Source organism: Callorhinus ursinus, unplaced genomic scaffold (genome assembly GCF_003265705.2).
Source record: "Callorhinus ursinus isolate GAN/ISIS: 27379988/994484 unplaced genomic scaffold, GSC_fseal_2.0 scaffold35, whole genome shotgun sequence".
Classification (NCBI taxonomy): Eukaryota; Metazoa; Chordata; class Mammalia; order Carnivora; family Otariidae; genus Callorhinus; species Callorhinus ursinus.
The window spans coordinates 60,778-204,956 of NW_027397097.1; the positions used below are offsets into that span (position 1 = coordinate 60,778).

Consider the following 144,179-nt stretch of genomic DNA (forward strand, 5'->3'; position numbering starts at 1 on the left):
AGAGATTTTCATGTAAGGTACACTTCCATAAAAATATGCTGTTTTAATCTGAGTTTGTGATAGCACTGTAACTGATAAACTGTTTAAGCTTCAGCAATGAGAACTATTTCTTTTCTTTTCTATATTATGCTATAACTTCAGGAAGACAATGACCATAAACAGTGTGTGAAGAAGTGGGTAATTAGGTTTGTAAATATACAGGTATGCATTTCAGGCTTTTTCCAGATGCAACGTAAAACTGTTTTCTAATTGGTATTATAATAGTAACCTTATAAAATGCTATAAAATAAATGTTATACAAATACATGCTAATAACATCAATTTTACTACTAGTAATTGAGAACATAGTCGAATGCCTGCTTTGTGAACAACCATAGAAATCTAATGGCAAACATTGGGAATAAGGTCCTTATCATCCAGAAACTTGCCTTCTAGAAGCAGAAACAGAGAGCTAAACAGATAATTGCAGTATAATGTGATTAATGCTCAGGCAGGGGTAAAGTCAAGGGTTTATAAGGGGTAACTTTCCAAATAGGTGATTCTAGGTTTTAAGCTTAGTCAGACAGAAAAGGATAGGAAGGCTATTCTAGAAAGAAGGAATACCATGTGCACAGGGATGATGCTTGCAAAATTATAATGTGTATTTGGAGCTCCAAATAGATTCATCTGGAATTTGGGGTGTTTGGAGGACAAGTGGCAGGAGGCGATACTGCAGAGGAAGTCAAGGGCCTGAAATTGCTAGATATTGTATGTGTATATTTATTTATACAAAAGGCTTTATAAACTCTGCAAAAATGATGGTCATATTTCTATTTTAGGAAGATGATTATGGCTTGAGAGGCGAGGATGGATTGGTGGGAAGGAACTGAGATCTTCAGATCAACGAGGGTTCAATAGCAGAGGTGACAAGGGACTAAAGAGTGGAGACCAAGGAGGAACGTGTTCTAAAAATATCTTCAAGTCTCAATTGCTGGGGCTGGCAAGCATGTGTGTAAGGAGTTTTACAGGACAGTTCAAGTGTTTGATCAATAGGACTGATTCGTGATAGCCAGGCATTCCCTTTCTAGGCCTGAATCAGAGAGAAGAGCCTGTACCCCTCCTTTCATAGGTCTATTTGCGTTTTCATACTAAAATCACCATTATGTAAAGTTACACAAATGATTATTTATGACATAAATGCAATAACCCACAGAGACATGCAATTTCTCTCTGTCTATGTCTCTGTCTCTCTCTCCCTCTCTCACACATGTGCGCGCGCGCACACACACGCACACACACACACAGCTTTCACTGCTAATGGCTTTAGCAGTGGTGGAGAGTGCACTTGCCATTTTGTAAGCCCCAGGGGACTCTGCCCACTCAGGATACTGCCTGTTCTAGAAGACAGGAGTCTGCAGGGACTCAGTCCACCCCAGCCTTGGGACCTCAGAGCCTCAGCAGCTAGACCCCTGGTAAGTGCTTCCTGTGCAGGCCACAGCCACTAATTGGGTTTGTGGTTCTGGTCTCTCAGGGGCCCACAAGTTTTGAGTGCCCTCACTAAAGTCCAGGAAGAGAAATAAAAGGACTGGTTGCTTGAGGGTGCCATTTCTGTGTATCTTCGGTCCTCACCAAGGGCCTAGGTTTGGTGAGTGTTGGGGAAACCAAGGGCAGAGCTCAGGATCCTGGGGCAGCTAACTGAAGGACAGACAGAGGACCCAAGAGGAGGGCAAAGAGATGCTAAGAAAAGACAAGGGTGGGCTCAGGCCAGTATTCCCCATGAAATAGAGTCCGCAGGCCTGGCGGCCAGATTTTAAAGGGTCTCAAGGGTTGGCGTGAGGATGGACACATGGGGCAAATGGGAATGAATAGGATTGGAACTTTCTTCAGGACACAATTCAATAGCACAGACCACATGGTCTGAGAGCTTGGATCTGGAGGAGCAGACTCAAACTCTGTGTTTTCTGTGTGATTTGAAATTTTCTGTTACTGTGTGGGTTCCTGGCATCTGTGTATATTTACAAGTGTTTGTAATAATAATGACATTACATAATAGTCACTATCTTTTGAGAGCTTAACACTGAGCTGAGGACTTTACTCATGTAATGCCCACAAAAATTCTATGAGGAAACAGGCATTTTGGAGAGATCATATAACTTGCTTGGTATGACGAAAAAACAGGCACTGATCAAATGCAAATCTGAATCTTGACTCTAAAATGCAGGTTCTTAATAAGTAACAACAATGTGACTTTGTGTAAACTTTGCCTAAGATTTCCGTGTGTGTGTGTGTTTTATTTCACTCACTCATTTATTATTTTAGCCACTTATTAATTAAGCTGTACTTTAAAGGAATATAGAGTAAATAGAAGGGAAAATGGAGGTGGGTAGGGAGAGATGTGGCAGGAGAAGGACACAGGTCCCATATCAAACAGGGACTTGTGTGCAATGATTTAAACATTATTTATCTATTCAACAAAACTTAAATGTTTATAGAAATTAAACTAGAATCAAAATATAAAACTCTGACAATGAAATTGTCTTTACACTCAAGACAGATAGAAGGTAGGCAAATATAGACAATAAATTACATATGCTTTCATAGGACATAAGTACATGGTTCTGTGGATATGAATAATAAGACCTGGTCTTGGAGTTGAGAAAACGTTTTCTGGAAGAATTTTCACCTCAACCGAGACAAAGGGGGTGGGCAAAAGTAAACAGCCTTATTTCTCTGGATAAAACTTCTTGAGCAATGTTAATACAAATGTTTTGATAACCATGATCTTCTTTTTATCTTAAGTGGAAATGCCTGTAGCACTTTCCTGGTTTGGCATATTATTGGCTGCCACTTTGCATGGGTTTATTTTCCTTTATTTATTTAGTAACAGATATCTAAAGATTTCAAATGTATTCTCAGAGAAAATGAGACTATTCTTCTTGTCTTGACTCAATAACAACATTCAGTTCCGGAGATAGTCACTGAGTACTTTTTAAGTGCCACTGTTGGGCAGATATTGAAAGCATTTTTGAAACAACAATAACAACAACAACAAAAGCAGGAAGAACAAAACTAACATGATCTTTGCCTTTATAGAGACTGCAGTCTAGCAGAGAAAATAAGCAGTAAACAGGTGGTGGCAAATACGATGAATTTCAGAAAAGAGGAAATACGATTTGGAAATAGAATTTTCTAACATAGATCAGAAAGACTGTTCCCGGGGGAGTAATATTTCAGTTGAATGAAAGGGGGCTTAGTTGAGACCTGAATGATAAGTAGAACCTAGCATTGCTTGGAGATAGGAAGAGGGATGGGGACACTTGTTCTAAAGTCAAGAAGGAAATAAGTGCACAGTCTCAGAGTCAGGAGACTTTGGCACTGAGGAGCATGTGGTAGCTTACCTGTTTTTAGAACGGCACACCTTATCCATTTAGACTTTATTTATCTACAATGACGGTTGTTCAGAGAAGTGCAGCATCGAGGCGTGGCCCTCACGGCCTCTGGTACCGCTTTGAATACCTTGCAGTATGATAGCTCACCTGCAGGGAGTCACGGTGGTCTCCTTTCTCTTCATCACATGGGTTTCCAATATCTCTGGCCTCATTTCTGTTCATCTGCAGAGAAGAAGTGTGAATCTCAACAGATGCTTAAGTCAAAATTTGAAGAAATAACTAAATACTATAGTTGTAACCCTGGAAATAAAGTGGTAGAGGAATTTACCATATTTCTTATATGGAAATTGCTTTTAACACACACATTTTTAGAAAAAGCAGGACTTCTTTTTCTGGCAAACATTCCTGGAGTGTAACAGGAAGACTGAAGAGGTAACAAGACCAGACTGTGGACACCTTGTTAGCTATGCTGAAGATTTTTAATTCTGATTCCAAAAGAATTAGATCAGTATAATCGATTGTACATGGGGATTTAAAGAGGAAAAAGTGTAAATGCAATTCAGGTTTTTGCTTTGGCTCATTTAGCGGATGATATTAGTATTCTGTGAAATATTAGACACAGGAGGGGACATAGGATTTCTGAAGAAGTATGATGGGTCTTAATTTTAATTTTTGAAAATTAAACTTGAGTGCTGTGAGATATCCATAAGAAGATATCCAGAAAGGAGTTGAATATATGTGTCTTGTAAGATGTAAAGGAGAGGTAAAGAATTGGGAGATGTCATGTATAGCTCTTAATTGGGATCTTAGGAATTGATGATCTAGATCAGGAAAATTGTGAAGAAAAGAATAGGGGGCTTCAAGCAGAGCCTTAAAGAACCCCAGGACTTAAGATACATAGAATATCTTCTTTTTTTTTTAACATATAACGTATTATTTGTTTCAGAGGTACAGGTCTGTGATTCAACAGTCTTAGAAAGATGAAAGGGGGGGAATCAGAGGGGGAGACGAACCATGAGAGACTATGGACTCTGAGAAACAAACTGAGGGTTCTAGAGGGGAGGGGGGTGGGGGCATGGGTTAGCCTGGTGATGGGTATTAAAGAGGGCACGTTCTGCGTGGAGCACTGGGTGTTATACGCAAACAATGAATCATGGAACACTACATCAAAAACTAATGTAATGTATGGTGATTAACATAACATAATAAAATTAAATTAGAAAAAAGATACATAGAATAGGAAGAACAGGCAAAGGATGAGATGAGATGCCAGAGAGGTTGAAGAAAAACTCAGTGTTGTGATAAAACATTGACAGGATATTTCAAGATGGAGGGGATAGCGAATGGTCTCAGATGCTGCCGAGAAGTCCAGCAAGGGTGGGGCATGGACTTCACTGGTAATGTTAGCAAAAGCTGCTTTGGTGGAAAGGTGAGGACAGAAATGAGATTAGCATGGGTTAAGGGGTAAGCAGGACATGGGAAGCGTGTACGTGGTGTAGACAACTACATATTTAATTTAGACTAGAAAATATTTGAGCCATTTTTATTGTTGAAATATTGAAGGAGTAAACTTTTTAAAAGGCTAGGTTGAAGACAAAGGCAAGAAAGAGAATAAATGATTATGAAAGATACCTGACAAGATTGGACGATTTGAGAGAGGGATGGGTTTGTTTTTGGAAGATACAAAAGGGGTTTTTCCCCTTTTTTTTCAATTATACACACACACACACACACACGCACGCACTGAGAAGTGATAGCTATCTCACATGATTTCACATACAATGCCTTTGAATCTCTGTGTGAAGTAAAATGAAAGATTATCTGTTGAGAGAGAGAGCTGGAGTTGGTGGATGTGCTTGGAGAAAAGCAGGAAAAAAAGTCACCCAGGGAGACTGGGCTGGACAAGATCATGTTGTTGGGTCATTCGGCAGTGTTGTGGGTGAACTTTAAGGTTGATGATCGGGAAATTATGGGAACATAAACATATCTAGTTAAGCGCCTTCCTGTCTTAATCTGAAGAATTTATTAGGGTGGTGAATCTAGGAGTTGAGTTTTGCCTTCATACATGATGGGAGCAAAGGCGAGCAAAATATGTGTGAGAGAGTGGTTGATGTGATGAATCAGAATTTCACCTAGAAAAGAGGAATGACAAGACACCAGGATAGTGGATGAAAGTAGCGAAAAAGTCAGTGCCCCATAGGGCTCAGGGTTGTTGAACAAATTGGTAATCACTGAAACACATAGCTGAGCAGATACACAGTTAGCATGTGTAAATGTGTGATAATGAGGCCAGTGAATTCGAAGTAACAGTTCTTAAAGACAGAATCCTAGAATTGGGTACCTGACCTTTCAGGAACAAAATGAAACTATTCAAGATGATATTATACCCTGAGGGAAAAGGTTGGGGTAGGCGACTGACAAGGATGTTGCACCTGCTGTGAAATGATTATCGCAATATGCCTAGTTACACCTATCACCATGCATAGTTGCAATTTTTCTGTGATAAGAATTTTGAAGATCTATTCTCTTGGCAAGTTTCAAACATATAATATATTATTATTAACCTGAGTCACCATGCTGTACATTCCGTCCCCAGGACTCATTTATTTTATAACTGGAATTTTGTGCATTTGGCCACCTTTACCCATTTCACTAACACCCACCTCCACCTCTGTCGATCACCAACCTGTTCTCAGTGTCTAAGTTCCGTGATTTCATGTTGTCGTTGCATTTGTGGTTATAGATTAGACACACACAGCATTTGTCTGTAGGTTCATAAGGGATTTGTCTGTGTTTTCTTCATGTGACTTAATTTTATATCTTCTGCTATATAGATATCATGTATGTGCCACGTGCCATATATCCTATGGAGAATTTTGTTTATTACATGACAGTTTATGTAAAGACTTACTTGTCATGCAGCCTTTGGCAGGTTACTTAACTTCTCTGTGCCTCCATTTCTGCATCTTCGAAATGCAGGCAACATTATTACCTGTCTCAGAGGATTTTTAAGAGGATTATAGAAGTGATTTCATGTAAAGACCTTTAGACTTGTGTAGTGTACTGAAGGTTTCCAAAAATATTAGTTTTGTTAGAAACGTTGCTTGTTTGCTTTTATCATGACCTGAGATTTAGAATGTATCGATTCCATATTTTTTCCACTAGAGGTCCCTCAGTTACTCTCTTCGAATACATGTCTTTGACAGTTTTTTCCTTTCTTTTCTTTTCTTCTCCCCCCCGCCTTTTTTTAAGCCACACGTTTATGGTTTGGGGAAGAGGTACCATAGAAGTTTAAAACACACAATTTGGAGTCAGAGGTACCTAGATTTGGGTCTTACTCAACTTACCTTCTATGTTAGTCTCTATAATAGGGGTATAATAAGGCTGCTTGTATCATAGTGCTATTGTGGGTAGTTTATTTTCATTCAAAATATTGTAAATATTCTTTTTTCTTATGCTAGGAAACAATGATGATAAATGGGCTAAAGTAACAATAAATGTCAATCACAACATGCTTACATATAAGTGAATCCTCCTAAAATATTATTTTAAAATGTAATAATATCAGTACATATTTTTTTTTTAAAGGACACTTGAACCAATTTCTTCATTCAGTGCTAAGAGGGGGTTGGAGGCTGAGTTGCATATCCATTACCATACTGTGCTCCATGGTGAGGCACCAAACATCAGTCTCAGAGAACATTCTGGTCTACAAATCCCAGGTGCTATAGTGTAAGGGGTATCAAGAGAGTAACTGCAGTCAGCATAGGGTTAGTGTGCTGGACACACTGCAGTTTGAGTGTTAGGTTTTCCATATTGGCTTCCCTACATCCCAGGCCCCTTCTCAGTGCTTGGCATCTAACACTGTGTCTCCTGAGCAATCCCCTGGTGTGGCACAGCAGCATAATGGAGGATTAGCTGTGGACCGGAATGATCTTGGCTCTGCCCGTTATCCAAGATGAGATCTTGGGTAAGATTATGTCTCAGAGTTTCAGATTCTGTAAAAAAAATATAGGGGGATAAAAATACATCTCTCAGGCCATATCCACAGCCATGCTGAAGCATGATTTCTCTGTGGACATGACCTGGGAAGGCTGCTCTAAAGCTGTGAGAAGAGTGCTCAACAAGCTGGGGAGAGTTGAGTTGGACCTTGACCTGCCCATCAACTCCATCAACTCTGAGCACAGTACAAAAAGTCTGCTGGACATCCCAGGGAAAACAGGAAAAGCTCATTCCTACCTGGGTCCCAAGACCGAAGAAATGAGAGCCTGGACTCCTGGTCCCAAAATGGACCAAAGAGGGCAGAACGCTGATCCTCTCCTGCCTTCCAGATAGTTGTGAGCCTGGCAGTCCTACTCAGTTATGGGAGTTCCTGCAGACACCCTCACTTGTTCTGATCCTTCATAGCTTCCCTGTCATAAAGTAGAGCTGTTTTGTTGGAAAGAAAATACATATCTCAGAAGACTGTTCTAAATGAGCTAATACTTTGTAAAGCTTGGACTATAATAGGAGTCATGATTGTTACCTCCTTATTTTTCCAATCGTGCCCCACTTTCTTAGTTTCTTTCTTTCTCTGCATGTGGTTAGATTGTTTTTAGAGAAAAACAAGTCTATATAGAAACTAATTATTTTGACCCAGGGAACACTCAATCATTACATGGAAATAAAATAGTATGCAGTTTGAAGATTCCAGAGGAACTGAGTGATGAGTACCAGGAGTTTCATGTCTGGGGTATCTTTCTTTCTTTCTTCTTCTTCTTCTTCTTCTTTTTTTTTTTTTATGGGGAATCATTCCTCAAGACATGAATATTGCCTTTACTAGGACTGGGAGGTTGTTCTTGGTAGATAAGAAAGAGGAGAACTAACCTGAAGGAAAGAGGGGAGGAAGAATTACCACACAATTTACTCAGGTTCATTATACACAATTTGTTTTTCAGATACAGAATCCATTCTTCAGACCACACTGACCATGTGCAACCTGAGTAGCTACAACACAGGTGACTTCACCTTTCTGGGCATCCCTGGTCTTGAACAGTACCATGTCTGGATCAGCATCCCCTTCTGCATTATCTATCTCGTGGCCATTGTGGGCAACAGTATCCTTCTCTACCTCATTGCTGTGGAGAGGAGTCTTCATGCACCCATGTTCTTTTTCCTTTCCATGCTAGCCATGACAGATCTGATATTGTCTACCACATGTGTCCCCAAAACCCTTGCCATCTTCTGGTTTGGTCCCCAGAAAATCAGTTTTCCTGGTTGCCTCACCCAGTTATTCTTTCTGCACTACAGCTTTGTCCTGGACTCAGCTATACTCCTGGCCATGACATTTGACCGCTATGTGGCCATCTGCTCCCCCCTGAGATACACCACTATTCTGACCCCCAAGACCATCATCAAGATTGCAGTGGGCATCTCCTTTCGAAGCTTCAGTATCATCCTGCCAGTTGTATTCCTGCTCATACGTCTCCCTTTCTGCAGGACACACATCATCCCTCACACATACTGTGAGCACATAGGCGTTGCCCGGCTCACCTGTGTTGACATCTCCATCAACATCTGGTATGGCCTTTGTGTTCCCATCATGACGGTCATCGCAGATGTGATTCTCATTGCTGTCTCCTACACCCTCATCCTCTGTGCGGTCTTCCACCTCCCCTCCCGGGATGCCCACCAGAAGGCCCTTGGCACCTGTGGTTCCCATGTCTGTGTCATTCTCATGTTTTATACACCGGCCTTTTTCTCCATCCTTGCCCATCGCTTTGGACACAATGTCTCTCGCACTTTCCACATCATGTTTGCCAACCTCTACATTGTTATCCCACCTGCACTCAACCCCATTGTCTATGGAGTGAAGACCAAGCAGATCAGAGATAAGGTCATACTTTTATTTTCTACCAAGTGTTCAGAATAATATCCCAATGTGCTTTGGAAAGTTAATATCATTTTATAGGTGATATTAATGTAGCAAGAAAGAGGAAAAAGCTAATTCTATATTATTTATTTATTTATTACTTATTTATTTTTAGAGAGAGAGTGAGCACAAGTGTGTGTGGGGGGAGACAGAGGGAGGGAGAGAGAGAGAATCTTAAGCAGGCTCCATGCTTAGTGCAGAGCCAGACTCAGGGCTCAATCTCACAACTCTGAGATCATGACCTGAGTCAAAATCAAGAGTCAGACACTTAACCAACTAAGCCATCCAGGCACCCCTAATAAAAAGCTAATTCTATTTAAAGTGAGAATTGTTTGTAGGTGCTTTTGCATACCAGGAAAGTGGCATGATCTATGTGCAGGAGATGGTTCTATATATAAAAAATTCCTGATGACCTGATTATGTGTGGAATGTGAAGTTGTATAGGATATAATTAGGAAGAAGAGGTGAAAACAGAGAGTTGACTTACTTTAAACAGACAAAGGAATACAAATTTGCAAATTGACATTTGCAGCCAATGAGAGAAAAATGTGTTAAGGCAGAAACACTGAAGAAGAGAGACTAAAAGTGAAAGTATCAATGAATAATTCATTATTAGGGGGATTTTTAGATGGATTGAGAAAATTTACAATAATATTCAATACTTATTATTATTCATGATATGTGTCAGTGGTTTCCATTCACTGCCCCCCGACACATGAAATCCTTCAGTACAAGTGCTATGAGCGGCATGGTCTACTAGCAGTGCCGCAATGAGGAGGAGAGAAGCATAGGTTTCTCAATGCCAGCATTCTTAACCCTGGTGCTGGTGAAGGAGCATAGCTTCTAGATTCCAAGACACATTGAGGAAGGGAGCTGCAGAGATGGTGTCAGAGATTTTGAGCCAGTTCACTGGGATAGTAAAGTAGACATTTACCTCCACTGGATGGGAGCCCATGGGGCGCTTAGCTACAGGGCGTATTTCTTGGACTGGGAGAGAGAACCAAATACCAGACACAGCAGTGTAGTGCAGGGGGGATGAGCAGAGGAACTCTAAAGGAAAGTAATGCATGCATGGTAAGATGCATCTAATTGCACAAAGATTTCACTGGAGACAACACTATATATTGTATTTGAAGAAAGATCTAGAGTTCTAGAAATCTAGATCTAGAAATCTTGCATTTGTTGACAATTATCCATTGATTTGGAATTGTTCGTTGAGTATCCACTGTATTGCAATAAGGTTCAAAGCATTCAGAATATTAAGGTTAATAATACAAAGAGACTCTGTCCCGGTTCTATGGAGCTCATATTCTGAGGAGAAAGATTCACCAGAAACAAGAAAACAAATTCTTTACTTTCAAAGGGTAATGTAACTGATAGAAAAATGAAGTGAATACAGTGATGCACTACTAGTGGGCGATGAGGACAGTGGCAGAGAGGACAGCACAGGCAAAGGCCCTGGGGCTGGAAACAGTGTGACATGACTGTGGAAAGAACAGAGGTCAGTGTGTCTGGACCACAGTGAGGTGGGAATAGCAGAGGAGGGAGGAGGAGCATGGCCAGGTCTTGTGGGACTGGAATCAACTAAACTTCATTCTAGGAGGAGGAGATTGAAGCCTGCAGAGTGATTTTTCCAAGGCACACAGCAAGGCAGTTATAAATGTGGAGTTAGAATACAATCTGCCAACCCCCAGTTCAGAGATTTTCCTACTCAACATAACCTCACTCTTGTGAAAACAACTCCAGAGGGAAGGAAAACTATGTAGGAATATCAGAGCCTATTTTTCTTGTTTTGGTGAAGTCCAATTGTCTTAAATTAAGTCTATCCTACTAAATGAGGGTTATGTTCTATGTACCATCTTGCTAAATGTGCCTCACAAATATCAGAAGAAATGAATTCTTATTCTCTACTGATCATTTCTATCCTGCTGAGAACATGGATTAGCCAAGAGCTGATTTTTAAAAAATTTACTGAAGGAATCTAAGTAAATAGATTCTGAGCTAATTCATTAGTACACACTCATTTCATCCGGGTAGGTACTCAAACCCATGGTTATTCATCAACACGCAGGGATGGCTCCCATGAAAGCTTAATGACCTAGAACAAGCAACACAGGCAGGGATTGTCTCCTGAACTGTGTTCCTTTCCTTCGCCCACCCTCTATCTCTGGCGCAGTTATCTGTTAATATATTTCTACCATTCCTCTCCAAGGATGTTCATTTATTTCTGTGACTTATGGTCTCTTTGCTGGTAACTCTATATCCTTGAGTTCATATGCAATCTTCCTGATAAATCTTACTGTCTGCATTCCTACCTAATAAGACCAGTATTAGGATTAAACAAATAATGTAATTCATGTGCTTTGCAGATTGTAAAATACTAATCTAGTGTTAGCTGTTAGGTTAATATTCTACGACTTACCACTTCCATTCTCATCTGAGAGGAGAATCTCATTAGCATGCTTAGCTCTGAGCTCATCATTGTCATTTAAAATCCCTCCTCCACTGGAGGGTATTATGCTAAGTGAAATAAGTCAGTGAGAGAAAGACAAGTATCATATGATTTCCCTCATATGTGGAATTTAAGAAACAAAAGAGATGGACATAGAGTAAGGGAAGGAAAAATAAAATAAGATGAAAACAGAGAGGGATCAAACCATAAGAGAGGAGAAACTTTAGGAAACAAGGTTGCTGGAGGGGTGGGATTTAAAAGAGAATAGCTATATAAATATCAGCACTAACTTTGTCACATATAAGTTGTCTTATCCTATATATTTTTATTTTTGCAAATTCCTCATCCTTTATATTAGTTATGAGATGTTAAAACAATTCGGATTTGAAGGGTTTTACCTTTCCATCCTCAGAGTTTAGAGCTGTATCCTACAAATGGTGAGGATCCATGAATGTGTCTGTAAACCCTCTCTTCCAGAATTTCCACATTGTTTAGGTGTTTGTTTTTCCATTTGCTGTCTCTTAGATTTTAGTGCTACTCACTCCATCATCCTGTTTACCCCCACATTAGCCAGACATTTGCATTGTATACCTAGACCTGATTGTGCACATGTATTTTAGCCAATTGCAAGTAGATGTAGCTATTGTGTTCAGGAGAATAATGTAGGCTTTATAAAAATGAGTAATGGAATGGATTTACCGTGTCTCTCTTAGAAGAAAGAAGGCAGTTGGAGATTTTATGCCTTGCACCTGTCATTTTGAACCTATGTTTTAAAATAAATGTGCCATGATTTATAGGTCATAATTTCAGTTCAGTAACATTCAAAAAGTACAGGTTATAGGAAACAAAACACATAGAAATTGGCAGTACTGATATGTAGCAAATACTACCCATGTTGCTTACAATCAGAAAGCTTATAGGTTGGCAAAAGGAATATATTACCTATATAGGTACTTTGGTTGGCTAATCTTCTGTATTGTAATGAGTAGCATAGGATGTTAGGGAAGCACAAAGGAAGCATACCCAACCATTCCTCAGAGGCAAGGAAAGCTTTCTGGCAAAGTTTGTTTCTGTGATGGTCTAGAAGAACACAAAACCGTTGAGCCTCAAGAATAAGGGGAACAAGACCTGCCAGCCAGAAGGGATTGCCTGAGCCTAAGCAAGAAATCATGTGTTTAAAAAAATCTGTTAAGTTTGATCTGTAGGTTGATGGAGGAATCATCCGTAGTGATGATGGCATTGCCCAGGGGAGTTGTAGGGGTTGGGCAGTGAGAAATAGGGGGACTCATAAATTGTCTTTGGTGGATTTAGGAAGCTGGTTGGAATATCAGTAGATGAGGCTTGTAAACTATGTTAATAATTTGTCACATATTCTTTACTTTCTCTTGGAAAATAATTGAGGATAGGTATAAGAGTTGGACAAATTGATATACAAATATGAGCATTATTTCCAGTAGTGTCAAATTCAAGAATGTGATATGAGTGTGTATTCATGTTGCCTTCTTACTATTTTATTTCCAAGTGTAAACTTGGAAGGACACATCCAAGAGTGGGTCAAGAGCCACCAAGTGATCACTGTAGTTCATTCTTCTGCTGAAGAAAACCACTGAATCACCAAGGTAGTTATACTTGTATAGGGACATATGTAGAGAGAGGCCTCTAGAAAAGCTTTTCTCAAACTATCATTGAGCAGGGACAAGTTGTTTTTTTTTTAATTTCCAAAAACCATATATTAAGGTTTTTGTAGAATAAAATAAGTTCCTAGAAAAATAAAATTTTAAGTAACCATGGAATACACAATCTCATATCTATGATTGTATTCAAAGGCATAAAATACATTATAATATGTATTACTGGATTAAGCAGAGGAAACCAATGAAAGACTTGCAGAAATATACATACTGTTTCTTAAAAGTGTGCTGAGTGGCATTTACTATAAAGGATTTGTATTACATAGTGAAATAAAAATATTTTGCCAGCTTTATTTATTCTGTGAGTTGGCTTCTGTATCCCTAACTACTCCCTTGTACATGTGATGTGATATGGTTTTTGTAAAATGGGCAGCCTGCCTAGGCACATACTCGCACAAACAGCAGTGCAGGGTGGATTCCTCACTTAGAACACTTAGGAATAAATGGTCATGTTTGCAGAGTGGACTTGCTGTTTCTGTCTCTGGGCCATGTCTCAACTACTGCTCTCACACATTTCAGTTCCAGCGTATCCACACATACTCCACAAGCGAAAGGCTGGACATGAGAAGAGGTTATTGAACTATTCTAGAATATTAAAACACAGGATAACAATATTATAAGGATTTTTTTCTTGTTTCTTGGGAACCTGTTAAGTTTGTTCTGCACAGTATAAACACAAACAGTTCATTAAAACGAGGTCTAAAAACAAAAACAAACAGCGGAGGACATATTGTGAAATATGTTGTTATCATGTCCTCTTACACTCCTCTACATGGAACCGAAGGCATTTTAGAGAGAGGGGAGAGTTGTGAAACTAAATGTCTATTACAAGTGTCCACCAGCTACCCCACATGGGTCCAGCAGGCATCTCAGAGAGCCAGAGTTTGTCTTCAAGCTGACTCTGTAAGCCACACAACCTTGAGTAATGTTGTGTCAGCTCTCCAAAGCTCAGGCACCCTGCTGGTGCTCCAGGCTTGCTGCTCTCCTCTTCACACCACCTCTTGGAGAAGGTCCTTGAATCATCATTGTACAAAGGAAAAAACCTGGGTCAGAAGAATAAGACACTTGCTCCAGTCTGTGTAGTAGTGGATCCTATTCAAACCCATGTCTGCCCGATTCAACAGCCCAGGCTCTTCCCACCATGCTGCTTTGTGTATATATCGGGCTAAGCGGCAGGAACAATGCAAAGTAATGAGGACCGTCCATGTCTAGGGGGCAGTTGGGTTTGTTATCTGTGGAGCGTAAAGCACATCTCCATCTGAGTGTGCTGTGCCCCACCCAGGGGTTCTGCAGAGACCTCCCTGCTCAGTGTCTTCCTTTCCTGGGATCTGAGTGCATCAGGCACGGAAACCTGGGAGGACCAGGAGAATCAGCAGAGATGACTGCAGACCTGTGCTAATCCCTCATTAACAGTGCACAGCTGTGACTTGCAGGTTCTCAATCCCAGCAGGGACGCAGGGTCCATGCCCTTGATGGCCAGAGAAGAGACCCATAAATCCTTCCCACCCACACCTGCTCTCCCCCAGGGTTGCCCCGGGAGCACCTCTAGAGTCCCCAGGTCTCCTGGTGCACTGACGACTGAATGGACAAGCTGGACGGGCAGCGGGTGGAGAAGCCCTGGGTAGATGGAGGCTAGACTCCCCTTCCTCATCTTTAATCCCACCTCTCCAGCAGAGAGGTGAGAGCTCCTGACCCAGGTCAGCAGGAATTCCTCAGCCAAGATCAGTCACACCCTAGACAGGGTGTGGGGACTCCTAAAAAGCTCCCCTCCCTATGCCCTACCTGGATTTATCCCATAGGGAGCTAAGCACTGAAGGTCCTGCTAGAAATGCCGATCCTTGCGGGGATGCTTCAGAAAGTCTCTTTGTCCTGCTAGAGAGTCTGCTTCAGACCTTTTCAGAGAACAACTTTCAGAGCCTGTGTTGGAGGGCCAGTGTGGCTGTTCAGTTTGAGAACTGGGGCTGCTGTGTCCATTCCCTTCTCACAGTTCCTGGGTCAGAAAAGTGTGGAAGGTACAGACTGGGGACTAGGAATAGGGATTAAAGGACAACACCGCCACATTCTTTCTTTTATTTGGAGCAGTCTTGTATTCAACCTGCTTTTCTTGGCTCCATTGGCAAAGAAACTTCCTAGTTTGGTCTAATCGGGTCGATTTTGAATCTTTCAGCCTTACTTTTAGCCATTGGTTTTTCCAAACTCAGGACCATTCTGCTCTCAAGTATCATTAGTTTAGTCTCTATCTCTTCTTTTTTGTTGTTGTTTTTTAAGATAGACTACAAGATGGTTGATCATATGATGAAATGAGAACTAAGAATGAAGTGGAAAAGGTCTCCGTAGGACTAGTTTCAGGAATAATACAAATGTTAAAATTATAATAATACCAACAATTCTATTTAACGTGCATTAGGTATTGGTTGTGTTTCAGGCAGAATTGATTTATTCATCATTCGTTGCTTTTTTTATGAAAAATCATTTCATAGTTCAAGTCATATACTTTATTTTAAAAGCCACTTTTGGGGCGCCTGGGTGGCTCAGTCGGTTAAGCGGCTGCCTTCGGCTCAGGTCATGATCCTGGAGTCCCGGGATCGAGTCCCACATCGGGCTCCCTGCTCAGCGGGGAGTCTGCTTCTCCCTCTGACCCTCTTCCCTCTCATGCTCTCTATCTCTCATTCTCTCTCTCTCAAATAAATAAATAAAATCTTTAAAAAAAAAATAAAAGCCACTTTTGATGTGGCCTCCTCTTAACAATTACTATGGAGAGCTTGTTCCACATGTCTTTGGGGGCATTTTCTGGGTTGGTTAAACTGATAGGCGTATTATTTAGGGCTAGGGAGGAACAAGGTGAGCTCAGAATCCTCCTTTGCCATCTTGTCCAGAAGTTCCAGAATTGCTTTACATATGTTATTTTATTTATCCTTAACCGTTTTTTTTTTTTCTTTTGTTTATCCTCACAAGATTCCTTATCCCCATTTTAGGTAAAGGAAATAAAGGCATAGAGGAGTTGAGTATCTTGTGCAAAGTCCCGCAGCTGATACGTGGCAGAACTAAGGTCTGAACCTAGATAATGTGGCCTCAGAGCCCGCTCTAGATCCTAATCACTGTGCTGAAGGGGGAGTACATGGGAACAGGAAAAATGGAACATTGTGCCTGGCTCCCCTCTCACTCCCACCTCCTCCACAGTCTGCATGGGGATCATGAATTCCGATTAAACCAAGGGCCAAAGTGCTTGACCGATTCCCTCCAAATCATATTACGGAGCTGGGACTGAACACGTGTTGCCGGAGCTCAGTTCTCGACTCTTTCACTCTGCCTTCTTTCTGTGTTCCTGCTTCCAGCTGCATTTAATGTTCCTTGTTCTGCTCTTCCCTGGAGGGAATACTTGTCCCTCAAGCCCCTTTGTCAGGACACGGTCTGTGAGCCACTCCGAGGAGAAGGAGGCACTCTGAGAAGGATCAAGAGGGCAGGAAGAGGGAGGACACGGGCTCTGGCTTGGAACCCCTGGAGACGAGGCAACAGATGGAGGGAGGTGAGTCTCAGTCTGTGGCTGGTTCATGCAGGTCTGTGTGCCCCCTGGGCCTCGGTGACTCATGCCGGGAAGAAGGTGTGCATGTGTGAATGGAGTCAGAAGGAGGACCCCCGCAGAGTGGGAGTGGAAGCCCAGGTCAGATAAGCTGCGGAATCTGTGTGAGTGGCAGAGTAGCTTCTCCTGCCCAGGAGAAAATTGCTGATGAGTGAGAAACAAGGCAAGACTTCCAGGAGAGGAAATAGTCTTGGACTGGGATGCAGGAGATGTTGTTCCTCATCCCAGCTGTGTGTGACCCTAGCCTTTCTGTGCATTGGTTTCCTGATCACAGAAAGGGGCACAGACAATGGGATGGCTTTGCATGCATGGGCAGGTAGGAGAGCTACAAGGCCTCAGGCCATGGCTCAGAGACAGTCTCCTGCCTGAGAGCTCAGGGTGGGCAGAGAGCCTACTGCCGCCTCCCTCAGCATGTCCCTTGTGAACCCCTGACTCAGAGAGGACACTGGGCTGTGTGAGGTCTGGAGATGAGACGAGGGTCCAGGTGGAGAGCAGAGTGGGCAGTGGAAGATGAGAAGCAGCCCCCTGTGTATAGCTAAGCACAGAGCAGAGTCCGAGGTTGGAGGTTTGGAGGAGGGTTCTCAGCCTCATACTCCTTCCCTTTCCTTAGCCGATGAGAGGAAGTAGAAGGAGCAAAAGTGTGGACTGTTGACATGGACCATATGGGACAGTTTCCCTGGAATTTTGCCATAAGGAAGTACGCTGGTAGGGCCCCCACCCTGAGTTCAGGACTTTCTCATGGGGCCCCTGCCTGGTACAGGTTATGTTTGCCCTGTGGTTTTTGGGAGAGACGTTCCCAGGCCTAAGGGAGTCGACATCTTTCTTTCCTAGGAAAGGCTGGGCCTGCCTTGTTAATGCTGAAAGGATGTTCTCAGGGTTCAGAGGAGCCCAAGGGCCCCCACAGTGAGAGTGGTAAGACCAGACCCCGTGACTTGGCAAAGCCTTATTCTTCAGAAGGAAGTTCTGGTTTCTAAACGAGGAAGACTAATTTGGGAAAGTCTATCCTGGTTTATTACCTGATTCTTCTCTGCAGGAGTCAAAATGTGGGGGTATGAGAGAAGGCCCAGGAGGCCGTGCTGTGGAGATGACTGGAGTAGACACAGAGCATAGGATGCTTGATAGACCCCCACCCACCACCCCTCCGCCACTCCGGGCCACCCTATTCTCTGCTCACCTGCCCCAAGTTCCTCACTCCCTGGAACAGCTTAAAATACCAAATGCAGTATCTCATGAAGTTCATGGACATAACTGTGGTCTTCAGGCAGAGCACGGAAAGCACATTTGGGCTTACATCCTTTTGGTAAGCTGTTCCTTATTCCACCTAAACGCAGGTAAGGAAAGTTTGTTCACCATTTTCACCTACACTGCCAGGGTGGCACCTGGCCCCAGTCCCTTCCACTCCTGCCCAACCTTGATGGTCTGCTGTGTTCTCTGGGTGATTAGAACTTTTCCATAAAAGAGCCACAAAGCTGGGTCAGGGGATGAGTGTCTATACTGGTCAAAGAAGGAATTAATTTTTATGACCAAGGTACTTTGAAGTATGATGAATAGAGCTGGAGGGAGGGATGTCAAAACCATGGGCAGCTGGGACAAAATACTAGACAAATTTGAAGGAATAGGCTGTTTGGGAGAGTAGGTAAGCTCGTAAAGTGGCTTCTGGATAAGGTCTTTGGAAGGGGAGTTTGAGCATCAGTCAGGGAGTGAAAGGAGAGTCATTCCGTCTATCCAACCTCTGACTTACAGGGGTGGAGGGAACACAGAATGTTGGTGGGATTAGGCTTGGATGACACAAACAACTTCGTCTGGGACAGGCCATCAGGAAAAGCATATTCTGATGCTCCCCTGTGCCTGGGCTGATGAGGAGACATTCCACCCCGAGAAGACTATCAGAAGAGTGTGGTCTTTAGTCAGATGAATTTTGTTTTTTTTTTTTTTTAAGGATTTTATATATTTAGTTGAGAGCCAGAGAGAGAGAGAAAACAGGAGTAGGGGGAGGGGCAGAGGGAGAAGCAGACTCCCTGCTGAGCAGGGAGTCTGGATCCGGGGTTGGAGGGGCGGGATCCCAGGACTCCGGGATTATGACATGAGCCCAAGGCAGACGCTTAACCGACTGAGCCACCCAGGGGCCCCAACTTAGTCAGATGAGTTTTGATTCAAATCCTAGTTTTATTTACCAGTTGTGTGTCCTGGAGTATGTCTGCTCACCTGTCAGGAACCAAATTCCTTCATACATGATAAGGGAACATTAGCAAATCCACAGATGGCTAGGGAACTCCTCAGCAGAGGGCTCTCAGCAGATGCTGTAGCACCCAAAGCCCCGACCCTCATCTCCACCTATGTAAAATCCCTGGAGAGCTGGTGTTCCCTTCTCACAGGCCTCATTCACACTCTGCAGGGACCAAGCCCGGCAGAACCAGGAGATGGGACTGGATCCTGCACCGCCCGCTCTCAACCAGACTGTGCTCATCCCTGGGCCTGGGCCCTTTGTCCTGCTGGGGTGTCGGGCCTAGAGGCCTCGCACGCCTGGCTTTCAGTGTCTGTGTGCCTGCTGTACATGGCTGCTGTGGCAGGGAATGCCCTTCTCCTGGGGCTGGTGGCAGCTGACAAGATACTTCGGGCACCCATGTACCAGCTGCTGGGGCTTCTGGCAGCCGCTGACTTGGCTCTGGCCACATCCACAGTACCCAAAGCTCTGGCTGTGCTCTGGGGCCTGTTGGGTGAGATCTCCTTTGTGGCCTGCCTAGCCCAGCTCTTTGTGACCCATGTGACCTTCATTGCGGAGTCTTCAGTGCTCCTGGCCGTGGCCGCAGACCACTATGTGGCCATTTGTCAGCCTCTTGTGCTCCGGGGCATTGCTGACTGCCGCGTGTGGTGGGCATGGTGGCTGTTGCCGCGGTGACCCGTGTCATGGTACCCCCCGTGGCCCTGCTCCAAAGACTGCCCTACTGTGGGCAGCGGGAGCCCCCCCACACCTACTGTGAGCACATGGGTGTGGCTCGGCTGGCATGTGGCGACACGCACCCAACGTTTGGTATGGCTTGGCCACCACACTTCTGTCTCCAGCCCTGGATGTAGGGCTCATCGCTGCTTCCTATGTCCTCATTCTCCATGCTGTGTGTTGCCTGCCATCCCACGGTGCCCGCTGCAAAGGCTTGGGTACCTTGTGGGGCACACGCCAGTGTCATCACTCTCTTTTACACACCTGCCTTCTTCTCCTTCCTGGCTCACCGTTTCGGCTGCCACACAGTGCCCCCCCATATTCACATCCTCCTGGCTAACCTCTGTGTGGCGGTGCCCTTAATCCTGTGGTCTATGGAGTACGGACCCAGCAGATTGCTCAGAGGCTCAGGCGCTTGCTTCAGCTCTGCTGGGCAAGGGCAGTGAAGGATGTGGGCCCTTGAGACGGCCAATGGCAGTGACCGAGCACCTATTCCCTGAGGCATGTGCCGTCCAATGGCCAAATAGTGCTGCCAGACCCCTCTGAGCAGAGCTCTAACCAAGGTATCCTCATCATCTGCCAATAGGTGGTGCTCTGGTCACCCCAGCCCTGTTCCCTGCTCAGGGACAGAATGCACACTGAACTCACCTCTCCTGGCCTGGGCCTAGCTTGGCTAGACTTTTCCTACCCTTTCTAAGTGTGTATTAATCTCCACAGTTGCATCTCACACACATAAACGTGTTGGGCCTGGACCTTGGCAAACAAGGAGGCCCAGGACATGGCGTGGACATCAAGATCTCATCTTTCTCCATCACTCTGCCCAGCCAGACCAGATTAGTGAGAACTAGCTCTGCGTGGGGCCTTTTGTCCAGTGTGTGACACTAAGCAGGAACTCCATGTTTGCTGAATGGATGAAGACAGGAGGAGCTGAGGAAATGGCACAATATGAATCAAAGAGAACAGAGCTCTGGAAACTGACATGGCTTTGGACCTGGCCAACTCATACTGTCAATCTTGGTAGAGCTGCCGGCTCTGGGAGGGAAGGCATTGGACTGCCCCACGGTGCCCACCTGAGCTATTTCCCCTCTCTTCTCCTGTGCCGAGCTTTCCCTTGCTTTCCCAGCTGGTTCTACTTGCTAGGTTTACTTGGCAAAACACAGGCAGACTACCCCAGCTCCCGTTGTCATGCTTCTTGCTCTGTGTTCTTGCGTGCTTCCTCCTCTCCATCCCTCCTGCCATAAAGTTGTAGGAACACCCAGCTGGACAGCGATTCTGGAGAGGTTTCCTGCTCCATGCAGGTTAATTCCCAACTCATTCCTCTCACACCTCCCTAACCTCGGTAGCTCCCCTGGACCCGTGGCTACAGCAAGGCCAGGCCAGAGGAGTTGATGGAGAATGGATCCCAGGCCTGGAGCAGGGAGTCAGAGGGTGAAAACCTGTAAAGCGGGATGTGGGTATAATCTCTCATCAAGGATTGCCCAGTGGGGCCCAAGGCATGCCTTCCCGGGGTCATACATTCACTTCACCGCTCCAGCCCTTTCCCTAGGAGAAGTACACACTTCATATGCCTCCCCTACTGGGTATTATGTGTTGGGCCATGGGCTCTAAAGGAGGGTAGGCGTTAGCAAATGGCTTTTATGTGAAAAGCCTATGATATCTGAATTGGGGGAGCAATGACAAGTAGGGAAGTAATAAAAGATACAAATTTCTCTATGGAAAAAGGGGGGAAAATGCAGTCTTCATAGGAAATCTGACATCTTCTTAGGTATTTGGGGGGTTTGAGGCTCACCATTGCCTGGGAAGTATTCAAGAGACATAGTGAAAGAGGAAAGAACAAGTTTGAGTGGCCAGCACTAGGAACACTGAGCTTTGACTCAGGAAGCAACTTTTTCTTTTCTTAGGATACATCAGGTGAGAGGCCAGAGGACTAGAGACTTGACGAGAAGATATTGGGAAGGGGCTTTCTTGAAGGACAGGCGGTGGAGGCTGTAGGCATATGGATCTCCGATTAGCAGATCCATTTGAATAGTGGTGTGGGATGGAAATGTTTAGAGTGCTTAGAACAGTGAAGAGGACAGACTTCCAGGTGTGGGGAGGGCACATAGCCGAGAGAGACTCTGTCTGTGTAAAAAATCCCTTCTACCCCATCTCTGGAAGCACAGGTGTGTCACAGTCTTCTTTTTCCCACACCGCACCCTGTCCCTTCCCAACCCCTCTCACATGTTCAGTCCTTTCAGATGTTGAAATCTATATGCCTCCTGCTGAGACCAGTCACTGGAACCAGAGATAAAAGCCTAGCGGAACTCAAAGGTCTTGCTCCCCTCCTGGAGCAGAAGCAAGATGCAGCCTGCCTTGGGCCTCTGGATGCCCTTACTGCTGCTGCTCCAGGTGCTCCCTGGACAGCCTCAGGTACCGCCTGCGGGTGGAGGGATCTCAAGCAGGTGGGCTTCAGCCTGGCTTCCCTCATCCCTCTGACCTGTTTCAGTAAGTCCCAGGTTCTGAGAGAGAGAGTGAAGGTGGAGAGACCTAGGGATGTCTGGAAGGGGGCTAGGATGCCCAGTCTGCTCTGGTTGTTGCTGGGCTTGGGTAGGCTTAGGGTGAGAGAGGGAAAGCAAGGATGAAGATGAGAGAGGAGGATTTCAGGGCTGTCCACCCTGCTCTTCTATGAGGCCTCACTTTCTGAAGAAATCTGCCACCCTTTGCCTAGTGAAGGATGCCGGAGCCGAGGCAGGCCAGCCTGGGCTATTGTAGGCTTCAACATCCCCAAAACCTAAACCACTGGGCTGGAGTTGCCGACTGAAGACATGGCCTTGATTAACTATGGGCCAGAAAAGCTAGTGTGGGACGACTCACGGGACAGGAGCCACACATCTTGATTCTTGAAGAATCTGTAAGGAAACCCCAGCTGTTTTATTTTTTTTTTTAAACTCTCAGAACCTCTAGTTTTCAACTTAAAATGAAGAATTCAAGTCATATGTTGTCATGTTCTTGTGAGCGCTAAATATCAGTCCAGAGTCCAGTGCCTCATGGTGTCGTTCATATTATTCATCTCCCTTCTTTGACAACTTGGAACCCTTTGTTCCTGCTGCCTTCACAACAAAATGAACTTGTGGGAATCCACTCAATCTCCGGAGGAGAGGTACTGTATCGCCTAAACTGGTCCCTTAAGACTTCTTTTCAGATCAGTTTTCCTCTTTTCCACAGAGCCTCAAGGAAGAGTCTACTCCCAGTTCAGTGAACTGTGACCAGAACCAGCCAGTGCATGAGGTAAGTGAGGAAGGCCCCACCTCTAGGAGCTGGAAGGGGGCCGTGTGACGTTCTGGGAAGTCAAGGGAAGGGTCACCCCAACTCATGGCAGAAGGAGAATCAGTCATGAACAACCTCCTGTGCCGAGAGAGCTCTTCTCAGACACTCCAGGGTAGGGTCAGCTCTTCTGCTTCATGTTCCTAAACAGCACATTAGGACCCATGTTTCATCACACTTAATGTGCCCATGGCCTTGCCTTTGCAGCTGGTGAAAAGGGTGCCAGGTTCTGTGGATGAGGATGGCCTGTGCCACTGTGTAGTTCACCTGCCCAACAACCTCATTCCCATGAATCAGCTGGAACAGCTACAGAGTATAACACAGGTGCTCATGGACAAGTATGATCAGGAGCTATCCAGGGTAAGCACTGGAGCTGTGGGCTGGGGCTGGCAGTCATAGGAGCATATTCTCTCCTGTAACTAACATGAGGATGAGCCGGGGTGGTAGAGAAATTGCTGAAGGAAGCATAGCCCTCATCTTTGAGATGAATCCTGAGTATGAAGGAAAAATTCGGTGTCGTTCTTGGGATTCTCAGTGGCAGTCACAGTACAGAGAGGCTTGGGTAGGATGTGCTTCCTCCATTAAGAGGACAATTCATGGGTATAGGTGCAGTGGGAGCTGGGAAGAGGTCTTAGCAAAGGAAGAGGAAAGTGGGATGGCCAATGCAAAGGAGACAGAAAAGCGTTGGAGTTGGGTTAAAAGAGGGGCAATATCTGGAGAGTCTTGTGGGCCAAGCTGGTGAGTTTGCAATCAATGCTGTAAGTAAGGCTGAGTGAATGGAAATGTGACATCCATCCTGTGATGTGGGCAGTAGCTTTTCGGAATGGGTACTCGTAGAGCCCTGGGGAAGGCTGATGGTAGAGGGCCTGGAAGCTAGGAGTCTGTCCATTCATTCACTCACCAAGACACTCCTGAGAGTGTGTCTGTAACCACAGGAAAGGGGAGAGAGAAACTGGGCATATGGGGGGAAATAGTGATTTTTCCCGAGGTGAAAAGAAGGACGCAAATGTCCTGAGCTGAGAGATGGAGATAACACTAATGCTCACCTCAAGGGCTGTTAATGGAACAAATGAAAGTGATGGATCTGAGAGTGTTTTGTTGGCTGTGTGGCACTGGGGGGGGGGGGCACGTGAATGGGAGAAAGAGCCACAGGTGTTGAGGTTTAGGGGTCCTGCTTGTCCATTTCCCCACACCCAGGTCAGTGAGTACACTCACAGCATTGAAGGTCAGGATAACCAGGTCCTGGAAATGAACCGTGCCCTGAAGCCAGGAGTCCCATTGCTCTTGCTTCCTCCTAGGAGCCCCCAACCTACAACTTGCTGTGCCTGGAGCTAGAGGGAGCACGGGAGTTGGTGACCCAGCTTATGGCCAAGGAAGGAGGTACTGAGACTGAGGACCTCCTCTCTCAACTCCAGAGCCAGGTACATGGGGATAGATGGGAGAATCCTTCTCCCCTGTACAGTCTCCTGTCTTATTTAATCTCGAAAATTTAAATTTGATGATTTCCAAAATCTCTTATTTCTGGGGGAAAAAAAGACACTGAGTTGGGCAAGATGGGAGCCTCACTTCAGTTCATAGGAACAGTCCATGACCCATATCCTTGGCATCTCGTTTCCACAGATCGCTAATGCCAGCCTCACACTCAAGTTTCTGGCTGACTCTAACCAGCGCAGCCTCCGTGCTTACCTTCAGGAGGTGGATATTCTTGAGGGCCGGCTCAGCGATTGTGAGAGGGAGAAGTGGCAAGAGGCCTCTGGTCCACCCCTGCCCCCTGGTGAGGCCTCAGACTGAATTTCTGAAGATCTCATCTCCCTAAAGACAAGATTTGGGAATAGGGGGTTGCTTATGGGGTACTGAGAGTTGGGCAGCAAAGTTCTTTTGCTTCCTTGCATGCTGCATCACCAAGGGCTGCAGACTGAGATAGGTACACTCTCACATACAGGCATACTAGTATATACACATATATATAAACACACCTATAATCAGACATGTACACTATCCTCTATTCATGAAAAGTCCCACCTGCTTATATAGCTCTGCATGCCCTCATGCAGACAGACACATGCTGAAATGCACACATGGCTATTACACTTTCATTGTCCCCTCCCTGTGGGTTGTGTGCTTCACTCCTAGTTTCTACCTTGCCTGCTCTCTTCTGTAGGTTCTTGTGCCCACGGAGGCCTCCAGAAAGTCAGCCGACCCCTTGTGGTACAACTCAATTGGAGAGGCTTCTCCCACATGGCAGGTGTCTGGGGTCGAGACTCAGCACCCGATCTAGACTCTTCCCTCTACTGGGTAGCTCCTCTGAGTAAAGATGGCAGGTGAGTTCAGGATGGTTTCTCTTTTGCAACCAGGTTCATTCCAAATGTTCCCTACCCTATCCTAACAGATTTCTTTGTGGCCCCAGCAGAGCTTCCTCTCTCCATTTTAGGTATGCCCCTGGACAAACTTAGCCTAAGGCCTGACAGGCCACCTCCTAGAGCTCCTCTCAGGATTAAGGGTGACTCAGATGGCCCTGAGCTCCTTCACAAACCCACTGTCCAAAATTTCCAATCTGATCATAATCCAAACTGGTTCTATCTATAGCCTGATCTTATCTCAAGAGCAAACTCTTCTCCACTTGGCCCTCAAAACCCTAGCTTCTTCTGAGAACAGTTTAAAGGATGAACCTGACCATACTTATGACATGGACTCAAACAAAGCTGAGTTTGAATCTCAGTACTTAAACAAACTGAGCTTGAAAAATGCATTAATGTCTCAGACCCATTCTAGCCGTTTGGAAAGTGAGGATAGTTAAATTATGAGAATATCATGTGAGATTCCATAGAGAAGCGTGAACAGTATAATTGGTGCTGGTGGATGTTTTTTTAGATGATAAGATTGCTAACTGAATCCATGAGTAGATGAATGAGCCCTTCAATAACCTGGCAGCCTGGCTAGGCAGCTAGGCGCAACGCACAGGCAGGGGGTTTAAAGTCAGTCCATATAGGAGTATGAGAAAGACCTAACTGAGTAAGAGATTACAGGAGGGTATGATGAACATGGCTTGAACCTATCACTGAAGGGCCTCGGTGGAAGATCATCTCAGATACTGTTACTAATAACATTGCTCCCAATTCCTACAGGTGCTTTGTAGCAGGTGAAGCATATTAACATGAGTTTGCTTTTTAAATCGGCTCAAAAATCTCTGTGGGTAAGGCAGGACTTACCAATGTCAAGCAGTGACAACACTCAGAATTCAGGGATAATTTAAAGAACTTTCCAAAGTGACCTCATGAGCATAGGTCTCCCCAAATCCACCTCTGAACTGTGTCCCACTCTGGGACACCAGTGTCTCGGGGCAGGTGGAATGCCGTGGAGTCTAGGTATAGAAGAGTCCCCATAAAGAAGGAAAGAATAATACCTATCCCTTGATGATTGCTTACTTGGAGATAAATATTCTACTACTTGGTTTATTAGCATTTTTAGGTCAGTCCTGATATCGATGAGATAGATCCTTTTGTTATTCTTTTTACAGATTTTAGTTATGAGCTGAGTGAATGACTTTGAGCAAATTACTTATTCTTTCTGAGAACCAGTCTCCTAGTCTGTGGGAATACAACCTAAGTTCTGGTGCTGTTGCTATAATTAAATGAGATAATGCACTCACAGTGTCCACGAGGCATTGTTGAGTTTGATGTCAATGTTATTGCTGTTACTGATTTTTTTTTTTACAGTTGTTTTTTGTCCCCGTATATTGTAAGTAAAAGAAGAGAGATTACAAATCAGTTCTGTTTGATTCAAAGCTCCCGCTATTAATGAATTAGCCCGCTCATTTTTATTAGCACTGTGTACCCTGATGACTCTGGTGTGGGGCTTGGCCTAGGTACTTTGACTACTACCGGCTGTACAAGTCCTATGACGACCTGGTACTGATGAAGAACTATGTGGAGAGGGCAATGGGCTACGGTGATGGCAGCGGTAATACCGTGTATGAGAACTTCATGTACTTCAATTACTATGGCACACGTGACATTGCCAAGGTGAATCTCTCCTCCAACACCCTGGTGCTACGACGCCCATTGCCCAGTGCCACCTACAACAACCGCTTCTCCTATGCCGGTGTGTCCTGGAAAGACATAGATTTTGCTGGTGATGAGAAGGGGCTGTGGGTTCTCTATGCCACTGAGGAGAGCAAGGGAAACTTGGTTGTGAGTCGTCTCAATACCAGCACCTTAGCAGTGGAGAAAACCTGGCGCACCAGCCAGTACAAGCCAGCCATGTCAGGAGCCTTCATGGCCTGTGGAGTGCTCTATGCCTTACGCCCACTGAGCACCCGCCAAGAAGAGATCTTCTATGCTTTTGATACCACCACTGGGCGGGAGCGCCGTCTTAGCATCCCACTGGATAAGATGCTGGAAACACTACATGGCATCAATTACTCCCCCTTGGATCACAAGCTCTATGTCTACAATGATGGCTACCTGATCAATTATGACCTCAGCTTCCTGGCGCTGAAGCAGAAACAATCAAAACCACCAGCTTGAAAGCTCTCTTGGCTTCTTCCTGACCACATCCTATCACACTCGAGAAATCTTCTAGGCCTTGAGACCCCTGGGGCAGAGGATTGGGAGAATCATGGCCTCCTTCTCATAACTCCAGATGAATCGTCCCCCACAATGGCCATCACTCCTACTGACTGAGAAATGTTGATTATATCTTTATCATTGATAATTCTGTAGAATTGATAACTCAATCCTCACATTAAAGTTCCTTTTAGTAATGGCCTAGGTGGATTTGACTGGGTTTTGACTGGGAAACAAACACTAACACTAACAAACACCTCTTCAGTAGAATCCTAGAATTGTAGGAACTGCACTCTAATTTTTATTTTTTTTTATTTTTTAAATTTTTTTTTAAAGATTTTGTTTATTTATTTGACAGAGAGAGATCCAGCGAGAGAGGGAACACAAGCAGGGGGAGTGGGAGAGGGAGAAGCAGGCTTCCCACTGAGCAGGCAGCCCGATGCGGGCTCGATCCCAGGACCCTGGGACCATGACCTGAGCTGAAGGCAGGTGCTTAATGACCGAGCCACAGGTGCCCCTGCACTCTAATTTTTAAAACAAATCTATTCTGTGTTTTGAAAACTGGGAATCCAGCTCTGACAAATATAAAATTCCATGAACTAGGCTTAAGAAGATAAGTCTTAAATTGAGAGCCTCTGGTCCCAGTGCAGAGACCCAGGGCAACTGGTCATTAGAATGGGATATAGAATCCCCCTTTCTTATCCTCAGCCTCCTGCAGGGTACCTGGGGAGTAAAGAGGCAGTGTCTTGGTGTGAAAATCAATGTTTCCCTGTCCTGAATTGATCTCACTTTGAGTGCAATTGAGGGAAGGACTTAGGCTTGAGTCCCATTCTAGGAAGTGAGCAGCTAATGGCTGAGCATGAGGAGGGTCTGACGTGGACTGAGCTGGTGGTCTAGACATTCTCAATAGAGAATCCTTTGGTGTGACACAGGAAGTCCCCTGGCCAACTGTCTGTAATATCTTTGCTCATCTTCAACACACTAAGAACATGAAGGCCCAGACACTCCACCTCTGTTACTTATCTATCTGTGTGGTTCAACTCTTTTCCATGGGGCTGGATGGAATGTTCAAAATTCCATATCCCAAAGTCTTCACAGTCACACATTGTATACCAGAATACTTCATGCACACTGTCTCATGCTTATACTTCCACATATACAAACATTCACAAGTATACATCCAACCAGACATATGGGTTCTTACTCATTTGTACAATATTTCCATCTACGTAAACATAAATGCACATTTTAACATATCCACTAAGGGAAAATTATCTGCTGCCCAAATATAGATCAAGCACCATCCCACAAAACTGCATGGAACTGAGAATCTCTTTTAGTTGCCTAAACCTGTCCTGTTAGGAATTTCACTACGAATCACCTCCACCATCACCTCTTGATCTACAGACATCTCTCCCACTAATGCTATGACACAAAGTTGGGCACTGAAGACTGGGCTAAAACACTGAATCAAGTCTTTCTAAAAGTTCTGCCAAAATGACATGTAGAAAAGACCAAGTGATAGGTGAATAAAAAATATTTTGTGAGGAAGGGCTCACTCACCTTTAATTTGAAATGCCCCTCAGGGAGCCTCCCCAGCTAGCCTTGCTCCTGCTTTTAGGATCGAGGAAATCATTCTCCACATGGGAGCACTCTCAGTTAAGTCCAGTATCACTAAACCTAGAGCCAAAGAAAACCATGACCTCCCCTTCCACTTGTGAACTTTGCCCTTGCTCCCTTTTCCTTTGTAAGGCCTCATTTTTTTGAGATCCCTAACAAAAGTAATAAGATCCTTCTTACAGGAGAGATTCCAATCTTACAGGTATGCCAGTTTTATCTATGGCTTCAGCAAACTCGACTTGCAATATAACAAGACTGCAATCCCAACAGGGACACACACACAGCACCACAGACAAGCACACATCTCACATAAACAATCTGGTCTTTTTGTTTTTTAAGATTTTTTAAATTTTTAAAATTTATTTGACAGAGAGAGAGAGAGAGGGAGAGCAGAAGCAGGGGGAGCGGCAGCCAGAGGGAGAGGGAGAAGCAGACTCCCCTCTGAGCAAGGGCTCAATCCCAGGACCCTGAGATCATGACCTGAGCCAAAGGCAGAGGTTAAACTGACTGAGCCACCCAGGCACCAGCCCCCCCCCTTTTCTTTTAATAGTTCCATCCTGAGAACTCTGTCTTCCATTTTCTGGAAAATGACCTTATTTTATTTTATTATGGAGATCTGGTAACCCCACCCCTACCCCCACCCCCACACATACACTTATGCAAATATGTTTCCCTTCCCCAGCTGCTCCTGGCAGAGACTGTGAGACTAGAGTTGACATCACAATATCCCTTTTTTGAAGAGGTTATGGTATTGGTGGGTGGGGCAGAAGGGAGGGGCAGCCCTGGGTGGAGTCATCTTTACTTAGCCCACCTAGTACCAAGTATGAATCAGTAGCCATGACAAGCCTCAGTTGGGCCACGTCTGGAGAACTGGGGTGGGGGGTATAACATCGCAAAATACCTGGCCCCAGCTGGTCACTCATCCCTTTCTGGGCACCAGGGAAACTAGCCTTTGGCCTAAGAACACGACACCTGAGACAAAGGCCAGCAGAAATATTTGTCTGCCCTCGCTTCCACCTGCTCAACATCTGCCCTCCCACTGAGGTCCATGCCGCATGTCATCTCTCGAACACCCAGGATGGCTCAGAGTGGGCGTCCTTCAGGTTTGCCGGCAGACAAGAACATCTCTTCAAGTGTCACCCGAGTGATAGTGAAGACAGCAGGCAAACAGGAAGACTTTATGATAGCTGATGACACCTCAGTGAGGCAGTTCAAGGAGAAGCTATCTGCTCACTTTAAGTGCCAGATGGACCAACTCGTGCTTGTCTTCATGGGCCGCCTTCTCAAAGATCATGACACACTGAGCCAAAGAGGCATCCTAGATGGTCACACCATTCACTTGGTCATCAAGTCCAAATGCAGCTCCACATCCCTACCCCATTCCTCCCGGAAACTGCTGACCAAAGAGCCCTGCCACTGGGACAGAAACACCAAAGGTAACAGCAATGGGGTATACCAACCTGCTGGTGTGAGTCACACCCCAGTGGAATCAGCCCTTCTTGTGGAGCCTGATGCATCCAAAGTGCACACCCAGGATCTGGAAGTGGGTAGTCTAGAGTATATAACACAGATGCTACAGAATCCTAGTATCCAGCAGCTTCTGTCTAACACAGACCTCATGAGACAGTTCATCTCAGAACACCCAGACATACAACAACTGATGCAGCAGAACCCAGAAATCTCCCACATTCTTGACAATTCTGAGAGCCTATGGCAGACTCTGGAGTTGGCCAGAAACCTTGCCATTATTCAGGAGCTAATGCAGATCCAGCAACCTGAACAGAATCTTGAGCATCCACTGAACCCACAGTCACACTCAGGCTTAGAGACAATGCCAGGTGGGGACAATGCCCTGGGTCAGAGTTATGTTGATTACAATGACCAAATGCTCAACAGTTCACAAGATCCCTTTGGGGGCAACCCTTTCACAGCTCTCCTGGAAGGACAAGTTTTGGAACAAGTTCAATCCCCACCTCCATCTCCAACACCACCCCAGGAACGACGGGACCAGCTCCCACAGCTCCCTACAACCCGAGTCATCTATACTAGTTCTCGTGGTTTATCCTCTATCACCTCAGCCAATGTTACCCCCAACAAGGTGAACCATACTCCCAGTGCCTATGCTACCACTATCTCCACCAAGGGCTGGAGTCATACCTGTCCCATTCAGCAGCCGGCTGGGGTACCAGCCTTACCTAGCATAGAGCTCACCCAGCAGCCCCAGGCAGAAGACAAAGATGCCACCATCTCTCTAGATAGCTCTGACCAGAAATTAGAGGATGACTTCCAGCCTTCGGGGGAGCAGACCAGCTCCCAGATCACAGGAAGCATGATGCAGTTGCTTTTGAATAACCCATACTTGGCAGCCCAGATGATGTTGTTCATAAGTATGCCCCAGCTGAGTGAACAGTGTAGGCAGCAGCTGTCCACATTCCTACAGCAGACACAGCTTTCCGACATGCTTATAGCCCTAGCCAACCCTAAAGCATCACAAGCAATATTGCAGATTGAGCAGGGTCTGCAGCTGTTGGCCACAGAGGCTCCTGTTCTCCTACCCTGGGTTGCACCTTACCTGTGGGGCCTGGGTTGGCTTCCTGGACCCAGCTGCAGCTACCCTGACACAGTGCCCTGGGCCTGGGATGTGCCAGATATTGCTGAGCCCAAAGATCCTGAATGCTGCCACAAATCTGGAACAGTCCAGCAGAGGCTACAGTCCTTAGCTGGAGACCCTTCCCACCTTCCACAAGCCCCTGAGATTCGTTTCAGTCAGCAGATGGAATCTCTCCAGGCCATGGGATTTGGGAACCATCACGCCAATCTGCAGGCACTCATTGCTACTGAGGGGGACACCAGTGCTGCTATTCGCAAACTCAAGAGATCCCAAGGATTCTAAGCACCATGCCCACTTATTTGCTTGTTACCTGCTACTGACCCATTTGACCATGGGTCATCTGCCTCTTCCACCTCTTCTGATGCTTCCGTCCAGGAGAAGTCCTGGAACAGGAGAAACCAAACAATGCTTTCTCCACTGAATAATAGACCATTGGCCATGGGTAGAAGATCTGTCAATAAAATGGCTACTCCCACATGCCCCCCATCTGAGGTTTGGCTTTGTTTCTTTTGCAAAAAAGGGAACTATCTGTGTTTGATGTGATATTCCCGTCTCACTACAGTACATACATGAGTGCACACACATGCCACATGCATATATTAATATAGAGAGAGAGGATCATAGTTTTTTATCTTTTGAGAATCATAGTTGCATACATAGAACCACAAACTCAGATGTCACACCATGCTCACATACCCAAGGACATGTATATGCTTTGTACACATACACAAGGTCACATAGCCAAAGATTCATGTATACAAGGCACATATATTCAACACATTACACACACAGCCAAGGGCATGCACAGCAACACACAAATACCTAAAGACACATACACACACCCATGTGTAGGGGAAGACAGTCAGTCATAACATACCCATACAAAAGGGAAAATAACTATAGATAGACACATATATGTAGTCATAAAGACTTCCTTAATTTCCCAAGTCCAAATTGTTCAAGTTTGAAAGTGGAAGAAGAATGGCCTGGTGGGCCAGAGTAGGAAAAGTCCACATTTCTGCCAGGTCTAGGTAGGTATTTATCCTCTTTAGGAATCTCTTACTAATTGCCATTGTTACAATCATAGGACTTTGCTGGACTGTTACTATTCCCTCTTTAGCACAGAGAGATACAGTTGCTTACCCTGACTGCGTATTCCTGTCACCAAAACTCAGGCATTTGGGGGCATGGCACCTTCCAAGAATACAAGTCCTTTGGCATATCAAATGTCCATAGCTTGTGTTCTCTGTAGTTAGTCAAGGCCCCATCTCTTCCTCTTCCTTCCTCCCCAGGAGTATCCCAGCCAATTGGTATGTAAACAATTACATAAGTCAAATATTGTTTTAGGCATTGAATAAATAGCAGTGACCAAATAAAGTTCCTTTATTTAGGAGTTTACTTTTGTGGGGCTAAGACCGTATTCTACTTAACCTATGAATAAGTGCTATGAGGAAAAATGAAGCAGGATAAGGTCTTCTACATACAGGGTAATCTGGGAAGACCTCTCCTGAAAGGCAATAATCGATCAGAAATCGGGAGAACTGAACATGCACTCCTTTGGGAGAAGTATTTTCCAGGCAGAGAAGGGTTACCTAGGAGTAAAAGTGTGAGGTGGGAATATTCTTGATGTGTTTGAAGAATAACAAGGAGATGTTGTAGCTGGAGTGGACTGAACTAAACAATGGAAGGAAAAACAGGACATCAGGAAGAATTTTGTAGGGTCTGGTGAGGACTCTGGATTTTCCCATGAATGCAGTAGAAAATCCCTGCTGGATTTCGAGCAAACAATGCAGGTGTTTCAGTGCATGGGTCTGGCTGCCAAGTGGAGAAAGACTGTGCTAGAGGTAGAAGTGTAAGCAGACACACTAATGAGGTAGCTCTTGCAATGGAGCAGGCGGGAGATGGTGGTGTCTGGAGCAGTGGAGGTGGTGATGCAGATTCAGATTCTGGTCTGCAAAGGGTGCCCACAGAAATCCTGTGTGCTCCTCACAGACTACCCCTCCTCTAGCCCTGACACTGCCATCAGCAAGATGGAAGGAGAGCCCACAAAACAAGTGCTCCTGCAGATCTACTGCCAGACTCCCACTCCCTCACTCAAACTAGTAAAAGGATAGGTCTCAAGAAAGAATTATAGCTAAAATGGATTTTCTACCTTCCCATTAAGATGCCTCCACCCAATCAATTCATCTTTTTCTTAAGATTTTATTTATTTATTTATTTATTTATTTATTTATTTATTTATTTATTTAGAGAGCTTGAGCAGGTGGAGGGGCAGAAGGAGAGGGAGAGAGAGAATCCCAAGCAGACTCCTCACTGAGCGTGGAGCCCAGTGTGGTACTCCACTCGGGGCTCAAAGTGGGGCTCAACCCCAGGACCCTGAGATCATGACTTGAGCCAAAACCAAGGGTCAGATGCTTAACTGACTGAGCCACCCAGGCACCCTTACCCAATCAATTAATCTAATTAAGCTTTATACCCTGTTTGCCTCAGGTTATCTGAAAAGCCCAAGCTCTAGTGTGTCGCCTTTCTGATTCTTATCCCGATATGCTCTGAAAATCCCTCATGTGACCCAATTTTCCACTGGTCATCAATTCTCTGAACCTTTCCACCTACCCTTTAGAACTCATAATTTAGGAGCAGCAAAACCTTACTCTATCTATAGCCTTTCCTCTAAATGACCCCCACCTTTTTGCCATAACTGAAATCTGCCTGTCTAGTGACAACCCATACACTCTGTGCTCCATCCTGTTATGAATAAATTGTCTGTGGACCAAAATCAAGCTCTCCACTTGGGCACTGATCCTAATCTCTCCAATTCATCTACTCAATAGCTTAGTCTTGCAATTATTTTCTCTCCCATCTGCATCATTTGTCTCTCCTCATTGTGTTGTTCCCATCCGAATAAAAGCATGATGTAATATTCTCAACTTAAGAAAAAACAAAACAAAAACGTCTCTATCCCCACATTTCCACACAGCCATCATAAACTTTCTCTTAGGTACAATACTCTTATTGAATCCACTTCATTTCGAACCCACTTGCTTTTCAACCCACTCCGGCCAGATTTTTGCCCCCTCCACTCTTCCAAGCCTGGGTTCATCATGGTCCCCCATTCTCTGGTCAAACCCAGTGGTCAGTTCTTAGCCTTTATCTTCCTGACCTACCAGCATTATCCAACACCATCAGTTACTCTCTCCTTTCTGAAACTCTTCTTCATTTGCTTTGTTCCCCCCCCCCTCCTTTTTCTGACTTAGTGTTTTACTCTTCTCAATTTCCTTTGTGGAACACATCTAATATTCCAGACTTGTAAATATGTAGTGCCCATGCCTTGGTTTTTTTTTTACCTTTATCCTGTTACTATACTCACTAATCTTATGATTCTAAATACTCTGCCAATACTGATGAACTGCAGGTTCACAATAGAGAACTCCCACCCTTCATGTCCATTTGGGTATAAAATAAACATTTCAAATGTATGTAACTCTGAACTCTGGGTTTTCTGTTTAACAACTTTATTCCCTGGGGCACCTGGGTGGCTCAGTCGGTTGAGTGTGTCTGCTTTTGGCTCAGGTCATGATCCCAGGGTCCTGGGATCAAGTCCAGCATCAGGCTCCTGCTTCTCCCTCTGTCTCCCTCTCTCTTTTTCTCTCTGTCTCTCATGAATAAATAAATAAAGTCTTAAAAAAATTATTCCCTGGTCTTTTTTTTTTTTTAAATCTCAGTAAATAGCCAGTCCATTCTTTGGGTTCTTCTGGGGAATAACAATAATCTTTTTAAAAAGTAAAATAAAAACTTTGTATCATTTCTGGCCCCTCTCTCGTACACTAGATCTTGCCCATCAGAAAGTCAATATGCTGAAGATATATAAAAAATTCATGTCTAATGTTGAATCAAAGAGAAGACAGAAACATAGAATGCCAGGAAGAAGAACAATTCAGGGTGCAGCTGAATTTGGGTCTTCACAGGGACATGGGGGGCTAAGGCTAAATCTTTCCTAATTTTGCAATCCAAGGCTGTCTCCACACACCACATACAAGTGTGTGGAAGTAGGGCTCTTGACCTGTGATGGAAGGGTCAGCCCAGGTTCCTCACTATGAAGAAGGCATCAAGGTAAAGGAAATAGAAGAGGTAAAGGGGGGGCGGCTGAGTTCCTGGGGAGACAGAGCACCTTGGAGAGGTCTCAGGAATCCATTGTGTGAAGCTGTGTTGTCAGTGCTGAGGTCACAGAGGTGACCTGATGGAGTGGGTTCTAGCCCAGAAGGCTTCAGGAGTGGCTGTTAGCAAGATGAGGGTGGTTTGGAGCCCTGTATAAGAGGAAGGACGGGGCCACAGCTTACTGGTATGTATGCCCCGACCCAAATCCTTCTTCCCGCCTTTGCCCTTCACTCATCAACCATAGACCTCTTTCTCAGGGCATCCAGTCTCCCTCTCCCGACCTGACACCTCTCAGACCCATAATCCTCCACAAGCATCCTATCCCGAGGACCTCATTGACCCTTCCATGCAGACTCCCTGTGGCCCCGCCCCGAGACCCCAGGCCCTCTTCCTGCTCACCTTTCTTACTTTTGCCACTGCCCAAAAGGATGATCTTGGTACCCCATCCCCATCCCCCAGCTGTGTCCCCACAGACCTGGGCCTCCTGCTGCCCACCATGGCCAAAAGCGGAGAGGCCCTGCCACAGGGCAGCCCAGCACCGATCCAGGATCCCCACCTCATCAAGGTGACAGTGAAGACGCCCAAGGACAAGGAGGATTTCTCAGTTACAGACACTTGCACCATCCAGCAGCTGAAGGAAGAGATATCCCAGCGCTTTAAGGCCCACCCTGATCAGCTGGTCTTAATCTTTGCTGGCAAAATCCTCAAGGACCCTGACTCACTGGCACAGTGTGGAGTGCGAGATGGCCTCACTGTCCACCTGGTCATCAAGATGCAACGCCGCACCATGGGCACTGAGTGTCCGGCTGCTCCAGTCCCTGCCCCAGCCCCCAGCCCTGGATCATTCCCTCAACCTAGCTCCATTTACCCAGCAGATGGGCCACCCACTTTCAGTTTAGGTGTTCTCACAGGCTTCAACGGGCTAGGCCTGACCTCTGGTAGTTTCTCTGACCAGCCAAGCTCACTGATGTGGCAGCATGTCTCTGTGCCTGAGTTTGTGGCTCAGATCATTGATGACCCTTTCATCCAGGGTCTGCTGTCCAACACAGGCCTGATGTGCCAGCTGGTTCTTGACAACCCCCATATGCAGCAGCTGATCCAGCACAACCCCGAGATTGGGCACATTCTCAACAACCCTGAAATCATGAGGCAGACGCTGGAGTTCCTACGCAACCCAGCCATGATGCAAGAGATGATGCGTAGCCAGGACCGGGCGCTCAGTAACCTGGAGAGCATCCCTGGTGGCTACAATGTGCTTCGTACCATGTACACAGATATTATGGACCCGATGCTTAATGCAGTACAGGAGCAGTTTGGTGGCAATCCCTTTGCTACTGCCACTACTGCTAATGCCACCAGCAGCAGCCGACCTTCGAGGACGGAGAACTGTGACCCTCTCCCCAACCCCTGGGCTTCCACATATGGAAGCTCAGGTGGCAGGCGAGGCAGGCGTCCTGGAGACCAGGATGTATCTGAAACTAGAAATAGGGTTCCCAACATTCTGGGTAATATAGGGCTCTATGACTATCTTCAGCAATTATATGAGACCCCCCAGTCCCTGGGAACCTATCTGCAAGGCACTGCATCCACCCGCAATCCTAGCCAAGAACCACCACCACCACCAGGAAATCGAATCCCCCCAACTTCCTCCTCCTCCCAGGAACGTGAGTCAGGCCAGCCTCTCCCCAGAGAGTCAGTAGCCATCAAGGGAAAGTCCTCTTGCCCATCATTCCTGAGATACCCCCCAGAGAGCAGTACTGAACAAGACAGAGGCCAAGGTGGTGCAGGGAACGGCTCCACCGGCCACAGCACCAACATGCCTGACCTTGTCTTAGGTCTGTGGCGTTCTGCCAACAGGTCGCCATTCGTTCCTTCACCACCTTCCCCCATGGCGGCTACCCCTGGAATGCCTGAGCATGCTTGGCTGCCCCCACCAGCTTATCCAAGATCCCTGAGACCTACCAGCATGAGCCAGGTCCCACAGCTGCAGGACGAGATGCACCGGCAACTGCCACTACTTCTGCACCTTCAGGCAGCCATGGCAAACCCTCGCGCCATGCATGCCCTGCTACAGATTCAGCAGGGTCTGCAGATCCTGGCTACCGAAGCCCCTCGCCTCCTCCTCTGGTTCATGCCTTGCCTAGCAGGGCTGGGAAGTATGGCAGGTGGAACAGAGCTTAGAGAGGGCGCCCTTATGCCTGAGGATCCCCCTGTAGCCCCAGGTCCTGAGGTTCCCCCAGCACAGGGCTCTGTGGATCTGGACCTCCATTCCACCCCTTTCCTCCAGATGTTGCAAGCTCTAGCTGGTGCCAATCCCCAGCAGCCACAGCCCGAGACTCACTTCCGGGTGCAGCTAGAGCAACTGCGGGCGATGGGCTTTCTGAATCCTGAAGCCAATCTCCAGGCCCTCATAGCCACTGGGGGTGATGTGGATGCTGCTGTGGAGAAGCTGAGGCAGGCATAGGAGCCCTAGTTGTTCAAGCCGTATCTTTTCCTCTGTGCCCTTTCCCCGTATCCCACTACCTTAACTCCCCCATTCTTGAATGCAGCTGCACACTATGAACCAAATCCACTATGATGCCCTTTACTATGGAGACAATGTTGTTCCAGAGTCAATGAGGAAGAATGAGAGCCAGAAACAGTGGGGGTGCTGTGAGTGACCCAACCATCCCTGCCACTGTACCATCTCGGGGCCCCAGTCTGAGCTCTGCTTACGCCTGTCTTGAGATGCAATTACATCCAATCTCCAGTGTCTGCTGCTGCCCGAGTCCAGTTCTTTGTGGGCTCAGGGGGAAAGGAGCCAGTATGGGAAAAAAGCTGGCGAGGAGAGCTGTGTCTGCGTGGGTGGGAGGGCTGGGAGGGAAAGCCCAAAGGTTTGAGGTTCAAAGATTTGGGAAGAACCAAGGAGGGTAAACTGAGGCCAGCAGCTTCCCTGGTGTCCTTCCAGAGGTCCCCCAGATCTTGTGTCCTGTAGGAGCTGCCACCCTGTACTCCGTTCTTCGGAGCATTCCTACCACCCGCCTGCCTGCAAAGTGGGCACGGTTAGTTATTTCTATCGCCCCTGAAGACTATCCCACAGGTGGCTCTCACTTTCTGGATTTGAGGTTGATTCCTGAGTAGATGGGGAGCCCCAAGAATTCAGCCTGAGTTCTAAGATTCCCTAATCGTGCAAGGTTGCAAAAGTACTGTCCCTGGTGGACACAGTTTGTCCTGGATGTTGTCTTTCTAGCAGCTGCCAGCTCAGAAACGGAGTACTCAGCCTGTGCTCAGCATTCTGCTAGTGGTTAGAGAGTCCGTGTGAGACAGAGACATGATCCTCCTTCAGGAGGCGATGGTCTGGGGGCACGGAGCATTCAAACTGTATGTGAAGACTAGTCATTATATAGAATACAAGTTGTGAAAGGTGCTGCAAAGAGCAGGAGCTATGGAGGAGCACACAGGCCTGATCTTGTCTGGGGAGACAGGGAAGGCTTCCCGAGTAGGCGCTCCAAGCTGAAATCTTAAAAGTGGTAAGAATGAAGTAGGCAGACATGTGACAGGAGAGGGGAGAGCATCCCAGCTGAAGAGCCAGGAGGAGAAAAGGGGCTGAGGCAGGCTGTGTATGACACACAGGAGGTGCCCTCGGCCTCTCAGACTAAAGTCTCGTTTGCACTCAGCGGTGCTTCCCATGACCCGAGTACTTCCAGGATAAAAGTGACACAATGCGCGGATCAAGTCAGCAAACCAGGCCTCACCCACAGGGGCAAACACTCTGGAGAAATGCACAAACACACTTAAATACACCCTGACACGGCACAGCTTTGTACATATGTTCAAGCATACACACAGAACACGGTCTGTTAAAGATTGATCTCAGTGAAATAAGTCAATCAGAGAAAGACATGTATCACATGACCTCACTGATATGAGGAATTCTTAATCTCAGGAAACAAACTGAGTGTTACTGGAGTGGTTGGGGGTGGGAGGGATGGGGTGGCTGGGTGATAGACTTTGGGGAGGGTATGTGCTATGGTGAGCGCTGTGAATTGTGCAAGACTGTTGAATCACAGATCTGTACTTCTGAAACAAATAACGCAACATATTTTAAGAAAAAAGGAAAAGAAGAAGATAACAGGAGAGGAAGAAAAGGGGAGTATGTCAGAGGGGGAGACGAACCATGAGAGATGATGGACTCTGAAAAACAAACTGAGGGTTCTAGAGGGTAGGGGGGTGGGGGGATGGGTTAGCCTGGTGATGGGTATTGAGGAGGGCACGTTCTGCATGGTGCACTGGGTGTTATGCACAAACAATGAATCATGGAACACTACATCAAAAACTAATGATGTAATATATGGTGATTAACATAACAATAAAAAATTTAAAAAAAAAGTTTAAAAAAAATATATACCAGTTACAATAAGAATTTGTAGGGTTGTTTTTCTGAAATCTTACTTTAAAGAAAAATAATTTGTACTCATACAATATTGAGTTAGAAGAAAAGTATGAAATTTTGAAGCAGGGTACTCATTACCTCTTATAAATGGTCTTAAGTCACCAACATTTGCTAGATTTCAATTTTTCTCAACTGTAAATGAGGAGTTGGAATGTGTTTTAAACTACGTCCTGTTTTAAAATCATTTGAGTTAATAAATTAGTAATTAAAAAAAAAAAAAAGATTGATCTCAGAACGGAGATGTAAACACAAACATTAATGTTATATTGCTGTCCAGAGAAGAAAAGGGGCTTTGAGGGAGGGGACCGCCGTGGTAAAAGTGGTCATGGTGTGTGCTTAAACATCAGAGACTCAACATTGGGGGTCCTTTTAAGGAACCTGGAGAAACAGAACCTCCACCTGGGACTCAGGACACTTGTACCAACCTCTCTTACCTTTCAGCGACCAGCATGCATCAGAGATGAAACGAGCTTTGGAAGCAACTTTCTCCCACTGCTTTAGGTTTCAACCTCTAGGTGAAACAGGAGGCTTCAAGCTCCCCTTCAGTGGGGGGTGGGGGGGGACCTGTCCAGATCAAAGGAACTGCTGTTTATAGTGGTGCTAGTGGGGGAAGGCAGGGGCAAGTCTTGCCTCTCTGTTTCCTGGAACCAATAAGGCAAGTGCTGTGGGGCTGCCTCTGACCGCGGAAGGTGTACCATGCAATCTCTAATTTCTGTCCTCCAAAGGCCAGGTAGGTTTGAGAAAAAGCCTCAGGGAAAGATTGATTTCATGTGCCTTTCATCTGGGCCAAAGGAAGCATGAGGGCTCATTTGAAGTAAATCTCAGGACAGACAGCAGGTGGGAATCCTGACTAGGGAGGAGTTTTCAGGCCATATGTTAGGAGAGCCCTGGACAGTGGACTGGGTGTTTGGAATCTTGGCTATAGTCTCATCGGAGACTGAACACCTCAGCTGGGTGTCCAGGAGAGGGGATTCTTGGACAGGGAAGGTCACTGGCCTCTATCTAGGGCTCTATCCTAATGCAGGGCCGGGCCCCTGGGAGGCACTCAGTAAAGACTGAATGAATGAACGCTGAATGATGAGTGAGGAAACGAGCAACCAAATGAGAAAGTGGTTAGGAAGACGAAGCAGATGTGAACTGATAGAGGGTAGCCCAGGACGGGGCTTGTGCTTGGGGAAATGGGGACTGCTGGAGTTTGGGGAAGAGGGCATCTCGCAGGCTGATGTGGCCAAAACAGCAGGCTTCTCCAGATGTCTTATTTGCTCCCTGCAGTGACTCTCACCCTCTATCAGGAGGTCTAAATCCAGGACCTGCCCCTGGGGAGGACTCGCAGCTGGGGTTGTGTATGTGCAGAAGAGAACCAGGGTCAGTTTAGGTGATACTGGGTCTAGTGCCTGGCTCCACCCAAGGAAGATGTACCCTTTCTTCAGACCGAGAGATTTGCTAGAAAGCAAAGAAAAAAAAAAAAGAGAGAGAGAGAGAAAGAAGCAGCAGGAGGATTGAAGTCTGTAATACTGTATCACATAGCCAGTCAGGTAGGTGGACGGACAACAAGTTAAGAGCAAAGCATTATTCAAACAACAGGAAGTGATTTTATGCACCTGTTCTTTTTATTATTATTATTATTATTCTCCTCCTAATACTCCTGTCATAAATACACATTTTTTCTAGATATTTTAGGGGTTCACTACTTATATTTAATTTTAAATAATAGTTAACATTTATTGAGGTTTTCCAAGTGCCAGCCCAGTTCCAAGCTCTTTATATCTGAATGCACACAATAGTCCCCTAATGCAGGTAGTGTTACTATTCCCATCTTTCAGATGAGCAAAACTGAGGCATAGGGAGAGGGGAAATTTCATGGCTTAACGTTATACAGCTTCTGCATAAGGGAGGCAGGATTTGAAATTAGTCTATTCCAGAGTCCACACTCTTAACCACTGCGCTCAGTCAAATTAATTCATGCTTCAATCCGTACCCATAAAGAGTAAAAAGGGGAGGATTTGTGGCATTTAATTGGGATCTTTGCCTCCCTGCAAATGCCTACCGTGGACTGGAATATTTCCTTTGCCATATCTTATATATGTTTATATATGTGTATTTATGGTGTTTTTTAAATTTAATCAACTAGTGCCACACTTCTTAAATTGTTTTAACTTTGAAATTCTTAATGACAGAATGTTCAATGCTTGACTCATTATTCCTTTGCAAAATACCATTGTTTAATTTTGTCTGTTTTTCTGCATATACTTACAGTAGATGTCAAATTTCAGGAAAAGCCAAATGAGATCTTGATTGGCCACTACATTTACAAATTAGAGAGAATCGAGAATTTTACAACTGGCAGTATTTCCTTTTAGAATGCGAAATGTTCCCATTCAAATTTCCTTTGTTTGCTCTAAAGAAGTGTAGTGTCTCCAACAGCTGGTGAACAGAGTGGGAGGGATGGGAGTAGGCAAAGTAGATGAGGGGGATTAAGAGGTATAGACTTCCAGTCATAGAATAAATCCGTCATGGGAACGACATGTACAGCACAGGGAATATAGTTAGTCGTACCGTAATAACGTTTGGTGACAGAATGCATAAAAATATCAAAGCACTATAATGCACACCTGAAACTGATAGGATATTGTATGTCAATTATACTTCAATAACAATAACAAAAGAACTGTAGTTTCTTTTGTTACTTTTTTTGTTACTTCTTTTGTTTTATTAGTCCTATCCCTTAGGGTTTATTTCAATGTTACATTTTTCTGGTTATTTGGAGTGAAATTTTTTTCCCTTATATTTTCAGGATACATATGGTTGTGGTGAAACTGTGCTGTCACCAATTATATTATAAATTCTTATTTTAGACAGGTTTTTTGTTGATTCTCATGCAAACAAGTATATACATCCTTGAAAAACAGTTATAAAGACTCTAATGTTCTAATAGTTAAGCCTCTTTTCTAAAATGAATTTGAATTGTTTTCTCAGTTTAAAAGCAACATATAAGTACAGTTAATCCTTGAACAACTATGTGGGTCCACATATATATGGAATTAAAAAATTTTTTTATTATGTTCAGTTAGCCAGCGTATGTTTTTATCGTAGTAGAATTTTAAATTTTTTGGGTTGAGAGCAAAAACCACAGACATTTATTTACAACTACCCACCCCAGTCTCCGTGACATCAAATACAAGTCAACTGGCACAGAGGTTGTACCTGCTGCCCTGTAAGTAGCGGGCTGGGGGGGTGGCCCACAAAGACCAGGACCGGGCTGGGCTGTAGGTCACTCCATGTGCCCACGGTGCAGTCAGGTCCATCGCCCGGGGCTGGTGGGCAGGGGGCTGGGCTGGAGTGGAGGAAGGCGCCCAGAGGGCAGGGATGGCACTGTGCAGGAGCCCCGCACCTCCACTGTTCCCAGCTCCCTCACCCCACTGCCCCCTCCAGCCCCCCCGCCCAGAGAGGCTGGCGCACTCACTTATGGTGGACTCACTTGTGACAGCAGCTGCACATGGCCAGGGCTGGGGGGTATACCTCCAGGAGGCAGATGGAGCAGTTCCACTGTGCCTCCAGGCTGTGGTTGCTGCCCACGGCCCACTCAGGGGCTGCAGTAGGATGGAGGCCACCAGGCTGCAGAACATTGCCATCTTGGCGCTGGGCCCAGGGCTGCCTCCCCGGTCCCAGCCCTACCTGCCGCTTACAGGTGGAGTTTTTTTTTTAAATAAATTTACATACAATACTGTAAATGTGTTTTCTCTTTCTTATGGCTTTCTTCATAACATTTTCTTTTCTCTAGCTGACTTTATTGTAAGAGTACAGAATGTGACACATACAACCTACAGAATGTGTGTTAATCCACTGTTTATGTTATCCCTAAGGCTTCCGGTCAACAGAAAGCTATTAGTAGTTACATTTTTGAGGAATCAAAAGTTATATGTGGATTTTTTACTGCACTTCTAACCCTTGCATTGTTCAAGGGTCAACTGTGTATCTCAGATAATATAGGTAAGTAAAATAAGAACATAAAAACTAGCAATGCTAATACCATGATGGTTGTCCTTCCAACACATGTTACAAACCTGTGCTACTATTGTAAATAATGTTTCATAACCTGGTTTTTTAACTTGATAATAAGTCAGGAAGCTTATTTTCTAAGTTACAGAGGAGCCTTTTGCAACTCATTAGTTTAACCAATATTTCCTGAACACTTTCTATATGCCAGAAACTATGCTTGGTGCTAAGAATTCAATGGTGAAAAAGATAGATACGGTTCTTGCTCTAAGGAGCTTACACTATAGTGGAGATAAGAGACTTCCAACGAACAAGAGATAGAAGTAATAGCTAACACAGCACTCACTGAGACCAAGGCACTGTTTAATAAGCTTTGTGCCTATTAACATTTAATTCTTACAACAACCCTGTAAGGTTGGTACTCTCATTAACCAATTTTACAGATAGGTAAAGGAAGGTGTTGGAATGTTAAATGTCTAATCCAAGGTTGCACAGCTAAGCAGTGGTGGAGTTGAAGCTGGGATTTGAACCCATGTTTCTAGAGGCCACACTCTTAATCTCTATTCTATTGCAAAAATAATTTTGAATTATAATAAATTTCATGTGGGAAATAGACCAGGTAATTTAATAGTGCATTTAGAGGGAGGAGGGGTATATATTTAGAAGAGTGGTCAGAATGTATCTCTCTGGAGGGAGTATTTCTGCAGAGACTTTAAGGGAAAGAGGAAGCCAGACATTCAGAGAGCTGGGGGAAGAATGTTCCAGGAAGAGGGGAAAGTGTAGCGGAGTTCCCTGAGTTAGGTTAGAGTTCAACAGGTTTGAAGAAAAAGGAAAGAAGGCCAGTGTGCCCAGAGTAGTGAGAATGGGCAGGGAAGAGTGCTTCGAGGTGAAGTGGGAGAGACAGTGGGCAGGATGGTGCAGGGTTGTGTTGCCTCCCACTGAGTATGGAGTGTGGATTTCTTTCTCCTCTCTGGGGAGCATAAATGAGAGGCTGGCAGGGGTGGAAACAAAGTCAAGATAGAAGATCCTGCTGTCATTCAGGTGAGGGATGGTGTTGCCCTTAGACTGGGGTTCTCTACAAGGGCATATGGCAAGAAGTGGACGGCTGAAGAATTTTTGGAGATATAATTGACAAACCCTTCTGATAAGATCAGATGCGCAGGTTTAAAGAAAGGAAGGAATTGGGAACTCATTTACTTATTCAGCTAACATTAACTGAACGCTCTCTCTCTACCAGGTTCTGTGCTGCGTGCTGGAGATGGAAGGTGTTCTAGATCACAAAGTCCTGCCTTTGTGAAGCCAAAAGAAAGGAGGCAGATACACTACATAATGGAATTTCAAGCAAAGGAAGGGAGAGGCTAAGAAACACAGAGTAAGGAGATGGAAATTGACAGGTGGACTCTTCTGGGATTGTAATCACCAAGCACATCACGCCAGAGAGCATTTAAGCCGAGATGTGATGAATGAAGGGAGTGAGCAAATGAAAGTCAAGAGCACGAGGTCCCTGACAAATGGGATATCACTTAAAAAGCAGGCACGAGCAGGGTGTGTTCCAGAATACAAGAAGGCTGCTGTGCCTGGGGCAGGGTGCCCCGGAGATGGGTCAGGGAGTCAGCCCGGGGCGAAATTATCAGAGCGTTTTAGACTTGGTAAAGCATTTAGATTAATCTAAGTAGCACAGGAAATCTTTTGGTGGTTTTGTGTAAAGAGGTGAGGTTAATTGATCTATATGTGCTACTGTGGGAAGTAGTGACTGTAATGGACCAAGAGAGGAAGTAGGGAAACCAGCTAGGAGGATACTGAAAATGTCAAGGTGGGGCACCTGAGTGGCTCAGTTGGTAAAGCATCTGGCTCTTGATCTCAACTTAGGTCTTGATCTCAGGATTGTGAGTTTGAGCCACGCATTTGGCTCCATGCTGGGTGTGGAACCTGCTTAAAAAAAAAAACAACTGTTGAGGTGATCAGAGTCAGGACGCATGTTGAAGAAAAAGCCCTAAATAATTACTGATAAATTAGAAGTGCAAAGAAAGGACTCAGGGGTGATTCCTGTGTTTCTGGCCTAAACAACTAAATGAATGATGGTATGAGAAGGGAGAAGGGGCTGGGGGGGGGAGCGGTAAGTGGAGATTCTGTTCTGACATGAGCTGTCTTGCTTGTAAAACTAGCCGAGATAGGGAAGACTATGGGAGAAACAGGTTTGTAGAGAGAGAGACAAGCGTTCATTTACTGTTTTATATGATTCCATTTATCATGACAACAAAGGATTCTCATATATGTTTGCTCCATGTTCATCCTATTTTTGGACTTGTTTAGGTGAACAAAACATCACAAACTGTCATGACAATAAGTCAGTGTCTGCGTCTTTACTTCAATCTCCCTTTCTCCCTCCTAACCTCCCTCCTTCCCACCTTTCCTTTCTTCCTTCCTACATGTATTTTATTTAGTGTTTGCTAGCAACGGGGTTACGGTAGCAAATAAGGTCCCTGTTCTCATGGAGCTTATGTTCTAGTGAAGGGACATGGAAACATAAATGAATAGTAAAGAAGAAATAATGACACAATGATAAGTTCTATGCAGATAATTAAAATAGACTACTAAGATACGAAATGGTTGGGAAGGGCTTTGTGAAGAGATGATTTGAAAGGTAAGAAGGATGAGCCTTGTAAAGATTAAGTGGACAAGCATTAAAGGCTTAGGGAACAACAATTGCAATGACTTTAAAGATGGGAAGGCACTTGGTCTGTTTCAGATATAAAAGGGAGGCCGGTGTGGCCAAGTTTTGTAGAAAAGGAGAAAATCATCATCAGGAAGTCAAGGAGATGAGCAGGAGTCCAACCAGGGGAGGCTTTGTAGCTAGACAAGGAGTCTGGATATTATTGCAAAAGTGATATGGACGTAGTCTTTGCTACTCCCATCAGAGGGTCTTTTTTTGTTTAATTAAACAAATTTATAAGATTATCATTATAAACCACACTCAAACCTACTCAGTGTATTATAGGAGGGAAAACACAGCTCACTAGCAGGACAGAATCAGGCATTTCTCTCTTAATGGGAATCCTTATAGCGCTTCCTGTTCAGTTATGTCTAATAAAACTATTATTGGGATGGGAAAACCTTAGCCGATCTCTGTGAAAAATATGGGAATGTAATACGTTTTCTGGAAATTAGATCTTAATAAACTTTAAATCAGGTGCATAAAGTCAGCATTTTATTGAATCTGGTTGGGGTCCTGGGTCTAAGAGAAGATACCACACTCCCCTCACCAGGCTGCTTGGAGTTGTCTCCATCATCTGCAGCTGAACATGTCTCTGGGCATTTGGTCACCCCTGACAGGCACACCTGTTCTCAGTATCTCCCAGTCTAGTTATGGACCTGACCACAAGATGTGCCGAAGATCGGCAGTGACTGTAGTGTTGAAATCATACTCAATATTTGACAAGTGTCTGCTCTGTGTCAGATACTTTGGATTGCACTTTATATGCATTATCTCCTTCAATCTTCAAAACAAATCTGTGAAAAACTGCCACTTTATAGATGATGAAACCCTGGCTCAAAAGGGGTAAATGACTTGTTGAAGGTTATTAAGTGGTAGGAGTGGGATTTAAACCAGGGCTATTTTCCTCTAGAGAGTCCACATTCCCCCTTTTTTGTCCTAAGTAGTAAGTTTTAAATTGATTAAATAAATACCAAGTTGATTGTTTTATTTTATTTTCCAATTATAAAAGGAATTTAGGTAAAATGTAAAATATTCCAATGATGTCGGCTTCTCAGGAAGGATGAAGGGAGATTCTTGTGTTGAAGAACTCAGCGGACGACATGGGCAGGGCTCCCTCACTGAGACACAGTGTGTAAATGGACTGGCAAGGGCTGTCAGTGGGTGCTTGGGAAGGAGACATTCCAGGTCCTGACACTAGAGCCTGAAAGAGAAGAGAGAAGGGATGCTTCACCTCACAGGCTATGTAGGAGAAGAAAAAAAAAATCCCTGGAAACATGAGGTAGGAGAAAGCAATTCTGGATGACTGTCACCCAGAATGCTCTTCAACTCCTGTTATGTATTAATTTATTAGCTAATGCAAAGCCAGGAACGTTAGCTTGAAGATACAGTTCTGCTGGGTGAAACACAAAGAAACTTCCCCAAAGGAACTGGTTTGACTAATAATGTTTGTATAGTAGAAGTTGTTCTGCGATCTGGGCATTCCCAGGAAGGGCCCCCTAGATTGCTTGCTGCCAGCCAGCCATGAGGCTCATTCTATGAAGCTTCCTCAGACTGAGAGGGTCTTTGAAACTCAGGAAACACAACTTATCAGAGTCTGGATATTGGTTGGATACAGGGGACACTGATTCAAACTAGTCCAAGTTTAAGAACATATATCAATACCTAGTAGTAGAGAAATCTAGACGCTCATTCGTTTCCCATATCCAGCAGAACCTTCTGAAGGTGGTATTATAGACAGCCAAGTGCTAATTTTGTAGCCCTTGGAAAAACCAGAATCAGAAAAAGGATCAAGGATATAATGGTAAAAGTCTGGCAGCCTGATGTATCCATCTTCACAGTAAAAAAATACAATTGCTGCAGAGATCTGACAGATTTAACATGGAGTCCCACCTGCCTGGAGTGGTCAAAACAGTGACTTAGAGAATCATCATTTTTCTGCCTTTGCAGTTGAAATATGTCAGCTTCCAAGGGACAATTTTCATCTTCAAATGGGTCTTAGATTTCATCACTGTTAAGTCATAAAGACCTAGAGTAAAATTATTACTTTCTTATAATTTCTTTTGCCTCAGCTCTAATCCTGGAGAGTTGAGATCATAGCTTATGTCTCTGAGAACTACTTACAACAGAAGTTCTTGGGGAACATGATGTTGTTTTTCTTAGAACTGCTTCAGTAAGTTACTTAGCCTGGTGAGCCTTGGAGACACAAGCTGCCCTCAAGCCCCCACTGAGGTTGGATGGACTAACTATACACATCTTCATTCTGTTCATATAGAAACAAGGGAATTTGTGACCTTAGGGGAACTGGGCCATGGTCAGTATACAGCCATTTAGTGGAAGACAGGTGACTAGAACGAGCACTTCCTAAGCCAGTTCTCAGACCAGTACCTTTCCTACTTAGCTATATTTGTTTACCAATCTCAGGTGGTATGATTTTCAAAAGTGAAATAGGCTGGGCACAACAGGTTTCTAGACAGAAACATTTAATTTTTTTCTATTGCTCTTTAAGTCAGATTGTAAAGAGAACCTACCTCGGGCAGGTAGAAGAGACCTCTGCCCTTCCCCCATACAGGTCTACTTTTCAACTGTGACCTCATCACTGACATCATATCCCTTAAGGCTGGCCTTAGCGAAGGACAGCCAACACCTCTATGGAGCTGGGTGACCTCGGGCTACATTAGGAAGTGGTGTCCGGAGGCCGTGTGTGAGTGGATCTCCCTCAACACCTACTGGTCCCTGCACCCAGGTGTGCTTACTGCTGCACCTGGGCTTCTACAGGTCCTTTGGCTGTCCTGCATTCTGCTCTTGAGGAAATATGGTTCGGGCTAGGGAAGAAGCAAGGGACAGCCGGCTGGTGTCTGGTAGGGAGATGTCATCACGCATTATCAGAGTGTCTGTGAAGACCCCACAGGACTGCCAGGAATTTATGCTGGCAGAAAATAGCAGTGTCCACCACTTTAAGAAACAGATCTGCAAACGCCTTCATTGTGACACCGACCGATTGGTGCTCATCTTCACTGGAAAGATCCTCCGGGATCAAGACATCCTGAGCCAGCGTGGCATCCTTGATGGTACTACGGTCCACTTGGTGGTGAGGACCCATCTGAAAAGACCTCCGCCTGGTCCCGGAACTCTGTCAGACCCCATTGGTCGCTGCACGCATCACTCTGAACCCTCCACCTCAGAGAGCGCCGGGATGCTGACCAGGCTGTGCCGGCTGGTCTGGAGCTCACCTGATCTGGCTGACTTTCTTGGCCAGCTGGCTCAACTCTTAATGGTCGCGCCTGAATTGGTGGTGCAGTTCTTGGAAAACCCTGTGGTTCAAGGCCTGGTGAATGAGAAACCACCCAGTGCCAGCCATGCTCCTGAATCCTCAAGGCCAGTACAGAAATCCGAGCCAGCTCTTAAGGCTCTGGAAACCTTGCAGAAACCAGCCCAGCAACAGGAGCTCCTGCAGGCAGATAAGCAGGGGCTAGAGGCGTTGAAGGCAGTGCCGGGTGGTGACAATGCTATACATCCAGTCTGCTCTGATACCCAGCAGCTCATGCTCTTCACTCTGGCCCCACGGGCTGCCTCCAAAGGCCACAATCCAGGTTCAGAGCTTTGCAAAGAGGAGGCCAATGCTAACATCAATACTAACACTACCACAGCCATCCCCGCAGCCTTGGCACCGGCCAGGACATTGGCACAGAAGGTCAGGGCAGGAGAAGTTACCCACACCAGGTGCGTGGTCTCAAATCAGGCCAATTCAGAATGTGGGACTGGTATGCCAGATGTAAACTCAGGCCCGGATCTTCTCTCCCAGGAGAACCAGCAGCCTGTAGGGAGAGCCACTCTAACCGGTCAGCTGAGACCCTCGCCCTTTGCCTTGCGTAGAGCCTTGCATGTCCTGCAGCAGAATCCAGCTCTGCTACACCAGTTGGCAACTGGAAGCCCCCTGCGACATCATATGCCACTACTTCCCATCCTGACCAATCCACGAGCACTGCAGGCATTGATACAGATAGAAAAGGGCCTGCAGATACTGTCCAAGGAGGTGCCTGGGCTGGGACCTTGTTTATGGGGGCCAGGTAGGCCACCTGGGACTAGAGAACCCCCTGAAACCAGGGGTGGAGGGCAGGGTCAGAGAGCAGACTTGGTGCAACCCACCTTGGCTGTTCTTCAGCTTCTCCACGCATTGGCCAATACCTGCTCCCAGGCCACACAATCCTCATTACCCTTATCCGCCCTCACTGAAGGCTGCTACCAGCAAGAACTGGAGCATCTAAAGGCCATGGGTTTTGCTAATTGTGATGCCGATCTACAGGCCCTCATGGCCACAGGGGGAAACATTCATGCTGCCATTGAGAGGCTGTTGGGGGTACCAGAGGCCCAGGTCCCTCCCGCTGATGCCCACAGCACATGGCCACATGGAGAGGGAGGGAGAGGAAGGGGAAGGGGAGGGGAGGGGAAGTAGCATATTTTGAACTCCTCTTACTCAGCTCGTGCGCACACTTGAACAGCTCCCTCCCTCACTGCCCAAGCTTGTTCTACATTAAAAAGATTGCTTGGATCTCATGTGTGATGTCAATTTGGGGGCAGGTGGGTGAAGAGAATGTTGTTTGGGGGAGAGATTGATCGTGTTACAGGGTCCTGGGTCCAGGCTGCTCTTATTCTCACACCCCTAATCTCGGAGTGTTTTCCAAATGTGGACGTGAGGTGGGAACGTCCTGAGTGTTTTCAGCAATTTAGTTCCCCACCAACATTGTCATCATCATCACAAACCACATATGCTCCAACTCCAGGGCGACTCTGAAGGAATCCTGGCTTTTGTTCCCCCCGGAAGCCACTCCCTCTTTCACCAAGTATCTCCGTCTTCATGCCCAGTCTCTCCGTATTACAGAAAGCCCGTCCAACCTCCCTCTCAGCTCGGGCTCTTTCTCTCTTACCTGCCTGTGTCAGGATCCTGCTTTGTGAGGTGAACTCCCACCACTTCTGAAACCCCATCCTCTCCTCCTGGGCAGGTTTCTTCCCTTTACACTGTAAAGTGCTTGACTCTGCTGCCCTATCAGCCACCGAAATTCTCTCTCCTTTCGTCTCTGAATTTCTCCAGAGTGGCCACGTCTCCCCATCCTCTGCAGCCAGACACTTACCCCCAGGATAGTGTAGAAGCTTTCTCAAAACCTCCTCATGCCTCATCTTCTCATTTTTTTTTTCTTTTGTACAAAATCTGATATACTGACCCATCTTTCTTTAAGCTGCTTTATTTAATCCATTTTCTTATCCATTTTTTGTTTTGTTTTGTTTTTATAGAGTGGTGCTTCCTGAGAGTATGCTACACTGATTCTTTATCTTTCAGGGAGTTTGACCATGTCCGTGGCTGTGGCTCTTACTTTTGTGTTCACGGTTCCTTCATCTCTGAAGGAGATGTCTATTTGTACTTTCTAAGGCCTACCAGCCTTCTCCTGGGTGTCACAGAGGAACCTGTGGCTCCGCATGGCCAGATATAGCTCAACATCTTTCCCCAGGCTCCATTCCTACTCTACATTCTAGGGTCCCTGTGTCTTGGTGAGAGTCTCTAATACTTTCCTAATCCACCCATTCTCTTCTGTAAACTCGGATCAGTCAATGAGGTGATTCACAGTGTAGGCATATGAGGTGTGCCCCAGAGGACCAGGGGCCCTGTGAAACCATGCAGCAGGACACTATCTGATGAAAGAGAGAGGTGGGAAGCATGTTGGGGGTGTTACTTTGGGGAAACCAGGGACTGTAGATTCAGAGCTAGCCCCAGGGGCCAAATGACTCTGGGCTGAAAAACTACTGAATCTCATGTTTCCTGGGGGCTGGGGAGGATGGACATCTCTGAGCTACACACTGTGACTTAATTGTTTTGTGACACTGCATGAACCTCGAGACCTGAAGATTGTGGCAGTCAGGGACTTGGCATAAAATATCTCTGGGGCCGCATGACCCATCAATGATCCCGATACAGTTTACTTTTCACTTCCCTGTGGCACCGGGATATTGGTCTGAATTTCTGAGATTAGTGATGCACATTGGGTCCCAGGGAAGAGTGGGAGTCTGGGGATGAAGTGGGTGCAATAGGCAGGGCCGTCTCCTGGGCTCCTAGAAGCATGCTTTCTCCTTTATTGCATGGGCTCCAGTAGCCGGACAGCTGAGTCAGAGGGGAGATCTTGGCAATAACGTTAATAGTCTTCCTATGGACTAGAACTGCCACCTCCAGTCTTCTGGAAGGCCTAATGGCTTCTACACATCACCCTCCCCTTCTAGGAACTATTGCATTTTAGCTTCAGGATGATAAAAGAGCCCAAACGAGAACTTTAGGGAGTGGAGCTTGTCGTCACAGCAGCAGAACCCTCCATCTGTCTGTTATGTATGGTCTGTGAAACTTGGAGTTTGGTCAATAAGGGGAAACCATGGGGAAGAACCGCCCTGTGCTGTATCCGCAAGGTATCAGTCCTGAGTATAGGCCGCAGCTAGACCACTGTGCCGTGGTGTCAGCAGCTGTGTGATCCTGCACCCCTCCTTCTCTTCTAGTCTCTGCTCTACACTCTTTGACCTTTCTCCTTCGAGCTCTTCTGAGGCCACAGACATAGCTAGAAGAGGAGGACAGCCCAAGTTATGACGGATGGTTGGTGAATTTGTGGGCGAGATGAGGGAGGAACTAGGCTGCAAACTATGGGACTTGTGGCCTAATATCAGACACATCATTTGCCCACTCATGAACCTGAATTTCCGTACCAGTCCATCAAGTCCCTTATAGCTCTATGGTCCTGAAAATCTAGTCCAGAGATGGGTGCATTTTAAATATTACTAGGGGAGCCCAGAGTTCTGAATCCTGGCCCTGCCTTTGGTACTAACTTCCTGGGTTATTGACCCCCACTTTCTTCCGGGAAAAATGTGAGTTTCATGGCAGGTAATTAGTGTGAATGGTGAGCAGTTGCCTTGTGAAGGGGGCCTTTTGATTAAATGAAGCCAGGATCTTAGGGGGGAGCAGGCATAAGGCCCACAGAGAAGCACTTCAAGAGCAGAACAGCAGTTCCCTTACTCATTCCCACCTTCAGCTTCTTTTTACATATTTTTCTCTGTTCCTGAAATCATTGCACTCCTGGGTCTCTTTACCATTTACTACCTCAAGAAACAAAGGGTCTTCACTTTTGTTGCTGTGTGTTCCTGCAGGTTGGCATCCTCACACATATCACATACTGGATAATGCATGAGCTATGGCCCATATAGATGCATAACCTTAGGAATATTAACCTCTCTGAATCACAGGCTCTTAATTTAAATTGCAGACAATAATCACATTTTGAATTATTGGGAGCAGTAACTGGGGACTTATTTGTGTATTTTAGAACCGAGGTCACTAGGGCAAAGGAGGGTTATTTAAAAAGACATTTTGGATTTTGAACAGGAATCCCTGAATTCTAAAGCAGGGATAATTTTATAGCAAAAAAGGAAAGGGACTTCTGAATGGAAGACCAGAGGAGGAATGGGAGAAAATACAGTTTTAATGAGCACTATTCATATCCCAAGCACAATCTAGATATTTTAGAGATGTTATATAACATAGTTATCATAACCCTGTGAAATAACATAATGAAAAAACAGTCCTAAATAAGTTATGAGTTGGCTAATAATTTTCAGACTTTACATAACATTCTCGTATTTATTTATTGATCATTTTACATGTTAGCCACTATCTTGAGTTTTCTACATTCATTAACTTACTTATTCCTAGAGACAGCATTAAGAGTTATAGATTTAAAAAAAAGGTCAGATATTAACATTTATCCATTTGACAGTTGGCCAAACTGAGACATAGGAAGATTAAGCAACGTGCTCAAGGCTACAAAACTAGTATGCAGAGGAACCAGGACCCAAACCCAGGTACTCTAACTTTAGACGTTGTGCTCTTCATCACTGCCCAAAGCATCGGAAATCAGATTAAATTTACCTCAAATGTTCATTTTTTTTTTTAACTTCGACTTGCAGAAGAATATTCCCACTGTGAAGCCCAGACTGATTTAAGAGGAATTGACTTGATCTTTAGTAAGTCTCAGAAACATTTGCAGCAAAAGAAAAAAATGTTAGGTGCATTCTACCTGGCATATCATAGGTACTGAGATTTCTCCAAAGCATGCTTATTCCTATTTGTGAAGTATTCTCAAGAGTAAAAATACCATCATCTTTCTGAGCTCTTCAGAGCCACTCCAGGAGCCTCAGGAACATGGTATGTTCAATATGATTTTTGATACCTCCAATTCATCTGACCTTCTCTTTCCTTCCAGGGCTTCCTCTCCTGTAAACACATTTCTGTCATATCAGAGGTCTCCATCCATGTAAATGCATCTAGACAGCTACCATACCCATTTATTTTCCTTATCTCCAAACTGTGCTCAAATTTCATATTAAAAATTTCCACAAGTGAAGCAGTCTCAGAAGTCGCCTCTGAATCTCCTTGGTCCTAGCCCCATAGATGATTGGGTTGAGCACAGGAGGCACCAGCACGTAGAGGTTCGCCAGAAAGATGTGCACACTCTTGGGGACTTGGTTCTGGCCAAAGCGGTGGGTGAGGAAGGAGAAGAAGGCAGGAATGTAGGAGACCAGGATGACTCCGTGGGGGGAGCCACAGGTACTCAGAGCCTTGTGCCTGGCATCTTGAGATGGCAGGCGGAAGACAGCATAGAGGATAAAGCCATAGGAAATGGCAATGAAGATGCAATCCAGACCCATGGCCAGCAGAGCCACAGTCAGCCCATAGACAATATTGACAGTGATGTTGGCACGGGCCAGGTAAGCAATGCCCATATGCTCACAGTGTGTGGGTGCCATGATATGGTGATCACAGTAAGGCAGTCGCCTCAGCAAAAAGATGAATAGAGAGACCACAGCTATACTCTGGAGTACGCCAGCAAGGCCAATTCTGCCTATGATGCTATGGGTGAGGATGATTGTATATCTCAGTGGGTTGCAGATAGCCACATAACGATCCAAGGCCATGGCAAGAAGAACTGAGGACTCCAGAGCATAGATAGAATGGACACCAAACATCTGTGCCAGGCACCCCCCAAAGGTAATCTCACCAGCATGGAGCCACAAAATGCTCAGCATTTTAGGCACAGTGGTGGAGCTGAGAGCCAGGTCAGTGAGTGAGAGAAGGCACAGGAAGAGGTACATGGGTGCATGAAGGGCATCGTCTGTCACAGTGACCAGGATGAGGGCAGCATTCCCAGCCAGAGCTACCAGATACATGGCACAGAAGGGGGTGGCAATACAGATGTGGGCCCTCTCCAGCCCTGGGACCCCTGTCAGGAACAGAGTGGCGGGCAGACTGTCATCGCTGAGGTTGGAAGCTGGCATTCTGCATGGAAATAAAGGGCTCTACCCAAGGGGTGATGGTAGGACTGCCCTGTCGCATCAGGTCCTTGGTTCATTCACAAGTCAAACAATCTTGTCTAGGCTGAGAAAAACACATATTGTTTTTAACTTGTTCCAAATCTTAAAATACTCTATCACATATAATCCATTTTTTCCATCTATTTTCTATAGTCAAAATTCATGTTTTGATTTCCACATTCCAAGTGCCAGCTATGCCTAACAGAATCCTTTGTAGGATAACTGGACTTCTAAACGTCAGTCCTAATCTGTCACAGAAACTTTGCAGAACCTTGAGAAAAATCGTTTCCCTTCTCTGGACAGTCTCCAAGTAGGAAGAACAGTGAGTCTGGAATCCCAGTCACCGCTTTTCTACCTATTCATTGTTTAGCATTGGACAAGTTCCAAAATACTTTTCAGAGTCAACTTTCTCATTTATAAGTTGGAAATGACAGCACCCAGCTTCTTTATCTCATGATTTTGGGTAGGTAAGAAAGGGTTAAGTATATGGGATTAATATGTCTGTACACCAAAAATAGTGTCTTCCCCATTTGCGCAAGCTCTTTTTCCTGTAGCCACATTTTGGAGTGCTATAGAGTATTATAATTATTTTATGTCTGCTTTACCAAGGGGAGATCCAAGTTCAGAAAAATAAACTAATGCAATCCAGATCACATAGCGTGTTACTATCAGACTGAAATTACATCTCAGGTCTCCAGATTCAAAGTTTGGTGTTTTCACCTTACTTAGCCTCACTTATATGGCCCCAATACTTGAATTTTTTTCCTTGCCTGATACTCTAATATCAGTATCTAATGCTGCGATCACTTTACTCCTTATCTGGACTTCAAAGAGACAGATACTAGTGAAAGCCCTTTTCATTTGCCTGGGGACTTCTAGTGATGGCCCAGGCCACTGGAGGAAAAAATCATGGGTGGTGGAGTGGAGAGCTGGAGTCACTACCACCTTCGCCTGTTCTCCCTTCCCAGCCTATTCTTGCCGGCAAAGGAAGATTTCCAAAGATTACTATAAGGAATTTACCACTTTGTGAGCTACTCTGCCACTCTATGTGGGTACCAGAAAGCCTAGGTCCAAACAAGGCTGTTTTCTAGGAGAGCAATGTGAAAAAGACACTGAGCTGGAGCAACACTCTGGGTGGAATGGGAGCATCCTTCCAAATTCATCCCACTGGGCCTTGGCTCTGGGTCACTATGATGACTTGGAGAACTAGACTTTAATAATTGAACTCTGAGTTCTTTCTTGGCACATATTTTTTTTTCTGTAATCTGATTTCAAAAACATACCTGTGTCAAGTGACATGTGTTCGTAAGTTGAGCATGTTGAGGCTGGAGCTCTGTGATGGGTGTCACCTGTGAGCATGGCGCTGTGTGGGGAGTACAGGGTAGAGCAACAGCTTGTGCAGGTGATATGTGCCTGAATGCACTCGTTTCTTCAAGGATGTGAAAGCTGTGTTCTTGTGCAGGATGGGTGGATGTGATTTGGAGAATGATCGGGTCTGAGTGTGGAATCTGAGTTCAAAAGTCTGATCTGTCCTCACTTTTGTGAGCTCATTGAGTATCTCTAGCTTAGTTCTGAGTTCCAGCCTCCTCTGGTCAAGGGATTTGATAAGTGAGGTTATTTATTGACTCTCTCTGATGCTCAATTATGAAAACCCAAGGCTGTTGGCTCTAGAGACTTGATCCATGGTGCTCATTCTTAGGGGGACAATAGAGAGGGGTTGAAAAAAGAGAAAGACATGAGGAAAGAACATTTTCCATAGGGAATTTTCAAGGAAAGTGGAAATAAAATCTATTAAGTTTTATGTTTCTCTTCTCTTCCTTTCCCCTTTCTTTCCTTTTCTTCTTTTTCTCTGTTTTCCCTGTTAACTGTGGTATCTCTCTGAATTTCCACGTATAGTGGCCCATGGTATTCTGTGTATACGTGTTATCATGAATGCTATTGGTAAATACGATGGTAAGAAATGGTGGTGGAGAGGCCCAGGCTCCATTGTCCCATTAGCCTTCATAAGTTCAAAAATAAGTTATGAAGAATTTTAAGAACGTGGCAGCAGAATACTAAGTCAAATACAGGATCCTTCTGAGCATAGGCCTTATGCCACTGTGCAGGTTTCACACTCACAGAGCTCACCCTAGGAGTGAGGCCATCAGTTCTCTAGCCAGATGCACTCAGATCCTTTGACATTATCCATCTATCAAGCCTTTGCACTAAGGATTCCTTCCATCAAAGCCTTCAGAGTTCTGCACTCTTTTCCCTTGTTCATGCTTGTCTTCTCTCATGTTTTTCTTTTTTTAAGATTTATTTATTTATTTGAGAGAGAGAATGAGCATACACAAGAAAGTGGGGGAAGGGCAGAGGGAGAGGGAGAGAGAATCTCAAACAGACTCCATGCTGAGCAAGGAGCCCCACAAGGGGCTCAATCTCATGACTCTGAGATCACATCCTGAGCTGAAACCAAGAGTCAGACACTCAACCTTACTGAGCCACCCAGGTGCCCCTCCTCTCATGTTAGTACAAACTGTTGGTTTTCAAAAATTTTTGCCTTGGTACTTTCCAAAAGAATTTTGCAATAGTATATACTCCCTCAAAAATGTTAAGTTGACATCAAAAAATTATCATTTACTGTTTAAATATTAGAAAAAGATAAAATGTACAGTATAGTGTGAATATTGATGTTTTTAAGATAAAAATACCACATCAGTCTTTTAAGAGTATCCTATGGAATGTAAACAGCCTTGAAATTTTCTTCCCCTCATTTATTATCCATTTAAAAATACATGAACAAGCTTTCCATAACTATTATATTTTTCTTTTTTTAGAGAGAGAGAGCATCAGTGGGGATGGGGGGTTGGGGCAGAGGGAGAGGGAGAGAGAATCCAAAGCAGACTGCACGCTAAGCATGGAGCCCGATGTGGGGCTCAGTCTCATGACCCTAAGATCATGACCTGAGCTGAAATCAAGAATCGAACGTTTAACTTACTGAGCCACCCAGGCTCCCCTGTAACTGTCATAAATTTCAACATTATTGTTTGTCTCCTTAAAGTTGGTCCATTTTCCTGCATAGTAATTTTTGTGCTTAAAAATCTTGTGATGATCACTCTTCCTTCCTTGTTTGCAATAGAAATTTATATGCAAATTAGAACTATTTATTTTATTTTCTTCAATCATTAGGCTCTGCGTGTTAAAATGTTCTACAATTACAATTATTTTAAGTACACATTATACAAGCAATAAAAAGAAGCTTTAATTTCATAAATTATTACACATAAACCTATTTTAATACAAAGTTTTTCATAAGATAGATGGGGTTTTCTTATTATTCCTTCAATGAATTTATATATTCAAAAATTAATAGGGTGATAGTATGAGACAAGGTTCACCCTTAGTTATCTCCATTTAATTTTTATAAAACTAAGTTCTGGAAACTCTTGTTTTTAAATCAATAGCTACGAGTGGAAGGAGTTTGAAGTGTCTGGCACACTGACCTAACAGAGATTCAGTAAGAGCTGTAATCAATTTCTGCCGTGAGAAAGGAGATTGTGCTTGTAGAAGCTTAACAGAGAGTGCTCACAGAGCTGGGGCCCAGACCTTCAAGAATGGGCCACCAGGAGCTGGCGCTGGTATATGTGAGTTGTATGGAGGTAAGGGTGGTGGAATAAACACCACAAACTGGAACCGGATGCTTTTATAAGAATCAACTGCTGTTGCCAAGGATAAAATAGTTGCTTGGGTGACAATGACAGAAGCAGAAAGCTAACAGGAAAAGTAAATCTCTTCTTTTAGCTTCCAGTCTGTATTCAATGGCTCCTATTGGCAGAGCCTAACAATATATTTGATTTTTTGAACTTTCAGATACTGCCAAAATACTATAATCTAAAACCACCTATTAGTCTTAAAATAAGTATGTATAAGGCAGGGAAAGCAAACCCTAGCTGATATGTGGTCATGCAATTAATAAAGTGGCTTGCTCTGAGTCAGTTATTAAAATTATCCCTCTACATGTTGCTTAGGAAACAGAGAAGAACATGAGAAAGCACGAAATTGAATTTTAAATGTTTTTTTTTCAGATGACTGAATTTTTATAGCTAAGTGTATAATCATAATCTTAAGAAAGCTAAAATCAATATCATAAAAACTGATCTCTTTCTATCAGAGGTGGTTTTCTGGCGATTTAGGCTTTGTTCTTTCATCAAACTAGCTCCTTGGTATCTAACCTGGACCAATCTTATCATCTAGCTTTCTGATGGTAGCCCTAGGACCGCTTAATACTCTACAAAAAAAATCACAAATATCCACGAATTAACACAATGTAAATTTGCAGCCTCATATTTCAGCTTTACCAAGCAATTATTCTATCTGATACAGTTAATTTTCTCAGTCATTCCCCTTAACTGCCATCTCAAACATCCACTGCTCTCTTAGAACTTGCTGCACCACTTACACTAAACAGGTAGAATATTTAGAATTTGGTGACTACTTAAATAGATATGAAGAATGCATGAGACAAAAGATGTGTGGAATGATAGTTAGGTTTCAGCCTTAGCTACCAAAGTCATGCCACTCACTGAGAAGAGGAATCTAAGAAGAAAAAAAGTTTATATTCATATTTTAGACATTAGATTTTAAAGTTCCTAAGAAACAGCCGGTTAAAAGTGCCAAGTAGTCAGTTGGAAAATAAGAAATAAGTTAGGGCAGGATATACAGATGTGTTGATTAGTGTGTTTCAAAGATAGTGAAAATCTAATTTTTCTTCCAAGGTCATTCAGAGAGAGTACGTAGAGTCAAAACCGAAGCTAGCTTAGCAAAGAACCATAGACAATGTTAATGTTTAGGAGAGAATGGAGGGAGAGCCATTTGTAAAGGAAACTGAAGAGAGGCACCGAGACAGGTGGAGGACCTGAAAGAGTGACATTACTGGTCCAAGAAAGGAGAAAAAAAAATCAAGAAAGAAGTGAAGTCAACTGTATCAGTCTCTGGACTGAGAGTCCATTGTATCCGGTAATGTTGAGGTCAGCGGTGACCTTGGAAGCATAGTTTTGTGGTGTGACATTACTAAAATATAGTCCATTATGGAGTTAACGAGGAACAAGAAAGAAGAGACAGTGAGAAGAGGGGGTGGCCCATGAGCATGTCCATTAGTAGGTCACCGTGTATCCACTTTCCCCAAGCTGTAGAAAGTGCACTTCTCCTTATAAGACTTGAAGCACAGAAGGGATTGGATGTTCCAGCTAAAAGGATAATAGGTCAGAAGAAGTAGAGAGATGAGTTAAGACCAACACCTAAAGAAGTATGCATGCTCCTGTCATTGTTTAGCTTTTAAACCAAGTGAGATCTGTTTTGAAGCACTAAAGTAGGAAGTTTTGGTTTTTTTTTTTTATTTTAATTTTTTTTTATTATGTTGTTAGTCACCATACAGTACATCATTAGTTTTTGGTGTGGTGATCCATGATTCATTGTTTGCGTATAACACCCAGTGCTCCATGCAATACGCGCCCTCCTTAATACACATCACCGGGCTATCACTCTGCCAGTGGAGGGAAGGAATGGCTGAGTGCTGGCAGATTTGGTCCAGGGGCCAAAAGAAGTCTGTTTTGGGAATTCAGATGTTGAAGGTCTACTCTTGGGCAGATATGGTATCAATGAAATGGCAAAACAATCGGAAGAAATGTTACAAGATGTGACAACTAATCAGACAACACAGTTGAGACAAAATAGGTAACGATGTACAGAAATGTTCAGGCCATGGCTAATAATGTCAGTGCCCTTACTAAGAAAGCAGGGGGAAGAAAATAGTGGGCCTTTGCCTGTCCTTCCTCAGTGAAATCAGAAGACCCCTTTCGGTTCTTATTGTCCATGCCTGAGCACTCTCCAAAGTCCTGTTACTGACTGGAAACAGTGTCTCAGATTCCCATGCTGTCTGCTCTCTTTATTACAAATCTAGGTTAATCAAGAAAGTATGGTACTAATGTAAGGGGTAAACATATGCTAATTAAAAAGAATGAACAGTTTACAAGTAAACCCATACATCCATGGTCAATGGATTTTCAACAATTGTATTAAGTCTGTTTAATGGGTAAATATAATCTTTTCAACAAATGTTCCTGGGATAATTGGATATCCACATGAAAAAGACTGAAATGGGACCCGTCTCTCAACTTATATACAAAAATTGACTCAAAATAAAAAAACAAACAAACTGGGGCTCCTGGGTGGCTCAGTCAGTTAAGTATCTGCCTTTGGCTCGGGTCATGGTCCCAGGGTGCTGGGATCGAGCCCCATGTCAGGCTCCTTCTCAGCGGGGAGCCTGCTTCTCCCTCTCCCCCATGCTCGTGCTTTCTCTCTCACTCTCTCTTTCAAATAAATAAAAAAATCTTAAAAAAAAGAAAATTTAAAAAATTAACTCAAAATAGATAAAAAATCTAAATGTAAGGTGTAAACCTATAACACCTTTAGAAGAAAACTTAGGTGTATTAGACAGTGGTTGTTTTGGTATCACACCAAAAGCACAAGCAACCAAAGAAAGATATAGATTAATTGGACTTAATAAAAAACAAATCTTTTGTGCTTCTAAGGATAGTGTCATGAAAGTGGAAAGACAACCCACAAAATGGGAGAAAATATTTGCCAATCATGTATCTGACAATAGTTTCATATGCAAAATATATAACAATCTCTTACAACTCAACAACAAAAAGTCAAATGAACCATGATTTGAATAGACATTTCTGCAAAAAACAGACATACAAAGAGCCAATAAGCACATGAAAAGATATTCAGTTTCATCAGTCATTTGACAAATGCAAATCAAGATCACTATGCAATACCATTGCACACATATTAGGAAAACAAAACAGAAAATAAGAAATATTAGCAAAGATGTGGAGTGATCAGAATCCTCAAACATTGCTGGTGAAATGTAAATTGATGAAGCCACTTTGGAAAACCATTTGGGTTTTCTTCAAACAGTTGAACATAGAGTTACCAAATGACTCAGTAATTTTACTCCTGGGTATATACTCTAAAGAACTGAGGACATATTTCCACACAAAAGCTTATACATTAATATTCAAAGAAGCATTACTTGTAGCCCCAATATTAGAACAATTCAAATACCCATCAAGTGACCAATAGATGAAATGGGGTCTATGTATACAAAGGGAAATTATATCAGAAATGAAGCACTGATACATAATGAACCTTGAAAACATGCTAAGTAAAAGAAGCCAGACACAATCAGCAGCACATTTTATTACATTTAGATGAAATGTTCAGAAATAGTCAAGTCCAAAGCAACAGAAAGTGGATGAGTTGTCGCAGGGGGCTAGGGTAAATGAGAAGGGGCAGTGACTTTTAGTGGTGATGAAGCTTCTTGGAATGATGAAAACATTCTGCACTTAGGTATTTGTAATAACTGCACAACTTTGTAAATACACTAAAGATCACTGACTTGTACACTTAAAAACTGAATTTTACAGGGTGTGGATTATATGGTAATAGCAAACTTTCAAAAAGGAAATCATAAAACCATGTAATCTTTGAAACTTAAAAAAAAAAAAGTTCAACTGCCTGGGACCCAGCTGTTTATGTGACACCATAGATGTGACACCATACCTAAAGCAGATGCAAGCCCTTTGGTTAGGGGTACTGAGGAAGGGTTCAGGTTTGTCTCCCAGATAGTTGCTAGTGGCATTATGGGAAAGTAAAATGTTAACAGTCATAGGATGAGAGAGAACAGGTTTCATTTATTTTATCCTTTTTTTGTCCTTCTGTGTTCTCTAGTTGTTTTTGAGGGAGGTTGGACAGAGAAAGGCAAAGATAAGAAAGATAATCAAATATGAAAGAAAGGCTAAACGGGGAAAAAGATAAAGATGATAGTGATTAACAGGTATATGATGCATGTTCCGGGGTCACTGCTGGATAAAAATCTTAATATTAAGTTTTCTGAAAATGTTAAGTGAATAAATGAACAGTCTATGTTTGGCTGCAGCCCTGCTACTCAGTGGTATTATAACTTTGGACCTAATTTAACCCCTCGTGCACTCATTTTTCTCATCTGTAAAATGGGAAGTAAATATTTCTGGCTCCTGGGTGGCTCAGCTGCTTAAGCGTCTGCCTTCGGCTCGGGCCATGATCCCAGCATCCTGGGAAAGAATCCTGTGTCGGGCTCCCTGCTCAGCGCTCCGCCTGCCGCTCCCCCTGCTTGTGCTCTGTCTTTCTCTCTCTGTCAAAAAGAAAATAAATAAAATCTTAAAAAAAAAAAAGAAGTGAATATTTCTTTCTAAGTGTGATTGTTAGAGTAGAAAGAGATAAGGCTCATAAAGTTCTTGATGGAGTTTAGGGAACATTGTAAACACTCAGTATCATTGATGATTATTGCATTTCTATCACCTATGACCCAAGTCAGCCTTACATTCTGGCTTCCGATAGTCCCCTAAGAAGAGGGTCCTGGAGTGGGGACTTGGTTTGGGGAAAGGAAACCTTGGAGCTGAGGATCAGGAAGCCTGAGTTATATTCTTAGCTTCCCATTTACTGGCCCCCTGGTGTTCACACTCATCATCTGCTAGACTTGCCTTAAAACTCATCCTTAAGAGGATATCAGAAGCCATGAAGACATGGTGTGGGGACAGGTAAGCCCCGCTGAGCTGAGAGGAGAGGAGGCATTGTCTTGTCCTTGGCAAACAGGTCTGAATCACCCATGGGAATAGACAGCAAACAGAGTCCCCTGGGATTCCTCTGTGAGGACTCTAATCCCAGCAGGGTTTGACTGGGGGATATTAAAGGCTTACCACAGTGAGGCCCTCCACTGCTCGGAGCCTGACAGGAAGCTCCTGTGAAATGTGGTATGTGTAGGGTCTTCGACAGCCTTGGCGTAGGTTGGGGAAAACACAGCCCATCCTCCTGGAACACTTGGGGCATCGCCCTGTGATGTTCTTAGTATTCTCAAGAGGTGTTCTTGGCCTTATTTCTCTTCTTTCTTCCTCTCCATGTTTAATATTCTAGTTACTGTCTTCCCAAAATTCCTTCTCTGGTCTGGCATTCCCCTTCCCTCATTTGACTCTCCCATTTCCATAGTATTTCCTCTCTATTCTTTATCCACTTCTCTCTGTCTCTTCCCTGCCCTCCAGTTCTTCTCTTTCTCTTTATCATGTCTGTCTTCATCTTCTGGCCCACTTTCTGCTTTGCATGAACACTGAGAAAACAAGGAACAGAGTAGAAGACTCAGCTGAACGCTAACATCTCTAATTAGGACAGGAAGGAGGTACTGAAACTGACCTCTGCGGCAGCAGGCTTTTACTTAAGACAATTTTAGACTTCCTTAGAGTGGAACACGTGATGGGATGAAATGAAATCCAGGAGTGGGTGCTCAAGAAGGGAGTGACCCATGGTATCTCTTTAAGACCATCTCCTCTAAATTCCTCAGTTTCTTTGTGTGTCCTAATGAGAGCTCATTACACTGTGCACGGTTCCCAGGGCTTATCTGGTTCATCCTCCTACCTCTTCCAGTCCAGGGCTGCGGCTCAGCCTCCCCATCCTTCGGCAGTAGTTCTCTGAACCTTTGTCCCAGACCCTTATCCCTCTAGCAGGGAATTCCTCTCTGATTTCTAATCTGTTCATTGATGTAATTCCGGCTTTATGGCAGAGAGAAAGCAAGTTTCCTCCCAAAGATACATAAAATAATAAATTACTCAGTGGTGAGTAATTTCATTCAAGTGTTAGGAACTAGCCATGAGAGGTAGAGGACTTCTAACACCTGAATTCCAAAGCTAGCAGGTGAAGCCACTTATCATAGGGTATGCAAGGGGTTTTGGACATTATGAAATATTCCTGAATGTAGCTCCCTCCCCAAATGGTTGTTTCTGAAATTCCACAGTACAAGGAAGATGGCAAATGCATAGATTACTCCTTTGTCACCCCTCCTCACAACCTTGTTTGGGCTGGTGTAAGGAAGTGTTTCTCATTTTCTCCTCTTATTGAACTTTGACAGACTCTGAGATGAAAAACAGTGGTCTGTTACGGAAAGGAAAGAGTGCTATTCTTTAACAACTCAGGAAAAAATAAGGTAATGGAAAGAATGTTTTTAGCATCACAGTTTTTCTTTCTTAATAATTCTCAAGCTTTTGCAATTGACTCCTGCTTGTCTGTACCATAAGCTATTATGTGACAAGTGTTCTAAAAATAATTATTTGAGTTTAATATAAATACATTCAATGACTTTTGTGCTTTTGGAAAGCACAATGTACTATTTATTTTCTACCTAAACATGCTTTTTAAAATAATAACTTTTAAATAATAACAATAGCAGCGCTTCTATAATGCTTACTGTGGGCAGGACCTGTGTCAAGTCCAAGTTCTCTCCCTTGCCCCCTCTCTGTTTCTCTCTTTCTATCTTACATATGCCTGTATCCATACCCACAGGGCAACTCTCTCTTATCCCTATCCTAAAAGTAAAGAGACAAGGGAAGAGAGTTTAAGAAATTTACCTAATGTCACTGGAACTCAAGCCCAGGATGTTCTGGTGCCATACTCTTAATTAGTATTCTCCGATGCCCCTTGAGATATTTTGATTTTCTAGGGGTCCTGCACGGACTCTTCCAGTGTGAAATGTAGGCTGTGGATCAGGCAAGCACCTCAGAGTGGAAACTGGATTGGTGAAATCTAGTTCAAGCCATGTAACTGCCTTCCAAGAAAACCTGGACTAATTCTCTTCCCTTTTTTGGATACTTGGTTCCTCATATGTCAGAATGGACGTAAGCGTGAACATCTCTTGGGGAGTAGCTAAGATCATAGCTATGTAAGTTTAGGCATTTGGAGGAGAGCTGTGATGATGATTACATGGAAGGCAACCAGAGGGCTACTGATGAGACTTAATGAGCTAGTCAACTACCCTGAAGAACAGTTAATCTATCTACTCTTTTTTCTGAAAGATGTCTAAGGAAGAAGTTTTTCTTTCAATGGCTAACATTTCATGACTTCCTCTTCATCCTTCCAGTGTACTTTAGGAATAAAACCTATGTGTAATCACAATTTATAAATCCTTATGTTGCTTTTCCTTCCTAGGAACAATGGTAGTCTTAGACACAAGTTATAATTTCTCCAGAAAGTTGGATTGGCTTATAAAAAATGTCCCCAGCTTCTCATGGTTAACTTCAGAATCAATGCCTCTGATGCTCCCATCTTTATCCTGACGGGCTTCCCAGGAATGGAGGCCATGGAATCCCGGCTATCCTTCCGTCTCCTTCCGCTCTACGCTGTCTCTATTGTGGGAAACACGCTGATCCTCCTCATTGTTAAGGAGGAACAGAGCTTGCACCAGCCCATGTACTAATTCTTGTCTCTCCTTTCAGTCAATGATTTGGGAGTGTCCTTTTCCACATTGCCGACTGTGCTGGGCTGCCCTCTGCTTTCACACCCAGGTGATTTCCTTTAATGCCTGCTTGGCCCAAATGTTTTTCATCCACCTCTTCTCTTGGACAGAGCCTGGCATCCTTCTGGCTATGAGTTTCGATCACTATGTGGCCATCTGCAACCCCCTGCGCTATGCTGCAGTGCTCACTAACGCCCATGTTGTGGCAATGGGCTTGTGTACCGTCCTCCGAAGCTTTGCCCTCATCCTAGTCTTTCTGCTGCTGCTGCACAGACTGCCCTTCTGTCTCCCCCAGAACGTCCTCTCCCATGCCTACTGCCTTCGCGTGGATATGATTAAGCTGGCGTGTACTGATGTCTCCTTCAATAGCCACTATGGGCTGTCCATTGTGCTATTCACCTTTGGCCTGGACTCTGCACTCATACTCATCTCCTATGTACTAATCTTGCAATCAGTGCTCGCCATTGCCTCCCAAGAGGAGCGCAGCGAGACACTGAACACGTGCATGTCCCACACACTAACTTGCTCATCTTCTATGTGCCCATGGTGAGGGTGTCCATTGTGCATCGCCTTGGTGCTGGCCTGCTCCATGATGTCCATATCCTCATGTCTACTCTCTACCTCTTTGTGCCTCCCATGCTCAATCCTGTCATCTACCCCATCAACACAAAGGTGATATGTCACAGGCTCCTCAAGATGCTCTTTAGGATTAAGTCCTGAGTCTCTGGTAGAGCTAAAAACCCTGGAAAATTTGGTGTTGGAGTTATAACCATTCAGACACCAGAGGAGGAGAGGATCAATCCAGAGAATGTTAGCACTACACTTTAAGTTATAGGATCAGCAATCAAACATTTAGTCTGGTGTATTGGGCCAACACCTATCAGGACCATCTTGGGTCTTATCCATAAATCAACTATTTCAATGCCCTTTAGAAAGAGAAAAATGGTCTCTTTTCAAGAATAACCCAAAGAGGGGCACCTGGGTGTCTCAGTCGGTTGGGCGTCTGCCTTCAGCTCAGGTCACGATCCCAGTGTCCTAGGCTCGAGTCCCGCATTGGGCTCCATGCTCAGCAGGGAGCCTGCTTCTTCCTGCCCCTCTGTCTGCCTGTCTGCCTACTTGTGATCTCTCTCTCTTTGTCTCTCTCTCTGTCAAATAAATAAATAAAATCTTGAAAAAAAAAGAATAACCCAAAGAATGTCAAACATCACTACAGAGTGAGATTATTTTCAGGAGGAGCAGGGAACTATCTTCACAATATTTGGTGATATGATACATGGACTTCTGGTTATGGACCTGCACAATTCTGAAAAAGCGAAGAGCAAAGAGGGGTTAATTGTGGCCTAGATATCACATCTTTACCAGTACGCAAGTTTAGCTCAGGTGATTGGTTTCTGATGTTTCCAGGAGCCAGAGGTCTTCCCATAATGCTATTTGAAAAACGAAGTTTTAGAGTTTGACAGCTGTGATAATTAATATTACATATGAACTTGAATGGGCCACAAGGTTTCTAGATATTTGATTAAACATTATTTCTGTCAGTATCTGTGAGGGTGTTTCTGGATGAGATTAGCATCTGAATAGGTAAACTGAGTAAAGCATCCTGCCTTACCCAGTATAGGTAGCCTCATCCAATCCATTGAATGCCTGAATAAAGTAAAAATCCAAGTATGAAAGAAAGAAATCTCTGTCAGATGGTTTCTAAGTATGGGTATTGGTCTTCTCTTGCCTTTGGTCTTAGGCTTGGCCTGAAACTTAAATCATTGGTTTTCCTGGTTCTCAGGTCTTTAAATCTGGACTGGAACCGTACCATCAGTTCTCCTGGGTCTGGACTTCTGGGTCTCTATAATTGTGAGAGCCAATTCCTTATAATAAATATAATAAATCTCTTTATACACACATCTTATTGGTTCTGTTTCTCTGGAAAGTCCTGACTAATCCAACAGCTACAATATTTAAGTAGTCAAAATTAGGCTTTAGGATTCCTGGTATGTTCTTTTCACGTGGGAGATCCTGAAATATGTAGGCACTTGGCTCTGCCAACCTCCACTGAAATTGACAGCCCTGTGCTTATCTCTCTGCCATGACCTTTCCCTCTTTTATATCTATCTGCTTTCCCCTCGTGGAATCGGAGCTCCTTAAAGCAGCGATTTTGTCAACCACTTTGTCCAGTCTACATCAGACACTATAGGCCCTCCATTCAGATAATGGCTGATGATGCTGGAGCAATAATGAAAGAATAAGTGAAAAAATGGATGAGTAAATAATGATGAATAAATAAGAGAAGAAAATCATAAGTGAATAAATTAATGAATGAACATATGAAGAAAATAATACATTTTCTTTTTTTTTAAGTAGGCTCCATGTCCAACGTGGAGCCCAATGTGGGGTTTGAACTCACAACCCTGAGATCAAGACCTCAGCTGAGATCAAGAGTTGGATACTTAACCGACTGAGCCACCCTGGCACTCCATGATACATTTTCTTAAATCAGAATCTCATGTCAGGAAACATTTCCTTTCCCTCTCTGCCCCATAATTCTCCCTATGGAAAGAAGTATGAATTAGAGGTGACATCTTTCCTTATTTTTTCATTCCTCTAGCTTTATTGAAATATAGTTGAAATTGACATATAATGTTGTATGAGTTCAAGGTACACAATATGATGATTTACTGCATGTACATATTGTGAAAACATCACCACAATAAGGTTACTTAACCCATCCAGAGAGGTGACTTCTTTTTTTTTTTTTAAAGATTTTATTTATTTATTCATGAGAGACAGAGGGAGAGAGAGAGAGAAGCAGAGGGAGAAGTAGGCTCCCAAGGAGCAGGGAGCCCGATGCGGGACTCGATCCCAGGACCCTGGGATCATGATCTGAGCCGAAGGCAGATGCTTAACCATCTGAGCCACCCAGGCGCCCCAGAGAGGTGACTTCTTGAGTAAGTGGACTGAATCTCTCAGTCTTAATTTTCTTATCTGTAAAATGGAACACCGATCTTTGATTTATCTACCTCATATGTTTATTTTGAAAAGTGAATAAAATAAACTACTCTAAAAATTATATAATTATACACATAGTTTATTTACTCATCTTATTTTGATTCAGCAAGAATAAATACAAAATTCAGTGTTTAGTGTCAAAGCATCATGAGTATAAACCAGAATCTGAATAATATTTTCTCTAAGATTTTTCTTGAACCCTAAGCAGCACCGTTCTGTATTTGCTTTATGTCCCCACCGTACTCAGAATGTACTTTAATCATATCCATTAGTTTGGGTAATTTGTCTCCTCCACCAGACTATAAACAACTTATGGCCAGGGACCATATCTTATTCATGTTTATACTCTTCAGTCTCTAACCTAGGGCCTGAAATATACCAGACATACCCCAAAAAGTTAAGAAATTAGTTAATAAATGATTATATTTGTATTTATTTACATACCAGTTATCTCTTTATATTTCAATGAATTACCATATCCTCAAATGTTTTACTCTAAAATAGATCATAATTTTATTAAAGAACAATTTAACATGAAGACTTTCATATTGTTCAGAGTCTAAATACCATATGAATTATGGATGTGACCAGAGTAAATAAGAATAAATTGTACTTGAAATTTTCAAGTGTGCCACAAATATACCTTGCATATTTATACTGCTCAGACCTTATATACTGTAGAGAAGGTGGACCCATAGAAATTTCAATAGAATGTTAGCCCTGTGCCTGACCCAGCGTGTGGGCACAGAAATATTTTTTGAAACACTGTTGCTATTTAATGATCTTGGCTCTGTCACAGATATGATTTATATTGAAGTTATTGTCTTAATAAGTGGACAATATGCTTTCAGTGATAAATATTTTTGCTTGCTCCTTTAAATCTGAAGGAAAGTTTCTCTACAAACAGAGAAAAGAGAGTAAAACGGTATTGCATAGAAATGAGAAAGTGGTATGCAACTGAATAAAAATATCTTCCTAAATAAAGTGTGAAGAAGAAAGCCCCCCCACCCAAGCAAACAAATATGGACGATGAAAAAGAAGAAGATATATGATCCAGGAAGTGGAATTCCAACCCCAAGAGAAGAGCAGGACAAATTCCTTGCTGCCATCTGCAAAAGAGACCTGAGAAGCAACAGAACAGAGGGCTTCAGGGAGAAGTTACCAAGAAGATTAAAAAGCATTTAATAATTAAATTCCGCATATGAGTGAAATCATATTGTATTAGCAGATGAACAAAGGGAAGAGAAGGAAAAATAAGACAAAAACAGAGAGGGAGGAAAACCACAAGAGACTCTTAACTATAGGAAACAAACTCTTATCTTCTTCTCTGAAGAAGACATACAAATGGCTAACCGACACTTGAAAAAATGTTCATCATCCTTAGCCATCAGGAAAAGTCAAATCAAAACCACATTGAGATACCACCTTACACCAGTTAGAATGGCAAAAACCAATTTAAATCAGGAAGTATCCAATCTAGCAAATAGAAAGGAGCTCTGAGGACCTGTGCAAAAGAAAGACTTCTATAGGCAGAAGGGAGCCAGAACAAGGAGGTTATACTAGGCAAAAATTTTCTTTAAAATAAAATAAGATGAAATCAAAGAGGGAGACAAACCATAAGAGACTGTTAACTATAGGAAACAAACCGAGGGTTGCGGGAGGGGAGGTCAGGGGGGGGATGGGTAACTGGGCCTTAAGGAGGGCTTGTGATGGGGTAAGTGCCAGGTGTCGTATGCCGTTACTTTCCTTTAGGGGATAACAGATGTCCATCAGGCCGATTACTTCACTAGTACTCATCAGGGGATTCCTGATGACTGGTTTAAGGTTCCATTCCTGGAACAGCACATCTATAACTGAGCCTCTATTTGATGGTGTGGGGCTTAACCTAAGTGACTCAATGTCGGGCATGTTGTCTTGTTTTTAACATTTCTTTCTCCTGTGTATAGCAATGGCATAAACATCCCTCTTATCCAAATTTCTTGGAGTCACAGTTGAGCCTATCTATTGTCTGGCTTTGATGGATTAATTTCTCACTAATTTCCAACTTGTTTTTTAAGCCCTTCTATCTCCCTCTCTCCTCCCCAGTGTTTCTTCTCAAGCCTTCACACCTGTGCAGGTGTTGTCACATCCACCAGAAATGATCCTTCTTTTCTTCTTTCCCTGTCCTCTCCCTTCTGCCTGAGACTTACCATATTCATTGTATATTGCTGCTATAAGAAATTATCACAAACAGTGGCGTCTGGGTGACTCAGTTGGTTAAGCGCCCGCCTTGGGCTTGGATCATGATCTCAGGGTCCCAGGATCGAGTCCCACATCGGACTTCCTGCTCAGCTGGGGATCTGCTTCTCCCTCTCCCTCTGCCCCTCCCCCCACCTCATGCTCTCTCTCTCTCTCTCTCTCTCTCTCTGTCTTGAATAAATAAAATCTTTTAAAATAAATTATCACAAACAATAAAACAATAAAAATCTCTTATGCCATACTTTCTGTAGGTCAGAAATCCAGAAACCCTAAATGTTTAGGGTCTCTCAAAGCCATCACAGTGATGGCAGGGCTGAGTTCTCTACTGAAGGATCTGGGGAAGAAGCTGCTTCAAAGCTCATTTAAGTTGTTGGTTGAATTCAGTTCCTTGTAAAAGTAGGACTGAAGTTTCAAGTTCCTTGCTGACTGCTAGCTAGGGGCTGGTATTTTCTCCTAAATGCTGTCCACCCTACTCCCATGCTATTCATTCAGCCCCCTCCGGTCATTGTGGGCAGAGCACCTCTCTCGTTTTGAATCTGACTTCTTCTGCCGCGTTTTTCTGATTTCAGCCTGAGAAATTTCCCTACTTGTAAGGACTCATGTAAATCAACTGGGTCTACATTAATCACCTAAAAGAAAAAAAAAAATCTTTAAGGTCCATAATCTTAATTATATCTTCAAAATCTTTTTTGCCATGAAATGTGCATATTCATAGGTACCAAACTTGAACATCTTTGTGGGGGGCATTCTGCCTACCACATTCACTTAATATTTGCTCATAATTTGAGAGTCAAGAGATGCACCTGGAAATCTTCTCTGACTGTCCTAGAATATTACAAATTCCCTTCCTTTGTTCTGTCTTACCTTGTATCTTTTATCATCAGTCACTGAACTATATATGTGTTTCCTTAGGAGTCTCCCCAACTGACTATGAATTGTTATGCTTATTTATCCACACATTCTTCAAGACTAAAATCATGTCTATTATTGAATGAATGACTTGATTTATAATTACTTTTGTTAACATACACCTTATACTATCATAGACCTAAATTTAGGGGAAGAATTGTGATCTTGTTGTAAATGAAAAGACACCATTTTTTTTATATGGGAAATTAAAGAGAAAGAATTATGACAAAAGACGAGAAGATATAAAATACTGATAAATCCGTGCATATTGATCGGGATTTGGGTGGTTTCCTGACCTTTTCCCATGACCAGCAGTGTGACTTCAAGAAGGTGTAGGAGGGGATTAGGTGACACACTGAATCCTTTGGTCTGACTTAACTAAGAGTGGGAGTTTTTGAAAAGTGACTGTATTTTCAGCCTGGTTAGTCCCAGACAATCATTAGGTTATTTGAGGGTTTCTTTCTAAACCCAACTTCTTTTACTGTCCTCCCAGGAAAACAAATGCAGATGTTCCACACTCCCAGCAGTCCATAAGTACCTGAGCTGATAGAAGCTCAAGGGACTACTTGGTGTGGCCTTATATTCTCAGGCCGGGGAGTTGGCAGAGGTAACTCCGTAGGGGGGTTGGAGGAAGGCATGCAGGGCCTCCACTACTGCTCTTCCTTCCTCTGCACCTTCCGTGTAGAGCTCTCACAGGTAGGTAAAGGGGAGTGTCAGATACTTCAGTCTCAAGCTTTAAGGCACTCTGCCCCTGAGTGGTATAATATGACCATCTGAAGGAGGAAAGGCTGTCCCTAATTTGAGTCAGATTGTTTTATCTCCCGCACATGTTCACCTTTATCACCTTTCCAGTTCTACATTTGCTCTCAAAGCCTGCCATGGTTTCTGCTGCAAGTTTTCACAACTGTCCACTTTTGGATCTTCACAACCCCATTAGCTCAGTTTCTTAACATCGCTAGTTTACAACAAAGAGACCAAAAACCCAGAAGGGATCAGTGACTCAGTGGGTACATCTCCTGTGTGAGACCTTGTACTAAGCACAAAAGGGACTCAACAATGAACAAGAGTCAGGGCTGAGTTCTTGGAGCTGGCGAGTCAGGTGGAAAGATAGAATTCACAAAGCTATCATGCAGGCCAGGCAGAGAGGTGGGCACAAAAGGAGATGCAAACCTATAAGTATGAGAGCTGTGGCAGGGAGACAAGTGGCTTCTGCTGGCCATGACCCACAAGTCTTCACGGAACAGGGCATCACTGTTCCTGCACCCTGGAAGATGGATTGAATGGGTATGTTCTCATGTTCAGGGCAGCCTTTGGCAGCTGAGGGGCTGCAATTCTTATTTAGACAACAGCAAATAGATCAATTTGGGTTCCTTGAGGTACAAAGAAGGGAATTTTGAGGATTGAGACCAGAACTACTGATTTAGTAGTTTAGACTGACTACAAGGGCCTTTAATTCTAGGCTAATGAGTTTGGATTCGATCTTTGGTAATGAGGGAGCATTCAAGGTTTCAAATCGGAATAATGCCACTTTCAGATCCTACCTTTTAAAATATTAGTTTAGTTCTACTACAGATTAAAATAGTCCTGCTCCAGAATGAAATAGAGAGAGGCATGAGGTTTATTAGAAGACTGTCATTATGGCACAAGAATGTGATTTGTTGGGTCTGCCGGGGAGACTGCAGGTGGAGGGCAATGGAGGAAGGTACTGACAGAGGTATTTTTTGGGTCAGTATTTTCCTTGGGTTTTACCTTATTTAATGCAGTAGATACAGGAAAGAAAGTCAAAACAATATTTGGATTTCGAGTCTCAATCTTAGGCATAATGGTGGTATTATTCAAAGAGATGGAAAACATAGATAAGAAGCAACTTCACGGAATAAATAAATGATTATTGATCCACTGGCTTTCAGAAGTTAGGTGTCATTTGGTTCTAAAAGACATTATTAAGAACTAACTTTTAGTAAATTAAATTATCCAGGGAGAAAAGTGATGATATAAATTAACTGGGGAGAAGAATGCAAAGATGAGTGGGAATATGGGAGTCTAGTGCATCTTGTTGAATGTCTGGAAGGTTATAGCTATGGATGGATATCTTTCTACCCATTTATCGTCTGTCAGGATGAATGGATAGAACTGACAGACTATATAGGAGTAGAGAAGCTGGAGAGTCATAATAAGGTAGTCAACGTTCAGTAGCATGAGAGAGTGGAAAAAGGAAAAGTTTATGGTGTGATGAATAAGTGAAATGCTTGGGAAGAGGGCAGAATAGTCAAGGAAGTAGCGATCAGGGCAGTTTTGTCTCAGGTTTTGAATAAAGTGATGCCCAGAGATTGATGAAAAGAGTTCATAGCTTTGAATATGAGAAGGAGCATTGTGGCAATAAGCACAAGTGTAAAGGAAGGAAATGTGACCTATTTAGCCAGCTGGATAAACTGAGAAAACTCGGGCAATTCCAGAGATCTTGGGGACAGTGAGAGACAAGGATGAGTGATTTGGTGAGCAAGATTGATTAATGCTATAAAGTAAGGTGTTGGATGATACATGAGAGTCTTTACTAATTTATAGAGGTTCTTCATATATTCTGTACATTAAACATCAGTTGTTCATAGAGGTATACATTGCACATTTCACCTCTTAGTCTGGTTTGTGTTGTCTCTTTGTTTTTGGTGTGTTCTGTTTTACTGTGTTTTAATTGTCTATTCTCTCGTATTTTTCTAATCATTTCCAAGTTTTCCTTTAACACTTGTATCTTTAATTTGATACATTTTTATGTGTACTATAAAGTAAGGATCAAATTTTATCTTCCACATTGATAACAAATTTGGCTAGCACTGTTTTTTGGATAATCCAACCTTTCCCAACTGTTTTTAATATTATCTTTTTCAAGAGCCATTATATCTGGGGATCTTTGTCTGGTCTGCTGTTACCATCATTTCTCCCATTTTGACCAGGCAAACAGGAAAAAAAAAAAAAAGCCAAAATTTGAATCAGAAACCAGTCTAACAGGTATCAGCCATCTGTGTACCACCCAAAGGAATTTTCTCAGACTGTGTATAAACTAAAAGAAATGAAGAGACTGGGGATGTTGGAATATAAAGGCAGGAGAAGTTGCCTTGTGTGGAGGCAAGGGTATGGTTATTCTGGCCCCAGGAACCACTAGACTCCTAAATCCATGGAAAGAAAAGAGATAGTTGAGTTTATCAAACAGACCCAGCAAGGTTTCTGTTCAGTCCGGATCAGGGAGGTGGGGTGGTGGACTATATACAAGGTTTCCCATGCCCCAGAGCTGTGAAGAGTAACTCTCAGGGAGCACTTATGGATCATAGTAACCTGTGGCAGAGGAGACAGGAGGGGCCAGAGGGCCTGAATGAAGCAGAACTAGGATAATGATGAGGAACACCCTTCGATGGATGCCATCACAAGGGGGTCCTCTTGGGCTTCCCGGGTGTAAGAAGAAAAAGCTTCCCTAGAAAAGAAGTTCTCTTTCTTAGCTTTGAATTTCAATTTATGCATTTATGTATCCAGAAATTAATAGTATGTATTTATTGAGCATCTATTCTCTGACAGTCATTGTATTTATGGAGATGTACTGGTTAACAAGACATGCATAATTCCTCCAAGGAGCTTAATTTAGTAATCCATTCTGGAAGATTTAAAAAAAAGAGAGAAGAAAAAAAAAGAAAAAAGAAACTAAACTGAGACACAAAGCAGTACATTACTTGTGACAGATGTTACACTGGGAAATGCAGGATTCTGAGGGAGCAGACTGAGGGAGTGTCTGCTCTGATACTGGATAGAGGGCTGTCAGTGAAATGTCCGTGAGGAAGAGACCCCAGTGCTGAGATTCCAACATGAATTTCATTTAGTCAATGGTATGGGCAATTTTCTTTGCCAACTTTAGGTCTGCAACCTCCTGAGAGATGGGATTATGACTTACAAATATTTGTGGTATTTTCCTTCATTGCAACTTTGCCACATTTCATGTCATTGGGCAAGATCTCACCACTGGAGTGCCTAGGAGCAAACACTAGCTTCTGCTTACTGTCAGTGAGTCCACAGGAAAGGTAAAATCAGATTTGAGATAAGTCAAAGGTCTACTAGATGAACAGAACCAGAAGGGAGTACAACCACAGGAAGATCTGGAAGTGTTCTAACTGAATCAGCCATTAGGAAAGAGTGACAAGTTCTGATTCTTCCAATGTGATTGAAGAGTCCAAAGGATACAGCTTAACCAGGATAGAAATGAGGAGAAGGACTTTACTGGGTAGAGAAGGGGGAAGCAATCCGAAGGAACCGTGGAAGAAGGACATTTCCTGAGGTGAATTTATCTCTTCTCTGCCAGGTTCTCTTCTGGGTGCTTTTTTATTTACTATTCTGTTTTCATTTTTGTTCAATTTCATTTCAGTTTTAATATTTGCACATTGATGATGACCCTCAACAGAGTCTTCTGGGCAGTTTTTGGTGCTACCAAAACAGCTAGTTTTCATATATAGGAGGAGGCGTTATAATTTTAGCAAGAGCATGTCAGCATTCTTGACCCATAGCTCAGGAAAAGAAATTCATACATATTTTATTTAGGGCAATGGGAAAAAATCTTGGGGAACATGTGGGGCAATAATAGGTTCTCAATGCTATAAATCTTTGGGCTGATTTGGGACCTTCTCCTGGGTACTCAGTGGAATTTTTAGCCCCAGGACCCAGCACTGACCTTCTTAAGACCCAGGAGCTTGCTGATAACATGGTGGATCTCCTTTGTCTTAATACTATATATAATTGGATTAAGCATGGGAGGCACGAAGAGATAGACATTGGCCATAAGAAGGTGGACAGCAAGTGGGGCATGCTTCCCAAAGCAGTGCACCAGAGATAGCCCCACCATGGGCACCAAGAATATCAGCACAGCACAGAGGTGTGAGGTACATGTTTGGAAGGCTCAGAGCTGCTCCTCTTGGGAAGCCAGTCTTGCCACAGTGTGGAGGATGACCCCATAGGACAGTGCGATGAGCACCAGGTCCAGCATCATAGTGAATGCCACCACCATCAGTCCACATAGGTTGTTGAAGGTGATATCTGTGCAGGCCAACTGTATCACTTCCTGGTGTAGGCAGAAAGAACGGGAGAGGACTTGAGGCCCACAGTAGGGAAAAGTCTTCAGGAGGATGACAAGAGGAACTAGGGCCACAGTCCCTGGAAGATGACAGCCAGACCTGTCCTGACCACTCGCTGGCTAGTGATAATGACCGAGTACCTAAGGGGGTGGCAGGTGGCCAAACAGCGGTCAAAGGACATGATAAGGAGCACTGAGGACTCCATGAAGGAAGATGAGTGTGTACAGAACATCTGGATTTGGCAAGCTGCAGGGTGGATACCATGAGACTTGAACCAAAAGATTCCCATAGTAGTGGGCAAGGTCGACACTGAGAGTCCCAGGTCAGTGAAGGCCAGAAAGGAGAGTAGATGGTACATGGGTGTGTGCAGATGAGGGTTGGTCTTAATAATTATCAGAATGAAACAATTGCCTGAGATGGCCACAAGGTACATAAGGAAAAAGGGGATGAACATCCAGTGTTCGATGGTTTCCAATCCTGGAAAGCCAGTGAGGTAGATCATGGGGCTAAACTGAGTGATGTTGGACAAAAGAATGAAGTGGGGACTGAGGGGATATTGGGCTGGCATTCCTCAGGGATGGAGCTGAAAATAAATGGATATTTCTAGTTATTAATTTTTCAGTCTCACTAACAGTCTCATCATCATAAGCAGAATCACAATCATCATCATCTTTGGTATCATCTAATTCACTATTATCACTTCCACTACCCTACTAGCTGTTCCAAACTGTCTTACAGCACCACCACTCTCACCAGATTTTCTCCAGTATTTCTGTAACTTCTTTTTTTTTTCCTGAAGATAGAAGCATTTTTTAATTTAAATGTAATTAGCCAACATATGGTACATCATTAGTTTTTGATATAATGTTCAGTGATTCATTAGTTGCATATAACACCCAGTGCTCATCACATCGTGTGCCCTCCTGAATGCCCATTACCTGGTTACCCCACCCCGCTACCCACGTCCCTTTCTGCAACCCTCAGTTTGTTTCCTGTATTTCTGCGATTTCTGTTCCTTCCCAGTCTCCTTTGCTGGCTTCTTTTCATTGCTTGTCCTTAAAATATACCCATTCCCATTCTGGAAAATTTTCTGGCCATACTCTATTGTTTCTCCTGGCAATATCATTGTGCTCATGACTTTATTTACCATTCATACATTGATAAATATCACATATATAACCCCATAATTTCTCTTCCTTTTTTTTTTTTTAATATATAGGCTCATTTATCTAGCAGCATCCTGAGCATCTGCTTCTAGTTGTTTCAAAAGCATGTCAAAAATTCAGCTTAGAATCACTTCCCCCAATAGGGTTTTCATTTATCTTGTTTTCATTAACTCAGTATGGGAAAATGTCAGCTTCAAAATATGTTGAAGAAAAGACATACATTTGAGAGATATTAGTAAATAGACTGGGAAAACCCTAAGAAGTGAGTGTAGAGAGAAGTTTCCATTATTGAGCCTTGGGAAAATCTGAAATTTAGAGGTCGAGAGGAAAGACTCCATTAAAACAGCTTGAGGGGGAAAAATGCCAGTTGAATAGGGAAAAACATAACAGGAGAGTGTGGTTTTGTGTGTAAGTTTCACAGGGATTAATCAATTCATATAATACTACTTAAGGAGTCAAGGTACTAAGGACTGAGGAATGACCAGAAAATTTAGCAACGAGGAAATCCTGGCTGGTGGTGAGAGAGTAGTTCCATGGAGTGTTTGGGAATGAAATCTGATTCTGCTGTGTTCAGATGTAGGATTTCAGGCAGTGATGAGGTCCTATTAGATGTTCATAAATTCAAAGTGGAACTAGTCAACATTTTGGTGTGTTTTTAATCACGACACTTATTTGCTCAAGTGAAGAAAAGAAGTATGTGGAGAGTGGCATTGACCCAGATTGAAGTTAGGGTAAGCTAGCAGGACTACAGTTAAGGGTGTACACAAAGAGGTAATTATGATGATGTACTATGGAAATTACACTGTGTAAAAAAGGAAAGCAAAAACATGAAGGAATGAGAGACAGGGAAAAGGGACCAGGGTTCTAGAGTACGGGATGGGCTCAAGTTGCCGATTTATGGCAAAGGACACAGTCTTTGTTGAGAGGACGTCAAGGGGCTGACAGTGTGGCTGCTGACGGGATCAAAAGACGGAATATTGGAATCATAACGATTTTGTCTGGATCAGTAGTGGAAAGAGCGCAGTGAGTCAATGCTAAAATCTGCAGTGAATAAAATGTGACTGGAAAGGTGGCTGGGGAGGCATCAAGGAGGGGGGAGCAGTGGTGATAATGCACGCAGCCATGCACCGGAAAGAATGGGGCAGGACGTGGAGAGAAGGAAGAAGGTTGAGGAAGACCAGTGCCTGCCCTTCATCATTTTGAAAAGAGGGTGAAAGAACTGTCCACATGTACCCTCTCCATTTCTTCACCCAGAAGTTCACTAGTCAACCAATGGCTTTTTTTTTTTTAATTTAGCTAAAGCCATGCTCTTTATTTTTTTAAAAAGATTTATTTATTTATTTGAGAGAGTGAGGTGGGGAGGGGCAGGAGGAGAGGGAGGGAGAAACTTTAGCAAACTCCTTCCTGAACCACACGCAGGGCTCGAACTCATGACCCTAAGATCACCTGCCTGACTGGAAACCAAGAGTCAGAAGCAACTATGCCACCCAGGCGCCCCCAGCAATGCTCTTTAAATTCACCAGTGACCTCTAGGTGTGGAATTCAACGGAGACTCTTAGTCAACACCTGATCTTTATAGCAATGCCTTCCTCCTTAAAGCTCTCTTTTGGAATTCTTGATGCCAGTATCTGCTGGTTCTCTTCTAGTTTTTATGACAGCTCCTATTCACTCCCTTCCATCCATTGCTCAAATATTCATGTGTTCATGTTACTCAGTCTCCTGACACTGAACACTTTCTCATTCATAATATGATCTATTATTATTTTACTTATATACTGATAACCCTCTAGCCCAGACAACTCTGCTATGCATCAGGCCTACATTTCCACCTTCCTGCTAGTCTCCAGATGGATGCCAATTAAACCCAACACATCTAATTTTGAGCCCATCATCTACCCTCTCCACACCTGATTCCCCTCCTATTTATGCATTTTTGACAGTATCATTTACCACTTTGTAGTCATCCAAGACAACATTTTGTAATGTACACTTTACTTGACCCTTTTCTTCTTCCCAGATGTATTTTGTAACTAAGTATTTACCTCCTAAATATCCCTACAGTCTTGTTTTTTGTCCAACCCTGTGCTCCCTGTCATAGTTTTCCCACACCTGCTTAACTGACCTCTTTGTCATTTAACTTGCTTACCTGACACGCCCTCCCCTTGATCCATTCCCTGCGGCAGTACTGGGGGTTGTCCAAGGAATGCTAACTCCCTGAGTCCCTAGACTATTCCCAGGCCTTCAAAGCCCCCTTTCACCAGAATGCAATTCAAACTTGTGAAGAGCCACGGCGAGAGCTCCGGTTTATTGAGGCTGTGCATGATTCAGACACAGGGGAAAGTTAACATCATTGTGTATATTTCTCATAACCATGAAGCATTCCATCCCCGCTACACAGAGAAGGAAACCACAGGAAAGGTAAATAACTTTCCTCAAGCTTCCCAGTAAGCTAATAATGTCAGAGATGGGATCTGAGCCCATTTCTGCCTAATTCCAAAGTGTGTGCTCTGCATATGCTCAAATACTCTATCTGTAGCTAGGCCCTTCTGGCTTTGGCATATTTCTCAACTCATCTTTTTTCTCTTGTAGTCGACAAATCCATACAACTCTTTCTACAATTCACTACATGTACTTTTCTTGTTTCTATTATTTTTATTGCTTCATATCTTACTTTACTGAAAAAAAAAAAAAAACCTTGTTTTTCTGACCAGTGAACATTGGCTGATCCTTTAAAACAGCACAAATATCATTTTCTCCGACAAATCTCTCCTGACTTTCTTGTGTAGAGTTAGGCGAATCTTTCTCAGTACTCACATGATACCTTTGCTGCAGCACTGTTAAAGTGTAAATCACAAACATACATCCTTTGTATCATACATGTATATAGGCATTCTTACTCATATTTACACATAGTATCTATTTATATGTTATGTCTAAGTATATACAATTACAAATATGTATAATATAAATAACAAATATATTTACCTATATATATTTTATATAATATAATATGTATTCTTCATATACATATATTCTTTATATATAAGTATACTTATACATATTTATACTTATATACTGATACATATATTTCTCATATACACTATATATGATATATATTATTTGTATCTTATATGTACTCCTGATATGTATGTTGTTTGTGTATGTGTGTTTATATTTTATGGTTTTGACTCACTTTTTTGTACGTGTAAGAGTGGGACTCTCTAATAAATATGCCGGGAGCCCTGAACAGGGTCTAACGCATGGTAGGCACCACTATATGCTTTTGCATGAAAAACTGAACGAGTGAGTGAATGAATTAAGCGCTCCCCTCGTGTCCTGATTAACCGTGCCTGTGTTCACTGACAGAATGATAAGGACAGGAAGAGAGATCTGGGGGAAAGGAGAAGTCTAGAGAGAGACCACGGCAGGGCTGGGGTTATTTTTCCTGGAAAGGAAGTTCTAGGGAATTTCTCTGGAAATAAGGGAGCAACAGGTGTTTCTCCTTAAAAAAAAAAAAAAACACTCCAAATTCCCACCCGTCTAAAGTGGCCCCCATTCCCATCTTGACCTGAAAAGACCAGGGGCCAGACAGCTTGCCCCACCTCCAACCCCCAGCCCAGCCTGCTCAAAAGAACTGGCAGGACAGAACCAAAGGAAACAGATAAACCCCCTTGGCTTCTGTCCCCGCTCCACGCATCCAGATGGAGAGGTGGCCGCTTGTTTCCCCTGAGACCGTGCTCTGCCCTCTTCCAGGCTAAGGAGAAACTGGAGAACAAACTTTGATTGTCCATTGGAGTGGGCTAAATATTTCCATCTGGGTTGAGCACTCAGAGGCCCAAGACCTCCAACCCAGTTTGGCCTTGGCTTGCAGCCTGCATCCCTTTGCTGGGGAGGAGGAGGAGGTCTGCTTTGTCTTGTGTGGAAGGAGTAACATCAGAGCCACTCTGGAGGTTGAGGCCATCCCCACCCCAAAGCAGAACCATGTCTCTGATAAAGGTTTTGAAGTGACTAAGGTTTTAAAAGCCCTGGACAGAAACAAACAAACAAACCAGGAAATCCATTTTTCAGCACACAGTCATGGCTAATGACAATGTAACTGCAGTATTCATAGCAGAGATACAGCAGAGCCCTGGGGAGGAAATTCCTGAAAAGAGAGATTTTTCACTATGCAATGAGCACATAGATCTCTACCTTACCTTTGTGTTCTAAATACTTTTTTGTTTCAATTTAATATTTGCTATTTCAAAAACGAATTAGTGGTGGAGGCTACTGTTTCTTGTGAGTAGGAAAATACACAGATGGACTTGGACCTTATTTTTGATGATACCTCATTTTTTAACCAAAAAGCATTTCCACAATAGTCAAACTCCTGTGTAAACATGCCTTTTGTGACGAGGGTAGAAGAGGACTTTGGAGGGAGGTTTAGGGTGTGTGGTTTTGTGTGTAAGTTTCACAAGGGGGGGGGGATGGCATATCCTGGATACTGGGGAGGCCACAGGGCTATCTGTATTAATAGAAGAGACTGCGGGCAGGATATTCCCTGCCATGTTCACTGGTCTGGCACACAAAATGCACTTAATATCTGAGTTGAAGAAATGAATGGTACTGGGTTGATAAGAAGATGAGGGAAGGCTGGGTATCCCAGACAGCTTGGCAGGGAGGAATCTGTGGAGACCTGGGCATGTTGGCCCTGGTCCAAGGAGCCAGGCAGCCTTTCCTCCTGGCCTCAGCAACAGAATATTATAGATGGTCTCTCTTCTTCTTTGGGGAGAGCAGTCCCTGTCCCTTTCCCTGGTTCTGGTTCTTTGCAAAGATTTTAAGAGTGTCAGAAGTGAAAAAGTTTCTGTGGGACCACCAAGTCCAAGACTTCATTTTGCAAAGAGAAACACTAAGGCCCAGTGTGGGGAATACACTTGCCTCAGGTCGTTCAAGGATTTAGTGCAGGAGATGGAGTTAGATCTTAGACCACATTTTACCAGGGTTACTGCTTTCCCAGACAACTGTGCACCCCCTTCTCCTTGCATTCTCTCTCTCTCTTCCCATATGACCCCCTAATTCTCACCCCTGAAACCCTGACACAGGACAGCAATAGAGACTTACCAGCAGCTGCAAGCTGCAATTTTAAAAAGAGTGAGGCTCAGGTGATCTGTACAGGAAAAGGAAACAGGTAGGCAGGATTGCACCAGGGTTAGTGAGAGGCATCCTGCTGTGCTGCCAGGGAAGGATTTATTCTCCTTTTTCCTCTGTGCATGTGAAGCACCATGGCACCAGCTGGGAGAAGCTGAGGGCAAACAAGGAATCCCCAGGGCTGGGAGTCCTGTGGGCAGGAGCTGTCATTACTCCTTCCCCTCTGCATCCCTCCCTCCTTCACCTGAGGCTGAAGAGCCCTAACTTTATAGGATTTAATCTCCAGGCTTCAGCTGCTGACAAATCTCTGCTGTAAGAAAAGTAGTTCGGCCTCATCGTATTTTCCGGCTACCTCATTCTCTCCCTCCCTTTGTTCACTAGGATGGACCCACAGTTTGCCAGAGAGGCTGCATGTGGTATATAAAGATTATGCACACAACTCCCACGTTGGTTCACATTACTCATCTTCTTAGAAGCACCATAGCCACCACTGCCCCAAAGTCCTCCCACTCTTGCACTAATTTTTAGGCCTACATGTCTGTTTCCTTTTATGAGATCATTCATTCACCCTTTGTCTCTGCCAATCACTGCACCTTTGAGCCTAGAGATCGGCCAGATGAAAACCTTCCATATACACTCCCATCCCAAATACATGTTCTGTCCAGTTTCTCAGGCTTTCCCAAGGCTCTCTACTCAACTCGGAACGTGTGGGATGCTACTTCAACAGGCCCTAAAACAAACAGCCCTTCCCCAACATTTCCTCTCTTCTTGCCTTTTCCCCCCTCTGGTAGCAAATATCATCATCGTTCAGAAAAATCAGTGTGTATTTCTTCCTCAGTCTATGTTACAAAACCTAAATTGATTGATGTCATCAGGCCATATGCACACTTCTCTTCCCTTTGAACACACACACACACACACACACACACACACACACAGACTTGGAGATTGACATGAACAAGGTATTATGTTATAATAATATAATCATAAGCCAGGGGTGGTTGATCAGAGTTGTATGAGGTGGAACCCCCAAAATGGGGCATATAGATCCAAAGTGAGGACAGAGGCCCATGAAGGTTATGACATGCCAATGTGATCAGAACACACCTCGTGAGAAGATGGCATCACCTTATATCAGGGGAATAACCAGTGGTTACGGACAGACTGTAGGCAGATACAGTTAGGATGACAGGACAGGAGGCAGAGAACAGGTCATCTTTCAAAATGTAATTGATGGAGAGAGTTCTGGCTCAGGCAACAAAGGGAGAGAGTTGAAAATCCTCGTTTAGGTTTGTAGGAGAGGAAATCCTTACAGGAAAAATTTGAGAATATTCTGTCTTCATTGAGAACACAATTTTGGCCATGTCCTAGAGGGAGCGTAGTTAGGGAACAACGCTGCTGTTCTTACCATCAACAACTATTGTTATTCTTTGGGGGCATCTATCACATATGAGATGATACAACAATTATCATATGGACAACCAAAGAGATGGACAAAGAGATGGACATGTGAGTTTGGGTGGGTAGCAACCAGCCCACCTAGGAGACACAGGGAAGCTCTCAAATTGAACTAGGAAGACTAAGTAAGAATTAATCATGAGATGGAGCTTTATAGAAAGGGATTTCCAGGAAGAAGGAGTAGCATAAGGTAAGGCATAGAGGTGAAGAAATTTTTCTGAGAACTATAAAATTCTCCAATACGCAAATATAAAATTTAAGAGAGGTCATACTATGGAATGAGAAAGTAGATGTAGGTAGGGATAAGACTCTGGAAGACTGTATACCTATTGATGACTGAGTTTGAGAGGGCAAGGAATGACCTTATTCTATTTTTAATAAAATATACTGTTAGCAATATGTAGAAAATACTTAAAATCTGCACTGGAAACAGACATTATTTGGTGTATGGAGCTGAGTGAGATTATTTAACTCATAGCTTTTCACATGGCTAAATAATACTATGTAATGAATAACCTGTCACTTATCTAGAGATATTTGCAAGGCAAATTGTTGCCTTATATTTTTTACTAGCGTCTATGTAATAGCTCCCCCCTGCTTCTCTGAATTTTATAATAATTTAAGGACTAGTGCCCAAGAAATTGTCATTTTAAAAAATACAAAATGTTCTTAAATCTTTTTTTCTTTCTTGTTTCCCTAAATGATCTTTAAATTTATTTTATCCTGTCACAAAATAATTTTTTTTTTTTAAGTAAGCTCTACAACTAACACAGGGCTTGAACTCATGATCCTGAGATCAAGAGTCGCATGCTCTATGGACTGAGCCAGCTGGGCACCCCCAAAGTAATCTTTTTGAATGAAGACTGAAATTACATTAAACATTCTCATCCATTTTCATTTGCCATGCATCTATTAAGGGCCTGCTCTGGAAAACCCTGAGCAAGGCCTTGCAGATACACAAGGAGACATGACATAGTGTTGCCTTTATGAAGCTCATATTTGGCTAAAAAAAAAAAAAATAGACTGTTAAACAGAGTTTGCCAGACAGTATGACTAGCCCAGACTAGGAAGGCAGAATTTGTTTCTGAAGGCTGTGGCAGAGAATAACGAAGGAAGAGTCCTTGGGCACATCTCTGTCTCCTTGAGTAATAATGGTGTAGGGGTGGCAAAATTTGCCACCCCAAATGTCTCTTTGGTATGTGGTTTGTTTTAGGCTGGTTATTTTTAAGAAACAGAAGATTCAAGAAGTTTTTCTTTTTGCCTGCCTAAAAGAATTTAGATAGAGCACCTGTTCTAGGAAGAGAGCTATTACAGTAGATAACTAGTGTAATATGAACTTAATGTTATAGACAGGGAGGAACCTAGCAAGGTCTCTTTGTTAAAATTCCTCTCTGTGTAGGCACCTGGGTAGTTCAAATGGTTAAGCGTCTGCCTTTGGCTCAGGTCATGATCCTGGGGTCCTGGGATTGAGACCCACATCAGGCTCCCCGCTCATCAGGATGCCTGCTTCTCCTTCTCCCTCTGTCTGCATCTCTGCCTACTTGTGCTCTCTCTCTGTCAAATAAATAAAATCTTAAAAAAAAAAATTCCTCTCTGTGTTCCATTATTTCCTTAAGGCTCAGCAAACATTTGTTGACCAAATATTTACTCTTTTCATCTTCTTGCCAATTATCTTTCTCCTCTTTAAAGTCCCAGATCCCTACCCACTTCTTAGTTCTGGAGGGCATATAAGCCTCAATTACTTGACTGCCTGTGGACCTCTTATGCTATGGAGCCCCCATATATATGTAATTAAGTTTAATTTTCTCCTGTCTCATGATTAATTAATGACTAATCTGTCTCATGTCAATTTAATTCTTAGACTAGCCAGAAGAATCTCAAAGGGTATAGTAAAAATTTTCACCTCCCCAACAATGAAATCCTGTGACTATAAAGTGAAGTGAATGTACATGTGTGATGCTTAGGGAGGTGGTGTATCAATATGTTGGTATGCATCATTCAGACTTTAACCTTGAATGTATTAGAATCCATTACCAAAATATCTAAATGCATTACTAAAAGTATCAATGTAAGAGTGTGCCTATTTATATATGTGCTAATAATGGCGTTTAGTCCATTATTTTCACATGTGCCTGTGAAAATTCTTTTCACATGTGCCTGTGTGTGTACGTGTGTGCACGTGTGAAAAAGACAGAGAGACAAAGATATTTTGTCTCTGGTTATGTGTGTATGTGAGAATATGACTGTCTTAGCTCACACCCTATGCATAAGGAGAACAACTGAGCCTACTCTGTACCAGAGATTGAGAAAACCTGTGGGAATGACAGGGATATATTAGATCCTAGCATGTTTTTCAGGGTCCCCATACAAGTTATATTCAAGGGAGCTTCGACTCAGTATCCATACCTAACGAATAGAGTCAGGCTTAGTGGGGTAGGAGATTACTGTAGAACAGCCAGGTCAATATGCATGTTGTGGTTTTCCAATATAACCACAAGGGGGAGCGCTCAACTTAAAAATGGGCTTAAATTCAAACCCTCTTCTATTTCCAACAGGTTAAGAAAGTAGATCTTTCAGCTTCATCTCCCCACATCTTCTTTATCTCCCACATAGTTCTGAAAGATGCCAACCTGTTCATTCCTCCTCTGAAGATGATCCCGTGTCTCATGCATACAGACAGCAGACAAATCCCCACCCTATAACCAACATTAAATCCTGAAATTGATGGAGATATGATATTTTTCTCTACTTTCTCAGATATTAAAGATAACCTCATAAGATGCAAATGTTTCTGTGTGCTTTAGTCCTAGTCATATTGACCAATCCGACCAGACACAGAACTACAAGAAATCCTTACTCAGGGTTTTCAGTTTCTCTAAACTCCGACTCAATTTGGGGGGGTCTCTATTGCAGAAAATGGCTGTAGCTTTAAGGGAAGCAGAATTTGTGGCTCCAAAATACGCCTCTTTGGCATAAGGATTATTTTAAGGCTGATTATTTTTAAGAAGCAGGGAAACTTAGGAGAAGCTCTGAAAACCAACCAAGTAGAGGTTGTCTTTTTGAAGGGACATTTACATTTGAAAGAACAATCTCCATTTGTAAGGGTGTCTCCATCTGCGTGCGTACCAGGAAGTGGAGAATGGCTAAATCTCTAGAAACTTATCAATGGAAAAGACAAAGACCTAAGTCTATAAGACAAACTCATCCTTGATCACTGTGCTTTTCCAATAGCCTCCCATAACTGGGCTCCCACCCCCCAACATCTTTTGTCTTTAGCTGGATCTGGGATTTAAAGTGGTATCTTGGGCCATTTTGGAGAGTTATGCAGTTTTCCCGGGTACCTGCCATGTATACAGGAGGTGTGCATGTTACTGAACTTGTTTTTCTCAGGTTAATCAGCCTTTTATTATGGGAAGAGGGCATTGGTCCCAGTTTTGAACCTTGAAGGGTAGAAAGAAAATTACTTCCCTCCCCCCCGCCCCCCCAAAGCTCAGCACACTTTTTTCTGATGCAAGGTCCTGGTGATCCTGGTGACCAGACTTCCCTAGATGAATTCTGTTTTATGGCATGTGATTGATAGGAATATTTCAGGCTGGAAAGACCTACACATGTTGGGATTATCAAAGGGATCCTCTAGCTTGGTCTGAGTCCTTGAGAAAGCTTCATGTTGGAATTTATTTTGTCTACTTCCCTCCTCTTTGGATGCCTGCATCCATGTGAGCATAGAAAGTCTGGAATGTTTCCATACAGAAAGGCTCCACATTTTCCCACAACAATCTTTTTAGCAAGCTCTTCTTTCCTTACATCCTGCCTCTCCCCAGTCATTCTAAAGAGGAACCAATTTCCATCCTCACTGAAAAGTTTAAAAAGTAAACTCCCCGCTGAGTACAGAGCCCTACACTGGGTTCCATCTCATGATGCTGATATCATGACCTGAGCTGAAATCGAGTGGGTCACTTAACTGACTGAGCCACCCAGGCGCCCCCTGAAAACCTTTAAAATGCTTTAAGGAGAATAACAAAAACACACATTTGTGTTAGGATATTAGGGGAATGGAAAATATTTGGGGAACTCTTAAAAAAATTCCAGTGGGAGATGAGCAAAGTCATGGGATACAAGCAGAGAGGAGACCAATGAGACATGTTAAGAGTGTGCAATCTATGTAACCTGAAGACTACCAAGGTGCGAGTCAAGTCTGATACATTAATACATTGACACCTCTTTTCCCCTAACATAGCAATCTGGAACCATTTTCCTGAGGCCAAGTGAATACCTCTTCAAATTATTTTATATCTGAGGTCGTGTCAGGTTCTATTTTACCCAACTCCTGAAACTTCCCAGTCCCTGTACAATAATCTATATTTTGAGCCCAGGTAGAACTGCTCCATTCTGAGATCTTTTGCTAACTTAGTCTTCCTCATCAGGCTTCTCACTGCACTTCTCTTTTTCCTCCTTATTAATAGCATATTATCAGCTGAGCCATGATTAAGGAGGTAACATCAGTTTAACAGGATCTCAGAATCCATGTGAAATTTCTTTTTCTTTTTTTTTTTTTAAGATGTTTTATTTATTTGAGAGAGAGAGAGAGAGATCACAAGTGGGGGCAGAGGCAGAGGGAGAGAAGCAGGCTCCCAGCTGAGCAGGGAGCCTGATCCCAGGACCTGAAATCATGACCTGAGCCGAAGGCAACTGCTTAACTGACTGAGCCACGCAGGTGCCCCCCTGTGTGAAATTTCCTAAAGAGACGGAATTTCTTATAAAACTTTGGTGAGAGGCAGGTCCTCTCTTTCCCTCCAAACAAATATTGAGCATCAGGGTCAGGCCAAAGAGAAGCAAGGTAGACACCTAAAGAGCAAAATTTAAGGAGACACCCATTCCCATTGTACAAGGGCAAGGTTGGCAATTGCAGGACCTGAGAGTGAGTGCCTCCCTAAAGTTGCCCCCTGTTAGTCCTTTTGAGTGCCTGTTATATTTAGGCACCGAGGATACACAATAATTAAGAAGTGGTCTTAGGGAACAACATGCTCCTGGGAGGGACAGAGATATAAGCAGTCACTTGCAACAGAATAGTACAAATGGACCCAAAGAAATAAGAAATTAAACCAGACTTGAGGGCTTACAAGAGACTTCCTAGAGGAATAACCAGATAAATCAATATATGATAAAATAGCACATTAGCCAGGGAAAGAGGAGAGGGGGGGGATATGGTTTTCCAAGCACACAGCTAGCCACTGGACTCTTTTCCAATGATGATGAACTCATCCTCTTGGAAAATGGCATGAAGAAATGGAAGTTCATAGTGATAAGGAAAAATCTGTGTCCTAAGATGGCCAACCGAGCCAGCAAGGGAGTCCCAGCCCCTGCCCCGGGGGCTCTTCCGGGTTCTTCTCTTTGCTCTGCTTCCCACGCAGGCCAATCCGGTTCCTCTCCCTGCCCCGCTTCCTGCACGCGCCAAGAGTGCCCAGTATGCAGACGTAGCGGTGTATAAATTAGCCCCTTTGTTTGTGCTCGGGGCTCAGACCTTTGGAGATCACTGTCCTCTGAGCCCGCCGGCGTTAAATAAACCTCCTATCCTGCAAGATTTCCGAGTGATGCTTGGTTCTTCTGTCGGGTGATCCAGTCCAGGTTCCGTAACAGTAGGACTTTGAAATTTAGTCAGATCACTTAATTGAATCCTAGCCACGTGACAAAAAGCAAGTGATTTAACCTCTTCAGCTCCACTCTCTTCAACATGTTAAAAAGGAAACCAAAGGCCCAAAGTGATATCACTGAGGTTAAGGTTCTAAATCAGTAAACCGGGACTAAATACCTAATCTAATTTCAATTTTGTCCCCCACCCCCACCCTCGAGAAATGTAGTCTTAACTGGTCAGTCAGTAACTTTCTGATGGGCACCAACATGTCTATCACATGGCCCTCTCCATTCCCCAAAGGAAGATAAGGTCAGCTGCGTGACAAGAGCCCCATTTGTTCCCCCTGAGGGAAAATGACCTTGCCCAGAATAATCCTTTCTTTACTTTTGCTTACAGCTTCTTTGCCCCACCACCTTCCTATAAAAACCCACCCTTTTATACACCTCCTAGGAGCTCCCCTCTACTTGCTGGAGGAGGTGCTGCCCGATTCTTGAATTACTTAATAAAGCCAATTAGATCTTCAAATTTACTTAGTTGAATTTTGTTTTTTAGCAAGTAAAATATGTACCATTCAGACAGCTATTGAAAGAATAACATGTCACAAGAAAGTGATAATTTATGAAAAAAATAAATAAATGGTTTTTTGTGTCCTGAAGTAACAAATTGCTCTACATATGCTTTCTTAGGGAGCCTGAGAAAGAGTCAAACTCTAGCTATTTCTGTGCTTCCTCATTTATAGCACGGAGGAAGCCTAAGGTGTAAATTTTCTTATCTGTGTCCTGCAGGGTTTATGCTAAGTAGTCAGTGGGATGGTTTAGACTCTAGCCTCTGCCTTGCCAGTAGGCAAATGAGGAAGGAGCCAGACCGTCCGGTGACAATGGACCAGGCTGATGCTCTGCTTCTTTGTAAGCACGCATTATCTCAATGCTGTTTAATGGGCTCTGCACTACCCCTCCTCCCAGTTTTGAGGCTCAACTTCTTGGCTGACTTCAAAGTAACAGAATACTGCTTCCTGGGGCCCTGGCTTTATCCAGGACTTCTGCTGCTCTGGTTTCTTCAGCTGGCCTGTGCCAGCAGCTGCGCTTTGACGCTGAGCCCAAGGAACTTTACTCATCCCTTGGTAACAACCATTGCCACTGACCTGTGACCCTGAGTATGAGCTTCAGGGAATGTGCCTGATGTGCTCCAAGAACAATACTATTTGTTAAAGTTAGAGAATTAAAGCGTCTTTTTAGCTAAACCAGGGAAGTTCAACAGATCACATACCCTTATACGCAGAAACATGCAGGCATTCAGAGAGCCCCACAAATATCCATTTATCCACAAATATTTATTAGGGACCTACTACTTGCCAGGCACTGTACAAGGCTGTAGGATAGAGCAGTGGATAAATGGTAAGGTCTCTACCCTCATGAACCTCAAAGTCTCCTGAGGAATTTTTGTTACATCATCCCTGTATAGATACACTGAATACAAAGCAAAGCTGTGGAAACAGGAGAATGGCCTTAGAACCACTCAGCAGATCAATAGCTCTTAGGTGAGCTTCCTAGCATTAGCTGGTCAGACCAAGCCTTCTCTATTTTCTGGTCAGTTCACATCTGTATATTTGTAATTCCAGGACATAAAGAATATCCTCTCCTTCCAACAATCAGACTAGGAGGAGTCAGAGGACCATTCACAACCTATTTGTTCTGTAGATACCAAAAGACAACAGGGAAAAGAAATGCCACAAGGTGGCCTCCAATAGAATCTTGGAATGGTGACCATCTGTTCTTTTCAGTTTTGATGAGCTATATTGAGTTGCACTCTAGCTTCAACCTAGAAGGGATTCATTTTTAGTGGTATCTGAAGATTATTCCTTGGTTCTCTTCGAGCCTAGAGGTGTTCTCCCAAAAAGTTTGGCTGAAATTTGCCATTCATCTTCCACGAAGCTAAAATTATTTGTCTTGTTCCCAATATATCTCTACTTTGGATAGGAAGAGATGAGGAATTTAGATATGGATGAGATTAGGAATTTCAGGAAATATTTGGAACATGTGAAAAAAAGGAGAATCCAAGTAGAGGAAAATAAATTAAAAATTCACTGGATGGGATCCAGAGTAGATTGGACAGCATAGAAGAAAGAGTCACTGAACTTAAAGATGCAGCAGTATAATCATCCAAACAGAAGCACTGAATGAAACAAAGATTTTTTTTTTTTAAAGACTCCCAGAAGTGGTGGATCATTATTAAGCTATTACATGTGCAATTAGTGTTTTAAAGTGAAGAAGAGAAAAAAGGATCAAAAAGTTTTGAGGAACTATTGGCTGAAATTTCTCAAAATTAGAACATAAAGGATACTCATGAATTCAGATGCTCAGCAAATGTTGAGCAAGGTCAATTAAAGAAAACATGCAACTAAATGAATACAGAAAAAGACACATTGCATACAAGGAAACTATGAGAAGAATTCTCTCTGACTTCTCTTCAGAAACAATGGAGGTCAAACAATAAAAAAAAAACATGGAACTTCATTTGTGATGTGGTAGAAGTAAAATCTGTCAATGTAGATTTCTAGTGAAAATTTCCTTCAAAAACTAATGTAAAATAAACATTTTCAGGTTAAAAAACAATTGAGATTATGACTATTTTATTCCTATTTATTTCTATTAAATTCATTAAAACACAATTGAATATTAAAGTGAAAATAATAGCAAAATATTGTGTAATTATTATATGAGCAGAAGTAAAATATATCTGAACTATGGTACAAAGAATAAGTTGGGCTATAAATGAAATGATAGTATGATAGAAAAAAAGGAAACATACCAATACACTGGGTCAAGACATTTCTGATTCCGAAACAGAGCAACATTTCTGAGAAAAGAGAATACTATCCTATACTATCCACCCATGAACTTGTTTTTGTTTGCTTGTTTAAAGTCTTAAGGAAATAATCGTAAGTGAATCCAGTAACAATATAAAAAGAATAAGACCTCAGCACCATTCATTTGGAGGTTAGGGGAAAACAATAACAAAATCTTAGCATTTTTTGATAGAATTTTATAGGTTGTTTTACATTTTTTTTTACAGAAATGCAAAAGAATGAACATAACTAAACACCTTGAAAATAAAAAAGCAGTCTTTTAGAGCTCATATACTACCTAATTCCAAAATTTACTATAAATCTTCAGTAAAAAGATAGTGCTGAATAATCAGAATGAGAGACAAACACATCAACCAAAGAGATGAGAGAGTCCAGAAACAGATCTTCACATAAATCAATTATTGACATTTAACATAGTCACCAACTATTTTTGTAAGAAAGAATATCTATTCAATAAATGGTGCTGGTATGACTGTATATGTATATAGAAATAAAATTAGTTTTGACCCTATCTTAGAACTTACACAAAAATTAATTTAAACACAACAAAGACCTATATGTACATAATAAAAATATAACAAAACTGTAAAGCATCTAGAAGAAAACAGAGTAAAAAGTCTTCGTGATCTTTTTGAAGAAAGAAAAATTAATTGATAAATTCAGCTTCATTAAAAGTAACAAAGTCTGCTCTTCAAAAGACTCTGTTAAGGAAAGAAAGTCAATCCAGAGATTGAAAAAATATATATATATAACATGTACATTTGAAAAAGCACTTGTATACAGATTGAATAAAGAACATTTACAACTCAATAATCATAAGACAATCCAATAAAAGCAGGCAGACTTTTTTTTAATTTTTTTATTGTTATGTTAATCACCATATATTACATAATTTGTTTTGGTGTAGTGTTCCATGATTCATTGTTTGTTCATAACACCCAGTGCTCCATGCAGAATGTGCCCTCTTTAATACCCATCACCAGGCTAACCCATCCCCCCACCCTCCTCCCCTCCAGAAACCTCAGTTTGTTTTTCAGAGTCCATCATCTCTCCTGGTTCGTCTCCCCCTCTGACTTACTCCCCTTCATTCTTCCTCTCAAAGCAGGCAAACTTTTAATCTAAATATTTTCACAGAAGATATGTGAAGGGCTAAGAACTATATGAAACGACGATCAAATAATTAGTTCTGAAGGAAATGCAAATTTAGGAGAGGGTAAAAAAAAGTAAAAAAAGTAAAAAGGAAATGCAAATTTAAATCACCATAAAATGACTTATAGACACTGGAATGACTATATAGTTAAAACAACAGACAGTACCCTGTGTTGTTATGGATGTGGAGTGCTTGGAACTCCAATATGTGGCTTGTGGGAGAGTAAAATTCTTCAACAGTTGTGGGAAATACTTGAGAATTAAAATGTTGAGGCACAGTGTGTTTCACTGAATGAATCAAGGTCGCATAGCTGGTAGAGGACACAGTCAGAATTTGAATCAAGAGGTCTAGAGTCAGAGCTCAATACTTTACCAAAATGCAAGTCAATGGCATGATAGTCAAAGTCTGTATTTTTCAGTCTTTAATATTATCTGTTGGGAGAGAATATATTTTGAAATAATACTATGGATTTGAAATATTATTAGAAAAATAGATCTCATCTTTCTCTGTTCCCTCCATCTAAATGTAACTGATAACATTTCTTTTGGCTTCCTTCTTATGCCTTAGTTATTTGCCCCCTACAAAGATGTATCATCTTGGTTTATGCATTACCAAGATATAACACTGTTTCTGGCATTAAAGGGTTAAGTAATACAGGTTTGCTGAAATTTCTGAGAACAAACATGAGGGTCCCCCAACTACTTTTAAGTTGCTAATGAGAACACATTCCTAATAATCTAATTTTCTTATCAAAGATCCTAACACCATGCTTGCAGATTAGGAAAAAAGAGTGAAAAAAAATAAATTAAATAACTGCATCTTGGAAAGTTTGGATAATAATAATAACAAAAATAATAGTAACAATAAGCATCATAACAGTATAGTTAGTATTAGTATAATTAGTATTTATAGCTAACAATTATTTAGGCTTTGATATGTCTCAGAAAGTGTCTTCAGCACTTTCCAAACATGATTTTTATCTTTGACATACTGAAAGTAAAGTTAAGGCAAAGAAAGTTTAATTTAGCAGCTGCCCAGCGTCACACAATTCGTGAGTATTCAAATTAGATTTTGAATCCAAATTAGCCTAATTCACAACCACTTAGGTAGGAAAATGCAATATTTGTTCTTTTCTAAAAGAAAAAGGATTACTGAACATAATGGAGAAAACGATATAAAAATTTTGAAAACAATTCTGTTTTATAAATAAAAATACTGATATTATCCTAGTATAAAATAAGAGCTGCCTCATCCTTAATTCAATCTTTTATCATTACACTTCCCTGACTCTCATTTATCTTTGCAATTAATGGTTAAACAAACAGACAGAATCACAGTGTGTAATAGAGAAGAGTGCTGGAAAGTTCCTGGTTCAATGTTTCATATGATAAATACTTCATAAGGAGAATTTCCTCTCTTTGGAAATTGTTTCTCTGTCCAAAGAATTCCAGAAATTCTCAGTCAAAAACATCTCCAGAGAGGTGCACTTTGGTGGCTCAGTCAGTTAAGTGTCTGACTCTTGATTTCGGGTCAGGTCATGATCTCAGGGTCATGAGTTCAAGCCCGGCTTTGGGCTCCATGCTGGGTGTGGAGCCTACTTAAAGCAAAAACAAACAAACAAAAAACATCTCTGGAGAAACTATTTACACAAAGCTTTTGCTTGGTTGTTTTGGTTTTAATGTTGGTCACATTGTGCTTGGAATCTGTATGTACTTCTGTGTCCTTAACTAGATGTGGTCCAGGGCAAACTATGCCACACAAATCTTTCTTGCTTCCATACCTTGGGATCCTGTAAGGCCCAAGGGCTAACCCTCTTCCCTGAGGACCTGCAGGAGCCTATACAAATGCTTCTGCTCAGCAGGGTGAGGAGTTCTACAGAAAAAGCAGAGCACTTGGCTAACAGGTGAAGTACATGGTCATGGATTACCAGAAAGAAAGGACAGAAAGTGAGGCTGAGCAGGAAGACTTATCTCTATGAACTGGACATAGAGTTATATGTCACTGCTGAGCTGGAGGAAGGAAGGGTGATGCTCTGGGATCTTGAGGGACAGAGCTAAAAGTACATTATGGTACTGTGCCAAGGCACAGATTGCTGAAGGGAACTTTCTCTGGGTAATGTTATTTCTGGAGAAAAGGCACCAAAAAAAGGGGTCTCTCACTGATGGAAAAACTGTTGGAACTCTGACGCCATTATGGAAGCAGGAGAGTGATGGGTAAATAGAAGAGATTCTGATTTCCATAGCCCAGGATTTCCTCCCTTCCCATTCTCTTCTGCTTCCTCAATCTACCAGTCTTCATAGTGGGTAAGATAACACCTATGTTCACCCTGAGTCACAAGGGGTATTCCAAGTAATGTTTTCCATTTTCTCGTAGAGGACAGAAATATCAAGGGCAAGTTTAGAGAAGGCAGAAGGAAGTTTTACCAGATAGCAATGTTAAAAACAAACAGATGAAATAGTTTATCCAAACAACTGTAAGAGAGGGAAAATATTTTCCCCTTTATCCTTCTAGGTTTTTGGCTGCGGCTTCCCTCTAGTTAAAGATTATTGGGAGAAAAATAAGCAAAATTTAAAAATGTATATACCTCCTGTATACACGGATCTTACCCTGGAAAAGTGAGTAACTCCTTGAAATGGCCCAAACTATCACCTTAAATGCCTTCTTTGGATAAAGACAAAGGAAGATGTTGGATGGCTGGATGGGTAGGAGGGAGGGCTTCTAATGGGAGGTTCCCAGGGAAAGCACAGTAAACATGGGAATGGTTGTTATGCAGGTTTACATCTTCTTTGTCTTCTGCCTTCTTCTTTATAAGAGTTTCCAAAGATTTCCTCATTCTCTTCTTCTAGGTCTCCCTTATAAATGTAAATGTCTCACCGGTCACTGTAAGGATCCCAAAGGTAATGTCTACTCAGATGTCAGAGATTGTTCTATGTCCGCTGTTTCTTAGAAATAATCAGCTCAAGATAATCCTTAAACCAAACAGGAGTGTTTTGGGGTGGCAGATTCTGCTCCCGTTCACATTCATCAGTATGAGCTTAAACAGTTTTACAGACAACTACTAGCTGATACAATGGATCCAATTGCTTTATGTACCAAGAGGATATTTTTCCTTAATCCAACCCTATGAAACTGTTCCCACAGAGATGATCCTACCTATCATTGCTGTCTTTCCCAGAAAGTGCTTCCTAGGCCAGTCTTTTATTTTTTATTTTATTTATTTATTTATTTTATTTTGTAAAAAAGATTTACTTATTCATTTTGGTGGGGAGGGGCAGAAGGAGAGGGAGGGAGAGAAAGAATCTAGAGCAGACTCCCTGCTGAACGCAGAGCCCAACATGGGGTCTTGCTCTCAGGACCTCGAGATCATGACCTGAGCCAAAATCAAGAGTTGGATGCTTAACCAACTGAACTACCCAGGCACCCCTAGGTTAGTCTTTTAATATGAGTTCTTTTAACAGATATCTGAGCACCAGAGTTTTACCCATTTAGCTCATGTACAGTCCTTTCCAACAGAGTCCCTGCACCCATCTGATTCTAAAAGTTCCTTCTTAGGGCAACTAGATTCTGAAGACAGTCTTTATTTTTTCCCACTCCTTTATCTCAGTTTACTTCTGTATGGTTTGCTTGGCTCAAAAGAGTCAACTGGCATTTTGGAATTGCTTTGTACATTACTGGTCTTAGCTTTGTCTTTTTCTCCTAACTTTATGTCATCCAAAGATGTCCTACAGTAATCTTTTCTCCACAGCTCTTCTTTCCAACAGCCATAAAGTACCCCTACACCTTCCTGCTGCAAAGGCATAACTGTTTTCTACACAGATAAAGAAGACTTTGGGATAAAACTAACGAGAACTTCATGCTCTCAACTCACCAGTTGACAAGAGAGGACAAGCTAGGAGCTAAAACAAGCAAAAGTGATAAAACATTTTAAAACTCATTTCGCAGCTAGCTCCCTTTCCCCAGGTCTTCTTTGATGATCTATCAGAGTAACTTCAAGTAGTCATAGAACATTTACTCAAATCCTTATGTTGTCCACTTTTCACAGATTTGGCAAAGAACTCTGGTCTTGAGGCTGCCTCTTCCAGTCATGTTTTTGGTTACTAACTCCATTCAAGTCCCCTTCTTATTCGTCCTCATGGGCATACTTGGCTTTGAGGTTTTCCATACCTGGATTTCCATCCCCTTCTGTTGTCTCTACACTGTCTCCATCATGGGCAATATCACCATTCTTGCTGTCATCAGGACAGAGCCCTCCCTACACGAGCCCATGTACTTGCTCCTCTCTATGTTGGCTCTAACAGACCTGGGGCTTACCCTCACCACTTTGCCTACAGTCATGGGGGTCCTCTGGTGCCTCAGAGATCAGCTTTGAGGCTTGTTTTTCCCAGTTCTTCTTCCTCCATGGATTCTCCTTTATGGAATCTTCTGTGTTATTGGCCATGTCCTTTGATCACTATGTGGCCATCTGCCACCCCCTCCATTATGTCTCTATCCTCACCAACCAAGTAATCAGCAGAATAGGGGTAGCCATCATTTGCCTCTGTGTGCTGGCTGTTCTTCCCACATTGTTCCTGCTAAAAAGGCTTCCCTTCTGTGGCTCCCACCATCTCTCCCACTCCTACTGCCTCCATCAAGACGTGATTCATCTGGTGTGTGCTGACACCACTGTCAATAATTGGTATGGATCTGTTCTAGCTCTGGTCATTATTACGTTGGACCCCCTGTTCATTGTGTTTTCCTAAGTACTCATCCTGAGAAGTGTCTTGAGAATCAGCTCCTGGCTTGAAAGACTCCGGGCACTCAATAACTGTCTATCCCACATTCTAGCTGTTTTGGTCCTCTATGTGTCCATGGTGGGATTGTCCATGACTCACTGCTTTGCCAAGCATGCCCCTCCAATTGTACATGTCATATTGGCCAATATTTATCTACTAGCACCTCCTGTGATGAACCCCATTATCTACAGTGTTAAAACAAAACAGACCCACTGAGGCATTTTTCACCTCTTTTCTCACAGACAATTGCAGTAGAGTGTGGAGAAGAGGATTGTGGGTACTATTCCTTAAAGAGAACTTGGGGAACTTGGAAAGTTATGGTTTGGGTGTCCAGTCGTGTATGAATCATAAAACAAGAATGGGCATGCAATACATTTATTGTGCTCCCTGAATTGGTAATTTAAACTAAACTGAACCATCTAGCCATCATGTAACTGCTCCATTTACATGAGATTTTTGTATACCGAGTTCCTCAAAGCTGTAATTCTCAACTGTATTATATGGATGGAGGTTTCTGTGACTTGTCCTGCAAAACAGACCACCCCAACCTGCATGTACGCAGGCAGGCTAAAAATGTTGTGAGATTCGTGCTGCATAAGTGACCTTGGGAGTCTGGTTATTTGACATTATCTGGCTTCCAGGTCATAATTGGTCCTTCTGGTCTGGATACCAAGAGCTGTAAATCTTGCCTTATATCTTCTCCAGCCCCAGGCTAGTCTGGCCCCCCAGGATGGAATCTGGAAGGTAAGGCAAGCACATATGCCCTGGGGTCCTTGAACACATAAAGACATGATAACATAGAAATGCAGTTTCCTCCAAACTGCACGTAGGCAAATGAATGTTTAACTTCAGACTCTGTCTTCTGCCCTATAATTATGGCCCTTATGGGGATGGTCAGTTGGAAGTCTCCCTTGAGAGGAGGATGTCCCACCCAGGCCTGTCTATCAGGACTCCAGCCTGGCTGTCTCCACCCATGGGGCTTCCCCAGCTAATGAGGTTGGAGGTTTTAAGTACCCCATCTGATGTAACTGTCTTATTCTCCTTTACTGCTTACTATTGTCCTCATCTATGCTCAGATTTCCCTTTTCCTCTTTCTGTTTCTATTAGATATTTACAATATTAATAAAGTGTTTTTTTCCTCCTTGGAAACTGAGAGTATGGTAGCTGTGAATCTTTTGTTTAGGACATCAACTTTTTCTTTTTGCTTGCATTTAATCATGAAATTTTTAAACTACTAATTCTATTTAACCAATACTATTTTTATCTATCAGTTAACATGAGTTCATGGCTTCCCTGATTATAACTGTACAATCCTCTGTCAGACATGTTTTTCACTGCTTCTGGCTTTATCATATTCTGCCTTTGCTGGGTAAAAAGACTCTTTATAGGGGGGAGGAGCAAGATGGCAGAGGAGTAGGGGACCTAAATTTTGTCTGGTCCCAGGAATTCAGCTAGATAGGGATCAAACCATTCTGAACACCTACGAACTCAACAGGAGATCAAAGAATAGCAGCAACTCTCTGAACAGAAAAGCGATCACTTTCTGGAAGGTAGGACATGCGGAGAAGTGAATCCGAGGCAATCCTTGGGAAGATAGACAATGGGGGAGGGGGCCTCCGTCAGCCGCTACTGGCAAGTGATAGAGCAGCAGAGCACAAAATCAGAACTTTTAGAAGTCAGCTCCACTGAGGGACGTCACTCCAGTGGCTAAGCCAGGGGTGGAACCCTCACTGGGACAGTGTGGTCTCAGGACCCTCAGGGTCACAGAAAGACCAGGGGAGCCTGAGTGCAGCAGAGCTCCCAGGTATTGGAGTGGGGAAGCCAGCTACAGAGACGGAGCCAAGGAGTGGGCTCTCAGCTCGGGATTGCCATAAACTGTGACCTACAGCACAGTCAGGCCACTGCTCTTCCAGCAGGGACCCAACAAGCGGCAGATCTGGGGAGACTCCCCTTCCTCCCCCGGGAGAAGCAGCACGGGAGCACACTGCAGGAATCTGAGGGGCTTGGAGACTCTACACGGGGTTGTGTGCCAGAGACAGAAACACTTGGTCACAGGCCAGGTGAGCACAGAGTGTGGCTGGAGACCAGGGAGATGGGACTGATTGACTGCTTTTCTCTGGGGGCTCACTGGTGAGTGGTGTCCCGGGGTCTCAGCTCCTCCAGGGTGGAGATTACAAGGCCGCCATTTTCTTTCCTGTCATCCAAAGCTGTATGGAGAGCTTGCAGGGAACAAAAGCTTCCAAAAGCAAACCCGAGCAGTTGACTTAGCCCGGCCCCCAGCAAGGGCGGGGCAATTCCACCTCCAGCAAAGATATTTGAGAAGCACTGCAACAGGCTGCTCCCCCAGAAGATCAACAAGAACAGCCAGCCAAGACCAAGTTTACGGATCAATGAGAATGGCAGAACTCCAGCACTAGGGGAATACAGCACATAGAATTCATGGCTTTTTTCCCCCTGATTCTTTAGTCTTTCAAAGGTAATTTTTAAAATTTTTTTTAAATTTTTTATTTACCCTTTTTCAACCAAAATCTTATCAATCCGTTTTTAAAAAATCTTTTTTATTTTTCATTTTCAGAGTCATATTTTAACCCTTCATATGAGTTAACCTTATTTTTGGTATATATACATATATATAAGTTGTCCTCTCTTTAAAATTTTGGGATGCAGTTTCTTCTAACAGACCAAAATATTCCCTAAATATCTAGTGTATGGCTTTATTCTAGTCTCCTGCCTGATCACATTCTCTCCTTTTTTTTTAATCCTCTTCTTTCTTTTTTCAACCAACTTTGTATTTTATCAATTCCTTTTAAAAATCTTTTATAATTTTCATATGTACAGTCATATGCCATCTCTTTATCATACTTAGCCTTATCTTTGTACATATATGAGTTATTCTTTCTTTAAAATTTTGGGAAGCACTTTCTTCTAACAGACCAAAATATGCCCCAAATCTAGTGTATGGCACTGATCTATGCACCAACCTGATCATATTTGATCGTATTCCTTTTTTCTTTTTTCTTTCTCTCCCTTTCTTTTCCCCTGCTTTCAGGTCTCTTCTGATTTGTTTAGTGTATATTTTTCTGGGGTCGTTGTTACCCTGTTAGCATTTTGTTCTCATTCATCTATTCTCCTCTGGACAAAATGACAAGGCGGAAAAAATCACCTCAAAAAATAGAACAAGAGGCAATACTGACTGGCAGGGACCAAGTCAATACGGACATTAGTAAGATGTTGGAACTAGAGTCCAGAATGACGATTTTAAAGATACTAGCTGGGCTTGAAAAAAGCATGGAAGATATTAGAGAAATCCTCTCTAGAGAAATAAAAGAACTAAAATCTAACCAAGTTGAAATAAAAAAGCTATTAATGAGGTGCAATCAAAAATGGAGGCTCTAACTGCTAGGATAAAGGAGGAACAAGAGAGAATTAGTGACATAGAAGACCAAATGATGGAAAATAATGAAGCTGAGAAAAGGAGAGATAAACAACTTCTGCATCACGAGGGCAGAATTTGAGAGATAAGTGATACCAGAAGATGAAACAATATTAGAATAATTGAGATCCCAGAAGAAGAAAGAGAGAGGGGGGCAGAAGGTATAGTGGAGCAAATTATATCAGATAATTTCCCTAATTTGTGGAAGGAAACAGGCATCAAAATCCAGGAGGCACAGAGAACCCCCCTCAAAATCAATAAAAATAGGTAAACACCCCGACATCTACTAGTAAAACTTACGAGTCTCAGAGAAAAAGAGAAAATCTTGGAAGCAGCTCAGGAGAAGAGATCTGTAACCTACAATGGTAGAAACATCAGATTGGCAACAGACCTATCCACAGAGACCTGGCAGGCCAGAAAGGACTGGCATGGTGTATTCAGAGCACTAAATGAGAAAAATATGCAGCCAGGAATACTCCAGCTAGGTTGTCATTGAAAATAGAAGGAGAGATAAAAAGCTTCCAGGACAAACAAAAACTAAAGGAATTTGCAAACACAAAACCAGCCGTACAAGAAATATTGAAAAGGGTCCTCTAAGCAAAAAAGAGCCTAAAAGTAACATAGACCAGAAAGGAACAGAGACAATATACAGTAACAGTACCTTACATGCAATATAATGGCACTAAATTCATATCTTTCAATAGGTACCCTGAATGTAAATGGGCTCAATGGCCCAATTAAAAGACATAGGGTATCAGATTGGATAAAAAAAACAAGACCCATTGATATGTTGTCTGCAAGAGACTCGTTTTAGCCCCAAAGACACCCCCAGTTTGCAAGTGAGGGGGTGGACAACTTACCATGCTAATGAACACCAAAAGAAAGCTGGGGTGGCAAACCTTATATCAGACAAATTATATTTTAAACCAAAGACTATAATAGGAGATGAGGAAGGACCCTATATCGTACTTAAAGGGTCTATCCAACAAGAAGGTCTAACAATTGTAAATATCTATGCTCCTAACAGGGGAGCAGCCAATTATATAAGGTAATTAATAACAAAAGCAAAGAAACACATCAACAACAATACAATAATAGTGGGGGACTTTAATACCCCCCTCACTGAAATGGACAGATCATCTAAGCAAAAGATCAACAAGGAAATAAAGACTTTAAACGACACACTGGACCAAATGGACTTCACAGATATATTCAGAACATTCCATCTCAAAGCAACAGAATACACATTCTTCTCTAGTGTCCATGGAACATTCTCCAGGTTAAATCACATCCTAGGTCACAAATCAGGTCTCAACCAGTACCAAAAGATTGGGATCATTCTTCGCATATTTTCAGACCACAGTGCTTTGAAACTAGAACTCAATCACAAGAGGAAAGTGGGAAGGAACTCAAATACAAGGGGGCTAAAAGCATCCTACTAAAGAATGAATGGGTCAATCAGGAAATTAAAGAAGAATTAAAAAAAATTCATGGAAACAAATGAAAATAACACAATTGTTCAAAATCTTTGGGATGCAGCAAAGACAGTCCTAAGAAGAAATTATATAGCAATATAAACCTTTCTCAAGAAACAAGAAAGGTCTCAAATACACAACCTAACCCTACACCTAAAGGAGCTGGAGAAAGAACAGCAAATAAAGCCTAAACCCAGCAGGAGAAGAGAAATAATAAAGATCAGAGCAGAAATCAATGAACTAGAAACCAAAAGAACAGTAGAACAGATCAATGAAACTAGGAGCTGGTTCTTTGAAAGAATTAACAAGATTGATCAACCCCTGGCCAGACTTATCAAAAAGAAAAGAGTAAGGACCCAAATCAACAAAATGTTGAATGAAAGAGGAGAGATCACAACCAACACCAAAGAAATACAAACAATTATAAGAGCATATTATGAGCAACTCTATGCCAGCAAATTAGATAACCTGGAAGAAACGGGTGCATTCCTAGAGATGTATCAACTACCAGAATTGAACCAGGAAGAAATAGAAAACCTGAACAGACCTATAACCACTAAGGAAATTGAAGCAGTCATCAAAAATCTCCCAAGAAACAAAAGCCCAGGGCCAGATGGCTTCCCAGGGGAATTCTATCAGACATTTCAAGAAGAATTAATACCTATTCTCCTGAAACTGTTCCAAAAAATCGAAATGGAAGGAAAACTTCCAAACTCATTTTATGAGGCCACCATTACCTTGATCCCCAAACCAGAAAAAGACCCCAACAAAAAGGAGAATTACAGACCAATATCCTTGATGAACATGGATGCAAAAATTCTCACCAAAATACTAACCAATAGGATCCAACAGTACATTAAAAGGGTTATTCACCATGACCACGTGGGATTTATCCCAGGGCTGCAAGGTTGGTTCAACATCCGCAAATCAATCAGTGTGATACAATACATTAACAAAAGAAAGAACAAGAATCATATGATCCTCTCAATAGATGCAGAAAAAGCCTTTGACAAAGTACAGCATCCTTTCTTTCTTTTTTTTTTTTTTAATTTTTTATTGTTATGTTAATCACCATATACAGCATCCTTTCTTGATCAAAACTCTTCAGAGTATAGGGATAGAGGGTACATACCTCAATACCATAAAAGCCATCTATGACAAACCTACAGCAAATATCATTCTCAATGGGGAAAAACTGAGAGATTTCCCCCTAAGGTCAGGAACGCGACAGGAATGTCCACTATCACCACTGCTATTCAACATAGCGTTAGAAGTCCTAGCCACAGCAATCAGACAACAAAAAGAAATCAAAGGCATCCAAATCGGCAAAGAGGAAGTCAAATTCTCACTATTTGCAGATGATATAATACTGTATGTGGAAAATCCAAAGGACTCCACCCCAAAACTGCTAGAACTCATACAGGAATTCAGTCAAGTGGCAGGATATAAAATCAATACACAGAAATCAGTGGCATTCCTATACACCAACAACAAGACAGAAGAGAGACAAATCAAGGAGTCGATCCCATTTACAGTTGCACCCAAAACCATAAGATACCTAGGAATAAATTTAACCAAAGAGGCAAAGGATCTGGATTCAGAAAACTATAAAATACTCATGAAAGAAACTGAAGAAGACACAAAGAAATGGAAAAACGTTCCATGCTCATGGATTGGAAGAACAACCATTGTGAAGATGTCAATGCTACCTAGAGCAATTACACATTCAAAGCAATCCCCATCAAAATACCAACCACTTTTTTCAAAGAAATGGAACAAATAATCCTAAAATTTGTATGGAACTAGAAGAGACCCTGAATAGCCAGAGGAATGTTGAAAAAGAAAAGCAAAGCTGGCGGCATCACAATTCCGGACTTCCAGCTCTATTACAAAGCTGTCATCATCAAGACAGTATGGTATTGGCACAAAAACAGACACATAGATCAATGGAACAGAACAGAGAGCCCAGAAATGGACCCTCAAGTCTATGGTCAACTAATCTTTGACAAAGCGGGGAAGAACGTCCAATGGAAAAAAGACAGTCTCTTCAACAAATGGTGTTGGGAAACTTGGACAGCCACATGCAGAAGAATGAAACTGGACCATTTCCTTACACCACACGCAAAAATAGACTCCAAATGGTTGAAAGACCTAAACGTGAGACAGGAGTCCATCAAAGTCCTAAAGGAGAACACAGGCAGCAACCTCTTCGACCTCAGCCGCAGCAACTTCTTCTTAGAAACATCGCCAAAGGCAAGGGAGGCAAGGGCAAAAATGAACTATTGGGATTTCATCAAGATAAAAAGCTTTTGCACAGCAAAGAAAACAGTCCACAAAACTGAAAGACAACCGACAGAATGGGAGAAAATATTTGCAAATGACATATCAGATAAAGGGCTAGTATCCAAAATCTATAAAGAACTTCTCAAACTCAACACCCAAAGAACAAATGATCCAATCAAGAAATGGGCAGAAGACATCAAAACCTCAATGAGATACCACCTCACACCAGTCAGAATGGCTAAAATTAACAAGTCAGGAAAGGACAGATGTTGGCGGGGATGCGGAGAAAGGGGAACCCTCCTACACTGTTGGTGGGAATGCAAGCTGGTGCAACCACTCTGGAAAACAGTATGGAGGTTCCTCAAAAAGTTGAAAATAGAGCTACCATCCGATCCAGCAATTGCACTACTGGGTGTTTACCCCAAAGATACAAATGTAAGGATCCGAAGGGGTATGTGTACCCTAGTGTTTATAGCAGCAATGTCCACAATAGCCAAACTATGGAAAGAGCCAAGATGTCCATTGACAGATGAATGGATAAAGAAGATGTGGTGTATATACACACACACACACACACACACACACACACACACACACACACACACTAGAATATTATGCAGCCATCAAAAGGAATGAAACCTTGCCTTTTGCAACGACATGAATGGAACTGGAAGGTATTATGCTGGGTGAAATAATCAGAGAAAGACATGTATCATATGACCTCACTGATATGAGGAATTCTTAATCTCAGGAAACAAACTGAGGGTTGCTGGAGTGGTTGAGGGTGGGAGGCATGGGGTGGCTTGGGTGATAGACATTGGGGAGGATGTGTGCTACGGTGAGTGCTGTGAATTGTGTAAGACTGTTGAATCACAGACCTGTACCTCTGAAACAAATAATAACTTATATGTTAAAAAAAAGAAGATAGTAGGAAGGGTAAAATGAAGTGAAGGGGAATGGGGGGGAGACAAACTATGAGAGACTATGGACTCTGAGAACCAAACTGAGGGTTCTAGAGGGGAGGGGTTTGGGGGGATGGGTTAGCCTGGTGATGGGTATTAAAGAGGGCATGTATTTCATGGAGCACTGGGTGTTATATGCAAACAATGAATCATGGAACACTACATCAAAAACCAATGATGTAATGTATGGTGATTAACATAACATAATAAAATAAAAATAAATAAAAAAGACAAGAGATAAAAAATGTTAATCAGGATGTGGAGAAAAGGGAACCCTTATGTGTTGTTGGTAGAAATGTAAATTGGTACAGTCACTATGGAAAACACAATGGAGTTTACTCAAAGAAATTAAAAACACAACTACCATTATCCAACAATTAGCTTCTGGGTACATAGCTGAAGGAAGTGAAATCACTATCTCAAAACGATAGCTATATCTCCAAGTTCACTGTAACATTATACACAGTAACCAAGATATGGAAACAACTTACATATCCATCAACAATAGATAAAGAAAAAAATATATATATCAGGTTTTCTTTATCTCTATCTGTATATACATAGACATACAATGGGATATTATTTAGTCATGAGAAAAGAAGGAAATCCGGTCTTTTTGACAACATGGATGAATTTTGAGGTCACTCTGCTATGTGAAATTATGTTAAGTTCAAATAGAGAAAGAAAATATTGAATGATCTCATTTATATGTGGAATCTAAAAAAACAAACAAACAAACTCAGAAATAGGGTAGAATAGTGGTTGACAAGGGCTGGGCATTAAAGGAAATGGGCAGATGTTGATCAGAGTGTACAGAGTATAGGATTCTATTTAACAATACTGTATTATGTACTTGAAAGTTGCTGAGAGAGTAAATCTTAAATGTTCCCATCACATACATACACACACACACACACACACACACACACACACTCACACACACACACAAGTGGTAATTATGTGAGGTGATGGAGGTGTTTATTAACCTTATTGTGTTAATCATTTTACAATATATATGTGTATCAAGTCCTCACCTTGTATACCTGAAAACTTACATCATGTTATTATGTCAATTATATCTCCATAAAGCTGGGGGAATTTAAAAAAAAAATAAAAGAGAAAAGAAAATTTTAAAAATCAGGCATATCTATGTCAGTCTATTCTATTTCTGGGTTTCCTATTATGTTCCATTTTTCTATATGTCTGTCCTTCCATCAATATCACACAGCCATGATTACTATAGCTATAAAGTAACCCTGAACATTGAATAGAGTTATTCTTCCAATTTTGTTATTTTTCAAAATTGTTTTAACTATTTAGATCTTTTGTCTGCCTTATACATTTTATAATAAGCCTACCTATGTCTGTAAAAAAACTGCTGGGATTGACAGGAATTGTATTAAAACTATGGATCAATTTGGGGAAAATTGACCTGTTTACTATATTGAATCTTCTGATCCATGAACACAGTATGTCTCTCCATTTATGTAGGTCTTCTTTGATATTGTTCACCAGAATTTTGTAACTTTTATCATCTAGTCCTGTATAAATTTTAATAAGTTTATACTTAAATAAACATTCAATACTGAAGAGGTTATGTAACTTGTCCTTGTTTACATTGTTAGTGTACTGTTTCTCTAGAGCTGCCATAACAGGTACCACCAACTGCATAGCTTAAACAATAGAGTTTTATTGTCTTATAGTTCTGGAAGCTAGATGTTCTGGAGCAAGGCATTGGCACTGTTGGTTTCTTCTGAAGCCTCTTTCTTGCCTTGTAGATGGCCATCTTCTCCCTGTGTCTTCACATGGCTTTTCCTTTGTGCACACTGCTCTGTGTATGCCCAAATTTCCTCTTCCTCTAAGGACACTAGTCAGATTGCATTAGGACCCACTCTGATAGCCTCATTTTAACTTAATCACCTCTCTAATAGGCCATATCTCCAACTGCAGTCACATTCTGAGTTACTAAGAGTTAGGAAGGACTTCAACATATGAATATTCTGAGGTTGACACCATTCAGCCTGTAACAGTTTGTAACAGTTGATGATTCTAAGAGTAGTCATTTGCATCTCTGATTTGCATTAAACATTAATTCTGACATAGCATAGCAGAAACCCAAACAGATCTTCAGGGACAGGAAATTTGTTCACTGGTACTCTATCTTTATTTTCCTCTAAAACCAGTAACAGGCAACAGGCCATGGTCAAAGGAGAAACAGCAGATATTATCATCCGTGGGACTAAAGTGATGAGATGTGCTTGGCTGAAGCACTGTAAGTATGTTCATGTCATTTCCAGGAAAATGGAAAAATTCTGGTGAGGTGAAGTCAATAAAGGAATGATGAGGACTGCGGATAATGGGTTCATGTTGACTACTACGGAAAGCTGACTGACTCTTACCTTGTTGACTCCAGTCCATCTAACTTTCAACTCTCAAGCTAGCTTTGAGATAAACCAAGCAGAAAATATAATGAGAATTCAAAAGACTTAGGGGCACCTGAGTGGCTCAGTCAGTTAAGCGTCTGACTCTTGATTTTGACTCAGGTCATGATCCCAGGGTCATGGGATTTAGCCCTGTGTCGGGCTCCGTGGTCAGCATAGTCTGCTTAAAATTCTCTTTTTATCCCTGTCCCTCTGCCCCGCCCCTGCTGTCACACTTGCTCTCTCTCTTTCAAATAAATAAATAAATCTTTAAAAAAAAGAGAGAATTCAAAAGCTTTAGGCTAAGAAGATGAATGAAGTTTCCTCCTGAGAGCAACTGGGAAAGATTTGACTTTTGAAGTAGATGTGGAAGATAAATGGTCTCCCATAGGTAATAACAAGTTCTACTGGGGCCATAAAGACAAGCGTTCTGATTTCTCACACACAAAGCTGACACCTGAGGCTGTATTATTTCCTTACCTTATTTAGAGAAGATGTTTTAAGACCTTAGGGAGATTAGTTAAATGTTCCCTCTCCTTCACAGGAGGGTTTAAGATAGAGAAAATGTTTCTTAAGATCTGCAATTGTCGGGAAAAGGGAAAACTCTGGGGAGGTGCTTTCTTCATTAATAACCTCACTGACTGCGTCTCTTAGCTGACTTTGAGAAGGAGCCATATGATCTGAGTCCTCAGGCAGGTCCCAAGACCCTGTTCCTTATCCCTAACATCCAAGCAATGGTACATGTGAGTATGGGGAAACACCTAGTATATACAGGAAAAGGGTACTAGGACACTCCTCTAAGCTTATCTAGAGAGAAGACAGGGGGAAGAAGGGAAGGGTCTTTATAGCTCATGGTTCCGGATGAGTGCACAGATCTCAGTCTGAAGTTGGTAGCACTTGGAAAGAGATTCAGGCATGAGTACCTCAGACCTGCCATGGTCATGGTATGAATATGGTTGACCCTCTCACATGTCTCCTAATCCTTTCTAGGGGATGAACACAGAAGTATCTCTTATTCCACAAGATATTTAAATGAAGCAAAGCAGGATTATAGCTTTAAATGGTAGAAGATTACCTGAATTTCAACAAACTCAACTATAGATTCTTCTTCTTAGTTCTATCCCAAATCTTCATAACCTCTTTCCTTCCCTAAGGTCTTTCCTCAGCTTTTGAATCTTTTCTCAATGCCTTTCTTCTCAGAAACTACAAGAAGCTCTTAGCTGAAGACATGAATTTCTCATAGCATGTAGTACAAGGTAGATCTGAATGGAATTCTTGGAAATAAAGAAGAGGAAACTGAGTTGAAGGTTATTGGCAAACTAGAATGGATCACCTCCACTTTGAGTAGCTTTCTCTATTGTGATTTATTACTGTGTTACATATTCTTTTATAAGGTGAATTTTTCACAAAACTGCATTAAGACATTGGGTTACAGATCATTGCTTAAGAGTCAGAGAAGTAGGGGGCATGAAGCTGTATTTAGAACACACAAGAAAAGAACAGCTATGTGGGATTAATAAACAATACTCCTCATATTTTCAATAAGCACTAAATTTATGTATCTTAATCCTGAAGACAGAATATGAAAAATGAGAAATGATTCTGCTAATTTTCTGTCACTTAGTGTCAGGCCAAAAGGGCTGAATCACTGCCTCATGCCCAGTTCTCTGGCACCTTTTCCCTGCTAGAAACTTGGAGTTTAATCTCATCTGCACAGGTGTATGGTTTTCTTTAAGAGCATCTTAAGGTGGTGGCTTCCACTGACAAAATCACTTCAAAGAAGCATTCTTGAATGAGAATATCTTTTTTTAACTTAGGGAAAAAAACAGTTTGAATAAACTGTTCTGGTATGTAACAAGAAAAAAAAAGGACATCCATTTGCTCCAATTCATCTGTATTTACCGATAATGCTTGACTTCCTCATGACTAAATATATATCTTTCAAACTTCCCTTTTTGAGTAAATGACTTCACCATCCTCCCATTTGCTCAAGCCAGAAATCACACACACAAAGAAATAAGACAGTCTCATTTTGTTTTTCCCTCATTCCCATTTCCAATATATCAGCAAATCTTGGTACTACCTAAAAATATGTATCTTTATCTGTTTACATTTTCTTTATTTTCACTGTCCTTCCAGTCAAAATCACCATCCTCAGCTGGATTATTTTGATGGCTAACTACTATCCTTTCTTTGATCTTGCTTGATTATCCATTCCTCACAAAGCAGTCCAAGTGATAATTTAAAAATGCAAGTTTCAGTATGTCACTAGGCCCTCCTCCACTGGGATTTTTAAAATTCTCTAATGTGTTTTCATCACATTTGTAGTAAAACAAAATTCTAGTGTTATCTACTAAGCCCTGTGAGACCTGACCACTGCCTGGGTCCTTGATGGTACCTACTGTCTCTCTCTTGTTTGCTCAACAAGCTCCAGACATGGTAATTTCTCCCTCTAAATGGAACAATCTTCCTCCAGATCTTCATGTGGCCAGCTTTCATTGTTACTCAGGTCTCAGCTCAAATGTCACTTCCTCAGAGATGGAGTCCCAGATCATCCAAATTACTAAACTGTGTGCAATACCATCTCCATCAATCTCTATTAAATAGTGTTGTTTTATTTTCAAATTGCACTTCTATTTATCTAAATGTTTATTTATTTTCTAATTTAATTTATGGTTTATAAGATCAGTGACTTTGTTTTATTAGCATTTAATTCCTTAATTAGGAATTTAAGCATTTAAGAACTTAAAATATCATGCTTATCACACAGTGGATGCTGAAAAAATATTGGGTGAATTAATTTATATATGTATAATTGTATAAATGCATGTGTGTACATATGTACACACAGATCCATGTACGTGTATGCATGTATACATGTAATTACATATAATTGATGTATATATGTAATGGGTTTATGTATTTACATAACATGTTAGGTACTTCACTAGGTGTTGAGCAAGGCAAATAAAACATGGTTTCTATATTCAACTAGTCCATAATCTAGTGATGGAAGAGGTGTTGAGACCTTCTTAAAGGACATACCACTTCCCTCCACTAATAGGCAACACTGTAAGCAGCAATAAGGCTCTCATTTATTACTGCCTAAGACAGGTTCAGAAGTGCATGGGTGGATATAAAATGAAGGAGATCAAGAAGATGGATGTTTAAATACAAATGGAAAACTTGAAAAGAGAGAAATCAGGTTCTAAGGAGTTATGATACTGGTTCTACAGAAAAGTAATAGGAAAGAGAAAGAAATTATATGGAAATAAGATAAATTTTTTCAAGCTGAAGGATAAAGTCAGTCATGAGCCATATCCTTGGCTGGCCTAAGCATTTATTCCAGCTCCAGGGTCTATAATTATCTAACTTCCAGTTAGTCTAGGCTATTATAATGAATAGTGAATAGCTCTATAGTGACTGGGAGGAGGCTAATAAGCACATAATGTTTGTCTTCCCAAAACTAATCCATGAAGTAGGAAGGCAAAGTACCTCTTTCTTCTATCTGTCTGCTCCTTAGCAATGGTGGTAGTGGTACAGTTTTTCTTTCCATATCTTTTTTCTCTTAGACTCTTGGGACTTTGTTGAGATTCAGAGAAGTCCTACATATGCAGGATAATATGGTTTAGGACTCATTGTGAAGGCAATTATAGTTAGGTCAGGGTTGTGTTCCTTGAAGTCCTTCAAGTATGGATTCTTCTGCATAGTTGATGGAAATGGTTTCTAAGTGTAGCGTGTATCAGAAATTTCCTGGGAGCTTGTTAGAATGCAGATGACCATATGAAGAACCAAGGATTTAATTAAGTGGGTCGGGGATGGTCCCTGGAATATGAAGTTAAGAACACAGAAGATACAAGTTGTCCTAAGGATATGTTTTGAGAAACAATGGCTTATACTGATGTCATTATTACCTTTAGTTGGAGTGATATCTTGAAAGTGGAGCTGCATTTCTGTGGTAATAACTAAGAAAAAAGGACATCTCTTCTGGATAGACCGAACATATGGCAGTTCCAATTCCTTCCTGTTGACTGGTTTTCTGGGCTTGGAGGCAGTTCACCACTGGATTTCCACACCCTTCTTTTGTTTTTAATTTAATTTTATTATGTTATGTTAGTCACCATACAATACATCATTAGTTTTTGATGTAGTGATCCACGATTCATTGTTTTCATATAACACCCAGTGCTCCATGCTGTACGTGCCCTCCTTAATACCCATCACCAGGCTAACCCATCCCCCCACTCCCCACCCCTCTAAAACCCTCAAATTATTTCCCAGAGTCCATAGTCTCTCATGGTTTATCTCTACCTCTGATTTCCCCCCCTTCATTTTTCCCTTCCTTCTCCTAATGTGCTCCATGCTATTCCTTACGTTCCACAAATAAGTGAAACCATATGATAATTGACTTATTTCACTTAGCATAACCTCCTCCAGTCCCATCCATATTGATGTAAAAGTTGGGTAGTCATCCTTTCTGATGGCTGAGTGATATTCCATTGTATATATGGACCACATCTTCTTTATCCATTCATCTGTTGAAGGGCATCTTGGCTCTTTCCACAGTTTGACTATTGCGGACATTGCTGCTATGAACATTGGGGTGCATATGGCCCTTCTTTTCACTACATCTGTGTCTTTGGGGTAAATACCCAGTAGTGCAATTGCTGGGTCATAGGGTAGCTCTATTTTTAATTTTTTGAGGCACCTGCACACTGTTTTCCAAAGTGGCTGTACCAACTTGCATTCCCACCAACAGTGTAAGAGGGTTCCCCTTTCTCCACAACTTCTCCAACATTTGTTGTTTCTTGCCTTGTCAATTTTTGGCATTCTAACTGGTGTAAGGTGGTATCTCTATGTGGTTTTGATTTAAATTTCCCTGATGGCTAATGATGATGAGCATTTTTTCATGTGTCTATTAGCCATTTGTATGTCTTCTTCTGAGAAGTGTCTGTTCATGTCTTCTGCCCATTTTGATTGAAATTTTCTGATGAGTTGGGAAGGGACTGCAACTCAAGTCAAAATAGGCTGTGTTTTCATTACATCTCAGTTAGGTCAAAGAAACAAGAAGGTGAGCCAGGAGAAAAATTATAAAGAAGATGCTATTGATGTGATTGGTACTTTGTCCAGATCACTTTACACAACTGTGCACCTACTCCTTGCTCCTATGAATGTTAGTTGCTCATCACTCACATTTGCTGCTTTCTCTAGCTTATTAGTCCCAAGATAATTGGAACTGCTTCACCAAGATTATAACCCCTGCTTCCCAGGAGGCAGACCACAGGCGAATAACATTTTCCCTCATAAAGCTAAACTCCAGCTGGGGACTATGTCCTTGCTTATCTCCTTCCCCTGCCTACCCTGTTTTTTCTTGCTCCCTGTCTCCAGAGAGTATTCATTAATAAATTGTATACATCTGAATCCCTGTCTCAGGTTTTACTTACAGGGAGCCCAGCACAAGAAAACCCACAACTCTCATCTCTTTCCTGTTTCATCAATTGTAAAAGGACTGAGCTTACAAAAAGAGAGCAACTGTATGATTTACTGTTTTTTCATCCTATCACTTGATGATATCCAAGTAACACAGCTTGAATACCAAACTGTGTGTGCGTGTGTGTGTGTGTGCACGCGCACGTGCACACACGCGATGGTAAGTTACATTCTATTTCCCATTATCCGTTTTCCCAAAATGCAGGAAATGAAAGCTAAAAAATTCAGGAAAGCAAACCTGGCTGACCACTTGGTCAATGATTAATGAAATAATTGCCCTTGTTTGGGAAATTCATTTCTTATTTGCAAGTAATTGAGGAAACAAATTCATCAAAAAGAGGCTGTAGGGGGAAAACAGAATTGGGAGAACCAGGGAAGAAATTAAAGGAATACCTCTATTTATCTATACAAAAGAACTACAAATGACTGCAATTCACCTAGACATTTATTTTTCTTAAAAATCTGTTTTATGAATCAACATAAGCACCCTTCCTTGGGTGTATGTTACTATCATCACAAAATTTAGTTTTCTGTAGATCTAATATAGGTTTATCTGTGGTAAAATGCAGGGTACCAAAAGCAACCTATTTGCAACAATATATCCCAGGAAACACTGCAAATATGTTTTGTATTCATAAGCAAGGTGGACTTCAGAGTGGTCTGTTGGACCAACGCATCAGCCCATAAGTGAATCTCCATCAGGACAGGTTGGTGAAATCTGAAATTTAGCTTATCATCACTGAATACTTAAAAAAAAAAAAAAAGAACTGTATGGAGTTACTATTGGAGAATTTCATGATAAATAAATTCACTAGTGCTTAATGAGACGAATAATCAGCATGTAGTTACAGGAGATTTAAGGCTTATTAGAACATATATTAGGAAAAAGCCTTTGCCAGTATTATCCTTGCTCTTCCAAAGAATTTTATATTAGCTATAATTTAAAGAATAATCTACCATAAGGATATGAATTTGAGTTAGAAAATGAAAGGTTAATCATGCATTCCTCTGGATGAAAGACAAAATCCAGTCTTAAAAATCATCAGAAAGAGAGTCAGAAATATTAGAGAGATACATTGAAAAACCTTAACCTGATCTAAAAAGTCAGCAGATTATTCCTCTTCCAAATATAAAATGAACGAATAGCAAGTGAGAGGCAGATGAATTCATTCTGTTAATTAATAAATAATTCCTGGATTTTTTCTCAGGAGATGCAGATGTTTATAGGGTAAATGAAAGAAGATGAGTTTATACTTATTAAGCTTTATATTAAATTAGATATTCAGAGGTATTAGAAATGTTTAAAGGACCCAGGGGTCTCTATATGCAATTAAAGAATGTCAGTCAATTTTTATTTTATAGCCTAAATCTGCAGACAGTATCATTGTTATGAATAAGCTCATAGACAAAATTTATTTTTATAGGAAATTTAGAAGTTTATGCCCCTATAGTTCTATTGCTTGTCACCAAGCTGACAGGCGGTGAGAACAGTAAAGAAGCACCACAAACATGAGTAAGATGAGATGGATCCTTCAGAGGAAAAATTTAAAAGATGGGATCTGCATGGACTAGGGTGGAATGCTGAAGACTGACAGATAATAGAATTGAACTCCATATAAAAAAGAAGGCTTTCGAGATCAAAACAGTCTTGCTTAACAAATAGCAAACAATTCCTAGGAAAAAGACTCCTCTGAATCCTTAGTGAAGGTACTTAGAATGCCTGAATGTTACCTTCAGATATGTTATAAATATTATAGGGTATAAATAGGACTTAAACTGTGTGACACTGCAGCTCTGAACCATTGCTGGGAAATGGTAGGTAAGGCCAGAGGAAAATATTTTAACTCAAAAGATAAGATATTGTTACTGATGAGGCCATCTGAATATCTTCAAAACACATATTCCCATGAAGATTGAGCTCTGTGACCCAGAAGGAGACAGGCACTGACTGTATGATCCTTGTCAGGAGCACTACATCAAAGAAAGGCTTTCATTACATGAGATGGGAAGTTCTTCCAAATCCGAGATATTATGCTACTGTGAATCCTATACTTCACAGGCAGTGTTGTAGGAAATATGAAAGGAATGAATAAAGTTTGGAAAACACATGCATGACAAGACGTTAATGGCCACTTAAGGAAATGGTGCCCTGCTCACCTCCTTCCAGTGCCCCCAAACTTGGCTGCTTGGAGTGTTGGTTGATATGGGCTAACAGCTGCTCCCATTCTCCAGTGACTTGTCCTATGTCTCACGTGGAAAGTTATCCTGACTGCGGCATCTTGCAGCAAATGACCTTCTACCAGTTCTAGAGAAAGTGGTGCTTCCTGGAATGGAGTTACACCCAAGGATGGGGAGCTCTGTGGATGAGAAGGTAAATCTTCCAACTGATGAAACACAGGGAAAGCTTGAAATCATGTGAATTATCTCAGGTGCTCACTACGTTACCTCATTTTCAGCTCAAAATATGGCTTTCCCAAATCAAGTCATCCTTAAGTATGCATTTAATACAGAGTTTTCAGGGAAAGGAAATTCAGACTCAACTCATTCTCAGAGACTGACTCCTAATCATGACTTCCCAAATCCTACTGACTTTCAGAAAGACTTATGGGCAGAGGAGAGTTCAGGAGGAACTTAACTGAATCTGAAATGTCAGAAACCAAAATGTGACCTACATAGTTTACCACATTGCACCCATCCTCATTTTAAAGTCTCACAGTTGAGCTAGGCTCCAGGACAAATTTAGAAAACAAAGCTAAGACAAAACAAGAGTTCATCAGATCCTTATCCATGTCAGAATGTGAATACAGTCCTTTCTACTCAAGTATGAATTATCAGAGGAGGTCAAGGATGGAAAGAACACCTTCTCCATGTCCACTACTTCACTTCATTATTATTTAAAGTAAAAGATTTTTTACTTAACTTACATGGTTCCAAACATAAGAACTATGATCTCTGGATAAGACTTACTAAGAGGAAGATATAAAGCTTACTGTTTGAAAGAATTTATCAGTAATTAGACTCATTTGTGAGATAATATCACTTTAAGAATGCATGTATGAAACAGTGTAATAAGTGATCTCATCTGAAACCAAAGGAAGGTAATTGTCAGAGAATTATCAAACTTCATCTAAGTTTAGTGAGATTACTTGCTCCTGGATTCAGGAATGGCAATGTCAAATGCCATTTTGATGGTATCTTCTCTGTTCAGGTGGGGATCAGAAAGGACAAAGGTGATTTGACAGCACAATTTCCATCTGCTAAATGAAGCTACAATTCTGCTTTCTGTCTGTAGTGACAATGTGGAGTTATAGGACACAGCTCTGGGGGCCCTCATCCTTCCCCAGAGGAGGCCAGGAGAAGATATCCCAGAAGCTTAATTATCCAGCAGCCAAAGGGACCCTGGGGAAGCATTTTTCTATACAAATAGCTTCACCAATTAATCCTATCAGCAGCCTTCAAAGATAATATGGGCATCACGTTCTATATCAAGACCACAATTATCTCTCCCCTTAATTCCTGGTGCCCCAGGTATGGCTCTGGTGACCATGAGAGAATAGGATGGAGATAATAAAGAAGAAATTGAAGATGACTGCTCTTCTTGGACTCCTCTTCCTTTATGCAGACATTGCAAGATGGTGAATACAGGAGTGGGGAAATCTGTGTGTATCCATGGGCTGGGGCTGTGTCCAGTGTAACAGATTGCCACATAAAAATTCAGTTCCTGCTGTGAATTGTGTAAGACTGTTGAATCACAGACCTGTACCTCTGAAACAAATAATAACTTATATGTTAAAAAAAGAAGATAGTAGGAAGGGTAAAATGAAGGGAAGGGGAATGGGGGGGAGACAAACTATGAGAGACTATGGACTCTGAGAAACAAACTGAGGGTTCTAGAGGGGAGGGGTTTGGGGAGATGGGTTAGCCTGGTGATGGGTATTAAAGATGGCATGTATTGAATGGAGCACTGGGTGTTATACGCAAACAATGAATCATGGAACACTGCATCAAAAACTAATGATGTAATGTATAGTGATTAACATAGTAAAATAAAAAAAAAAGTTCAGCTCCCTAGGAAATATTGACTCCTCGAGCTACCCAGTGCATTTTTGTGTTGTCTTCTTTTGTTATTGTTTGAAATCATGGGTGCAGATATGAATAATCAAGAGATCCAGGTTGCAAATGGTGTTGGGAAAATTGGACAGCCACGTGCAGAAGAATGAAACTGGACCATTTCCTTACACCACACACAAAAATAGACTCCAAATGGTTGAAAGACCTAAATGTGAGACAGGAGTCCATCAAAATCCTAAAGGAGAACACAGGCAACAACCTCATTGACCTCAGCCGCAGCAACTTCTTCCTAGAAACATCGCCAAAGGCACGGGAAGCAAGGGCAAAAATGAACTATTGGGACTTCATCAAGATAAAAAGCTTTTGCACAGCAAAAGAAACAGTCCACAAAACCAAAAGACAACTGACAGAATGGGAGAAAATATTTGCCAATGACATATCAGATAAAGGGCTAGTATCCAAAATCTATAAAGAACTTATCAAACTCAACACCCAAACAACAAATAATCCAATCAAGAAATGGGCAGAAGACATGAACAGACACTTCTCCAAAGAAGACATCCCAATGGCCAACAGACACATGAAAAAGTGCTCAACATCGCTCGGCATCAGGGAAATCCAAATCAAAACCTCAATGAGATACCACCTCACACCCATCAGAATGGCTAAAATTAACAAGTCAGGAAATGACAGATGTTGGCGGGGATGCGGAGAAAGGGGAACCCTCCTACACTTTTGGTGGGAATGCAAGCTGGTGCAGCCACTCTGGAGAACAGTATGGAGGTTCCTCAAATAGTTGTAAATAGAGCTACCATACAATCCATCAATTGCACTACTGGGCATTTACCACAAAGATACAAATGTAGGGATCCGAGGGGGTACGTGCACCCCAATGTTTATAGTAGCAATGTCCACAATAGCCAAACTGGAAAGAGCCAAGATGTCCATCAACAGATGAATGGATAAAGAAGAGGTGGTATATATACACAATGGAATATTATGCAGCCATCAAAAGGAATGAGATCTTGCCATTTGCAACGACGAGGATGGAACTGGAGGGTGTTATGCTGAGTGAAATAAGTCAATCCGAGAAAGACATGTATCATATGACCTCACTGATATGAGGAATTCTTAATCTCAGGAAACAAACTGAGGGTTGCTGGAGTGGTGGGAGGGGTGGGAGGGACGGGGTGGCTGGGTGATAGACATTGGGGAGGGTATGTGCTATGGTGAACGCTGTGAATTGTGCAAGACTGTCGAATCACAGATCTGTACCTCTGAAACAAATAATGCAATATATGTTAAGAAAAAAAAAAGAAGAAGATAGCAGGAGGGGAAGAATGAAGGGGAGTAAATTGGAGGGGGAGACAAACCATGAGAGACGATGAACTCTGAAAAACAAACTGAGGGTTCTAGAGGGGAGAGGGGTGGGAGGATGGGTTAACCTGTTGATGGGTATTAAAGAGGGCACATTCTGCGTGGAGCACTGGGTGTTATGCACAAACAATGAATCATGGAACACTACATCAAAAGCTAATGATGTAATGTATGGTGATTAACATAACAATAAAAAATTTAAAGTAAAAAAAGAATGATGAATATGTTGGGTGGGGGATGGGCTAAATGGGTGATAGGTATTAAGGAGGGCACTTGTTGTGATGAGCACTGGGTGTTATATGTAAATGATGAATCACTAAATTCTACTCCTGAAACCAATATTACACTACATCTTAACTCGAATTTAAATAAAAATTTAAAAACAAACAAAGAAACAAAAAAAGAGATCCAGGTTGCTACCTAGATTTTCTTATTAGCCCAGAGCTATCAAGAATATTTTTCCTACAATAAGAATATTCTCTAGGTGAGGTAGGCAGAGGAAGAGAGACTGGTGTTGGGAGTACAGGTGCAGGGCAGGGTCACATGACACATACGGGTTTCGATATCACATCTTTTCCTCCTCTTGGTACTCTTCTCAGTGTTCAGTTTTCTTTTGCTCACATCTCCCTATGTTACCTTTCTGTCCTCTCTTTCCTCTTCTTTGTACTTTATGCCTTCAGTGATTTGACTAATTCTCAGTTATAAGACAAAACTGTGTGTGTGTGTGTGTGTGTGTGTGTGTGTTCTTGCCCCAATGCTTATCCTTAAGAGTTGTTGTTCCTTTAAGGCTTGGGAATGAGCACAGTGTAAGAGCTCCACTGGGGGTAAGATACAGTCAGGACTGGCGAGGAATGTCCACCATTGAGAAAAAATTGGAGTCTGGAGGGTTTGATGGTGACCACATATGCAGGGTGTTGGTAAGTTATTGGTGACTCTTAACTGGACATTTGCTTGGTGAATGGCTGTGCTTCAATCAGTCAGCTTACACATTAGCCAATTAGTGTGTCAGTAAGTAGTTTGGAAGTCAATGTCAATACATAAATCAGCTTAACTATCAGCTTACCAGCGAGTTAGTGTATCACCCTGTTAAAAATAAGACCATTGATATTTCATTAAGGACCTGGTAATCTATATCAAAATCTGTCTTTGCTTCCAGGAAGACTGATGTATTCATAGAACAGTCAATAAGGAAAGCAATGTTAGCATTGGATTGAAAATACATCCATGTTTTAATTGGATTGAATTAATTAGAGTGCTTAGGTCTGAGAGGCTGGTACTAAAATGTAAAACATATTGCATTAAGGTTTGTACTAGAGCATGCGTGATGGGGAAGAGACATATGGGACTTAGCTACAGGGAGAGGACAAAGTGAGGGATAAGATTTAAACCCAGTAAAAGTGTAATGCGCATAAGAAGGAGGGAATAGGAAAATGACGGGATGGAGATGACATCCAGCTGAATCCTAGGTGCATATGCAAGAAAGGCAGGAATCACCAGACCTGTCTAGCCAAGGCCGACCGGAATTAGCTGAACCCTATATGTGAATACAAAAGTAATTGTTTAATGTAAGCCACTGAAGCCACACAGGCCTTTGTCATGTAGCAATTTTTTTTTTTACATTGGCTAATTGACACAGTAAGTAACTTGCATAAACTCTTCAAATATTAGTTTAATATTCAATGCTAGTGCACTAGTTTTCTATTGCTGTGTAATAAATGACCATGAACTGCACTGCTCACAACACTTGTTCATAATACCACAGTTGTGTAGGTCAGAGTCTGGTAGTCTTGATTGGTTCTCTGTTTAGGTTGTCATAAAGCAACAGCTGGGCTGGGGTCTTGTATGAAATTTCTAGGGAAGAATCCACTTCCAAATGAATTCATGTTGTTGGCAGAATATATTTCCTTATGGCACTAAGAATGATGTCCATACTTTTTTGCAGGCTGTCATCTGGGACCCTCTCTTTGCTCCTAGAAACTGCCTGAATTCTTTCTCATGTGGCCCCCTAGATCTTCAAACTAGTAACTATCTGTCAATTTTTTCTCAAACGTTGAATCATTTCAGGTTCTCATTCCACCACTAGTCTAACTTTTTCACTACTAGTGAAAAATCTTTGCTTTTAAGGGCTCATGTGATTAGATTTGGTCCACCCTGTCTTTTCACGGCTTGCTAGCTCGTTTCATTTTAGTGAGATAGACACGATTGTCTTTAGGTAAAAGTTAGGAATTGAAAAAGTCACTTCTAAGTTTCCATCTGCTGTCTTCAGCACCAAATTCAATTCTTCCTCGAAGCAGGAAGTTGTAAATTCCATAAAGTTTATCAATGTAACAGTCCCAGGAGGTTAGGAGGCACCTGGACAGACTTCAGACACCCCTCTCTGGGGCTTTCTGAGTGTGTTGGTCCTGTGGGGTTGCATAATATACTTATCCATACAAAATATTATAGTGTGAACTACAACTCATGTAAATACGGTATCATCCCAAGAGAGCATATTTTTGTGACAAGACCATGAGGTTTGTGTCCTTGATGCCAAGTCAACTTCCTCATTCATGTAGGTATCATTAATTCCTATTTGTTGAATCAATGAACAGAATATGAATGGTGGATCTAAAATGGAAAGACCAACTTCTTTCCTATAATATAAAATATGTTCACAATAGAGAGAAGAAACTAGATGACAGAACTAGAGATGGACAAAGATACAGATGGACTACATTTAAGAGATAGTGGATTAAATAAAATGTAATATTAAAATTACTTTTAACTTTTTTCTTTTTTCTCTTTTTAATGTGGCTACTGGAAAATTTAAAATCACGTGCATGGCTCAAATTATATTTCTACTGAACAGTTTTGGTCTAGAGAGAGCTTTTTTTTTGTTTCTTCTCAGGGATCCACCATGTGGTCCAACATCAGTACTGCTCCTTTTCTACTGACTGGCTTCCCAGGTCTGGAGCTATTTCATCCTTGGATTTCCGTCTCCTTCTTTGTCATTTATGTCTCCATACTCCTCAGCAATGGTACCCTCCTCTTCCTTATCAGAGTAGACCACACTCTCCATGAGCCAATGTACTACTTTTTGGCTACATTGGTAGCCACGGACCTTGGAGTGACTTTGACAACAATGCCCACTGTGCTGGGTGTTCTGTGGCTTGATCACAGGGCAATCAGCCATGGAGCCTGCTACTTTCAGGTCTATCTAATGTGTGGAGTCTGGAGTCTTGCTCGTTATGGCCTATGATCGTTTTATTGCCATCTGCAATCCCCTGAGATACACCTCCATTTTCACCAATGCTAAAGTGGTGAAGATAGGTCTGGGGGTCCTAATGAGGGACTTTATACTTATTGCTCCCATAATCACCACCCTCTCTGGATTCCCCTACTGCAAATCCCATGTCCTCTCCCATGCCTTCTGCTTGCACCAGGATGTGATCAAACTGGCCTGTGCCGACATCACCTTCAATAGACTCTCTCCTATAGTGTTGGTCTCATTAACTTGTTTCTTGGACTCTGTGCTTATCCTTATCTCTTATATTCTAATCCTTAATAGTGTCATGAGAATTGCCTCAGTTAAGGAACAGGCTAAGGCTCTAAACACTTGTGTCTCCTATATTAGCTGTGTTCTGGTTTTTTATGTCACCGTGACTGGGCTGACCCTCATTCATCGATTTGGGCAATATGTGCCACATGTAGTTCATATTATCATGAGCTATATCTACTTCCTCTTCCCCTCATTTATGAATCCAATAATCTATGGTATTAAGATCAAGCAGATAAGGAATGGTATCAGTCGCCTTCTCTCTTTCCATAGAATTTGATTCTAATCTATTTACCTTGGAGTCTCTACCCACTACGGGATGGGTTTCTTGGGAGAACGGACTATATGAGGCCAATGTGGCTTACAATCAAAAGGACTAGCATTCCTGTCATTTAAAAGACACATACTCATTGCTCTGATTCTTAGCCCCTTGCCCCCATCATACTCCCAAGGACATTGACCTTAGTCCTGTTGCTCTGTTTGGTATGTTGGTTTGCTACATACTGTCATTTTCTCATCTGGCAGAATTGTCTTCATGGTTACCTGAGGCTAATGATATTTGAAATAGTTGCAGAGTCTATAAATTGAGAAGGGAATGAGTTAGCTTGCAAGAGCTCCCTGGCATTTTGTGGAAGACAGGTAAACATTTTTTGTATGCCTGAGAGCACATCAGAGATGACAGAGGGTCTTAGACAACCCTACTGGTATTGCATGGTGCTAGAGTGGATCAGAAATAAATGAGAATGAGAACTGGGTGTTATAGGCAACTGATGAATTACTGAACCCTACGTCTGAAACTAATGATGTATTATATGTTGGTTAATTGAATTTAAATTTAAAAAAGAAAGAAATGAGAATAAGATATTCAGACCAAGAGAGGGCTTGCTGCCAAAACCACCCAAGGCCAAAGAAGAACTTGGATCCTAGCAGATCCCAGTATAGCTAGATGCCCACCATAGATAGATTAATGAGAAGGCTCTGAGTTGCTGATATCTGGTGTCCTCAAACTTAGGGGATGAGGACTTCAAGCCACTACCATAAAATAAAGTTCCATTTCTTGCACACCTGAGTTTTTGTTCTGTGTTCTGCAGTTCATAACCTTTACATATGCTTAATGAAAAAAGATATTAGTCAAAGAAGCATTCTAATATGTACACAGGGGCAACATTTTGTCTTATTCTGGACTGAGGGAATGGCGGTGAAATAAACTATTTTCAGGAAATATTGTAATTGTATGGGCTTGAAACACAAAAGATATTTAAGGAAAGTTCTTTTAGGGCCTCCCATGTATTTTATTCCATGCGGCAGTAAACATGATGAGAATCTGTACATCAGCAATATGGGAGGAAAACTTACATTTTATTAGTCCATCAAAAGATAAAAAGGGATAGAGAGAATGATGTATATTCAGCAAAATTATAGAAAATATGTTGGCAGAGAGAATGCTAATGTATTCATTCAATAAAATTAGTCCATGACTTTTTTTTTCCTGACTGGAGAAGGAATTGCATATCCTTATGTCTTACCGGGATCACTGGAATGGTTTCCTATAAACAACAGATTCTCTTGTAAAGGAAATTATTTCTCCATTGGAAATGGCTATTTATAAAATAATCTGTGAAAACTATTGATTAGGATCTTCCTTCACTGTTTGATTCCATTCTTAATTCACCTAGCTTTTTTTCTCATTTGAGTCTATGAGAGAGAAGAGAATAATAGATCAATTGACCTGTGTAGTCCAGGGAGTTTAAAAATTAAAAAATAAAAGAATATATAACAAGAACTTAAAATCAAGGGAAAAATACATTTAAAAAAATCAAGGCAATGGTGATATAAGTAAGACTAACATAATAAGTGTCTCTAATAGAGTGATACCTAGAAATGAATTAAAAAAAAAACCAATGAAATATACAAGGTAATTCCATAGTTATAAACTATTTAAAGAAAATGTAATGGGCATGATCTTTATTTTTTATCATCTGTCTATCTGTGTGCAAAGGTACCTTAAAAATTTAAGATTTCATAGAAATATAGTTACCAATCAATTTTATTATACCATCTTATTATCTATGAAATTATATTCTATCTTTTACAATATATACTGTGTTCTCAAATTTCCCCAATTAAAATGGATAGAGTATATCTAGATATATGGAACAACCATTACATTTAAAAAGGCTAAAACGGTAATCATATTATACCTTTGACTAATCAGTAAATTTACTTGCATCAATTTATTCTTAGGAAATATGGAAAATTTGTAAAAAAAAATCACAGGGTGGTAGAAAGAATGTAGTCTTGGAAGAAAGCAGCACATCTACTCTTGCCTCCTTCACTTAAAACCTTTGTGATCTTGAGCAAATCATTTAATATCTGAGCCTCAGTTATCTATCAATTAAGAATAATAAAATGCATGCTATAGGCATTCATATGTCATGTTAATTATATTAATATCATTGTATTGGCAAAGCCAGACATCTAAAAATTTCTACCCATCAGCACTAAAACAGAAGGGAAGAACATTAAGCCAGTAGGAAATCATTTAATATATGATGATTCTTTCACACGATGAAATACATCGTTAATATGAATAAAAATTGTAAGTTTTAAATAGCCTTTGGAAATGATAATGTTCCTTCAAGCTTCTCCCTCGGCCACTCCCAGTATAGCTTTCCCCTATGAGGACACCAGGACAACCAGTCCATTGACACTTGTATTTTTGACTTCTTCTTGTCTTCATTTACCTTGACAACGAAGACAGTTTTATTTTCAGTTCTCTGGAAACTCTTATGCCAGTATCCTATGTGTTTTGTGTGTTTCATTGTTTGTTTTGGCTTATTTTAAATTAATCCTAGACATTTTATTCTTTTATACTCGTCCGAAAAAAACTTAACAAAATAAAGGAAATGTAAATATTTTCTTTCTGCTACCCATCATATTCTGCTCTGTTCATTGTGAAGCTGACACAAAAAGGCTAATGATCTAAAAATAAGGTAATTTTTCAGACAAAAGGTTGACTGTCCCCATACACATGGCTATTAAGAAATTCACTCATGTTCTTTCTGAATCAGAACTTATTTCCGCAAAGGAACAGAAATGACAAAAATACAGTTGGAATTCATAGCTGTAGGATCAACAATGGTACATGTGATCCCTCAGAGAAACTGGTATACCTGTGGTACTTAAGGTAGACAACAGGAAGGACATGCATGGATTTCTTAAACCCTGATGCCGAGGATTCAGAGGAGGGAGGATCACATAACTAAGTCCTGATATTCCACCTCTGCTGGCGTCTGAGTTTCCAGTCTTCCTCCCACATCCTTTGGGAGATGCATGAATGACCTGAGGACATTGATTAAGTGGCCCAGCTACTACCAGAAAGATGAAAAAGGGAAGAGAGATCAAGGGGTCTCCAGAGTGGCTGTAAAGCTAACTCCGGGGGAAGTGATTCCTACATATATAAGCTTTCTAATGGGGCCTCCTGAGGGGGCTATGTGAGGGAAACATCTAAACCTGGTCTTCAGAGAAGGCAAGGAACAAGTCCCTATTACAGCAACAAGGCTGGAGTGGATGAGTGCCAGGAACAGAAACATGGAATGACTCTTTTCCTTTCTGATATTATATACAGTCAAAAGAAGCACTTAAGAAAGTTTTCCAGAGGACTGCATAGAAGGATGTGTGTGCGTACACGTTAGGAACTGCTGTCTTAGAAAGGGCATGTGACACTCGCTGGGAAAAATAGAAAACCTGAGACTGTCTCTGGCCCATCACTCTTGTACCTATAGAGCTTATACCTCATTCCATTCAGGAGGAAGGGAGTAGATGAAAAGAGCAGATGAGGGGGAGTGGGTCTAACACTCTCCTCTCTGGTCACCTGTGCATTTGTTTTTGTTTTGTTTTTAAAGATTTTATTTACTTATTTGAGAGAGAGAGAAACAGCATGAGAGGAGAGAAGGTCAGAGGGAGAAGCAGGCTCCCCGCTGAGCCGGGAGCCCGATGTGGGACTCGATCCCGAGACTTCGGGATCGTGACCCGAGCCGAAAGCAGTCGCTTAACTGACTGAGCCACCCAGGCGCCCTCGCCTTGCATTGGGACTTTGTGATGGATTCATTACTCACTCTTCCCTTTTGATGTCCACGTACCGTTCCTATCCTTTATTCCTCATACTCCCAAGCCTCCTCTGCGTCTTTCCTGCCCCCATATCTACTGAGAGTCAAGCTGCGCTCTCAGGGTGAGCAGTTTGGTCTGTTTTTATGGATCTGTGTGTGTGTGTGTGTGTGTTGTTGTTGTTGTTGTTGTTGTTGTTGTTGTTACAAGTCTAGGAATCCCATTTACCTAGAAAAACATCATAACATGAAAATCATGGTGGATAAATCATCTAGATGTTTTCAGCATTAGGGACCCTGTTGAGACATTCACTGGCAATACTTTGCATACAATTGCACAGTGATCAAGGCCAGTTACAAACTCTGCTGGTGTGTATTGTGAGATTCTTCAGGACAGAGACTGTGCTCATGAAAAGGTTTTCTTAGCAATCAATATAGTAGCAGTCATGTGGTGTGTGCTCACTCATAATCTGCACATTCTAAATAGTAATCTTTCCACTTGTCCCAGATGATACCGAGGGATGGTGCTTTCACTGGTTATCTGCACCTTCAGGTGTACAGTGTCCTTTAAGGACAGTTCATCAGATATTAATAACACAGTTCCCCCAGGACTTTAGGAAGTCACTAAAGAAAATACATGTCCTGAGTTGGGAACTGCCTATCATTTTCAAGACTGTAGCTTTCCTCTCTACACCTAGACAAATTAATTCTTGTGTACCTGATGTAATTTTCTCAACGTTTGTCAATAAATCAACCCATTTATAGCCAAGCCATATTTATGGAACTTTCGCTACCTAATGCAAGCTTAGGAGGATGCATGAAGTATAGTCCCAGCCCTGAAGAAACTGTCTGTAGTGGCCTCAGTTTGATGACAGTATCTTGTACCCCTGGAAGCCCCACACACCTGCTCCTGGACAAATATCAGGTTTCTCTTTTCATCCTGGACAGGTTTTCCCTTTATTCCAAAGGCTCAGGAACGTGTCCTGGTTTTACATTCTTAGAGCTATCATAGCCTTCTGTGTATCTTATTTTTCTGATGCAAGCCTAGCTATAGAAGAAAATACAGTCCCCCTGTTTCTCATTTTTCTGCTCATAAAAATAGTAAAATCTTATGTCCTTGTTGGTCTTGGACATTTTATTACCAGTTTCCGAAAAGACCTAATTGATTTTTATTTTATTTTATTTATTTATTTGCCAGAGAGAGAGAGAGAGAGAGCACATAAGCAGGGGGAGTGGCAGGCAGAGGAAGAAGCAGACTCCCCCGCGGAGCAGGGAGGCAGATGAGGCACTTGATTCCAGGACACTGGGATCATGACCTGAGCCAAAAGCAGATGCTTAATAGACTGAACCACCCAGGTGTCCCAAGACCTAATTAACTTTTAAGGGGAAGCTTACAGTCTGGAAATATAGTTTAATGATTCTGAATTACTTTTCTTTAATAAATTAAATTCATGACCTTATGGGGTTTTTTGTTTTTGTTTTTGTTTCATTTTGTTTTGTTTTTGCTATTTTCCCCTTTAGAATAGATATCTCTAATTCACTACCTCTCCCAACACCTTTCTCTTCCTCTGACATGTTGTTTTCTCATCCCTGCTTTTAAACCTCAGGCAGCTTTCAGGGATAGAACAACATTTGTATAGTAATACTAATTTAAACCTGTATATGATTTGACATGCTTTAATTTTAGGGAACTCCTAGAGTTGATGATTTCTGTCTCGGTGAGTGCCATGCCCATACAGATTTAACTTCAGAGCATTTTCTTTTTCTTTTTTTTTAAAATATTTTATTTATTTATTTGACAGAGAGACACAGCGAGAGAGAAAGCACAAGAAGGTGGGGTGGGAGAGGGAGAAGCAGGCTCCCCGCCGAGTAGGGAGCCTGATGCGGGGCTCGATCCCAGGACCCTGGGATCATGACCTGAGCTGAAGGCAGACACTTAACTGACTGAGCCACCCAGGCACCCCTCAGAACACTTTCTTACACAAGAGTTACATTCTTTGTGAATTGTCCTGATTCTGATTTATTTCTGATATTAAGGACATTTTATGCAGAAGTGTTCTATTTCTGAATTTATGTTGAAGTGAGACTGTAGCATAAAAGGTAATAGGTTCTTTATTTGGGGTTGTTGCCACCAAGAATGTGGAAGTAGTAGAGATGACTGACGTCTTTAGGCTGTAGGAACATTATAATGTGACCAGTCACATGAGCAACAGCTCATCAGAAGTGAGGTATTGAAGGAAAAGGAGCTAACAGGTAAGAGGAGACATAGAGAAAGAATCTGAACATTCAATTAAGTCAAATGATTTTGGAAAGACAAGAAGCAGAAAGAGAACCAGTGAATAAAGCAGCTATGAAAAAAAAATTGCGTGAGGATATTTGACAGGAACAAAGAAACCACCCAGGTGGAAGAATCCAAAAACATGACTCTCCAAAGATGGAATAGATATGAAATGTTTAGGGCAGTGATTCTCAGATATTCCTGTACACCTGAATCACTTGGGGATTATGATAAAAGGCAAATTTTGGTTCAGTGGGTTGGAGGTAGAGTCTAAGGCCACATGTCTAACAACTCCCTGTGCTTGTTTGTTGCGGCTGGTCTGCGGCCCACACTTCTGGTAGACAAACTCTAAAAAGGGGTAATTAACTAACTGTTGGAGCAACAAAGCAATTAAAAAGGGTGGTGGCCTGTGTTCCATAAAACACCAACATTCAATTTCAAAAACAAACGAAGGCAAGTTTTTCTAACTGACAAGTATGTATTTATCATGATTGTGAAAGATAAAAGCAAAATCAAAGTTAAGTGTGTCCAGAAACTTAGCGGTCATAGCAAGAAAGCAGCTAAGTAAGATTATTATCCACTTGTACTTATTTACCTTATTCATTATTATTATACACTGTTAGTGGAAAAATTTTAAGCATACACACAATAGCTGGACCTGATGTAAGAAAAATTATTGGAAAACGTTTCATTTAATTTGAGAAAATTTTAACTATTAACTGAATATTTTTTTCTACTTAGGGAAAGACTAACATTCTTTATCTCAAGTGTAACCTGCAACCCTCTATTCTTCTTCTGCAGAAAAATACTTGTGGAGTTATAGTTATCATGCCAATTAATTATCTCCAAGTATGAAGATTGTGATTGAGGCTTCTGTGCTATAATACCAGTAAAAAATCTAGGCTCCTGGGTTAAAGGCTTCTAGAAAGCTGCTTTTCACTTGTGGACATAGTATGTGACCCAATACTAGCACTGCCCCCTTTTTGCTGACTGGCTTCCCAGGTCTGGAGGTTGCACATCACTGGATCTCCATCCCCTTCTTTGCAGTCTACGTCTCTGTGCTTCTTGGCAATGGCACGCTCCTCTACCTCATCAAGGATGACCACAGCCTCCATGAACCCATGTACTATTTCCTTGCCATGCTGGCAGGCACAGAGCTGATGTGACATTGACAACAATGCCTACTGTAATGGGGGTCGTATGGATGAGTCACCGGGAGATGAGCCACGGAGCCGGCTTCCTGCAGGCTTATATTACTCACTCCCTTTCTATTATGGAATCAGGTGTCTTGCTTGTCATGGCCTATGACCGATTCATCGCCGTCTGCACCCCTCTGAGGTATAACTCCATTCTTACCAATTCCTGGGTAATGAAACCAAGATTGGGGGTACTAATGAGGGGCTTTTTATCCCTTGTGCCTCCAATCGTGCCACTCTACTGGTTCCCATACTGTCGTTCCCATGTTCTTTCCCATGCCTTTTGCCTCCACCAAGATGTCATGAAACTCATCTGTGCTGATATTACATTTAATCGTGTGTACCCAGTGATTCTTGTTGCTTTGACTTTCTTCCTAGATGCTTTGATTATCCTCTTCTCTTATATTTTAATCCTGAAGACAGTTATGGGCATCGCCTCTGGAGAGGAGCGAGCTAAGGCCCTTTACACCCGTGTCTCCCATATTAGCTGTGTTCTGGTGTTTTATATTACTGTGATTGGCCTGACTTTCATCTACAGGTTTGGGAAGCATGAACCACATGTGGTCCACATTACCATGAGCTATGTCTACTTTCTGTTTCCTCCATTAATGAACCCCATTATATATAGTATCAAGACCAAGCAAATTCAGAGAAGCATCATTTGCCTATTTTCTGTGCACAGTAGGGCTTGAGCTTTTATTTCATAATCTTGAGATCTTTGGGAGTTTTTCATTTCAGTGTCTTTTTTCAGAGCTAGATGAGATTTTAATTATTACATAAAGCTATAAGTTGACTTGAGCAGATAGGTATTCTAATATTATACCTGTATTAGAATATATATATTAGAATAGAATATATATAGATTGTGTTATTAGAATATAATATTATTATATTAGAATATAATATATATATTCTGTGTATGTATTCCAATATATGTATTAGAATGCATATTGGAATAGAATATATAGAATGTTTTATTACAATATATATTATACACATATAATGCTGGTGATCTTGGGAAAATGGGATATAGGATAGAGGTGGGATGGGGCATTCCAGATCTTGTATGTGAAGAGAGAAGAAGTACTACTTCAGAAAATGTCAGATAAGTGACTAAACATAGCCTGGATCAAAGACAGTTCATCTGAAGGAAGACGTGCAGCTGGAAGTGTATTTTGTGTGTTATATAAATGATAATTAGAATGATCTGTTTTTCATCTTCCCATCTCTATGTTTGAATCTAACTATAATCCAAATGATGTTGCTCTAAAAGTAAGTGAATTTCAGTGAGGAAAACTAGCAAATGTATAGAACTCTAGAAAGCTTACATCTAGAGCTTCACTTTCCCTCAGTATATTAGTGGATTTTCTTAAATGGAAACTGATACAGCTCAAAAGCCAAATAGCAAGCCACCAATTTCCTATCAGCCAGTTGAAGCCAGAACTCCTAGCACACTTTGTTCTCTTCCCAATGGCTGCTGAACACCAACATACTAATTTTTCTTCTTTCTGGGTTTCTACTTCACCTCCCGATATTTTTCTTCTGTAAAAATGGAGTATAGATTTAGATATCTTTTGTTTCCATCTCCCCTTGCTTGCTTCTCTAACATAAAAGAACTCAGGCCTTTTTCACTTGAAATTTTTCTGCTAATCAAGTCAGAAAACCCGGCACAAGTAATGGTATGCACTGATGGAATAGTTTTTCCCCTCCATTTTGTTCAAAATCTTGTAAGGTTTTATGCTGTTCATTTTGGTTGAGTGATGGTGTATTGTCTGTTGTTCATGTTATAGGTGATAATAATTACCTTACCCATCTACTGTTAGTTCTATGCTACTATGTGGAGCTAGACTAGTTATAGGCATGTGACCTAAATATTTCTATATTCTGAAAAGGCTGCTAAGAACCTAGGTTGGCTCTTCTAGTTGGACCCTTCCCAATCCCCTAGTTTCTTATTCAAAGCTTATGTACAGAGCCCACGAAACAACCAGTCCAGTCTAAATTCAGTCTGCCTTACCTAAGAAACTTTCCATACTGATGTCATATCCAGGGAGTAAGGACTCTAAGAATATTCCAGTAATTTCAACATGGAAAAACCTCATCTGCTATTTTCACTAGAAAAAGCCCGTATCAATTGCCTCCAGTCTTACACTTTCATCATCCTTTCCTTAAATGCGTGATATCTGGAGATGCATTCTCTAGCAATGAAGAGCCAGAGGATCTCCAGTGTGAAAAATACCATTGATAAGACTTACTGTAATATTTAGAAATCTTTATAAGCAAAAGCAGTTGCAAGTTAAAAAAATTGACCCTGGCTTTCTTAAGCTAATAAAGAACATCACTGAAAGAATATTGGGATGACATTCAGAATTCAGCAAGGGCAGCAACTGTGTTCCCCCATCAGCTTACGATATCCCTAAGGATGACTGCCTACCATTCTGCAAACCTCCAAAGCCGTCAATGCAGTTCTTTAGAAAAAGATAAACAATTTTATTTGTGTGGTAAGGGCCGATTTATTTAATCCACGACAGATTTCAATGTCTCAGAGTCACAGCAAACATCCTGTTTCGGGTATTCTTTTTTTTTTTTTTTTAAGATTTTATTTCTTTATTTGACAGAGAGAGACAGAGCGAGAGGGGGGAACACAAGCAGGGGGAGTGGGAGAGGGAGAAGCAGGCTTCCCGCGGAGCAGGGAGCCCGATGCGGGGCTGGATCCCAGGACCCCGGGATCATGACCTGAGCCGAAGGCAGACGCTTAACGACTGAGCCCTCCAGGCGCCCCATGTTTCAGGTATTATTTTAAGAGCTCTCCATGAATCAATTTGTTGCATATTTATATCCACATAGCAGTTCTTGAGGCGGGACAAACAAATCTAAGCAACACACAGCTTTCAAACACCCTGTTTAGGGACACAGAATTTTTAACAATTTTATTTATGAATAAAAAGTGATAGTGTTAGACACTTAATAATTTAAACATGGTGATGAAGATGTTGCAATTTTTCTTTCTTTGCCTTTTCTTCTTTGCCTGAAATCTGAAAAATATATTTTCAATATATTTTGCTAAACCTCTAAAAGTCTTCTTTGTCTGGGTCGTATCTTCTTCCCCTTCCTTCATAGGTGGTTTGTGGGCGTAAGCATGAGTCTGCATGCATGGGTGTATATGTGTGTGTGTAGGGGGGAGAAATCTCTAGAAACACTATGTACCCTTCTGATTCTCTCCAGATCTCACCTCGATCTTTATTTTCTCCATTTGAAAAACAAAGGTATTGTTGCATCTGGTTTTCTCTTTCTCTGTCTTAATTAGGAGACTGAAAAATTGAGTTGTTCAGGATGCAGAACTGTTAACACCCCAAAAGTAACTTTCTCGCACTACCTTGCAGAATTATACATCCCACCTGTAACCCCTGCAAATCACTAATCTGTTTTCTATCACTAGCGTTTTCTCCTCTCAAGAATGTCATGTAACAAAAATCAGACTGTGTGCAACTTTTTGAGATTAGTTTCTTTCACTTAGCAATGCCTTTGAGATTCATCTAAGTTGTGTTTACCAATAGTTCATTTTTCCTTAATTGTTGAGTAGTATTTCTTATATGGATATTCCATTATTTGGATGCTGTTTTCCTGGTATTCCCTAATAATTTTCTGTTGGTTACTGTTAGCCTCCAATTATGTTCCATTTTGACCATCCTTTCCCATGTCCATTCTTAAGACATTTCCCTCCTGCAGAACTCTACCACATCCAAAGTGTAAATAACTGGATTTTCCTGTCTTTCCATCTCTCTTACTCATACACCTATAGAATTCGCATGTGCCTTGGCATCTCTATATTAGATCTATCATTCTCTTTTCTTTAGTTTCTATCTTGTGAGTGTTCCCTCAGGAGACATCTTCCCCAACCACTCCCTTTATCTGACTTATTGCTGATCCCCTTGTTGCATTCACTGGCCCTGCCTTCTCTGATAGCTCACTCAAGCCTCTTAGCATATTATCAAAAGCTACCACTACTGAACAGCTGGATCCAAAAGTATTGTTGACATATGGGGCCAGGGAGTAAAACTAGCAAAATAGGGATAATAAGCACAGATACTACACTTAAGATTAAGATTCAACTCCATGACTGTAAATGGGAGATACAGGTATTTCTCTAAAGTGGCTTAGATGTGAAACCTAGATGCTCACATGAGTCCAGGGTATACCGATAATAGAAGAAAATTAGTTATATGTTCAGATCTTACTGTTGTTACTCGATGCCCTGAGCGCTTCATCCTTTTATCTAACTGATCGTCATGTAATTTTCATTATAATTCTTAATCGTCAGATGAAGAGACTGAGATGTAGGTAGATTATCTGGGTAGGTTAAGTATTGTGTCTAAAATCACACAATGTGGAACCTAATTATATGTATCCATACAAACAGAGTTTGTGGTCCAAGTGAGAGAAAAATTTTCTCTCCTTCATGTTCTCATCAGATGAAAACAAATAAAATATTCAATCCATCAATCATGCCTTAAATGGGATTCTGCATGTCTGTTGAAGACTTGGTGGAGGCTTAGATAACTCAAACTATTGTATCTGAGAGGTGAGTGAAGGTGGGTGACCCTAACAGAAGGGAGAAGGAGGTTGGCAAGACTGTGTTTATGAGTATATATAAAATCAACATTAGGCTTCTCTGTGTCAATGGGCTATATTTGTGAATAATATGTATAAGAAAGTGTGCCTGTTCGCTTATAAGTGTTTCAGTATATCTAGAGGTGTCCACTACTTTGAGTTGCTTTAACATGCCTGGATATCTCTATTTACTTTCTTAAATCTTAATGATAAGTGTGTATCATAGTAAACATCTAACAAATATCTAAGGAATCATTTAACATGGTGCACTCACCAAAATTCATTAAGTGCCTGATATGTACCAGGTCTTATAATGAATACTAGAGAAGTAAAGGGGAAAAAATATAATCCTTAATTTAAAGAGCTGTGTGGTCTAGTTAGGGAGAAAGACATACAAACACAGAACTGATATATGTAGAAATGAACTATAAGAAAATGCAGCATATTTACCAAGAGCCTTTGGGATCATAGAAAGGATGATCAGCTCATATGGCCAAGGGCAGACAAGAGTTAACTAATATGAAGTGACTTCAAAGGAGAAAATGTGCCAGAAATTCCCTTTCCATATATCTTCATGATGTTGTCACGATGGAACAGATGAATGCAACCAATAAATTTTAATAAGTAATATTTATGCTTAATGAACAATATTTATATTAGATGTTTTAACCTAAATCTGTCTTTGAGTGTTGCAAAGCAGCTGTTAGCCATTGTTAAATATGGATTGAGGTAGGAATCTATACATACAGAAGAATGGAAAGAAGAAAACGGAACAAAGACCTTATAAGACAAAAACCTTACAATCATAAATAGAAATTGAAAAGGGATTAGAAAAACTGACATTTTATGGAAAGTGAGATGGGTAGATAAAATGTGGGTAAAAAGTGCTATTTTAAGGAAAAAGTAAATCTCCATATTCCAAGTTTCTATGTATAAAATAATTAAAATCTATGGCATTACGTTTTAAGGAGGTAAAGTGTTAGATCAGTATAGGAAAGACATTTGTAACAATTAGAGTTGCATAGTCATAGTAATGGAACAGGTTATCTCATACGCACCACTATGAATGCCCCAGAAAAAGCAGCAAAAATATTAACTAACATCTTAAGGATCTAGGCACAATGTAGAAGATTGTACAAAGCCTCTAAATTTTCTATGAACTCTAAGACTCTCAAATTATTCATCACCTCACTTATGTGCAAATATTTTTGATGCAAATGCTTACATCATAGTCCAGTCAAAAATCTCTGTACATTATTGAAAATTTCCCATTTATAACTTTGTTCTTGCTGCTTCTTTAGGAATAGCCCGCTTTTTAAAAAATTTTTTATTGTTATGTTAATCACCACACATTACATCATTACATCCATGATTCATTGTTTGCGCATAACACCCAGTGCTCCACGCAGAACGTGCCCTCTTTAATACCCATCACCAGGCTGACCCGTTCCCCCACCCCCCTCCCCTCTAGAACCCTCAGTTTGTTTCTCAGAGTCCATAGGAATAGCCCGTTTTTGATCTACCTGATAAAATCACATCCCTTTCCAAAGTCTGCCAGTGTGCTCTCTTCTCTTTTAAATGTCCATCCAACTTTTTTCTGTAGAAGAAACTTAACTCTTCTTTGTCACATAAGTGTGTGTGTGTGTGTGTGTGTGCGTGTGTGTGTGTGTATATATTCCAAGTGATTATCACATAGAATACTTATCCATGAAAACTAGGACCTAGTCTTCCAAACCCTTCTAGGCTAGACATATTTTAGTATTTGTGGGAAGGAGAGAGCCTCGGCTCATATCCACAGATGAGGCAACTAATAGAGCCGCGTGTCTGTCTGTGGCACATGGTTCCTGCAAGTTCTCAGTCTCCTTGGCATGCTACTGGATGCTCCATGCATATAGGACAAGTGGTTTCTCTTGGAAAAGATGTCACTTTTGCCAGGGTGTTCTCCAGAAGGAACTAATCTCTCTCCCGTTCCAGAGAAAGACCCAGGTTTAGCCCCTGATGACATGATCTCATCCTTTGATTCCCACCTCTATCCATATGTGATCTTCATGTCCTTGCTCCAATTCCCACACCCTCAACATACACACGAGAATAATCCAAAAGTAATATTGATAATAGTAATAACAATATGATTATTATGGCTGATGCTACACACAAGACATTGCTCTTACATTAATTCATTCACTCTTTACAACAACACTGAGAGTCAGGCATCTGTATCAACCCCAATTCTACAGAGTAGGAGACTGAAGCACAGAGGCACACAGTGTTGTCCCGAGATCAAGCAGCTGGTAAATAGCAGAGGGGAAAACTCAGCTCAGGTTGTTAGGTTCTAGAATATGTGCTCTTAACTATTATATAATAATAATACCTGACAAACCATTTTTCAAAGCCTAAGTCACTTGTTCTGGACTAAGACGCACTTTGAGGTGAGAGAGGCTGGATTTAGCCACTATTACGGAGTTTGGTGAGCTTTTGGCATGCGTCTCATCCTCACCGCTTATGCATAAAACCTACTTACTTTCTCATGCCTTTGATTTTACAGTTAATACTCCTGTTGCTTTGGGGCATGTGAAGTAATGCTGATTACTCATGACAAGACAAGAGTGGCAGAGAGAGTACAGATCACTGGGATCTACGTGCTCCTCTATCTTTCCCATCTGCCCTTGCAATTACATTGGCCACATGGCTGGTTCTGACTAAAGGAACTTGAAGATAATCATGTGTCCCTTGAAGATAATCATGTGCCAAGCCAGGGGTATCTTCTCATCATGCGCTCTGTCCTGCCATGTGGCGAGAAGGAAAAGACTGTGAGATGGTGAATTCAAACGCTGGAAAGAGCCTGCATTCCTGTGCCTCTGCTTGGAGGTGAGAACCCAGCAGAACTAACTGATAATTCACACTGAGCAATAACTAAACCTGAATTGTGTGAGAAACTGCCTAAAATTAGTGAAGCAAACCATGTTTCTGATGCACACTTGTATTTGTTTATGGCTTATTTATTTGCTTCTACTTCAGTTCTGTTTTCTGTTAAATGCCATTTCAAATCCTCACCTCGTGGGCTGAGTTAAAGTGACCATCGGTTCCAGACCTCCAAATATGACAGATACTTTCTTAGTTCACTCTCCCAAATTTGCCCATTTCCTCAAGTTCTCCTAGACTGATCATCATTCGTGAATTATAAAGAATCACTGAATGTTTCCCAAATCCATTATTGCATCCTTCTACATCTGACAAGTTAACTGTGACCCAGATCTCTGAGTAGAGTTAAGACAAAGGTCTTAGCTTCTGCAGTGCTTTAACCGGCATGCCCATGGTGACTAACACCAACAGTCTTCTACCTCATCCTCGCAACTTCCCTAGTCCTCCCTGCCCGGATCCTATCCCTTCTGGCCAACATCAGGATAGAACCCTTGACTGATGAGCCCATGCTCCTCTCCATGTTGGCTCAGATGGGTCTGGTCTTTACTTTCCCACGTCCTTCCCAGTCATAGGGAACCTGTGTTGCTGTGCCTCAGAGTTTGGCTTTTAAGCTTATGTTTACTTATGCGTCGTCTTTGGATTGTGTTTACGAAATCCTCTACACTAATGGTCTAATCCTTTGACTGCCAGGTGGCTGTCTCCTACTACGTGTATTGTGCCTCTGTCTTTATTCACAGAGTCAGTCACCTGCCCTTTTGGTGTCACCATCATCTCCGGTTAGGTGCTGTCTGTTCTTTTCTATTATTCTGATCAAATGGCTTTTTGTTTCTTGTTCCCACCATCTTTCTCATCTCTCTTACCTCCATCTTCACCTGATCTACTCAGTCTGTACTTTTGTCTGGTCTAATAATTGGTATGGGTTTAAGCTAGTATTGCTCACTGTAATAGGGAATACATTGTCCGTTATTTTTTCCTGTGCACCGACATGGCGAAGTATTCAGTCATTCCACTCTTTGTGAGAAATATCTGTAAACTTTCTAGTTCACTCTGCTATAGCCATTTCAATTTAGACCAGTGAGCACCAGGGTGCCTTCTCAGATTTAACGTCCCACAGTCTAGTGGCCCACACTCAGGAGAATCTGATTAATTACTGTGAAGGATGAGAATGCCAGTGGTAATTGCAAGGATTAAAAAATGGATCATTTCAATCAAAATATTATTTTTTCTTCTTATTATATTGTATTATATAATATATAGATTGTTATTATTTAATCTTATATATTATTAATATAATTATTTTAATTATTTTTAAATTAAATTTTAATTAAAATAATTATTTTAATTATTCTAAATAAATAATTATTTAATATTATATAATTTATTATAATTATATAATTATATAATATATAGAATATAATATAATGTATTATATTCTCTTGCACGTACCTGGAAGAACTCTTTTAAAAAAGCAGGCTGCAATTGTTGCTTTGACCACTAGAGGGAAGGAGACACCCATGAAGTTAAGACGCCAAGATCCGTGGAGCCTCACAGGAGGGAAGGGGTCTCTTGACTGAAGGTGGGAGCCCCCACCTTGCAGAGATGGGACATCTGGGCGCCCTGTCACTTTCCCTTTTTCCCAGTTATATCACCCGAAAAAACGTCTACATTCCCTTCTTCATATCTAATAGTAAAGCAAAGGAGAGTAAAATGTCAGCTTGGATTTTCAAAATGTCAGACTTTCCAAAATGATTTTAGATACTAGTGTGTATTTATCCTAGGATTACAGAAAAGATAACATTACCTCCAACTTAATATAATGGAAGTAATTTTTTTTCAAGAGATAAAGAAACAAATATTAAATCTCCTTCCCCACTCCTCCACTCCTCTTTCCTTCACTCCCTCCCTCTCACCCACCAGCTCCCTCCCTGTTATCAGAAATATTTTCGGAAGGACTCACATCAGACAGCTAAAGCTGGTTACCTTCAGGGAGAAGAATGCTGTTAGAAAGTAGGGTTAGGGTATCTTGGTGGTGCAGTCCCTTAAGCGCCTGACTTGTTTTTGGCTCAGGTTATCAGGGTCATGACATCTAGCCCTGCACGGGGCTCTCCACTCAGTGCGGAGTCTGCTAAAGTTTCTCTCTCCCTCTCCCTCTGCCCTGCCGCCCCCCGCCCCGTGCACTCTCTCTCTCTCAAATAAATAAATAAATCTTAAAAAAAGAAGGTAGGCTTGCATGGGTCCTTTCAATTTTTAGTTTGTATGTATCTGTATTGCTGGAGTATTATATAAGATAAATAAAATAATATTCTAGCTATATAATGTTCAAATATTTCCTTACATAATCTGACTTATAGTTTATTCCCTCGGAAAAGGAGGATAAATACTTGCTGTATAGTGTATTAATGATTAAATAAGATAAGGTCAGACTGACTCCTAGACTGTGCTTAAAAATATATATTAAAAAGTGACATCATAAAGACAGTATGGTACTGGCACAAAAACAG

At 41.9% G+C, this 144,179-nt stretch overlaps 9 protein-coding genes, 1 long non-coding RNA gene and 1 pseudogene across 10 annotated transcripts; 8 read left to right on the top strand and 3 right to left on the bottom strand.

Annotated features, from left to right (window-relative positions):
- The first annotated feature begins 8,337 nt into the window (after nt 1-8,337).
- On the top strand, nt 8,338-9,279 carry OR52H1 (olfactory receptor family 52 subfamily H member 1). Its single transcript, XM_025848412.2, has one exon. It carries the CDS (start codon nt 8,338-8,340, stop codon nt 9,277-9,279), a length of 942 nt encoding a protein of 313 aa, XP_025704197.2.
- Nucleotides 9,280-22,196: 12,917 nt separating this feature from the next.
- LOC112806170 (olfactomedin-4-like) lies at nt 22,197-28,009 on the top strand. The gene is made up of 7 exons (XM_025848493.2): nt 22,197-22,349; nt 23,145-23,207; nt 23,451-23,603; nt 24,542-24,664; nt 24,864-25,017; nt 25,405-25,564; nt 27,109-28,009. The coding sequence occupies exons 1-7, from the start codon at nt 22,281-22,283 to the stop codon at nt 27,767-27,769; spliced, it is 1,383 nt and encodes a 460-aa protein (XP_025704278.1). The 5' UTR covers nt 22,197-22,280; the 3' UTR covers nt 27,770-28,009.
- Nucleotides 28,010-30,230: 2,221 nt separating this feature from the next.
- Nucleotides 30,231-32,518, top strand: UBQLNL (ubiquilin like). Its single transcript, XM_025894079.2, has one exon. The coding sequence runs from the start codon at nt 30,477-30,479 to the stop codon at nt 32,319-32,321; it is 1,845 nt and encodes a 614-aa protein (XP_025749864.1). The 5' UTR covers nt 30,231-30,476; the 3' UTR covers nt 32,322-32,518.
- A 3,745-nt stretch (nt 32,519-36,263) lies between these two features.
- UBQLN3 (ubiquilin 3) lies at nt 36,264-38,948 on the top strand. The gene is made up of 2 exons (XM_025894405.2): nt 36,264-36,378; nt 36,654-38,948. The coding sequence occupies exon 2, from the start codon at nt 36,691-36,693 to the stop codon at nt 38,656-38,658; it is 1,968 nt and encodes a 655-aa protein (XP_025750190.1). The 5' UTR covers nt 36,264-36,378; nt 36,654-36,690; the 3' UTR covers nt 38,659-38,948.
- Nucleotides 38,949-48,313: 9,365 nt separating this feature from the next.
- Nucleotides 48,314-103,769, bottom strand: LOC141370455 (uncharacterized). The gene is made up of 2 exons (XR_012374490.1): nt 103,651-103,769; nt 48,314-48,539 (listed from the first exon to the last, which is right to left on the bottom strand). It is a non-coding gene; the product is annotated as an uncharacterized lncRNA (long non-coding RNA).
- On the bottom strand, nt 55,742-56,698 carry OR52D1 (olfactory receptor family 52 subfamily D member 1). Its single transcript, XM_025848547.2, has one exon. It carries the CDS (start codon nt 56,696-56,698, stop codon nt 55,742-55,744), a length of 957 nt encoding a protein of 318 aa, XP_025704332.2.
- Nucleotides 67,869-68,816, top strand: LOC112806284 (olfactory receptor 51I2-like; annotated as a pseudogene).
- Nucleotides 78,928-79,919, bottom strand: OR51M1 (olfactory receptor family 51 subfamily M member 1). The gene is given in 2 exon segments (XM_073879596.1): nt 78,928-79,427; nt 79,430-79,919. Coding segments are annotated over 2 exon segments (990 nt in total).
- On the top strand, nt 100,883-101,738 carry OR51Q1 (olfactory receptor family 51 subfamily Q member 1). Its single transcript, XM_025848586.2, is given in 2 exon segments — nt 100,883-101,103; nt 101,105-101,738. Coding segments are annotated over 2 exon segments (855 nt in total).
- Nucleotides 103,770-125,929: 22,160 nt separating the features above from the next.
- LOC112806242 (olfactory receptor 51B2-like) lies at nt 125,930-126,848 on the top strand. The gene is given in 2 exon segments (XM_073879597.1): nt 125,930-126,234; nt 126,236-126,848. Coding segments are annotated over 2 exon segments (918 nt in total).
- Nucleotides 126,849-133,905: 7,057 nt separating this feature from the next.
- On the top strand, nt 133,906-134,840 carry LOC112806241 (olfactory receptor 51B2-like). The gene is given in 2 exon segments (XM_025848548.1): nt 133,906-134,110; nt 134,113-134,840. Coding segments are annotated over 2 exon segments (933 nt in total).
- The last annotated feature ends 9,339 nt before the right edge of the window (nt 134,841-144,179 follow it).

Excerpts from the sequence above, each read along its gene's own strand:
- OR52H1 (XM_025848412.2), top strand. The coding sequence starts at position 8,338 with ATGTGCAACCTGAGTAGCTACAACACAGGTGACTTCACCTTTCTGGGC.
- LOC112806170 (XM_025848493.2), top strand. The coding sequence starts at position 22,281 with ATGCAGCCTGCCTTGGGCCTCTGGATGCCCTTACTGCTGCTGCTCCAG. Across the intron at positions 25,018-25,404 it reads TGGTCCACCCCTGCCCCCTG|GTTCTTGTGCCCACGGAGGC; the intron begins GTGAGGCCTCAG and ends TCTCTTCTGTAG. Across the intron at positions 25,565-27,108 it reads CCTCTGAGTAAAGATGGCAG|GTACTTTGACTACTACCGGC; the intron begins GTGAGTTCAGGA and ends GGCTTGGCCTAG.
- OR52D1 (XM_025848547.2), bottom strand. The coding sequence starts at position 56,698 with ATGCCAGCTTCCAACCTCAGCGATGACAGTCTGCCCGCCACTCTGTTC.
- UBQLNL (XM_025894079.2), top strand. The coding sequence starts at position 30,477 with ATGCCGCATGTCATCTCTCGAACACCCAGGATGGCTCAGAGTGGGCGT.
- UBQLN3 (XM_025894405.2), top strand. The coding sequence starts at position 36,691 with ATGGCCAAAAGCGGAGAGGCCCTGCCACAGGGCAGCCCAGCACCGATC.